The sequence below is a fragment of the Psittacula echo genome (assembly GCF_963264785.1).
Source record: "Psittacula echo genome assembly, chromosome: 28".
In the NCBI taxonomy this organism is placed as follows: Eukaryota; Metazoa; Chordata; class Aves; order Psittaciformes; family Psittacidae; genus Psittacula; species Psittacula echo.
This window is the reverse complement of record NC_137763.1, coordinates 2,492,558-2,633,655: the sequence shown is the minus strand read 5'-3', so window position 1 is coordinate 2,633,655 and position 141,098 is coordinate 2,492,558. Positions and strand designations below refer to the sequence as shown.

Below are 141,098 nucleotides of genomic sequence, written 5' to 3'. Positions count from 1 at the left end.
TAGAGATTGGAAGGGACCTCAAAAGATCATCTAGTCCAATCCCCCTGCCAGAGCAGGAACACCTAAATAAGGTTACCTAGGAATGTGTCCAGGCGGGTTTTGAATGTCTCCAGAGAAGGAGACTCCACAACCTCCCTGGGCAGCCTGTTCCAGTATTCTGTCACCCTCACTGAGAAGAAGTTTCTTCTCAAGTTTAAGTGGAACCTCTTGTGTTCCAGTTTATACCCATTACCCCTTGTCCTATCATTGTTTGCCACTGAGAAGAGCCTGGCTCCATCCTCATGACACTCCCCCTTTATATATTTATATACACTAATAAGGTCCCCCCTCAGTCTCCTCTTCTCCAAACTATAGAGACCCAGCTCCCTCAGCCTTTCCTCATAAGGGAGATGCTCCACTCCCTTAATCATCTTTGTCGCCCTGCGCTGGACTCTCTCCAGCAGGTCCCTGTCCTTCTTTAACTGAGGGGCCCAGAACTGGACACAATATTCCAGATGCGGTCTCACCAGGGCAGAGTAGAGGGGAAGGAGGACCTCTCTCGACCTACTGACCACCCTCCTAATACACCCCAGGATGCCATTGGCCTTCTTGGCCACAAGGGCACAGTGTTGGCTCATGGTCATCCTGCCGTCCACTAGGACCCCCAGGTCCCTCTCCCCTGCACTGCTCTCTAACAGGTCGTTCCCCAACCTATATTGGAACCTGGGGTTGTTCCTGCCCAGATGCAGGACTCTACACTGCCCCGCTGCCTGTCCAGGCACCAAGACGGGAACCACCAGCGGAGCTGCTCTTGCCTCCTCCACCCATAGCTTGTGTTCCAAGGAGCAGTTGTCATCTCCAAGTGCCTCACCATAGGGCGACTATGCACTAAACATTTGAGGAATGCGGAGGAGGATTTGGAATTGATGGCAGTCCCCTGGAGAAGGGGTACTGTGAATAATGGGGCTGAAGGTGCTGACAATGAGAATCAAGCACAAGTACTAGCACAGGCACCACAGATTATGGCCGGGGGGGGGGGGGGGGGGGGCACGGGCAGAAGGATTTTGCTCTTCAGCAGAGCAAACTAGGGGAAAATTAGGGGAAACTCTGATTACACCTTTAAGTCAAGCTGTGTGTAATGATGGTCTGCTCATTATGAAGATTCCCTTTACTATTATAGACTTGAAGAGTTGGAAACAAGTGGCTGCTAATTATGCATCATGCTTTCCAGAGTGTTGACAGGAATATGATTATTCGTAAGGCTCAGACCGCAGTACAGCAACAAATAACAGCAGGCACAGCGACAGGTACAGTGAATCTTCACGTACCTACCCCCGATGCTAACTGGGACCATAATCGGGACAGGCAAGCTTTGAAACAATAGCGGAGGTGGATTTTATTCAGCGTTAGGAATGCGATCCCCAAGGCAGTGATCTGGTCTAAGCTATATGAAATAAAGCAAGATATATATGAACCACCTTCTGGATTCGTGGGAAGATTAAAAGATGTGATGCATAAATATGCTACTATTGATCCTGAAGCAGAGGAAAGAAGGAAAGAGTTAGGCCATTTAACAAAAAGTCAATCCACGGAGGACATAAGGAAAAAGGTACAAAAGCTTCAGGGGGAGGACCAATGTGATTTGCTAAAAACAATGGATGTGGCCATGGAGACCTATCACAATCGGACCACTATTGCTCTGGTGCAAGTTCTCTGAAATGGTTCAAATGGTTCAATAGTACTGGGGAGGGCATTGAGTCCCTGATTATTAATATAGGTATTATTAATAGAATTAATATAATTATTAATATAATACAACATTGTGTTTTGTGGGTTAGAGTGTTTCAACTAGGAATTTGTTAATGTATATGTGGAGCCATAGGATAAGCTCCAGTGTAAAACTGATATCTTTAGGGGAAAAAAAGAGAGAAAAGTTGCTGCCTGTAGCTATCCCACAAGAAACCAGGAAAGGGGGGAGTGACCCAGGAGGAGAGGAAACAAGGATTACATGGGAAGGGTTGTGAACAGACTCCACAGGTTGCACTCGAACGGAAAACGCCCTCAGAATCAAAATAAACACTGGAGATTTAGTGGACCATCAGGAGAGGCAGAGAGAATGATTCCTTTAGATGAAGATTGAGGAGGAGTGGGGGAAGATTCGAATCCCTCCTCAGCAGAGCCCCTGGCTACAGTTAGGTTGGGGAATGAGAAGGTAAAATTCCTTGTAGAAACAGAAGCTACTTATTCTGTTATAGATACTTGTAAAGGGCAATTAAGCAAACAAACAGCTTCAGGCATTGGTGCCACAGGTGGACAGGAACCCGGCCTTCCTTTACATTTGAGAAACTGGCAAACAGATGTTGAGCCATCAAGTTCTTTGCATGCCTGAGTGCCCCGTGCTGGTATTGGATAGAGATTTACTGAGTAAATTCCATGCATCCATTAGGATTAAAGAAAGAAAATTCAGGTCCATGTTCCTGATGAAAAGGCTGTGGAGGCCCGAGTTTTTATGTTACAGAAACCAGGCACAGAGCGGGATGTCACAGAGAAAGTGGGTACATCCACAAGTATGGGCTGCTGGAGCACCGGGACCATCACGAGCTGCAGAAGCAGTAACTATTTCTCTGAAACCAAACATTACACTGCTAAGACAGAAACAGGATCCTATAAAACTGGAAGCAAGAAAAGGACTAGAGACCCTAATAGAAAAAATGATCAAATACTTTGGGACAAAAATGGACCGTATTTGTACTTCACAGGCTAACAACCATTCTGGAACAGAAAAGCAGTCATTGGCTTTCCCCAAGCAGGCTGTGATTCTATGACAAGAAGACGTAGACTTCAAAGTATCAAACCGTTTGTAGCAGCAGTGGTTTTGACAACAGATCCAGAAGCAAGAGAGCTGACTCACAACTGTTTACAGACCATAACATGATAGAGCTAAACCAAACATAATAGAGGCTAAAGCCCTACATTCCTCCTCCCCCAACACATCAGCACAGAAAGCTGAGCTGATGGTGCTACTGAGACTTCTGAAATCATCAGAAAGTCAAAATCTGCTTTTAAGGCACATCAGTTTGATAACACTCCAGAGAATATTGGTAATCACGTTGCTGACAAAGCAGCCGAAGAAGCTGTGGGTGGGGACCTTTCATTACTATTGCCTCATAAGTATCAGAGCTTGGGTAATGAAGTTCCAAGTTATTAAACAGAGGATGAGAAATTACCTAGTCTTAGGAGCCAAGAAGCCCGATGAAGGATGGTGGGTTACACACATGCCTCCTGCACACAGAAGGCTCCTGCTTTGCACCCACCATGTGTTTCAAGGCAACACTAAAACAGGATTGCAAAGTCAAAGAACCCGTACCTGTATGCGCAGGGCAGCCACGGGAGATGAAGCCTCCCGACGGAGGGGTCTCCTCTGCACTGGTTCCTGCAGGGCTCTGGCTCCTTCAATAGCCCACGCTCAGCGTGGGGGCCCCGTCACAATGGGCGTCTCCACAGCAACCACCACAGCTTTGTGATGGCGGCAGCATCGTGCCCATGGCCACTGGGCATGCAGAGGCTGGGACTGGGTGAGCCTTAAGGTCCCTTCCACCCCAATCCCGGCTGTTGATGTGAGGGGTTCACCAATGCAAGGTTGTTAGGGTTAAGGGATGATTTATCAGGCGCTGAAGCTGCTTGTTAAACAATGTAGACTGTTGATAAGAGGAAGGAGCCCTAAACTAGTTCCTGCGCTCTGGACCCCTAAGCTGGCTGAAACCAGCTTTGCAGTTTAAACACCCAGGGAGCCTGCGCCACGACTAGAGGTGTAAAGTTCAGGCCTGAGCTGAAAAGTTCAGGCCCGAGGAAGACTCGTTTGCTTCATCTTGAGACCCTCACACACAACCACCAGGAGACACTGCCCAAGTGCAAAGGACCTTTTAGCTCATTATTATACGAAGCAGGGATAGGACATGACTATGTATAGGCACATTGTGTAACCTAATACATATGTATTACTTTAGAGGATAAATGTAGAGGGAAACAACGCTGGGCTGTGCATTCTTTCGGAGGAACGACCCCCAATGCATCTCAGCGCTGAATAAAGCATACCTACTTTACAACTTTAATGAGTTGTGGAGTTTATCCGCATATCACTGTGAGTGTATGACTGTAAAAACAGGATCTGCATTTGGCTGCAGAAGAGCTCTCAGCACTGAGTCAGGCCCAGGATCAGGTGCAGACATTTGTGCAGGAACATCCTGTCTCTGCTGCTGGCCTCGGCAGAGGCCACTGGAGACCACTGGGCCCAGGTCAGGCCTGGAGAACAGCCAGGATCAAGGGCAGCAGCGCCACCTCCTCTGAAAGAAGCCCCAGGGCTGAGGCTCTGCAGTCTCTCCTTTCCCCTGCACCACCCTTGGCTTTCAGCCCCACAGCAGGGCTCTTCTGCAGCCTCTTCTCAGCTCTTGTTGTTTGCTGGCAGCTTCCAAAGGCAGTTGTGCCTCTGCCGGAGCCAGAGCAATGGCCCAGCCCGTGCTGCGGTGTGTGGAGTGCTCTGATGGCACCATCAAGTGCCTGTAAGGCTCGGCAGCGCTGGCAGGAGCAGAGCTGTGGGGCCTGACCCTGCTCCCGGGGCAGAGGCAGGTGAGTTCCAGCACTTGGTGTTTCTTGGCAGCAACCTTTGAAGCCAGGATCGAACCGGGTACGAGCGGGATGGAGCCAGGATTGAACCATGATGGAGCCGGGATCGAACCAGGATGGAGCCGGGTTCAAACTGGGACCGAGCAGAATGGAACGGAGATGAAGCAAGATGGAGCCAGGAACAAACCAGGATCAAGTGGGATGGAGCTGTTATGGAGACGGCCAGGAGGGTGGTGAGCGGAGCTGTGTCAGGGATTGAGTGGGAAGGGCAGGGCTGTGGGTTGGGATTGAGATGGGGGGCAGGGAGTCGGGGGCAGGTTTGCAGTGGGGGGGGGTCAGGGCTGTGGGACGGGATGGAGCGGGGTGGGCAGGGGGTACAGCAGGGATGCAGTGGGGTGAGGTGGGCTGGGCTGTGCCAGGAGGGCCCGGGAAGCGGGGCCTGAGCCAGCAGGGGAGGTGCAGGCACTGATGGAGCCCACTCTGGGGCAGGGGCTGGGCATGCTGGGGATGGCGGCAGGACCTGCCAGTGAATGCACCCACTTGCATTGGATGGGAGTCACCAACAGCTCCCCAGCTGCAGCCCCAAACCAACATCTGCATAAAGGTAATTGAGACTAAATCTAATAAAAGAGCAATTATCTTCTGGCATGCAAGTTTCTAAAAGATGACTTCTTTAAAAATAGTTTGATCCAGCTTGGGTTTCTCTAATTACATTGTGACAGCTTTAAGGGTGAGTAGGATTCAAACCACCTTGACTAGAAATAAGCATTAAAGGTAAACCACGTAAGCTCAGGAAGGCAACTTGAAGAGCACAGGAGGTAGCACTGTGAAAGACAGGACATGCACTTGTGTTCAGTAGGGAGATATTCTGTGATTCTGTCATTTACGGCCTTAGTGTTACTGAGCATTTTATTAAATATACCCTCATCACTCTGCTCCCCTCAGCTGATTGTAAGTGCTTGGCACAGATGGGCTGGCAGGACCGGGGCAGTGGGGAGATGCCCAAAATGCTCAAGCGCAGCATTAGTCAATGATCCAAAAGTGCTGGTGGGCTTAACTAGACAAAATCTACCCTCCAGAATGCTCCCTATCCAAGGGTTTGGGGACCCAGGTAGGGGCCATCCTCAACTCTTCCAGTCAGGGGAAAGGGTGTGAGAAGGAGCAAACTGATACTGCATGTCCACAATTGGTAGATTATAGACACTGCCCCAAACTGGGTGTTTTCTTGCAGTCCTGACGCTGGTGCAAAGGCAGTCCTGAACTATTTGGTGGCAACCATCAACATAGCAGACTCATGATTCTCAGCCCTGGTGGAATCTGGGTTGTAAATACTGACTGTGAGGGAGCAGCTGTTCTATGAGCTTCCCACTTGGGCATGCAGGGGTGCCTGGCCAATGCTCTCAGTGAACCCAACACTGAGATGATGAGAAACTGCATGGCCCCGCGAGTCAACAGTAACAGAGGTGGCATAAAGCCCCTTCTGTTTCTAAGGGTATAAAAGCAGGAGTCTCTTGTAGCCGAATTTGAGGCCTCACCTATAGGTGGACGCACTGCATAGGAACTTCCCCATTACCTGAGACTCCTGCCATCGGCTGCAAGGCGGCTTCCCAGCTGAAGTGTGGGCCTGGATGATGATTTGGCTGTGATTAGTGATGTGTTTCTTCTTAATCTCTGTTCTCTCTATGCAGTATTGTTTTGATGCATTGCTAAATTTCCTCTGTACTTTACTTGTATTTATACATATATGTGGTTTGTTTTATTGTACTTATTTACTATACAGAGATATCTACCCAGTTTGCTTCAGTGTGCTTGTTTAATTTACTGTGCATGTTATCCAGCTAGCGTGTGATCGTTTTGTTGAGTACCCTGCCTGTCAGCAGAACACTTGTATGCCCAGCAACCTCCCTGCCTCTCTTACAGACACCAGGTCCTGCTGCATTCCCCAAGGTGGAACTGGACATCTACAGAAAAGGGGGTCCCACGTACACGATGGAACCAAAAGCAGCCTTGGAGGAGACAAAACAGAGAAGCCAGGGCCAGCAGACTACCGCCCAGGAAAGGTAAGGCAGCCTGCCCACCTCTCCTCCTCTGCTTTGCAACTACCAGCCTTTGAGCATCCCCACCTTCTGTTGGGGCTTCTGAGAACACACAATCACCTTAGCGGAGTGACCAGCCACAGGACAGCAGGCCTGCTCCTCTACCTTGGCCCAAAGCTGAGCAGAGGGAGGCCAAGGAACTGATTTGGAGCAGAGGCACTTGCTGGATCTGCTGCTGCACACCTGAAGGGAAGTGGACTTGGAGCTGTGACTCATTGTGCTTCAGAGGGGAATGGTTCAGAGAAGTCATCCTTGTGGGGATAACTGAAAGGGCCTTATTAATGACCAATGGTAATTGATCAGTGACTGAATTAAAATCAAATGGGAATCCAATGGTGACTTAGCAATAATTGAATTTTAACTCAACTGTGAATCCACAACGATTTGAAGATAATATAAATGATAATTTAGATGATGACTTAGGCAATGTATCTGTTTGATGCCTACAAGAAAGGTGGAGGGGGATTCTTTACAAGGGCATGTAGTGATCAGACAAGTGGGAACGGCTTTAAGTTGACAGAAGGGGGTGAATAAGATGGGACCTTAGGAGGAAGTTCTTCCCTGTGAGCGTGGTGGAACACTGTCATAGGTTGCCCAGAGGTTGCCCAGAACGATACCCATCCGGCAGCGGGTCTTTCCTGGTTCAAGGCATGCAGAGAGTCAGCTCTGCCTGGATTTACCACTGATTAAATATAGATTTGATGAGAAGGAGAGAAATTCTATTGAATAAGGGTCAGGATGGAGAAAATGCTCCTTGCTCGTGGCAAGATTGGAATAAAAAAAATCCAATAAACCCCCGTTTTGCCAGATTTGGGAGGGATTTGGTCTGATGTGACACCTAAAGCATGCCCAGAGCATCCTGGGGATACTCCTAGAGAATCCCAGAGAATGCCTGCAGCACCTACAGAGCAACCCATGGACCCAGTCAGAGCTCATGCATCACAATGACCATAGGGACATGGGAGCACAGGGGTGGCTGATTCTGGAACTCCCCGTGTTCAGGTGTGTGATGCCATGGAACCCCACGGAACCCTTCAGTGGAGGCACCGGGAGACCACAGCTGCCCCACGGAACACAAGCTACTGGTGGAGGAGGCAAGAGCAGCTCCTCTGGTGGTTCCCATCTTGGTGTCTTGGAGCTGGTGACACCTGTGGACACAGGAGCATGGAATGAGGTGGGTGGCGACGGTGATCCTGGGGTGCTTTAGGAGTTGCCAAGAACACCTCAAGTGACTTCCCCAGAGTGGCTGCTTTGGACTCGGTGTGCGAGTTGTGCTGGCTGAGCCGGCAGCGGAGCGCTGCGGCTGCCTTAAATCCTGGGATCTGGCCTCATTTCTTGTGGGGAGAAGAAGGGCCTGTGGGGATGGGACAAGGGGGAACGGCTTTAACCTGACAGAGAGAGGAGACTGAGGTGAGATCTTCAAAGTTGCTCCCTGTGAGGGTGGTGGGACACTGGCACAGGGTGCCCAGCGAAGCTGTGGCTTCCCCATCCCTGGCAGGGTTCAAGATACAGCTGAAAATTACCTGCCTGTTTCCTTGGTACATGGTTGAATTGCTTTGGAGATAAATCTGACTCTACAGATCTAACACCAACAAGAGTTGTTCACCTGCATGTGCAGTAGACACACAGATCTCTTGCTGTGTCATGTGCACTTGTCAGTTATTGAGGAAACTATCCATGGGCTGGGAAAGGAAACAGCAGAGGAGGGAATTTTTACTTAATTGTTGTTCTTCCTGGTAAAACCTGTTGGGCTTTAGCATCTTGCTCCATATTTTCCATAGTAATTGGAATATATTTTTGTTATTAAAGGTAATATTTCATTCCCTCCTCCCTGTGTTTTTTTTGGTAGAAAAAGCAACAAAGGTCTCCCTCAATCCATCCTTCTCACAGAGTGGTGTGGTCACCCCTTGTCTCTGTGCCTCCAAACAGAGTAGTGCTGAATTCCAGTTATAAATTGAGGTAAATGTTTGGTTGTTGTACTCAGTTATTAAGAGATTGTTAAATGTGTTTAAGTCCCATGATCTATGCGAGGGGGTTTCTGCAGTAACTTAACTTGTCCAGCTGATTTCCATGCTCTAATGTAGAGCAAAATGTTTAACAACAAACAGGATAGATTAGAAATGAGTGAAATTATGGTAGGCTGTAAAATTTGACTGGGTTCCAGTTGCTGTTGGTGACCATCCAAACAGGGTATCCCACAGGGATGTTGTCATGGTCAGCGTGTGGACTTGTTAGGGACAGGTTAACGGCTGGACACGATGTTCTCAAGGGTCTTTTCAAATGCAATGATTCTGTGATTCTAAGAAAAGTTGATTTTCAGCCTTAACTCTGCTTTCAGCAGAGAAATGACACTGCAGGAAGGCAGTGTGTCTGCCAGCTGAGGGAGGGAACATCAGTGCTTGCTTCAGGCTGTTTTACTTTTGGGATGTTTTATTCTCCCCCTTCCCAGGAGACTGATCCCCCTGGGATGGCATCTTTGCTGCCTCTCGTCACCCTGTCACTGGCGTTTGGGACCCTGGTTGGTGGGACCCACAAGGCATGTGATGAAAATTCTCTTCCACCTAACTACTAGATCAACCAGTCTTTCAAGTATTCATAGGTCTTTTATTTATACGTGTGTCTCTATATATTTCTATGTGCACTGTAATGTGATGAGGTAGTGGATTTTTTCTGGAAGCTTCATCCCAGCACTGGAACTAGGATTTTTCGTTAGGGTATCTTAGAGCTGTCTGTGAAGGAGAAGGGGTATTGCAGCACAGCAGAAATAATGGCAGAATCCCAGCCCCTCCAGCATGTCTTTGAAACCCTCCCACTGTCCCACACACCATTAATCAGTATCTCTTGCAGGACTGGCTCCAAAGGAGTGTTTCTTTTGATGCGCCTGGCAGAGTTTGACTAGGACTAGTAATTGGTAGTGAGGGTGCTAGTGCTCAGTCCAAGTGTGTGGTACGTGACCATTTGAAGGGTGTGAGAACCCTGTGTAAAACCACATTTGGGGTTCCCCAGTGTGACTGGGACACCCTTGTAATTCTCTGCTTTGCATCCCAGCCTCTGGGCACAGTGGGCACGGGCCACTTGCGGATTGTGGTGGCAGTTTGTCAAGGCAGATGGGACACAGCCGACTGCCTGAGCCAGCGTCTCCCCAGAACCTGGGCCCCGATGATTCCCACTGCTGGCTGGGGGGTGAGTTCATTATCAGATACTGAGCTATCAGAGCAGTGGGTTCTCCATAGCTATGCTATGCTCTGCTGTTCTATGACACGCTGTGCCTTGCTATATGCTACATGCTGTGCTCGGACCTCCCAGAGCCAGCTGGGCTGAGGCTGGTCCTCCCACGGCTACTCCCGGAGCACCCCTGGGTGCCCAGTGCCATGGGCACGATGCTGCCGCCATCACAAAGCGGTGGTGGTCACTGTGGAGACGCCCATTGTGACGGGGCCCCCACGCTGAGCGTGGGCTATTGAAGGAGCCAGAGCCCTGCAGGAACCAGTGCAGAGGAGACCCCTCCCTCGGGAGGCTGCATCTCCCGTGGCTGCCCTGCGCATCCAGGTACGTGTTCTTTGACTTTGCAATCCTGTTTTAGTGTTGCCTTGAAACACATGGTGGGTGCAAAGCAGGAGCCTTCTGTGTGCAGGAGGCATGTGTGTAACCCACCATCCTTCATCGGGCTTCTTGGCTCCTAAGACTAGGTAATTTCCCATCCTCTGTTTGATAACTTGGAACTTCATTATCCAAGCTCTGATACTTATGAGGCAATAGTCATGAAAGGTCCCCATCCACAGCTTCTTTGTCTGCTTTGTCAGCAACGTGATTACCAATATTCTCTGGAGTGTTATCAAACTGATGTGCCTCAAAAGCAGATTTTGACTTTCTGACGATTTCAGAAGTCTCAGTAGCACCATCAGCTCAGCTTTCTGTGCTGATGTGTTGGGGGAGGAGGAATGCAGGGCTTTAGCCTCTATTATGTTTGGTTTAGCTCTATCATGTTATGGTCTGTAAACAGTTGTGAGTCAGCTCTCTTGCTTCTGGATCTGTTGTCAAAACCACTGCTGCTACAAACGGTTTGATACTTTCAAGTCTACGTCTTCTTGTCATAGAGGAATAGTTACTGCTTCTGCATCTCGTGATGGTCCCTGTGCTTCGGCAGCCCATACTTGCGGATATACCCACTTTCTCTGTGATATCCCGCTCTGTGCCTGGTTTCTGTAACAAAAACTCTTACCTCTGCAGCTTTTTTTTTTTCATTACGAACACGGACCTGAATTTTCTTTCTTTAACCCTAATGGATGCATGTAATTTACTCAGTAAATCCCTATCCAATAACAGCACGGGGCACTCGGGCATGCAAAGAACTTGATGGCTCAACATCTGTTTGCCAATTTCTCAAACATAAAGGAAGGACGAGTTCCTGTCCACCTGTGGCACCAATGCCTAAAGCTGTTTGTTTGCTTAATTGCCCTTTACAAGTATCTATAACAGAATAAGTAGCTTCTGTTTCTACAAGGAATTTTACCTGCTCATTCCCCAACCTAACTGTAGCCAGGGGCTCTGCTGGGGAGGGATTCGAATCTTCCCCCACTCCTCCTCAATCTTCATCTATAGGAATCATTCTCTCTGCCTCTCCTGATGGTCCACTAAATCTCCAGTGTTTCTTTTGATCTGAGGGCATTTTCTCTTTGAGTGCAACCTGTGGAGTCTGTTCACAACCCTTCCCATGTAATCCTTGTTTTGTCTCCTCCTGCGTCACTCCCCCCTTTCCTGGTTTCTTGTGGGATAGCTACAGGCAGCAATTTTTCTCTCTTTTTTTTCCCCTAAAGATTCCAATTTTACTCTGGAGCTTATCTTATGGCTCCACATATATATTAACAAATTCCTAGTTGATACCTGACACACTATAACCAACAAAACACAATGTTGTATTATATTAATAATTATATGAATTCTATTAATAATACCTATATTAATAATCAGGGATTGAAAGCCCTCCCCAGTACTATTGAACTACTTGAACCATTTCAGAGAACTTGCACCAGAGCAATAGTGGTCCGATTGTGATAGGTCTCCATGGCCACATCCATTGTTTTTAGCAAATCACATTGGTCCTCCCCCTGAAGCTTTTGTACCTTTTTCCTTATGTCCTCCGTGGATTGACTTTTTGTTAAATGGCCTAACTCTTTCCTTCTTTCCTCTGCTTCAGGATCAACAGTAGCATATTTATGCATCACATTGTCTAATCTTCCCACAAATCCAGAAGGTGATTCATTTACATCTTGCTTTATTTCATGTAGCTTAGACCAGCTCACTGCCTTGGGGACCGCATTCCTAATACCGAATAAAATCCACCTCCGATATTGTTTCAAAGCTTGCCTGTCCCGATTATGGTCCCAGTTAGCATCGGGGGTAGGTACGTGAAGATTCACTGTACCTGTCGCTGTGCCTGCTGTTATTTGTTGCTGTACTGCGGTCTGAGCCTTACGAATAATCATATTCCTGTCAACACTCTGGAAAGCATGATGCATAATTAGCAGCCACTTGTTTCCAACTCTTCAAATCTATGATAGTAAAGGGAATCTTCATTATGAGCAGACCATCATTACGCACAGCTTGACTTAAATTGCAATCACAGTCTCCCCTCATTTTCCCCTAGTTTGCCCTGGTGTAGGGCAAAATCCTTCACCCCCACCCCCCCACCCCAATATCTCTGGTGCCTGTGCTGGTGCTTGTGCTTGATTCTCATTGTCGGCACCTTCAGCCCCATTATTCACAGTACCCCTTTTCCAGGGGGCTGCCATCAATTCCAAATCCTCCTCCGCATTCCTCAAATGTTTAGTGTATAACCACTCTATGGTACACAAAGAGCAACAGCGCTTAAGCTAATTTCACTGTCTTTCTCCAAGACAATACAGACAGGTCCTGCAGTGCAAAATGAAAACTGCAATCCTTTTGCCGTTCCAGATGATTTCTCAAAGTGAAACACATTTCTGCATAAGCTAATTCATCCCAAATTCCTTCTCATCTTAAGAATAACATCCACCACTGACGACAGTATTTTACCAGAGTCTTCCGAGTAACCGAACACCTCGGGGGTCCACCACTTTGTTCCAAAGTCTCCCCAGTGACCGAACCCCCCGGGGGTTCACCGATTTGTTTCCAGTGTTGTGAAATGCAACCCAATGGGGTTTCTTCAACCCCCCCTGTGGAGGCAGTGGTCCTGACCTCCAACGGGATTGTTGCAAAATGCAACCCAAGGGGGACCTTTTCAGGATCCCCCCTTTGGAGGCAGTGGTACCCATGATCCTGACCTCCACCAAATACCAAAATCCAGATGACCAAAACTAAACTGCCTTTTAGCCTCCGCGCAGGGCGTCCCACTGTGCCTTATGTCCAAAGGGACCAAAAAGAATGCCTTTTTAAAGAAATAAAATCAGGGTCTCACTGAGGTCCTGAGATTGGTTCTGGGAACTGGGGTTCCTTTCAGGCAAACTCCCCCAATGCTGGCGTGAAGGTCCCAGAGACTCCCCAGATGCGTGGGAAACACAGCTGATCGTCCCTGTTCAGGCACCAAATTGTTACCGTCAAAGTCGGTCAGAGAAACTCTCTAAGGCTCAATTTGGAGTTTCAGAAAGCAGCATTCTTTATTGCAGCGCTGGGCGCACGCATGAATCGTTTCACAAAGGTGAGCATACCCGTACTTGCCAACACCAGCTCTGTATTTAGCATAGTCATGCATATTCACAGCTTTTCCAGGAACTAGTTATAATACTTGCATCCTAGTTACGCATGCGCTTTCTTGCTGAGTGGGAGTCTTTGGTGGGCACCGATAGTCTTCCTCACTGTGTTTACTGAATGACCTCAGTGCTTGCGCATGCTCGCATGTTAGGTGCCCAGTTAGCAGTTGGTATGTCCTTGCTTCTGCTCTGTTCCAGTCTCGCTCCATGCTGGGTTCCACTTTGCTGTCTTGAAGGCTGGCATCCTTGGTCTTATTTACTGTCTCCTTAGCTGTTATCAGTCCCATGATGTTCCTTCCCCCAGCAGCCAAACATTCCTTTCTCTCTACAAGTGAGTAAGTTAGAACAGTTTGGCCTATTCTACTATGCTAAAGGCACACACACTATTGTTAGTTTAATATTTAAGGTTACAACACAGTGAGCACAGGGACGTGCTGGGGACACGGTGACCATAGGGACATGGTGGGTCACATGGGGACCATGGGGACACAGAAATCACAATGACCATGGAGACATGGGACCACAGGGGTGGCTGATTCTGGAACACCCCATGTTCAGGTGTGCGAGGCCACGGAACCCCACGGAACCCTTCACCAGAGGCACTGGGAGATGACAACTGCTCCTTGGAACACAAGCTATGGGTGGAGGAGGCAAGAGCAGCTCCGCTGGTGGTTCCCGTCTTGGTGCCTGGACAGGCAGCAGGGCTGCTCTGACACACATCACCTGCCACACACTGTGACGTCACCTGCCATGCACTAGGACATCACCGCTCCCACTGCTTATATTGCATGCAGTGACTCCCCACGGCAGTCACTGTGCAGAGACGACTCTGAGAACTTCCCAAAGCAGCACCTGCAGCATCATTGGGCAGCATCCAAGAGGAGGGACCTTCTGCACTGCCAGCACCAGCATCCCCAGGTGCATCAACCCTACACAATGGCCCAAGGGTTCGTGGGGAGCTTCCAACCTCTGCCTCGGAGTCCCTGTTCCAGGGGCACCCACAGTTCCTCCGGTTGCTGCAGCCCTGGCTTGTCTTCGGAACTGGAGCAGTTCTTTGGTGTGAAGGGTTTCATGGCTGCCTGGTCAGGCAGCGGGGCTGGTGCTGGCCTCAGGGCTGAGCTCCCATCCCCTGGTCAGGCAGCGTGGCTGGTGCTGACATCGGGGTTGAGCTCCCAGCCCCCTGGGTGGTGTTTTGGCTGGGATAGATTTAATCCTCTTTCCTGTGGCTGGTGCAGTGCTGTGTTCTGGCTTTATTCTGGCAATAATGCTGGTAACACACTGATGCTTTCGTTGTTGCTCAGTAGCACTTACCCTGATCAAGGACTTTTCAGTCTCTCATGCTCTGCAGTGAGGAGGGGCACAAGAAGCTGGGAGGAAGCAGACAGGACACCTGACCCAAAGTAGCCAAAGGGGTATTCCATCCCACAGCATGTCATGCCCAGGATAAAAACTGGGGGAGTCACCCTGAAGGGATGGGATTGGGTCAGCATGGGTATCGCTCAGTGGGTACTGAGCAATTGCATTGGGCATCACTGCTGGTTAGCATTATCCCTTCTCCTGTCTAGTTTTATGCTCTGCCCCTTTTAAACCACAACAGCTCTACAGCAGTAAAGTTTGCTGTACAGCTCTTCATAGTGATAGAAGGTTTTACCTTTTCTGTTGTTGCTCCGTGTTTGGTTTTTCACTTCTTTTCGTGACTTTGTTCTCGTATTTTTAAAGAGCTCTGGCTGGTGGGGGAGTTATTTCACTCTCTCTAATTCCTGCGGGTTTCCGACCCCACCCCTTGCTCCTTCAGCTGCTGATTGCCAGGTTTTCCATGTGGGTCCTTCCCTCTGTGTGCGTCCCGTGCCCGTCCCAGGTCTGTAGCGTTCCCGTCAGCAGCCTGGCGGAGGTGCGGAGCGGCTCCTGCTCCCCAGCTCTCTGTGGCCACAGTTGTGGTCGCTGCCGTTTCCCTGGCAAGGGCTGATTCTCAGTCTGCAGCTGAGGGTTGCTTTTCCACAGCGGAGTCTTGTCTGGGGCTGGGGCAGGGTGGGGGCTGGCCCCGGCGCTCTGTGCTGTCGTGTCTGGCCGTGGGACTGCGTGTTGAGTCAGTGGCATTTGTGCTCACAGTTGCTAATAGTGCACAGTGTAGGGAACGCAGGAATCTGGTTTGTTTTCCATGCAGACTGAAGTAAAAGGAACCATTTGGTGGGATGGAGCCATTTCATTCTTGTGGGGTTGCGGGATGAAGGATGCTGCAAGCGTGCGGAATGCAGGGGAGCCCAGCATGGCTGTTGCAGGGCTTGAGGTTTGTCTCTTACTGAGACTGACTCTGCGGCTCTGGCAGCAGAGGGCAGAGGCTGGTCCCCCCATGTCCGCTCCCGGAGTACCCCTGGGTGCCCAGTGCCATGGGCACGATGCTGCCGCCATCACAAAGCCGTGGTGGTCGCTGTGGAGACGCCCATTGTGACGGGGCCCCCACGATGAGCGTGGGCTATTTAAGGAGCCAGAGCCCTGCAGGAACCAGTGCAGAGGAGACCCCTCCCTCGGGAGGCTGCATCTCCCGTGGCTGCCCTGCGCATCCAGGTACGGGTTCTTTGACTTTGCAATCCTCTTTTAGTGATGCCTTGAAACACATGGTGGGTGCGTGCTGTAAAGGGAGGAGAAGCTGTCAGGAGATGTGCTGGTGCCATCCCAGCTGTAGGAGCAGGGGATGGGTGAGGAGGAGGCGCTGGGCTTGTTCATGTGCTTGGAGCTCAGCTCTGCCTGCAGAGGTGCTGGGGGTGAAGCAGGAGCCTTCTGTGTGCAGGAGCTGCTGGTGTCAGAGGTGCTGAGAAGGTGTCAGGGCAGGAGCAGCCCCTGGGCAGTGCAGCTGCTGGTGCTGTCACTGGGAGCTCAGCACAAGGGGACCTGCCTGGCTCCGGCAAGGCCCACGCCAGCCCCCCGGGCATTGCGGAAGGCAGGAGGGGTGCCGCTGGGCTCTGGGAAAGGCCAGGCCAGCGCCGGGCATTGCGCAAGGCTCCAGTGCTCTGCTGGGCTCTGCCAATGCATTCTGGAAGGTGACAAAGGCCCTGGCAGGCGCAGGCACAGCCCAGAAGCCCAGCGGGCACTGCGCAAGGTGGGAAGGAGCTGGTGGGCTCTGGGCACACCTGCGCAATCCTGACTGCGGCAATGCCCGCGGGAGCCCCTCTGCTCCCCCAGCAGCAGGGCCAGGACAGGAGCTGTTGCTGGGCCTCCCCTGCCCTTGGCAAGCACTGCCCCAGCCCCAGCAACACTGGGGAGCTGCGCTTCCTGAGCCAAGGAATGCTGCTTCCAGCTGCGTGCCCATACAAAGAGCCCAGCTCCAAGAGTGCAAACGTCCAGCCCCTGCTGCCACAGCAAAGGGGCCAGGACAGGGGCAGTGATGAACCCCAGCTGGGAACTCAGCACCAGCAGCCGCTCGCTCAGCACCCAGGTGGAATGGGGAGGAGAATGGGAACAGTGCGAAACCCACAGGTGGAGATGAGAACAGGTCAGGAACTGAAATCAAGCACAATGTAATATTAGTGTTATTGTTATTGATAAGAATGGAAACAACAAGGGGAGAGATACAGAACCAAAAGTGGAAAGAAAGCTCCCCTAGCGAGCAGTGATGCTCAACACAATTGCTCAGCACCCACTGAGTGATACCCAGGCCGACCGAAGCAGCAACATATCCCTTCTTGGTGACTCCCTCCAGTTTCTGTGGCCTGAGGTTCCATGGGCCCACTGGACTGAAAAGCATTTATATTAGAGTGTATAATTTATAATGGTCATATAGATATAGAATCAATTCTATTATTATGCTAGATAATGCTTTTATTTGCATTATATTATAGCTTCTTATAAAAAGAAGTGAGGGTTAGATTTGACTTTGGGTCAGGAACAGGGGTTCTGGTCACGAATAGCATTTATAGTCATGGGTTAGGGTTTGTGTTAGGCCACAGTCTCAAAGCAGGGAGGTGACAAGGACATGAGGAGTTTGGGGGTGGCAGTGGTGGTTTGGGGGCTCTGGGGATGTTTTAGGGTGTCCATCGGAAGTTGCAGAGGTGGTTTATGGTTTTTTTGAGGTGTTTCAGGGGTGTTTCTGGGTGTTATGGAGGTGTTTTAGAGAGGTCCACTAGAGCAGCTTGCTCCAAGCCCTGTCCAACCTGTCCTGAAACCAGGGATGGGGCAGGCACAGCTTCACTGGGCGGCCTGTGCCAGCACCTCAGCACCTTCACAGTGAGGAATTCCTTCCTAATGTCTGATCTAAATCTTCCCTCTTTCATCTTCAAGCAGTTCCCATTTGTCATTGCAGACCCTTGTAAAAAACTGCTCTCCGGATTTCTTGTAGGCCCTGTTTAGGTATGGGCTTAGTAAGGACTTCCTGGAGCCCATCATTGTAGGATTATAAGAGAACAGAGGTTGGAAGGGGCACCAGGATTTCTGAAGTCCAACCTGTCAGGAACAGGGTCAGAGCAAGTGGTTCAGTTATTGACAGCCTTCTCTGCCCAAGCTCTCAGGTCCCCATCAGCCTTCCCTTCTCTGGACTAGACAAGCCTAGCTCCTCCAGCCTCTCCACACAGGCACAGTGCTCGAGTCCCTGCCTGTCCTGAGGGCCCATTGCTAAACCCACTCCTGCATTGCCTCGGCAGAGGGAGCGTGAACATGTACTGGCTGTGTGCAGCAGAGCAGTGAGAAACCCAGCGCCCCAGGCAGCTGCTGCCATGTGGACACAAGCTCTGCTGCCCAGGAGGCTCCGGTAGTGCAGGGGCTTGCAGATGGCCACGTAGCGGTCATAGGACATGAGAGTGAGGAGGGAAAACTCTGCTGACATGAAAAAGAGAAAGAAAAAGATCTGTGCAGCACAACCTGTGTAGGAGATGGCCCTGGTGTCCCACAGGGAATTGGCCATGGATTTGGAGATAGTGGTGGAGATGCAGCCCAGGTCCAGCAGGGAGAGGTTGAGGAGGAAGAAGTACATGGGGGTGTGGAGGTGCTGGTCGCAGGCTGTGCTGGTGATGATGAGGCCGTTGCCCAGGAGCGCAGCCAGGAAGATGCCCAGGAAGAGCCAGAAGTGCCAGAGCTGCAGCTTCCGCCTGTCTGCGAATGGCAGGAGGAGGAAGTGGGTGATGGAGCTGCCGTTGGACATCTGCTGCCTCTGGGCATGGGGCACTGTCATAGGAGAAAAAGGCAGTGACAGGTTACGGGAGACTTCTCAGGATAAAACCAGTTCATTTCCCACAAGATTTCCACCATCCCCTCAAGTTCAAATGCATTTTCCCTTTCCTGGTGCTGCTGGCTAAGTGTGCTGGCAGAAGCAATGTGGCTCCAAGGACTCAGCTCTATATCACTGCAGGGGTTTCATGAAGCCGCTCTGCGAAAGCTCCGATACCCACCAGGGCTGTTAGATGTAAGAGAGTTTCAGTGTGTGCACTCACAACTATGACAATTGTGGCTGCAGAGCAGAGCCTCAGCGTGACTTTATCAGGATTTTCTCAGGAATTTCTCAGCTGACAAGTGCTATTTGAGGTGTAGAAATCCTAATTTTTGTAGCTGAACATGTGGTCAGTGTTAGGACAGGAGAGATGAAAGGGCTCAGCAGCCTGTGGATGAGTGCATAGTCTGGAGAGCTGCAGACTCCATCACTCCTGTTTCCAGCTGCCCTGTGTCCTGGTTTAGCAGGAGCAGTCATTTTTTCTCCTTCTTAGTACCTAGTGCAGCGCTGTGTTTTTGACTTTCGGCCTGGGAACAGAGCTGATAACACTGATGTTTGGTCTGACCAAGGACTTTGTGAGTCTCATGCTCTGCCAGGGAGGAGGGGAAGCAGGGAGGAAGTGGGACAGGACACCCGACCCAAACTAGCCAAAGAGGTATTCCATACCACAGCACGTCATGCCCAGGATGTAACTGAGAGTTACTCGGAAGGGCAGGAACTCGGCTGGGTGGAGGGCGAGTTATCGGTCGGCGGGTGGTAAGGTGTTGTATCCTCTTCCCTTGTTATTTCCTTTATCATTATTATTATTGGTGTTAGCAGTAGTGATTTGTGTTATAGCTTAGTTACTAAACTGTTCTTATCTCAACCCCTGGGAGTTGCATTCTTTCTATTCTCCTCCCCGCCCCTCCAGGAGCGGGGGGAAGAAAGGGTGGAGGTGGGAAGTAGACTGCGTGGTTCTAATTTATGGCCTGGGCTTAAACCACGACACCCTGCACTTGTCCTTGTGATAGCCCAAGTATTACTCCACACACAGATAAATAGAATAAAAGGAGAAAGAATGAGATAAAGAACAACTGGACTCTGGTGCCAGGTAGGGAGCCCTGCTGTTGCAAAGGGCAGAACTTCTCCCTCGCATCCCAGGGTGCAGCTGTGACACACAGAGCAGGACACAGCCCTTGGAAGCAGAAGACCTCAGAGCACAGAGTGCTGACACCAAGGGAAGACTCTGCACTCCCAAGGACCTCATGGGAGAGCTGTGCCTGTCTGGGGGCAGGTCACAAGCCCAGCAGGACAGGCAGAGCAGACAGGGAAGTGCAGAGGAGATGTTCTGAGAGGCAGTCAGCTCCTTGCCCAGCAGAGCATGGCCAGCAGCCACCTCCAGTGCCAGACACCAAGAGAGCTGCCTGAACGCACCCTCCCACGGGCTGGGCTGCACTTTCCCCCCACTCCCTGCCCATGTCTCTGCTGCCTGGAGCTGTCCCTGCCAGGAGCTGCTGCTCTGGGCCCAGCTCTGCTCCCTCTCAGTGCTCCCAGAGCCCACCCCATGGGCTGTGTGCTCAGCTCTGCCCTGCACACCCCTCCCGGCAGCAGGGCTCTGCCCAGGGGCAGCTCTGCCTCTGCAGGGGCTCAGGAGCAGCTCGCACAAGTCCTGACAAGACTCTCCGTGCCTTCTCCAAAGCAGAGAAGTAAATTCCCAGCTCCCACTGCCCAACCTGCCCACCAAGAGCGAAAAACATCAGAGGTCAGGATCCTTCCCTATCAGGCAATCGCTGCCTCAGTGTCTTTCAGAAGGACCCTCTGCAAACGTGCTCAGAGTGATGTGGAGCTCTGAGCAGCCCTGACCCACACAGCACCCTCTCCAGTGCACAAGAACACTTTTCCTTCCCTGCCAGGGCTTGTGCCTTCCCCAACAGCTTCTCCACTATCAACGTGGGGAGCTCCTGGGCAGCTCCTGGGCAGGCTGAGTGCTGACCCTGGCAGGCAGCAGAGTCCCTGCCCCTGCACACAGCCCCTGGGCTGCAGGCACCCTGCTCCCAAGGACAGCGCTGGGCACCCCTGCCTGCACACCCACATTCACAGCCTGCAGCCAGCCCCGGGACAAGGGACCTGCCTTGTCCTGTCCCTCGCATGGCGCAGAGAGAAGCCCTGCTCTGCAGCACATCCTCCTCCTTATCTACACAGAGAAACCAAGAGAGTCCTCCTGACAGATCCCATGGACTGTCCGAGGCAGCAGCTTGAGGAGATCCCTCCAGGAACTGCAGCTGCATTGCCCTGCACCCAGAGCCTTACCATGCACAGGGCTGGGAAGGTTTCTCCTGCAGGGAGCTCTCAGCATCCTCCACTGCCAAGTGCCTTTAAGCTCTCTGAGGCTCGCAGGTCTCCCCTGGGTGCCTGCAGGCAGTGCCCCAGCCCTGCTCCTGGCCAGAGCTGTCTCTCTGCAGCACTGCCCGCTTGCCAGCATCTATCTGCGTCCCAGGAGCCCAGCCCAGCTCAGCAGCAGAGGCCCAGCCCAAGGTGGCTCTGACTCTCCTCTGCTGGGCTCTCTACAGGGATCCCTGGGGCTTCGAGAGGAACCACATAGGAAAAAGCCTGAAGCAAGCCCTGATGTTCCCTCCCTCAGCTGGCAGACACACTGCCTGCCTGCAGGGTCATTTCTCTGATGAGAGACAGAGTTTGGTCTGAACAATAAGATTTTGTAGAATCATGGAACTGTCTAGGTTGGAAAAGACTGTTAATAATATTCAGTCCACCATTAACCAAACTCTGGCAAGCCAACACATTAAACATGCCCCTTAGAACATGTCTTTTATAGACCTCAAGGGACAGTGACAAAACCACTTCTATGGTCAGCCTGTTTGTCCCATCTTTAAACTAGACAGTCAGGACAGGACAGGCTAGAATGTCAGAAATCAAGTAGAAACCAGTCAAATCGAGGGGTACTTGGGGGATAGCAGCAGTGCAGTGATTGCTGCAGTCACCTGCAGAAAAACAGAACAAGGGCAGATGCCCCAGTCTAGGAAACAATTACAACAGCTTATGTGTCCTCCAGGATACTGGAGGAAACATGGACCTGGATTCTCTATCATTGCTCACCCGCTGTACTCACTTTTCTGAAAGGGAAAGCCATGGGAATGGAATCCAGAGCATGAGGAAGCAGGAAATACCTAATACAGGAATTAAAACCGTACCAGTCACTTGGCCTGTACACCCCCACCACCATCCATAGTAGAATGGGGTTTTGCTGAGCATGGCTCTTCCTGTGACCTATTAAATTGGCCCTGATGGACCAAAAAGAACGTTAATGTTCAAGTCACCTCTTTCAAAGACACTGAACTGAGATATTCTGAGTGGGAAAAGGGACTCTTGTCTTTAGTTCCAGCAGTAAAACACTGAGAAGATTGATCAAGAACAAGCAGTACAAACCATCCATTCAATCCATTCAATTGACTTGACAGTATCCCAAAGGGAATTGCTCCTCAGGATGGAGTTGCACAAACCCACTGGCAGAAAATGGCATACCTACGTACCAGGGGTTGCAGAGGAAGTGAAATTACCTGAAGGACAGACTGAAGTTTCCAGACTACTGCAGATGCCTGTAAATGCAGAGGCATCAGCGTTACAACAACCTTTCAAACCCTCACCAGGTTTAGGAGCACCCCCCTTTCAATGAGGGAGCTTCAACAAAATGGTTCACTGATGCCTCAGCAAAAGGGATCATAGAATCATCCAGGTTGGAAAAGACCTGGAAAAGACCTTTAAGCTCTTCCAGTCCAACCCTTACCCCAGCAGTGCCGAGGCCACCACTAACCCATGGCACTGAGGACCTCGTCTCCATGGTGTTAGAACACTTGCAGGGAGGGTGACTCCAGCCCTGCCCTGGGCAGCCTGTTCCAATGCCTGAGCACCCTTTGGGGAAGGAATTGTTCCTCAGCTCCATCTAAACCTGCCCTGGTGCAGCTTGAGGCCGGTTCCTCTTGTCCCATCTCTTGTTCCTTGGGAGCAGAGCCCAGCCCCTCCTGGCTCCATCCTCCTCTCAGGCAGTTGTAGGGAGCCATCAGGTCCCCCCTGAGCCTTCTCTTCTCCAGACTGAACCCCCCAGGTCCCTCAGCCGTTCCCATCACACTGTGCTCCAGGCCCTGCACCAGCTCCGGTGCCCTTCTCTGGCCCCGCTCCAGCACCTCAATGTCTCTTGTAGTGAGGGCCCCAGAACTGAACACAGGATTCGAGCTGCAGCCTCACCAGCGCCTAGTGCAGGGCACAACCACTGCCCTGGCCCTGCTGCCACACTGGTGCTGATCCAGGCCAGGATGCTGGTGGCTTCCTGGCTGCCTGGGCACAAGCTGCTCCTGTTCAGCTCCATCAATCAGCACCCCCAGCTCCTTTCCCATGAGCAGTTTCCAGCCGCTCTTGCCCAAGCCTGGAGCGTTGCAGGGGGTTGTTGTGGCCCAAGTGCAGGAGCTGGCACTTTGCCTTCTGGAACCTCATCCCGTTGGCCACAGCCCATGGATGCAGCCTGTCCAGATCCCTCTTACAGAGCTTCCTACCCTCCAGCAGATCAACGCTCCTACCCGATTTGGTGTCCTCTGCAAATTTACAGTCCTCCCCAGTCCCTCCCAAGTGCTCCCAGTCCCTGCCACCCGTGCTCCTGCCCCTCCCCCACCAGACTTCCTTGGTCTTTTTTGGGGGCACACCCCAAATCAGGCACCCTCCCACTCTGGGTCTGCCCCCCCAGCCCCTGATACGGGGGGGCATGGGGGTGGTGGGGGTGTTTGAATGCCCCATGGGGTGTGGTTTGAGGACAACAAGGAGCATTTTGGTACTGGTCGCTTGAGGGTGGAACAGCTTTCTGGGGGCATCCCCATTTGGGGTGGGGGTGTTTGGTGGGGCACTTCCAGGATTTGGGTCCCTGGGTTCATTTCGGAGGGCCCGGGGTGATGGTGGGGTGCAGGTCACTTTTGGGCTGCCCCAGGACCCCCATTTGGGGGTCCTGTCTGCTCTTGTGGTGCTTCAGGAAGGTTTGGGGTACCCCAGGATTTTGGGTGTCACCACAACTGCTTTGATACGCTGGAGGGAAAGGATGCCATCCAGAGGGACCGTGGCACACTTGTGAGGTGGGCTGATGCCAACCTTATGAAGTTTAACCATGCCAAGTGCAAGGTCCTACACCTGGGTTGGAGCATTCCCAGGCACAGCTACAGGTTGGGCAGAGCAGAGATCCAGAGCAGCCCTGTGGAGAAGGACCTGGGGGTGTTGGTCGATGAGAAAATGAACATGAGCCGGCTGCAGTGTGGGCTCGCAGCCCAGAAAGCCAAGCATATCCTGGGCTGCATCAAAAAGCGTGTGACCAACATGTCGAAGGAGGTGATCCTGCCCCTCTACTCTGCTCTCGTGAGACCTCACTTGGAGTATTGTGTGCAGTTCTGGTGTCCTCAACATCAAAAGGACATGGAACTGTTGGAACAAGTCCAGAGGAGGGCCACGAGGATGATCAGGGGACTGGAGCACCTCCTGTATGAAGATAGGCTGAGAAAGTTGGGGTTGCTCAGCCTGGAGAAGGCTGCATGCAGACCTCACAGCAGCCTTCCAGCATCTGAAGGGGGGCGATAAGGATGCTGGGGATGGACTCTTCATTAGGGACTGTAGTGATAGGACAAGGGGCAGTGGGTTAAAACTTAAACAGAAAAATTTAGATTGGATCTAAGGAAGAAATTCTTTACTGAGAGGGTGGTGAGGCACTGTTGCCTTCGCGTAGGCTTAGCGACCTGGTTCAGGAACGTCACGGCGACCAGCCCTGGGCCGCTCGGGCCATAAGCTCACTAACACCAATGTGGTGGACGGCAAATGGCGTTTATTGCTTGATGGCACGGTGTTATATAGCTTTGGTTTACAACGTCACATCCGTCTGCTAACATCATAAATCAAGTGCAATTGGCTACTAGGAGAGGGACCCTATCGTCCCGTACAGCGCGATATCTTCCGACCGTCAGACCCTGGCTACCCACATTTCCCCCCTCCCTATGCATAATTATATAACCTAAACAATAAGCTTAAAAAACACTAAGAACACTATACCCAAAAGGGATCTTATTTAGATTGCACACCTTAAAATAAGTCTACGCTATAAAGCACACTCCTGAGTAAAGACAGAAGGCACATTAGGTAGTAGATAATGAAGAGGTATACTGAAAGAACGAGGTAGAGTTAAAGGTAACTAAAAAGACAAGATCTCTGTGAGGTGATAAAGTTGAACTTGAACCTATATGCTCTGGGAAGACCGTCAGTAAAGTAGCTCCGAAAGGCATCACTGCTGTGTGAGGTGACAGACTCAACCCTAGCGGGCGTCCCCACGCAGGTAACGTTGACCTGACTGTGATGAGCTTATGTTCCCTTCACTCAGCGCAAGGTTCGGGTGTTTCTATTGTTTTAAAAAGTGCACACCTGTTACCACGTAGGGGGCCAGTCTACGCGGTAAGAGGAAATGACAATGACTAAAAAGGTCTCCCAGAGGTTCGGATTTGTCCGAACAGCTAAAGTGAAACATAATAACTTGAGGTATCATTAACTAAAAATAGTACTAAAGTAATTGTCGACGTTCTACGAGCATAATATTAACCGTTTCTAACCGGCTCTTAACAAACGATACAAGCTTATTCAATATACAGGGTCCGAAGATCAGAGCTAGGAGAATTATTATGATTGGTCCCATCAGGGTAGATATTAAGGAAGTCAACCATGGCGATTGGGTAAACCAGGATGTATACCAACTTTGCAGTGCTTCTCGTTCCTGTCTTCGTTTTTCCAAACCCTCTCGTAACTTTGCCATGGTGTCTCTTACCACTCCAGTATGGTCCGCATATACGCAACATTCTTCTTTCAATGCAGCACACACTCCTCCTTGTTGAAGAAACATCAGATCTAGACCTCTACGGTTCTGTAGCACTACTTCAGATAGTGATCTAACTGATTGTTCTAATGCAGTTATAGATTGTTCGATTCTGGCTAGGTCCTCATCGACGGCCATTCTCAAAGCGTGAAATTCTGAACTCTGTTGCACTAAAGATGTTACGCCTGTACCTAATCCTGCACCTCCCACTAATAGTAGGGTGGCTATTGTTATAGCTGTAAGGGGTTCTCGTTTTAACAAATGGTGCTCCGGGGTAAGATGTGAGCGATAAACAAATTCTTCAGGATGGTAAATTATCTTGGGAATTATAGACACTTGGACACAGTATTCCGCCAATTTGTTAAAGTTGTCTAAGGATAAACAAGGTGTGACTCCAATAATAGAACAGATCCATTTAGCATTGGTGACTGGTATTAACCATTTTGCTGAGATATTATCCTGTATCGTACTGACACACAACTGTTGTTTGTTGTCTGGGACAGCACCCAGACATACACCGCTTCCTACTACCTGTGCTAGTGTTATGCTTTGTTTTTCCATCTCCCATGTACATTGGGGCGGATTTGTACCATTTGCTAGAATAGGTATGTCACTTACTCCTACAGCCTCATAAAAGGGTGGTTTTATTCCATAGCATAGCCAGCAATGCTCTGTAAAGTTCGGATGGGTCTTGTTTAATACTCGATAGCTGGCCTGCATCATTCCCCAGAGAGGATCTTCATAAGGAATTGTATTGGTGTGTGGTCTCACTGTGTTACGTATTACTGTGGGTGCGGTGCTATATTTTGCTGTAGGTACATCAGGTTCAGTTAGTTTTCTGACTATAGGATTTTGGCCAGGGGTTGGTAGGAGTGTTTTACCAGCAAATGTTAGTTTAGGGTGTACTGGCAATGGATCAGCCGGAATCAATGTTTTTTGGATACGAATGCGGCCACCTCTATCTTTTCCTGTTTGATAATATCGAACTCCCCATATCTTTCCCAAGAGCCAACTTGGATGTTGAGGATTACTTACATTCAAATAGAGGTGCTTACAATAATTTGTACCATAAAATGTCGATATGGCGTAAGGAGAGTGAAATTCTTCACCTCTATTTATAGGTGGGGGTCTACACCCATAAGGAGCCCAGGATACCCGCAGAAAGGGGTCTTTCCCTGGCTCTGGAATCCAGGCATTTGCAATCGTCTCACAGCCCCAGTAAGCGCAATAATAGTGCCCGGGGTAGTTGCAGTAACTCTTTCCCGGATTGGAACTGGGGCAGAAATAGTATGCTCCTCGTTCGAAGCAGAGTATTGTAGGTATTAGTTGGCAAAGGGTGGCCATAAAACTAGGAGCCCCTGACGTTGTTATGGTTTGTATAACTGTACCAGAATCAAATTGATATAGTGTCCATTTGAAAGGTTGATGAGGATAATGAGAATTCGATTCTGCCCTCGCTACAGTGAAAAGCCCCAAAAACATGATCACACAAAAGTACCGTAGCCCCTTTTTGGGAGGGGCCTTTTGACGATGCTGTTGCTCTGACGACGTGGGGTGTTCAGTTGCCGGAGGGCTCTTTGGGGCAGGTAAGGAATTGGCTGGTTCATCGTCCCCTTGTGGTAGTGGGAAGTACCGGTCACGAGGGTGTCCAATGGATCGGTCCTGTAAACAAAAACTCACAATTTTCATCAGTTTTGTCCTTCAAATCTGGTTTGATTGATTTAATTGGGCACCATTTAATTCTGTTATCTTTTTTGACTGCAGCGTATCCCCGTCCTGTTAGGACTAATCTCCACCCGTGTTCCCATTCTCCCAGTTCATTTCTGACTATGACCAATGGGCCATCATCTAATACACGAGTGGACCAATGTTTTTGGGCAGGGCTGTTTGCTTCCTCTCCCCTGGGAAACTGATTCAATGCTAAGAGAGCGGTTGCTAGTAGGCGGGCTTGGTCTCCTGTAGGGATGGTATTGTTAAACCCTTCTGTCTTTGCTAATACCTCTAATTTGGATTTCAAGGTTTGGTTTGCTCGCTCAACTATGGCCTGCCCTGTGCTGTTATATGGAATGCCGTGTGTTAGAGTGATGCCCCATTTTAAAGCAAATGCTTGAACTGATTTAGAGATAAAATTTGGGCCATTGTCTGTTTTGATTTGTTTTGGAATGCCAAGCCATGCCATGACCGACAACCAATGTTGAATAGTTGCTTTAGAGCTCGCTTTAAGATGTTGGGTGGCGGCGATTACTCCGCTGTATGTGTCCACGGTCACTGCTAGCCACGCTCGAGGCCTCAGTAATTGGCAAAGTGTAAAATCTGTCTGCCATATTTCGGAGGCTTTAAGGCCTCTGGGGTTGACTCCGCAGGGCCACAGTGGTGCTTTCTGACAATGAGGGCACGTTGCCACTATGTGTTTTGCGTCGGTGACTGAAAGCCCGCATCTCTTTGCTAACGCTTTGGCTCCGATATGGAGGGATTAATGTAACTGACGGGCTTCTCTTAGTGTCCGCAGGCCTTTCGCGGCAGCATCTGCTTTGTCATTGCCGATTTGAAAAAATCTCTTAACTGGGTCATGACTATTGATGTGAATAACTGATATGGTACCTTGTCGGGTGGAAAGCGCTTCTTCCAGCATAAGAGCTATTGAAGATGTTGACACACCAGGCCCCGACATAGCTAGGCAGAGTTTGGCTACAAACATTGAATCAGTGACTATGTTGAGATGCTCCATTGGGAACAGTCCACACGCTAGCACTACGGCTGCTGCTTCTAACTGTTGAACCGAAAGTGTGTGGTCGGTCATTTTTACGCAGTGCCATTCTTCCTTTGATTGCCATACCGCTGCTGCGGTTGAAGTCGCTGAGGATGCGTCTGTAAAAACTGTAGGTCCCTGTTGAGGCCGATCCAGGATTTTCTGTGGAAGGCCGATGTCGATGACCGCCAGCATTTGAGTCCAGGGGGGCTTTGCAGCATATCGGACTTCGCCGCCGAATCCGACGAGGGCTATAGCTAAATGCTCTGACATCGCCACCGATTGCGTCGGGAGCTGTTTACGAAAGGGTAGGAATATCTTGGCAGGTTCGATGCCTAGGTGTCTTAAAGCGAGTTTTCTACCTTTCATGATAAGGTTACCAAGGCACTCGACTCCGGGGGAAAATGCACGTGACGGTTTTCCGAGAACTACCCACTGTATTGGGTGTGCCTTGTCAGGGGGTCCCTGAGCCAGTGCTCCCACTCCCCCTCCTTTGGTGAAGTGCACATACAGGTCAAGCGACACATCTGGGTTCCATCTGGCGAGTGTGCTTGACGACGCCTGTTTTTCAATGAAGTCAAGACTGTCCATTGCTTCTAGTGTTAGTACCTTCTGTTCCCATGGGTGTTTTCCTTTCAAAAGGTCATACAGCGGGGCCATGATACTCGGAGGGATCAGGACAATGTTGCGGAGCCATTGTAGGGACCCCACTAGCTGTTGCATATCGTGGAGTGTTTTGACATGTCGGTGAATTTTTACTTGGGGTGGAGTTATATAGGAACTCGTGATTTCTACTCCCAAGAAGCTCACGCATGGTCCCCTTTTAATTTTCGCACTCGCAATTTTGAACCCATTTGTTTTTAAGGTTTCAGAAACCAGTGATATTAACTGGTCCACCTGCTTTCCTGATGGTGTGGCGATTAAGATATCGTCCATATATTGAATGATGGTCGCAGTTGGGTCGTTATGTCGGGTCGGTGCCAAGGCTCGATCCACTGTAATCTGACAGATGGTGGGTGAATTGACCATTCCTTGAGGCAGTACTTTCCACTGGAAACGTAAATTAGGACGTTGGCTATTTGGGAATACGACAGAAAAAGCAAACCGTTCTTTGTCCTCTTCATGTAAGGGTATGGAGAAAAAAGAGTCCTTAATATCAAGAACGGCACAAGGTTGTCCTTTTGGTATCATAGAGTTCATGGGTAACAGCGTTTGAACGGGACCCATAGGCTGGATAGTCTTATTTACCTCACGTAGGTCATGAAGAAGGCGAAATCCTTCACCCTTTCGTTTAGGTATGACAAAAACTGGTGTGTTCCATGGGCTGGTAGAGGGCTCTATATGTCCTCGTTGTAGTTCACGGTCAAGTAATTCGAGGAGAGCATCCATTCGAGGCTTTGACAAGGGCCACTGCTCGACCCATACTGGATCAGATGATTTCCAAGTTAATTTAATTGGTGGAAGTGGGTGTACGGCAGTGGCCCCTACGGTAAATTTGTCACCCTGGCATTCAATAGGGTTAGGGCGTCTCTTCCCAGCAGGGGTGGAACTCCAGACATAACATACGGAGAGAGGGTGATAGTTTTTTCTGGCCCATTCTCAGTATGGAGAGTGATTGCTATTAATTGAGCGCTCTTTCGAGCCCGAGATAGTCCTCCAACTCCACCCACCATGGGGGCGTTTTCCAGCATCCAGTGCGGGGGCCAGCTCGTCTCAGGAATGACTGTAACATCCGCTCCAGTATCGATCAAAAAGGGGACACTAATAGTGGTACTGTCCTTGGCATTGAGAAGGGAGCAGATCCCCCATATCACTGGTGGATTATCGCATTTTAGTGCCAGGGCCACCCTGGGGTCCCGTTCCCAGAGGGTGGTCCTTGTTGTTCCTGAGATAGAGGCGGGTTCGTTAGAGCTGTCGGTTGAGTTGTGAAGTTGGTTACGCCTTGAGAAGGTAACGGGTTCGGGGGTACTTCGCCCAAACTGAAGTTGGCATAATGGGGCCGCCTCACATTCAAAGTGGGAGAGGGCTGTGTGCGGCCCGAGTGCCCCCTCCCCTTCGCGTTTCCCCGGTTAGATCTACAGTCTTTAGCAAAATGTCCTTTCTTTCCACAGGCCCAACACGGTCCCCTGGGCCTGTTCTGGCGCGGGGGGGGCAGTGGGCAACTATTTATAACGTGGCCTGTCTGGCCGCACTTAAGACATACCATCATATTGGTGACTGCGGTACGAACAGCCGCTTGAATTGGTGTTAAATGCTCTTCCTTTGCGACGTGCTTGATCATGTCTGCAATGCTTGACCCCACTGGGAGTGACCGCAGAATCTCTTTGGTTGTCGAATTACACTGCTGGCGTAGACACTCTGCCACAACCGGGCCCTTCGCTTCTGCAGGCAGGTTTGAAGAGTCGACCGCGGCCTGGAGACGATCCACAAACTGTGTAAAGCTTTCACTTTCATTTTGTTTTATTGTGGACCATGGCGATGGCTTAGCAACAACTCTAGAAGCTGTGCGAATGGCTTCTCTGGCTGCACGAGTGGTTGTCATTACCTCGTGAGCCCGCAGGCCCTGGGCCTGCGCTTGGGGGGTAATCATTGTTGGGTCTGTGCCCATCAGCCGCTGCAGACTGGAGCCGTGCAGCGGATGATCGGCCCCGACTGCTTGGGCTAACTGCCTCGCACAGTTTTCTTCCCATTCCTGTTTAAAAACAATCATCCCCGCTCCATCAAAAATTAATCTACAAGTTTGCTTTATATCGAATGGGAGCATATCGTCTGCCCCAAAGATACCATCTATAAGGGTAGAGACCATGGCAGAATTAATACCTTTATCTGCAATTGCTTTAACAATTGTTTGTATATCCTTAGGATTTATTGGTGAGTGGACCCTCTGTCCCCCATCCGTCACTCGGACCGGAAACGCCAATGGGATCGATGGGGTCCAGTCGGCACAATCAATCATTATTTTCCCCCAGTCCGTGAGAGGGACCTCCTCCTCCTGTGATTCCTTTTTAATTTGGGCAGGGATAACTGAACCCTTAGTTCTGTTTATTTCTGTTTGTGGCCACTCTAAATTTGAACCTGTCGAGAGCTGCTCCTCCCGACTATTGTCTGATCCCCAGCTAGTGTCTGATTCAGAATCAGAACTCCACTGACCGGTTGTATCTGGTGTCCGGTATCTTTTTGTCGGGCTGCGGCCGCGGCCGCTTCCCTTGTGGGGGGGGTAGTCCTTCCCCTTGTGGGCGGGTCACTCCTTCCCCTTACGGGCGGGCCGGTCCTGCCCCTTGCGCCCGCCCCTCCTCCCCATTGGTTCGTCCCGCCCACCAATCGAGGGGGAACTGGCCGTACGGCGGCCGCTCTGATTGGCTGCCCGCTTTTCTCTCGCGTCCCGCCCCCCGCCTTTGTGCTCATTCGCTTTCTCCTCCCCCTCCCGTTCCTGCTTGCTTGTTAAGGCTGGCTTTTCCTCCCCGTTCCCGCCAAAGATGTCCTGGCCCCGCCCCCCGCCTTTGAGCTCGGCGCCATCTTGGGGTGCATAGGGTGGAGGCCCAGCCCAGCCTGCTGTGGCCTCAGCATTCCGTGCAGCATTTCTTGCTTCCTCGGCCAGCCCACCCCAAAAAGATTCTGCATTTGTCCGTTGGTTAGAAGACGTGTCGGGGTTCAAGAGTTGGGGGGGGTGTCGCCCTCCCGAGATACAGCAGGCTCAGGAGAGCCGGGAATGTCAGGGAGGGGAATGTCAGGGGGGTGCGGAGTCTGCGTAGCTGCTCCGATCCCCAGTTTTGGGGTGTCTCGGAGGCAGGATTTCGCAGCCTGCCAGGTTTCCTGCTCATGTATGGCTTTCCGCAGGGCCTGCATAACTTTCCCCCATGATTTAAGGCTCTTGCCAGAGCCCGAGGATATAGTCTCCTCAGCTAAGGCTTTGGTGCATTTATCCCACACCTCCGGGTGGAGAATATCCACCGGCTGCTCGACGACCCCGAGCTGTAGAAGCCTCGCTACTGCGAGAGTAAAATCTTTGGGCTTACAACTAATACCCCATTGTTTATGTATTTCGGATACGACCTTCACAATGGACTCCATCCTCCTTGTGGGTCCGGGAGCGTCCTCCCCGCCAGGCTACTCTCGCTGCTCCGGCCGACGTTCACCCGTCCAGGCGATGTTCCCGGGTTTCGGCACCACTTGTTGCCTTCGCGTAGGCTTAGCGACCTGGTTCAGGAACGTCACGGCGACCAACCCTGGGCCGCTCGGGCCATAAGCTCACTAACACCAATGTGGTGGACGGCAAATGGCGTTTATTGCTTGATGGCACGGTGTTATATAGCTTTGGTTTACAACGTCACATCCGTCTGCTAACATCATAAATCAAGTGCAATTGGCTACTAGGAGAGGGGCCCTATCTTTCCGTACAGCGCGATATCTTCCGACCGTCAGACCCTGGCTACCCACAAGGCACTGGAATGGGTTGCCCAGGGAAGTTGTGAATGCTCCATCTCTGGCGGTGTTCAAGGCCAGGTTGGACAAAGCCTTGGGTGACATGGTTTAGTGTGAGGTGTCCCTGCCCACGGCAGGGGGGTTTGAACTAGATGACCTTAAGGTCCTTTCCAACCCTGACTATTCTCTGATTCCATGATTCTATGATTCTACTATTATTACTGGTGGTAGCGGCGGTGGTTTGTGTTATTCCTTAGTTACTGGACTGTTCTTATCTCAACCTGTGGGATTTACATTTTTTCGATTCTCCTTCCCATCCCTCTGGGAGTGGGGGGGAGGAAGGGGGGGAGTGAGCGAGCGACTACATGGTTCTGAATTACTGACTGGACTTAAACCATGGCACCGTGGCAGCACATCGGGGCTGCTGGAAGGCGGCAAAGGCCCTGCTGGGAAACTGGAGGGTTCCAGCAATGCCCATGGAAGTGCTTCCACCAGCACGCTTGGAAGGACACCCAACATCGCAGAACATGGCAGGGCCCTGGCAGTCTGCACCAACCCTGCAGAATCTCCTCAAGCATTCTGGATGGAGGCAGAGGCCTCAGCAGGCTCTGGCAAGGCTGCGGAATAACACTGGGCATTCCAGAATGCGCAGGTGCTCTGCAACTGTGCTAAAGCCCTCAGGAGCCTGACCGCCATTCAGAAAGGTGGCAAAAGCCCTGGTGGACCTTGGAAGCCCTCCAGGTATTCCAGGCTCAGGGATCCTTATCAGACTTGCTCATGCTCCTTCACCATCAGAGCCTCTTCCCACAGAAACTCCTGGAATTGTCCCCAAGTAAGTCCAGAGTCTGTTCTCTGCTGCTGGCCTTCCTCATGCCCTTTAGCATCTGAGTCCCCACTATTGCATGCTCATGACAGCCAAGGCTGACACTGATGGTCACATCCTGAGCAGCTTTCCAGGGGAGCATCACCCTTGTTGGCCCGCCCTGCACCTGTGTTAACCGGTTGTGCCAAGAGCCTCCACACTGTTGCACCCTGTTGCTTTGCATGGCCAGGGACTGCCAGGGCAATTACCTGCAAGGAACCTGCTCATTAGCCTGGAGGCTTTCTTAGCTGCTGACAAAAGACCTTTTCTGTTTCCCCTCCCTGAGCAAGTAGTTTGTAACTGTGAGCACAATGTCCCTCTCACCAACTCCTCTGATCCTCAGTCACAAAAGCCAACCCAACCTGTTCCCTGTCACACAGAGGACCTCCAGAAATCCAAGTTTCCCCTTCATGCAGGGGGCATCCACCCTCCTCATCCTTCTTGTCTCCATGCTACATCTCTTGGGGTTCCAGCCATCAAAGGGACATGAGACTACCTCTACAATTCTCTGCTTACAGAGCTAGATCTAGGGAACAGCATTTTAAATGATGCCTCACAGAGTCCAGTGCATTTTCTCCTGCGACAGCAACAGACCAGCAGGTCCTGGTGAAAAACATTCTCTCAGCACCTTGGATGCTGCCCCTTTGGTCTCATGGACTGGTAAGGGTGTAGTCTGCAAAGACCCTAACCCCTGACTTGATCCCCATCTGTTAGAAAAGGGTGAAATTTTATGTTAAAAATAATCATATAGAGTGATAGAAGTGATTATATTTGAAAAGTTTGTAAATCAATAGCAGTCCTTTATATGTTAAAATGTTGTAACTTTACTGTTCTGTATCTTAGTTACTCTATAACCAAACATCACAATGGTAGCCTTAGCAGTAGAAACTAATATAACCATACATGGGAAGGGGATATAGGAAAGAATGTACTGTGGGGCTCTACCCAAGCAGAACCTAAGCTTAAGATAGCCAGAAAAGCATACCAGAGGCAGCTAAGTGAAGATAAGAGAATGCTGCGTCCGCATAATGGTTGGGGCCTGTCCAAAGAACGGAAAGGTGAAAAGGACAGAGTGAGGAAGACTTCTTACTTCATCAGGACGACCACAAGAGGGGGCTGCGCAAGCGCAGAGGAGGCTGATGTCGTAATGGACTGATGAGGCAAACCCTGATACATACTGCGAAACTTTTAATGTATAAATTGCGAACGTGATGTGACGAGGCTGGAATCAGATTTGGGTGCGTACCCCTGGTTCCCGGCGCCTCAATAAAGCACCTCATATAACCATTCCGATGGTAATGTGTTTGTCCTGACACTAACACATCCAGTGCTGGTTGTTTCCCTTTCCCATCCAGGGTCCTTTCTCAAAGCACAAAGTCCTGAGAGATCTTGCTGGTGGTAACTGAGGCAAAGAGGAGATAGGCTATCTAAGATCTACCTACATGTACTCTTGCTTTATTTAGTGGTGGTCCTGTGTTATCTTGTTTCTTCTTTAACTGTTCCCGAAGTAGGAGCATCTCATCCTGGTGCTTTTAAATTCCTGTTTGAGCTTGTCTGAGATTTGCTATGACCCATCGCTGTGCATAAAGGATGCTGTCTCTGAAAGCCAGAGGTAGCCAAGCACACAGTTAAAATGCTTGGGCTGTTCCTTAGCTGAATCATCAAGGGAGTGAGTAAAGACCCTGCAGTGATGTACTTTGTGTTCACTCAATGCCTGCAGCTGCAGGGTGGCAGAAAGGACAGACCTGGCATCACTGATAGCAACTGATGCCTGATGCCTCTGAGCGCTTACAAGAATATTCCCAACGATATTGTCTTGTCTCTATATCAGCCTGCACGTATCTTTGGCCTGTCTCTATAACTTGCACATAACTTTGACCAGCCCTGTAATGCCAACTGTCACCAGAGATTTGCACCCAGACACGTCACTCCTGGCCCCAGTCAATGTTAACGCTGAGACAAAGCTCCCTCATGTAGGTGCCTTTTCAAGGAAGACCTGACCAGAGGCAGGAGGAATCCTACCTCCTGTGGGTTTGTGGTGTTCATGGGAGGGAGCTGAGTCCCCTTCCAGCCCCAGGCCTACAGACTTAGGAGGAGATGCCTCAACTAACCAGGGTGAATCCACTCCATCAGCAAGGGTAAAGTTTTCTCAGGACTTGTGCGAGCTGCTCCTGAGCCCCTGCAGAGGCAGAGCTGCCCCTGGGCAGAGCCCTGCTGCCGGGAGGGGTGTGCAGGGCAGAGCTGAGCACACAGCCCATGGGATGGGCTCTGGGAGCACTGAGAGGGAGCAGAGCTGGGCCCAGAGCAGCAGCTCCTGGCAGGGACAGCTCCAGGCGGCAGAGACATGGGCAGGGAGTGGGGGGAAAGTGCAGCCCAGGCCTGGGGAGGGTGCGTTCAGGCAGCTCTCTTGGTGTCTGGCACTGGAGGTGGCTGCTGGCCATGCTCTGCTGGGCAAGGAGCTGACTGTCCCTCTAGAAAGCGCAGAGCAGCTGAGAACCAGAGTGATGGACTCTGCAGCAATTTGAGTAGGCACGAACCCACAGACAGTTGAGCCCTTTTGTCTGTCCCATGCTGAGACTCTTCACAGTTGCCTTCAAAATATTTCTTAGTAAATTTTTCCCTAAAATGTCCCGTGTCAGATGTGACACTGGGAAAACAAAAAACCCAAACAACCTCAGAGACAATCATGACCAACTCAGGCTGAGCCTCCCTTCTGTAGCCTTAAAGTGTTCACAGTCGTGAGTGTGTAAATAGAACTTTTGTGTCTGACATCCCTCCTGTCCTAACGTGACACTGCCTTTTTCTCCTGTGACAGTGCCCCATGCCCAGAGGCAGCAGATCTCCAACGGCAGCTCCATCACCCACTTCCTCCTCCTGCCATTCGCAGACACGCGGAAGCTGCAGCTCTGGCACTTCTGGCTCTTTACATTTGATTTCCTGTTCCAATTTGTGGTGATGTTGTCTTCATAGAAATGTCAGTTTTCATCTCGTGCTTCTTAAGTAGCCACTCGTGTTGTGTGACCCACAGTCTTTGTGTCAGTGGGGTTTTTTCACTGTATTTCAGGGAAATAAATGATCCTGCAGCAACTTCTCCTCTGTGATATGTCCTCACATGGCAGGAATGAAGGGGAATGAAATCAGTTTTCTGGCTGCTCCAGCTCTGGGATGGCTGCTCTGTGCCTGGAGCAGGAAGAGCTCTTGAGGAGCCCAAGGGCCGGGGCTGTTGTGCTGGTGTGGGGAGATGGGATGGCATGGGGGGGCTGCAGAGCTCTCAGAGTGTCCTGGGCAGGAGAGCAGGGGACACAGGGGTCCCTGCAGGGGACTCCCCTGCAATGGCCCAGGCTGGGGCTGCCTGGCTGGGAGCAGCCCATGGGAAAGGTCTGGGTGGGCAGGAGCTGGACAGGAGGCAGCATGTGCCCTGGCAGCAAGGGAGGACAGCAGCATTGCGGGCTGTATGACCAGGAGCACGGCAGGAGAACAAGGGAAGGGATGCTCTGGAATACTCCATCCAGGTTTCAGATCCCCAGTTCAGGAACGCTATTGGCAAGCAGCAGTGGGTTTAGCAATGGGCCCTAAGGACGGGCAGGGACTGGAGCACGGTGCCTGTGGGAAGAGGCTGGGGGAGCTGGGCTTGTCCAGCGTGGAGAAGGGAAGGCTGATGGGGACCTGAGATCTTGGGAAGGGAAGGCTGTCGGGGACTGGCTGCATGTACTGGCAAGGAGGGCATGGAGAATACAGAGCCAGGCTCCTGACAATGGTGCCTGGTGGGAGGACAAAAGGCAATGGGGGATAGTGACAGAGGAGAGGTTCAGCCAGGACATAAGGAAACCTTGCTCCCATAGGCTCAGGCAAGTGCTGCATCAGGTCACCCAGAGAGGCTGTGCAGTCTCTGGCCTTGAGAGTATCCAACTCAGAGTAAATCAAGCCTTGAACCACTTTTTCTGATATTGTTCCTGACGGGTTAGACTTGAGACCCACTGGGGTACCTTCCAACCTCTGTTCTCTTATGATCTTACAATAACGGGCTTATGAGGGGCCTAAAAGATGCTTCGAGGACTGGAGCACTTCTCTGCTGAAAACAGGCTGAGAGAGCTGGAGGTGCTAAGCCTGGAGAAGAGAAGTCTCCAGGGAGACATCTTAGCAATCTGCCCGTACTTAGACAGGGCCTACAAGAAATCTGGAGAGGGGCTTTCTACAAGTGTGTGCAGTGACAGGACAAGAGGGAATAGCTTTAGCTGAAAAAAAGGCAGATTTAGACTGGACATTAGGAGGAAGTTCTTCTCTGTGAGAATGCGGAGGTGCGCACAGACGGTGCTCAGAGAAGATGTGGCTGCCCCATCCCTGGCCGTGTTCAAGGCCAGGTTGGATGGGAGTCAGGTTTGCTCTGAAGCTGTGCTTTGCCCAGCTCTGACGTTCACAAGGGATGTCAGATGAAATCCCAGAATCATTTCATTTGAAAAGACCCTTGAGAACATCGAGTCCAGCCATTAACTGCTGTGCTCTAAGGGCTGGAGCACGTCTCCGATGAAGGCAGGCTGAGAGAGATGGGGGTGTTCAGCCTGGAGAAGAGAAGGTTCCAGGGAGACATCTCAGGATCTGCCCATAGCTAAACAGGGCCTACGAGAAATCTGGAGAGGGGCTTTTTAGAAGGGTGTGCAGTGACAGGACGAGGGGGAATGGATTTAAGCTGAAAAAAGGGAGATTTAGCTTGGACATTTGGAGGAATTTTTTCTGTTTGAGGGTGGTGGGACACTGGCACAGGGTGCACAGAGGATCCGTGGCTGCCCCATTCCTGGCCGTGTTCAAGGCCATGTTGGTTTGGAGTCATCTTATGTCTGAAGCAGTGCTTTGTCCAGCTCTAATGTTCACAAGGGATGTCAGATGAAATCCAACTTGATTGTAAAGTTCTCTACATGTACTCATGACTCCGATGAGTCTGGTCTGCACAAGAGAGGCTCGGCATGGCCTTAGAGTCACTTTGACTGCATTATTTATTTACTGGCTTAACACTGCTGAAGTTTTTTATTTTTCGGAGGGGTGTTATAAACCATTCTGTGTATGACTGAAAACCTGAAGAGTATTGAAACAGGGAGAAGTTCTCAGCTCTTTACAAATTAGTGCAGAGCCAGGAGAGCTGCAGTGTCCATCAATCCTTTCCATCTGCCCTGTGCTGAAACTCCCACTGCCTGTAAGATGCCTTCACACACAAACTGATCTTAAGAACCACCACAAACACCTGTCCTGTGCTGAGAGCAGGGCAGCACCGTTCCAAAGGACAGATCGTGGAGATCTCATGGGGAGAAGCAAAGGACTGTGCCCAGCAGAGCATGGCCAGCAGCCACCTCCAGTGCCAGACACCAAGAGAGCTGCCTGAACGCACCCTCCCACGGGCTGGGCTGCACTTTCCCCCACTCCCTGCCCATGTCTCTGCCGCCTGGAGCTGTCCCTGCCAGGAGCTGCTGCTCTGGGCCCAGCTCTGCTCCCTCTCAGTGCTCCCAGAGCCCACCCCATGGGCTGTGTGCTCAGCTCTGCCCTGCACACCCCTCCCGGCAGCAGGGCTCTGCCCAGGGGCAGCTCTGCCTCTGCAGGAGCCTCACACCTGGCACTCCATGGATCCATCAATGGTGAATGGAGAAACATGGTCACCCCCTGAGGAAAGCCTTGAAAGCTTCTTAACTCTTCAGTGAGTTACTGGTGGCAATGAGCAGTGTGCAGGGAGGTGAGGGAGGGTGGAGGGAAGTCAGCAAGAAGCAAGGTGATGGTTCAGGGCTTTAACCAATCCTTACAAGCAGGATGGAGCCCAGCAATGGAGAGCAGTTGATGTCTGTAGGTGGAGGAGGAGTAGGTGTTCCTGGAGTGTGGCTGCAGACCCTGGACAAACCAGAGGCTATCTGAGAATTTTCCCTCATGGGAACATGCCTCAGCGTGGCACATGGGGAATGCCCACTGCTGGGGGTGCCTGAACACTGCTCCTCATGCCCCATGAGCCGACCTTCCTGTCTGCCTCTCCTGCACTACCCAAACTTGCCTGGAATGCAGGATCCATCCCTGAGCCTGGAGAATGCAGGAACCTCCTGCAGTGAGGGGTCGCTGCTGCAGGGGAAGTGCAGAGCTTCTGTGAGACACTTGTGAGTGTGGGCAGAGAGAGGGGTGTGCACAGCAGAGAGGGTGCTAGAGGCAGGAAGCTGTCCCAGATGAGGTGCCCTGTCCGCAGAGCATGGGGTACCTTGCACCCAAGGACACCACCTTTACTTCTGGCTTTTGCAAAGAAGTTCTCAATCCAGACCATTGGCTTTTCCCACTGCTTTCCCATGGTGCTTAGCTCTCTATCCTGATGGCATCACCCATTCCTCTAGAAGCCTCCTTTAGATGGCCTTGCAGAGGGATATTCACTCCACCTGCTGAATTGACACTACAGTAGCAGCCTGCAACTACTTGAAATGTGGCTTCAGAGATGATGGAGATTTTCCTGCTAGCAGGAAGAGAAGGAAACCTCTACAAAGTGCAGCTTGGAAGGTTCAGACTCAAAGGTAGGTAAGAGAAATATCTCTCAAATGTGGAGTTGTGGTGCAATGGGTCACCCAGAGGGAGTCTGGCTCAGCCCATGGCTTTGTGTTTCAAGGAGCAGACAGCGATGGGTGCAGAGATGTGACTGAAGGTACAGAAATGCCAGGTGAGAGCCAGGTGGGAAAGCAAGATGGGTGTCAAGAGCCTGAAGGGAAAGAGGTGCAGGCATGGGCCAGTGAAGGACAGCCTGCAGCAGAGATGAGTGAGGATTCTGGCAAGGCTGAATGGCCCAAAAGAACAAAAGGCCTCTGTCCCCTGGGCTATAGCAGTTGTCTCTTTCATCAAGGCCTATTGAGGAGAACTTTCATTCTCAGGATTTCAGGCTCTTCTTCTCCAAGGGCTGTGGTCAGGGCTTGGCCTTTCTGCTTCATCAAACCAACCAAGGTTTTCTCACCATGAGACACCTGCATTTTGCCTTTGTCTCCCAGTAGTCACAGCCTGCAGTTACTTTCTATATCGAGTCCCTGGGGAGGCTTTGTCAGTAACAGCCCTCAGTGGGGTCCATTAATGCTGAAGGGGACTTGGGGCTTTGTTTCTGACTTGGACTTCTTGAGAGGTTTCCTCAGCCTCCTCTCAGCACCTGAGGTTCATGGACTCAGCCCAAATACACCATGGGGCTCGTTAAATCCTTTGGGTTTTGTCAAGCATTGCAGATTGCACAGCACATTGGAGGTTTCCGAGTGCAGGAAGATTGCAAAGAGCAACTGATAAAAGTTATTTTGAGGGGTTTATTTTCTTACTTTTCAGGTTACAAATTTCTGTGACTTGTGGAATGCCTGGCACAGGGATCACTGGAACCTGCCAGGGCCCTGCCACCTTCCACAATGCCCAGTGGGCTTGCGCGGGCCTTGCCGGAGCCAGGCAGGTCCCCTTGTGCTGAGCTCCCAGTGACAGCACCAGCAGCTGCACTGCCCAGGGGCTGCTCCTGCCCTGACACCTTCTCAGCACCTCTGACACCAGCAGCGCCTGCACACAGAAGGCTCCTGCTTCGCCCCCAGCACCTCTGCAGGCAGAGCTGAGCTCCAAGCACATGAACGAGCCCAGCGCCTCCTCCTCACCCATCCCCTGCTCCTACAGCTGGGATGGCACCAGCACATCTCCTGACAGCTTCTCCTCCCTTTAGAGCACGCACCCACAATGTGTTTCAAGCCAGCACTATAACAAGATTGCAAAGTCAAAGAACACGTACCTCGATGAGCAGGGCAGCCACAGCTGCAGCCCCAAAATGTCTTCTGCATAAAGGTAATTGAGACTAAATCTAACCAAAGAGCAATTTACCTCCTGGCATGCATGTTTCTAAAAGATGACTTCTTTAAAAATAGTTTGATCCAGCTTGGGTTTCTCTAATTACATTGTGACAGCTTTAAGGGTTAGTAGGATTCAAACCACCTTGACTAGAAATAAGCATTAAAGGTAAACCACGTAAGCTCAGGAAGGCAACTTGAAGAGCACAGGAGGTAGCACTGTGAAAGACAGGACGTGCACTTGTGTTCAGTAGGGAGATATTCTGTGATTCTGTCATTTACGGCCTTAGTGTTACTGAGCATTTTATTAAATATACCCTCATCACTCTGCTCCCCTCAGCTGATTGTAAGTGCTTGGCACAGATGGGCTGGCAGGACCGGGGCAGTGGGGAGATGCCCAAAATGCTCAAGCGCAGCATTAGTCAATGATCCAAAAGTGCTGGTGGGCTTAACTAGACAAAATCTACCCTCCAGAATGCTCCCTATCCAAGGGTTTGGGGACCCAGGTAGGGGCCATCCTCAACTCTTCCAGTCAGGGGAAAGGGTGTGAGAAGGAGCAAACTGATACTGCATGTCCACAATTGGTAGATTATAGACACTGCCCCAAACTGGGTGTTTTCTTGCAGTCCTGACGCTGGTGCAAAGGCAGTCCTGAACTATTTGGTGGCAACCATCAACATAGCAGACTCATGATTCTCAGCCCTGGTGGAATCTGGGTTGTAAATACTGACTGTGAGGGAGCAGCTGTTCTATGAGCTTCCCACTTAGGCATGCAGGGGTGCCTGGCCAATGCTCTCAGTGAACCCAACACTGAGATGATGAGAAACTGCATGGCCCCGCGAGTCAACAGTAACAGAGGTGGCATAAAGCCCCTTCTGTTTCTAAGGGTATAAAAGCAGGAGTCTCTTGTAGCCGAATTTGAGGCCTCACCTATAGGTGGACGCACTGCATAGGAACTTCCCCATTACCTGAGACTCCTGCCATCGGCTGCAAGGCGGCTTTCCAGCTGAAGTGTGGGCCTGCATGATGATTCGGTGGTGACTGGTGATGTGTTTCTTCTTAATCTCTGTTCTCTCTATGCAGTATTGGTTTGATGCATTGCTAATTTCCTCTGTACTTTACTTGTATATTTATACATATATGTGGTTTGTTTTATTGTGCTTATTTACTATACAGAGATATCTACCCAGTTTGCTTTAGTGTGCTTGTTTAATTTACTGTGCATGTTATCCAGCTAGCGTGTGATCGTTTTGTTGAGTACCCTGCCTGTCAGAAGAACACTTGTATGCCCAGCAGCCTCCCTGCCTCTCTTACAGACACCAGGTCCTGCTGCATTCCCCAAGGTGGAACTGGACATCTACAGAAAAGGGGGTCCCACGTACACGATGGAACCAAAAGCAGCCTTGGAGGAGACAAAACAGAGAAGCCAGGGCCAGCAGACTACCGCCCAGGAAAGGTAAGGCAGCCTGCCCACCTCTCCTCCTCTGCTTTGCAACTACCAGCCTTTGAGCATCCCCACCTTCTGTTGGGGCTTCTGAGAACACACAATCACCTTAGCGGAGTGACCAGCCACAGGACAGCAGGCCTGCTCCCATGCCTTGGCCCAAAGCTGAGCAGAGGGCGGCCAAGGAACTGATTTGGAGCAGGGGCACTTGCTGGATCTGCTGCTGCACACCTGAAGGGAAGTGGACTTGGAGCTGTGACTCATTGTGCTTCAGAGGGGAATGGTTCAGAGAAGTCATCCTTGTGGGGATAACTGAAAGGGCCTTATTAATGACCAATGGTAATTAATCAGTGACTGAATTAAAATCAAATGGGAATCCAATGGTGACTTAGCAATAATTGAATTTTAATTCAACTGTGAATTCACAACGATTTGAAGATGATGTAAATGATAATTTAGATGATGACTTAGGCAATGACTTTGAATTCCAGTATCTGTTTGATGCCTACAAGAAAGCTGGAGGGGGATTCTTTACAAGGGCATGTAGTGATCAGACAAGTGTTAACGGGTTTAAGTTGACAGAGGGAAGTGAATAAGATGGGACCTTAGGAGGAAGTTCTTCCCTGTGAGCGTGGTGGGACACTGTCACAGGTTGCCCAGAACGATATCCATTCGGCAGCAGGTCTTTCCTGGTTCCGGCATGCAGAGAGGCAGCTCTGCCCGGATTTACCACAGACTTAATATAGGTTTGATGAGAAGGAGAGAAATTCTATTGAATAAGGGTCAGGACTGAAAAAGTGCTCCTTGCTCATGGAAAGATTGGAGTAAAAAAAATCCAATAAACACCCAGTTTGCCAGGTTGGGGTGGAATTTGATATGAGATGACCCCTAAAGCACCCTGAGAGCATCCTCAGGACCCTCAGAGCACCCCTGGGATACCCCTAGAGAATCCCAGAGAATGCCTGAAGCACCTCCAGAGAACCCCATGGACGCAGTCAGAGCTCACGCATCACAATGACCTTGGGGACATGGGGACCACAGGGGTGGCTGATTCTGGAATATGGCCACGAAACCCCATGGAACCCTTCAGCGGAGACACCAGGAGACGACGGCAGCCCCATGGAGCACAAGCTACCAGTGGAGGAGGCAAGAGCAGCTCCTCTGGTGGTTCCAGTCTCGGTGCCTCAGAGCCGTTGAGACCTGTGGACACAGGAGCGTGGAACAAGGTGGGTGGCGATGGCGATCTTGGGGTGCTTTAGGAGTTGCCAAGAACACCTCAAGTGACTTCCCCAGAGTGGCTGCTTTGGACTCGGTGTGCGAGTTGTGCTGGCTGAGCCGGCAGCGGAGCGCTGAAGCTGCCTTAAATCCTGGGATCTGGCCTCATTTCTTGTGGGGAGAAGAAGGGCCTGTGGGGATGGGACAAGGGGGAATGGCTTTAACCTGACAGAGAGGGGAGATTGAGGTGGGATCTTTGAAGTTATGCCAACAACAGGCATAAACACAGCAGCTGTTCCCACCACTGCAACAAGCACAGCAGCTACTGCAGTGCCAGCCACGGCAATGCGGCTACTCCAATGTCTGAAGACAGAAACTGCTGCTACTCCAACCTCATAGACACGCAGTGAGGCTTCTCCAAGCCCAAGACAATGACTTTGCCTTCAGCACCTAACAGGATGCCTACAAGAGAGGTGGAGGGGGATTCTTTTAAAGGGTGTGTAGTGATAGGACAAGGGGGAACAGCTTTAAGCTGACAGGGAGGGGAGATGAGATAAGATCTCAGGAAGAAGTTTTTCCCTGTAAAGGTGCTGAGGCGCTGGCACAGGGTGCCCAGAGAAGCTGTCGCTGCCCCATCCCTGGCAGTGCTCAAGGCCAGGTTGGACACAGGGGCTTGGAGCAAGCTGCTCTAGTGGAAGGTGTCCCTGCCCGTGGAAGGGATTGGAGCTGGATGAGCTTTAAGGTCCCTTCCAGCCCAGCCCAGTCAGGGATTCCATGATTCTCTGCTGTGCCAATGTCGGTCACTCTCCACTTGTCGTAGGTGGCCGTGACGCCCTGTTCCATTGCCCAGGTTGAGCTGTGACCCCTTGCATGCTGCACATCCAGATCAAAGGCACTGAGGAGGAGCAGCCCGTGAGGGACCTCCCAGAGCCAGCTGGGCAGAGGCTGGTCCCCTACAGTGACTCCTGGAGCACCCCTGGGTGCCCAGTGCCATGGGCACGATGCTGCCGCCATCACAAAGCCGTGGTGGTCGCTGCGGAGACGCCCATTGTGACGGGGCCCCCACGATGAGCGTGGGCTATTGAAGGAGCCAGAGCCCTGCAGTAACCAGTGCAGAGGAGACCCCTCCCTCGGGAGGCTGCATCTCCCGTGGCTGCCCTGCGCATCCAGGTACGTGTTCTTTGACTTTGCAATCCTGTTTTAGTGCTGGCTTGAAACACATGGTGGGTGCGTCCTCTAAAGGGAGGAGAAGCTGTCAGGAGATGTGCTGGTGCCATCCCAGCTGTAGGAGCAGGGGATGGGTGAGGAGGAGGCGCTGGGCTTGTTCATGTGCTTGGAGCTGAGCTCTGCCTGCAGAGGTGCTGGGGGCGAAGCAGGAGCCTTCTGTGTGCAGGAGCTGCTGGTGTCAGAGGTGCTGAGAAGGTGTCAGGGCAGGAGCAGCCCCTGGGCAGTGCAGCTGCTGGTGCTGTCACTGGGAGCTCAGCACAAGGGGACCTGCCTGGCTCCGGCAAGGCCCGCGCAAGCCCCCCGGGCATTGCGGAAGGAGGCAGGGCCCTGGCAGGTCCCGTGATCCCTGTGCCAGGCATTCCACAAGTCACAGAAATTTGTAACCTGAAAAGTAAGAAAATAAACCCCTCAAAATAACTTTTATCAGTTGCTCTTTGCAATCTTCCTGCACTCGGAAACCTCCAATGTGCTGTGCAATCTGCAATGCTTGACAAAACCCAAAGGATTTAACGAGCCCCATGGTGTATTTGGGCTGAGTCCATGAACCTCAGGTGCTGAGAGGAGGCTGAGGAAACCTCTCAAGAAGTCCAAGTCAGAAACAAAGCCCCAAGTCCCCTTCAGCATTAATGGACCCCACTGAGGGCTGTTACTGACAAAGCCTCCCCAGGGACTCGATAAAGAAAGTAACTGCAGGCTGTGACTACTGGGAGACAAAGGCAAAATGCAGGTGTCTCATGGTGAGAAAACCTTGGTTGGTTTGATGAAGCAGAAAGGCCAAGCCCTGACCACAGCCCTTGGAGAAGAAGAGCCTGAAATCCTGAGAATGAAAGTTCTCCTCAATAGGCCTTGATGAAAGAGACAACTGCTATAGCCCAGGGGACAGAGGCCTTTTGTTCTTTTGGGCCATTCAGCCTTGCCAGAATCCTCACTCATCTCTGCTGCAGGCTGTCCTTCACTGGCCCATGCCTGCACCTCTTTCCCTTCAGGCTCTTGACACCCATCTTGCTTTCCCACCTGGCTCTCACCTGGCATTTCTGTACCTTCAGTCACATCTCTGCATCCATCGCTGTCTGCTCCTTGAAACACAAAGCCATGGGCTGAGCCAGACTCCCTCTGGGTGACCCATTGCACCACAACTCCACATTTGAGAGATATTTCTCTTTCCTACCTTTGAGTCTGAACCTTCCAAGCTGCACTTTGTAGAGGTTTCCTTCTCTTCCTGCTAGCAGGAAAATCTCCATCATCTCTGAAGCCACATTTCAAGTAGTTGCAGGCTGCTACTATAGTGTCAATTCAGCAGGTGGAGTGAATATCCCTCTGCAAGGCCATCTAAAGGAGGCTTCTAGAGGAATGGGTGATGCCATCAGGATAGAGAGCTAAGCACCATGGGAAAGCAGTGGGAAAAGTGAATGGTCTGGGTTGAGAACTTCCTGGCAAAAGCCATAAGGAAAGGTGGTGTCCTTGGGTGCAAGATACCCCATGCTGTGGGGATGTTAGTGTCAAGATAAACACATAAGTACCAGAGTGGTTATATGAGGTGCTTTATTGAGGTGCCAGGAACCAGGGGTACTCACGCAAATCTGATTCCAACCTCGTCACATCGCGTTTGCAATTTATACTTTAAAAGTCTCGCAATTAATGCATATTCAACATAGGTTGCTACACTAACTAATACATATGCATCAGGGATTGCTTCATCAGTCCATTACAACATCAGCCTCTTCTGTTCTTGCGCAGCCCCCTCTGGTGGTCGTCTGGTGGTCGTCCTGATGAAGTAAGGAGTCTTCCTCACTGTGCCCTTTTCACCTCTCCGTTCTTTGGATGGGCCCCAACCACTATGTGGACGCACCATCCTTTGATCCTCACGTGGTTGCCCTTGGTATGTGGTTAAATCTTTGATTCTGCTAAGTTGGAGTTTCACAGTACATTCCTTCCTACACATTTGTTTCTATTCCTAAGGCTACCAGTATAACATTTAGTTATAAAATAACTAAGCACAAACCAACACAATTGTAGTATTCAATGTATGAAGCTTTGATCTATGATTTTAAACACAATCACCTATTGGAACAGTTATAAAATAACTAAGGTGCAGTACAGCAAAGTTACAAATTTTAACAGGTGCATAAAGGCTTTCTATTGGTTTTACAAACTTGTCAAATATAGTGACTGCTAGAATGGCTATATGATTATATTTAACATAAAATTTTATCCGTTTCCTAACAGGGACAGGGCACCTCATCTGGGACAGCTTCCTGCCTCTAGCACCCTCTCTGCTGTGCACACCCCTCTCTCTGCCCACACTCACAAGTGTCTCACAGAAGCTCTGCACTTCCCCTGCAGCAGCGACCCCTCACTGCAGGAGGTTCCTGCATTCTCCAGGCTCAGGGATGGATCCTGCATTCCAGGCAAGTTTGGGTAGTGCAGGAGAGGCAGACAGGGAGGTCGGCTCATGGGGCATGATGAGCAGTGTTCAGGCACCCCCAGCAGTGGGCATTCCCCATGGGCCACGCTGAGGCCTGTTCCCATGAGGAAACTTCTCATACAGCCTCTTGTTTGTCCAGGGTCTGCAGCCACACTCCAGGAACACCTACTCCTCCTCCACCTACAGACATCAACTGCTCTCCATTGCTGGATTCCATCCTGCTTGTAAGGATTGGTTAAAGCCCTGAACCATCACCTTGCTTCTTGCTGACTTCCCTCCACCCTCCCTCACCTCCCTGCACACTGCTCATTGCCACCAGTAACTCACTGAAGAGTTAAGAAGCTCTCAAGGCTTTCCTCAGGGGGTGACCATGTTTCTCCATTCACCATTGATGGATCCATGGAGTGCCAGGTGTGAGGCTCCTGCAGAGGCAGAGCTGCCCCTGGGCAGAGCCCTGCTGCCAGGAGGGGTGTGCAGGGCAGAGCTGAGCACACAGCCCATGGGATGGGCTCTGGGAGCACTGAGAGGGAGCAGAGCTGGGCCCAGAGCAGCAGCTCCTGGCAGGGACAGCTCCAGGCAGCAGAGACATGGGCAGGGAGTGGGGGGAAAGTGCAGCCCAGGCCTGGGGAGGGTGCGTTCAGGCAGCTCTCTTGGTGTCTGGCACTGGAGGTGGCTGCTGGCCATGCTCTGCTGGGCACAGTCCTTTGCTTCTCCCCATGAGATCTCCACGATCTGTCCTTTGGAACGGTGCTGCCCTGCTCTCAGCACAGGACAGGTGTTTGTGGTGGTTCTTCAAATCAATTTGTGTGTGAAGGCATCTTACAGGCACTGCAAGTGAAAGCAGAGGGCAAATGGGAAAGGACTGATGGACACTGCAGCTCTCCTGGCTCTGCACTAAGTTATCAAGAGCTGAGAACTTCTCCCTGTTTCAATACTCTTCTGGTTTTCAGTCATACAGAGAATGTTTTATACCCAAAAAAAAACAACTCAGCAGTGTTATGCTAGTAAATAAATAACACAGTTAGAGCAGTTGACGTCCAGCTCCCCCAGCCTCTCCCCACAGGCACCGTGTTCCAGTCCCTGCCTGTCCTGAGGGCCCATTGATAAACCCACTCCTGCTTACCAATGGTGTTCCTGAATTGGGGATCTGAAACCTGGATGGAGTATTCCAGAGCATCCCTTCCCTTGTTCTCCTGCCGTGCTCCTGGTCATACAGCCCGCCATGCTGCTGTCCTCCCTTGCTGCCAGGGCACACGCTGCCTCCTGTCCAGCTCCTGCCCACCCAGACCTTTCCCATGGGCTGCTCCCAGCCAGGCAGCCCCAGCCTGGGCCATTGCAGGGGAGTCCCCTGCAGGGACCCCTGTGTCCCCTGCTCTCCTGCCCAGGACACCCTGAGAGCTCTGCAGCCCCCCCATGCCATCCCATCTCCCCACACCAGTACAACAGCCCTGGCCCTTGAACTCCCCAAGAGCTCTTCCTGCTCCAGGCACAGAGCAGCCATCCCAGAGCTGGAGCAGCCAGAAAGCTGATTTCATTCCCCTTCATTCCTGCCATGTGAGCACATAGCACAGAGAAGAAGTTGCTGCAGGATCATTTATTTAACTCAAATACTGTGAGATCCCCCTCTGACACAAAGTCTGTGGGTCACACAAGACGAGTGGCTACTTAACCAGGAGGAGATGAAAACTGACATTTCTATGAAGGAAACATCATCACAAATTGAAACAGGAATACAAATTTAAAGCAGCAAAGACAGATGTGGCCTGTCATGACCTACAATGGAAGCCTTTGGCAAAGGACAGCCGGCAGTGTATGGCTGCTGAAACACATCCAGACACCAGCTTCCTCACAGCATCCTTGAGCTCCTGGTTCCTCAGGCTGTAGATGAGGGGGTTCACTGCTGGAGGCACCACTGAGTACAGCACTGACACCACCAGATCCAGGGATGGGGAGGAGATAGAGGGAGGCTTCAAATAGGTAAAGGTACCAGTGCTGACAAAGAGGGAGAGCATGGCCAGGTGAGGGAGGCACGTGGAAAAGGCTTTGTGGCGTCCCTGCTCAGAGGGGATCCTCAGCACAGCCCTGAAGATCTGCACATAGGACCCCACAATGAACACAAAACAGCCAAGTACCAAACAGAAACTTAGCACAAGAAGCCCAACTTCCCTGAGGTAGGAATGTGAGCAGGAGAGCTTGAGGATCTGGGGGATTTCACAGAAGAACTGCTCCACAGCATTGCCTCGGCAGAGGGGCAGTGAAAATGTATTGGCTGTGCGCAGCAGAGCATAGAGAAAGCCAGCGCCCCAGGCAGCTGCTGCCATGTGGACACAAGCTCTGCTGCCCAGGAGGCTCCCGTAGTGCAGGGGCTTGCAGATGGCCACGTAGCGGTCGTAGGACATGGTGGTGAGGAGAAAATACTCTGCTGAAATAAAAAAGAGAAAGAAAAAGATCTGTGCAGCACAACCTGTGTAGGAGATGGCCCTGGTGTCCCACAGGGAATTGGCCATGGATTTGGAGACAGTGGTGGAGATGCAGCCCAGGTCCAGCAGGGAGAGGTTGAGGAGGAAGAAGTACATGGGGGTGTGGAGGTGCTGGTCGCAGGCTGTGCTGGTGATGATGAGGCCGTTGCCCAGGAGCGCAGCCAGGGAGATGGCCAGGAAGAGCCAGAAGTGCCAGAGCTGCAGCTTCCGCCTGTCTGCGAATGGCAGGAGGAGGAAGTGGGTGATGGAGCTGCCGTTGGACATCTGCTGCCTCTGGGCATGGGGCACTGTCATAGGAGAAAAAGGCAGTGACAGGCTAGGACAGGAGGGATGTCAGATATAGAAGTTCAGAACCAGTTCATTTCCCATCAGATTTCCACCATCCCCGCAAATGCATTTTCCCTTTCCTGGCGCTGGTGCCTGAGTGTGCTGACAGAAGCACTGTGGCTCCAAGGACTGTGTAGTGCATAGTCTGGAGACTTGCAGGGTCCATCATTCTTGTTCCCAGCTCTCCTGCTCAAGACAGCTGCCTGAACGCACCCTCCCACGGGCTGGGCTGCACTTTCCCCCCACTCCCTGCCCATGTCTCTGCTGACTGGAGCTGTCCCTGCCAGGAGCTGCTGCTCTGGGCCCAGCTCTGCTCCCTCTCAGTGCTCCCAGAGCCCATCCCATGGGCTGTGTGCTCAGCTCTGCCCTGCACACCCCTCCCGGCAGCAGGGCTCTGCCCAAGTGCAGCTCTGCCTGTGCAGGGGCTCAGGAGCAGCTCGCACAAGTCCTGACAAGACTCTCGGTGCCTTCTCCAAAGCAGAGAAGTAAATTCCCAGCTCCCACTGCCCAACCTGCCCACCAAGAGGGAAAAACATCAGAGCTCAGGATCCTTCCCTATCAGGCAATCGCTGCCTCAGTGTCTTTCAGAAGGACCCTCTGCAAACATGCTCAGAGTGATGTGGAGCTCTGAGCAGCCCTGACCCACACAGCACCCTCTCCAGTGCACAAGAACACTTTTCATTTCCTGCCAGGGGATGTTTCTCCACCCAGAGCTTCTCCCCCAGCGCCGTGGGGAGCTCCTGGGCAGGCTGAGTGCTGACCCTGGCAGGCAGCAGAGTCCCTGCCCCTGCACACAGCCCCTGGGCTGCAGGCACCCTGCTCGCAAGGACAGCGCTGGGCACCCCTGCCTGCACACCCACATTCACAGCCTGCAGCCAGCCCCGGGACAAGGGACCTGCCTTGTCCTGTCCCTCGCATGGTGCAGAGTGAAGCCCTGCTCTGCAGCACATCCTCCTCCTTATCTACACAGAGAAACCAAGAGAGTCCTCCTGACAGATCCCATGGACTGTCCGAGGCAGCAGCTTGAGGAGATCCCTCCAGGAACTGCAGCTGCATTGCCCTGCACCCAGAGCCTTACCATGCACAGGGCTGGGAAGGTTTCTCCTGCAGGGAGCTCTCAGCATCCTCCACTGCCAAGTGCCTTTGAGCTCTCTGAGGCTCACAGGTCTCCCCTGGGTGCCTGCAGGCAGTGCCCCAGCCCTGCTCCTGGCCAGAGCTGTCTCTCTGCAGCACTGCCCGCTTGCCAGCATCTGTCTGCATCCCAGGAGCCCGGCCCAGCTCAGCAGCAGAGGCCCAGCCCAAGGTGGCTCTGACTCTCCTCTGCTGGGCTCTCTACAGGGATCCCTGGGGCTTTAGAGGAACCGCATAGGAAAAAGCCTGAAGCAAGCCCTGATGTTCCCTCCCTCAGCTGGCAGACACACAGCCTGCCTGCAGTGTCATTTCTCTGATGAGAGACAGAGATTGGTCTGCAAAACAAGATTTTGTAGAATCATGGAATCACTGAGGTTGGAAAAGACCCTTAAGAACATTGAGTCCACCATTAACCAAACTCTGGCAAGCCAACACATTAAACATGTCCCTTAGAACATGTCTTTTATAGACCTCGAGGGACAGTGACACAACCACTTCTATGTTCAGCCTGTTTTTTGTCCCATCTTTAGACTGGACAGTCAGGACAGGACAGGCTAGAATGTCAGAAACCAAGTAGAAACCAGTCAAATCGAGGGGTACTTGGGGGATAGCAGCAGTGCAGTGATTCCTGCAGACACCTGCAGAAAAACAGAACAAGGGCAGATGCCCCAGTCTAGGAAACAATTACAACAGCTTATGTGTCCTCCAGGATACTGGAGGAAACATGGACCTGGATTCTCTATCATTGCTCACCCGCTGTACTCACTTTTCTGAAAGGGAAAGCCATGGGAATGGAATCCAGAGCATGAGGAAGCAGGAAATACCTAATACAGGAATTAAAACCGTACCAGTCACTTGGCCTGTACACCTCCACTGCCTTCCATAGTAAAATGGGGTTTTGCTGAGCATGGCTCTTCCTGTGAACTATTCAAACTGGCTCTGATGGACCAAAAAGAAGTTTAATTTTCAAGTCCCCTCTTTCAAAGACATGGAACTGAGATATTCTGAGTGGGAAAAGGGACTCTTGTCTTTAGTTCCAGCAGTAAAACAGAGAACATTGATCAAGAACAAGCAGTACAAACCATCCATTCAATCCATTCAGTTGACTTGACAGTATCTCAAAGGGAACTGCTCCTCAGGATGGAGTAGCACAAACCCACTGGCAGAAAATGGCATGCCTACCCATCGGGGGTTGCAGAGGAAGTGAAATTACCTGAAGGACACACTGAAGTTTCTAGACTGTAAATGAAGAGCAATCAGCATTACAACAACCTTTCAAACCCTCACCAGGTTTAGAAGCACCCCCTTTTCAACGAGGGAACTTCAGCAGAATGGTTCACTGGTTCACTGATGCCTCATCAAAAGGGATCTTAGAGTCATAGAAACATCCAGGTTGGAAAAGACCTTTAAGCTCTTCCACTCCAACCCTTACTCCAGCACTGCTGAGGCCACCACTAACCCATGGCACTCAGGGCCTCGTCTCCACGGGTTGTGAGCACTTGCAGGGACGGTGACTGTAGCCCTGCCCTGGGCAGCCCGTTCCAATGCCTGAGCACCCTTTGGGGAAGGAATTGGTCCTCAGCTCCATCTAAACCTGCCCTGGTGCAGCTTGAGGCCATTTCCTCTTGTCCCATCCCTTGTTCCTTGGGAGCAGAGCCCAGCCCCTCCTGGCTCCATCCTCCTCTCAGGCAGTTGTAGGGAGCCATCAGGTCCCCCTGAGCCTTCTCTTCTCCAGACTGAACCTCCCAGGTCCCTCAGCCGTTCCCATCACACTGTGCTCCAGGCCCTGCACCAGCTCCATTGCCCTTCTCTGGCCCCGCTCCAGCACCTCAATGTCTCTTGTAGTGAGGGCCCCAGAACTGAACACAGGATTCGAGGTGCAGCCTCACCAGCGCCCAGTGCAGGGCACAACCACTGCCCTGGCCCTGCTGCCACACTGGTGCTGATCCAGGCCAGGATGCTGGTGGCTTCCTGGCTGCCTGGGCACAAGCTGCTCCTGTTCAGCTCCATCAATCAGCACCCCCAGCTCCTTTCCCATGAGCAGTTTCCAGCCGCTCTTGCCCAAGCCTGGAGCGTTGCAGGGGGTTGTTGTGGCCCAAGTGCAGGAGCTGGCACTTTGCCTTCTGGAACCTCATCCCATTGGCCACAGCCCATGGATCCAGCCTGTCCAGATCCCTCTGCAGAGCTTCCTACCCTCCAGCAGATCAACACTCCCACTCGATTTGGTGTCATCTGCAAATTTACACATCCCAGTATGGAGCAGTACAGACCAGTTTGCACCAGTACAGACCAATATAGGCCACTATGGCCCCAGATACTGCTGGGGTTTCAATATCCCAGTGCTCCCAGTCCCTGATGCAGGTCTTCTCATTTGCAGCCATGCTCAACTCCCAATCCCTTCAAATGCTCCCACTACCTGCTGCAGGTGCTCCCAATCCCTCTCAGTCCTCCCCAGTCCCTCCCAGTGCTTCCAGTCCCTGCCACCAGTGCTCCTGCCCCTCCCCCACCAGACCTCCTTGGTCTTTTTCAGGGGGACACCCCAAATCAGGCACCCTCCCACTCTGGGTCTGCCCCCCCAGTCCCTGATACGGGGGGGCGTGGGGGTGGTGGGGGTGTTGGAATGCCCCATGGGGTGTGGTATGGGGACAACAAGGAGCGTTTTGGTACTGGGGGCTTTGGGGGAGCAGCTTTCTGGGGGCATCCCCATTTGGGGGGGTGTGCTTGGAGGGGCACTTCCAGGATTTGGGTCCCTGGGTTCATTTGGGAGGGCCCGGGGTGATGGTGGGGTGCAGGTCACTTTTGGGCTGCCCCAGGATCCCCATTTGTGGGTCCTGCCTGCTCTTGTGGTGCTTCAGGGAGATTTGGGGTACCCCAGGATTTTGGGTGGCACCGCAACTGGTTTGGGTGCCTCCAGGGCCCTTTGTGGGGGCAGTGTGGGTTTGGGGTGCCCCTTATTTGAGGCGCCCCTTTTGGGGGATCCACCCCGTCTGGCCCCCTGAATTCACTGCTGAACCCAAAGCAATGTTGGGGTCCCCCCAGTGGATTTGAAGTCCCAGAGCACCTTAGGGGACCCCCAGGGTGGGTGCTGGGGGAGCCCCTCTTTTTAGGACACCCCTTTTTTAGTGAATTTGTGCCAGTGAACTGAACCAGGGCAGCTTTGGAGCTGCGGGCTTTGGGTTTGGGGAGATTTTGGGGGATCCTGACCCACACAGCACCCTCTCCAGTGCACAAGAACACTTTTCATTTCCTGCCAGGGGATGTTCCTTACCCCCAGTGCCTCTCTCCCAGCGCCATGGGGAGCTCCTGGGCAGGCTGAGTGCTGACCCTGGCAGGCAGCAGAGTCCCTGCCCCTGCACACAGCCCCTGGGCTGCAGGCACCCTGCTGGCAAGGACAGCGCTGGGCACCCCTGCCTGCACACCCACATTCACAGCCTGCAGCCAGCCCCGGGACAAGGGACCTGCCTTGTCCTGTCCCTCGCATGGCGCAGAGAGAAGCCCTGCTCTGCAGCACATCCTGCTCCTTATCTACACAGAGAAACCAAGAGAGTCCTCCTGACAGATCCCATGGACTGTCCGAGGCAGCAGCTTGAGGAGATCCCTCCAGGAACTGCAGCTGCATTGCCCTGCACCCAGAGCCTTACCATGCACAGGGCTGGGAAGGTTTCTCCTGCAGGGAGCTCTCAGCATCCTCCACTGCCAAGTGCCTTTAAGCTCTCTGAGGCTCACAGGTCTCTCCTGGGTCCCAGCTTATCAGGAGAGGCCCAGCCCAAGGTGGCTCTGCCTCTGCCCCACTGGGCGCCCTCCAGGGCTCCCTGGGGCTCCAGAGGAACCTCATGGTTAACAGCATGAAGCAAGCACTGCTGTTCCCTCCCTCAGCTGGCAGACACACTGCCTTCCTGCAGTGTCATTTCTCTGCTGAGAGATGCAGTTTGGTGTAAACGAAGTTTCTCACAATTGCAGAATCATTTAGATTCAAAAAGACCCTTAACATCAACTCTTAACTCTATTAACCAAACACTGTCATGTCCACCACTGACCCATGTCAACAAGTGCCACATCTCCATGTGTTTTAAAGGCCTCTAGGAATGGTGACACAACCACTTCTGTGGGCAGCCTCTTTCTTGTCCCATCGTTAGGACAGCCAGGCAAGGACAGGCTGGGATCTCCTTTACCCTTGCTGATGGAGTGGATTCACCCTGGTTAGCTGAGGCATCTCCTCCTAAGTCTGTAGGCCTGGGACTGGAAGGGGACTCAGCTCCCTCCCATGAACACCACAAACCCACAGGAGGTAGGATTCCTCCTGCCTCTGGTCAGGTCTTCCTTGAAAAGGCACCTAAAGAGGGAACTCTTTGTCTCAGCATTAACATTGATGGGGGCCAGGAGTGACGTGTCTGGGTGCATATCTCTGGAGACATTTGGCATTACAGGGCTGGTCAAAGTTACGTGCAAGTTATAGAGACAGGCCAAAGATACATGCAGGCTGATATAGAGACAAGACAATATCGTTGGGAATATTCTTGTAAGCACTCAGAGGCATCAGGCATCAGTTGCTATCAGTGATGCCAGGTCTGTCCTTTCTGCCACCCTGCAGCTGCAGGCATTGAGTGAACACAAAGTACATCACTGCAGGGTCTTTACTCACTCCCTTGATAATTCAGCTAAGGAACAGCCCAAGCATTTTAACTGTGTGCTTGGCTGCATCTGGCTTTCAGAGACAGCATCCTTTATGCACAGCGATGGGTCATAGCAAATCTCAGACAAGCTCAAACAGGAATTGAAGAGCACCAGGATGAGCTGCTCCTACTTCAGGGACAGTTAAAGAAGAAACAACACAGGACCACCACTAAATAAAGCAAGAGTACATGCAGGTAGATCTCAGATAGCCTATCTCCTCTTTGCCTCAGTTACCACCAGCAAGATCTCTCAGGACTTTGTGCTTTGAGAAAGGACCCTGAATGGGAAAGGGAAACAACCAGCACTGCATGGGGATCAAGTCAGGGGTTAGGGTCTTTGCAGACTACACCCTTACCAGTCCATGAGACCAAAGGGGCAGCATCCAAGGTGCTGAGAGAATGTTTTTCACCAAGACCTGCTGGTCTGTTGCTGTCGCAGGAGAAAATGCACTGGACTCTGTGAGGCATCATTTAAAATGCTGTTCCCTAGATCTAGCTCTGTAAGGAGAGAATTGTAGAGGTAGTCTCATGTCCCTTTGATGGCTGGAACCCCAAGAGATGTAGCATGGAGACAAGAAGGATGAGGAGGGTGGATGCCCCCTGCATGAAGGGGAAACTTGGATTTCTGGAGGTCCTCTGTGTGACAGGGAACAGGTTGGGTTGGCTTTTGTGACTGAGGATCAGAGGAGTTGGTGAGAGGGACATTGTGCTCACAGTTACAAACTACTTGCTCAGGGAGGGGAAACAGAAAAGGTCTTTTGTCAGCAGCTAAGGAAGCCTCCAGGCTAATGAGCAGGTACCTTGCAGGTAATTGCCCTGGTGGTCCCTGGCCATGCAAAGCAACAGGGTGCAACAGTGTGGAGGCTCTTGGCACAACCGGTTAACACAGGTGCAGGGCGGGCCAACAAGGGTGATGTTCCCCTGGAAAAGCTGCTCAGGATGTGACCATCAGTGTCAGCCTTGGCTGTCATGAGCATGCAATAGTGGGGACTCAGATGCTAAAGGGCATGAGGAAGGCCAGCAGCAGAGAACAGACTCTGGACTTACTTGGGGACAATTCCAGGAGTTTCCGTGGGAAGCGGCTCTGATGGTGAAGGAGCATGAGCAAGTCTGATAAGGATCCCTGAGCCTGGAATACCTGGAGGGCTTCCAAGGTCCACCAGGGCTTTTGCCACCTTTCTGAATGCCGGTCAGGCTCCTGAGGGCTTTAGCACAGTTCCAGAGCACCTGCGCATTCTGGAATGCCTGGTGTTATTCCGCAGCCTTGCCAGAGCCTGCTGAGGCCTCTGCCTCCATCCAGAATGCTTGAGGAGATTCTGCAGGGTTGGTGCAGACTGCCAGGGCCCTGCCATGTTCTGCAATGTTGGGTGTCCTTCCAAGCGTGCTGGTGGAAGCACTTCCATGGGCATTGCTGGAACCCTCCAGTTTCCCAGCAGGGCCTTCGCCGTCTTCCAGCAGCCCCGATGTGCTGCCGCGGTGCCGTGGTTTAAGTCCAGTCAGTAATTCAGAACCATGTAGTCGCTCGCTCCCCCCCTTCCTCCTCCCCGCTCCCAGAGGGATGGGAAGGAGAATCTAAAAAATGTAACTCCCACAGGTTGAGATAAGAACAGTCCAGTAACTAAGGAATAACATAAACCACCGCCGCTACCACCAGTAATAATAATAGAATCATAGAATCATAGAATAGTAAGGGTGGAAAGGACCTTAAGATTATCTAGTTCAAACCCCCTTGCCGTGGGCAGGGACACTGTGGAGACATGGTTAGCAAGCAAAGGTCATGTTCCCATGTCTGAGCTTAATTAAGCACAGATTCTGTGAAAGTGAGAAAAACCACCAGTTGTGTACAGTTGCCAGCAGTGGAAAAACCCTGGAAGTTAACCAATAGAGATAGAAGACCAGCTGGCCAACCTTGTAGCTAAAAATTGTCTGTGAACTAGGAACAGGGACCTTGAGAGGAGGATGTGTAAATGAGCAGGGGAAAATCACCGAAATGCACCTGGAATGTACCCAATGCTGTATATGCCAACCAATCACTACGGGAAGCTGTGTGTACGTGGCAGTTTGACACTATATATACCCATTATTTGAGCACAATAAACGGATCACTTTTATCAACCATATTGATTGTGCATGTGTTCCCTCCGTGTGCGACGACATATTGGCGCCCGAACAGGGACCAACAGAGGAACCCGGGTACCCGTAGTGGCTGGGAGAATTGCGCACGGAGCGGGAAAGCACCGGAGAAGCAGCATCCGGAGGGCTGAAAGAAGAAAAAATGCTCGGTTTTGCTGGTCGAAGATGCCGGGCAGAGAACGGGCAGTGAAAGAAGAAAAAAGAGTCCAATCCTGAAAGAGAAGAGGAGCCTATGATAAAAAAAAAAAAAAAAAAAAGAAGAATCGGACTACTAAGTAGTCTTAAGGTAAAGCCAGGAGAAGAGACAGAGGTCAATCCTGAAAGAGAATAGGAGCCTCTGAGCCTGGAGGACGAAGAGGGAGCCTCCGCCGCCTGCTGAGTTGGCCTGCTTGCTGGTGAGCTGCATTGGTACCAAAAACTTAAAAAAGAGAGAGTAGTGAGAAATGGAAAGACAAGCGGCCTTTGATTTATTTAAGTGCTTCTTAGAGAAGCGGGATCTAGGAAAAGGGCTTACTGCCCTCTTTGATTATGGAAGGAGACGTGGGGTGCCATCGAGAAAGTTGTCTCCAGGAGAGGAGCTGCTGGAGCGGCTGCGGGGGACAGAGGCGCTGCGAGTGGAGGAGCCGCGGGTGCAGACCTTTGCATGGGAGCTGTGGAGGAAGGTGCCCCAGGAGGCGCAGCCGAGCCGGCAGAGCTGGAGCTGCAGCGCGACTGCCAGAAACCACGGCAACGGCAACAGCAACAACGGCAGCCGCAGGGAAACGGGAAGTGGAGTGTTGTGAGTCCTGGTAACACTTCCCCTTTGTGCGACAGGGCGAGGGACATGGGGGTTCCCCACAACGAGAGACAACAACCCTCAAAGACTACCCTGGGGGAATCCTCCCTACTAATGACAAATTGGCCCCTATAGAAAAAAAAAAAAAAGAGTACCCTTATAGCCTTTTGAATATGAGTAATGTGGCAGGCTGTGGACTTTAAACCCCATATACAACTCATTTGATAGTCTCTCTGTGATCCACATGTACTAGAAGTTGGCAAATATATATCCATGTATATTTGTGTTTCTATTAGCCCTTGGAGACTTTTTAAGGATATTGCTGACCACTTCTTCCAATGTAGGCTGGCCACCTGCATCAGAATGAGTGTGCATTTTGGTCAGTGTAAAAGCCCAAGGCTCATGCGATGTGGGGAGGCAGAACCTCTGCGGGGACACCCGCTAAAGTTGAGCCTGCAACCTCACACTGCGATGATGCTGCTTGGAGCTGATTTTTGATTGTCTTCACACGGTCCTTACGCCACGTTCTGTATGAGGGACCGTATAGTGGGAATAATGATTGTCTGGGCTTTGTGTTTTGAATATTGTAGTTGTATGGATTGTGCTTGTGGGATCCCATGTGTGTGTGTGTGTGTGTATTGAGGGCAGACAGTATTCTGTGTATTTTTTGTTGTTGGGTTTGTGTAAAAGTTTTAATGGGTAACATTAACATTTTGGACAAGAAAGGGTTAATGCAAAGTGCTGTTGCTGGCAGGTATTTATGGCTGCTGCTAAGCAGGCAGGCAGCTGTAGCTTCACATTCCTTTCCCATCAGAATGCCTTTGAATCACTCTAACCCAGCTCCTTCTCAGGAGCTGATAGCGTAGGATAGGGGGTATGTTTATATCCTCCTACCTAAAGATCCATGGTGGCTACCTGCAAAGTTTGTTAACCCTTACCATAAGCTGGACAGACAAGTGGAGAAACCTGATACCTCAGCTATAGGAGCTGACAGTAAATACCCCAAGCAGAATGAGATAGAGGAAGAGAAAAATAAATGATTGATATCACTTGGGGGTAACAGAAAAGTAACAACTTGAATATGTGTGCTTGTAACGTAGCTATTATTAGAGGCTGTGGTTTTGTGTATAAACCCACCTGTATTTACTAGCCAGTTGCTAATGAGAAACTATACCTTGTGTTGTGTGGATTTGTTACTTGTAAAAGATGTTAGAGCATGCAAATTTGCAGCAGCTACTAGAAAATGCTAAGACAAAAACTAGAAAGATTGTAATACAATGGTAGCGTAGAGGGTGAAAGAAAAAAAAAAAAAAAAGCCGTCTTCAACATGCTGCACAAGAAGCTGCACCAGTAGACCTGGACGAGAGCCTGAACATCTGGACTCTTATCAACCATAAACCTTGAAAGAAGTGAAAGGGACAAGTTGGGAAGAACCGGAGAAAGAACATTGGGTGGAACCGAAGAGAGAACAGCAAGATAATTTCTGAGGACTGTAAATTTGGAAACAGGAGGATGCTTAAGACATGATAAAGAATGTGTAGTCAAGGGGAAGTGAAAATTTCGATATAATGAGTAGTGATGGCAAAGAACTATGTTTAGAAATAATTGATCAAGCAAAAGTGCGTGGACAGTAATGTGATTCGCTGAGAAAGTGCGTGATCAATAAGATTGTTTCGTGATGGAAAAGTACCAAAGGAACTAACCACTACTAACCGCTAGGCAGAATACTATAAAAGCCTGTAAGCTCACTCAATAAGGGATTTTGTTTGTAGCCAGAAACGGAGTCTGTGCCTTAGTTGCCACAGAATCGGGCCTGGCAGGGGGTGCTGTCCCATATAAAGTCCCATATAATTGCCCATGTACAGTAGGTATCTTAGGCATATTTATCCCTAATAGCACTACGATAATATACAAAAGAGGATTGTGTTCTTGAAGGTCAAAGCATGCTTTTCATTTGAGCTGTGATGACAAAGTAAATTTTTGGAACCTGGGTGAAATAATAGCTGCCTCATTTCTAGCTCCTAAAGTAGCTAGAGCTCAAGCTTTAGCAACATTAAATAAACTAGGTTGTTGACTTGTGAAACAGACAAATGCTACTATGCTTGCACTAAGTGGGCTTTTAACTGATGTCGATAGTATTCGTCATGCCACCTTACAGAATAGAGCAGCAATCGATTTTTTGTTGTTGGCACAAGGATATGGTTGCGCAGAGTTTGAAGGGATGTGCTGTATGAATTTGTCAGATCATTCGGAGTCAATCTATAAAAGTATACAACAATTAAGAGAAGGGGTCAAGCGACTAATGAAGGATGATGGATTGGATTGGCTGACAAAACTCTTTAAAGGATGGGGAATTTCTGGATGGCTTAAAGATTTGCTTATGCAAGGTGCAACTATATTATGTGCGGTAGTCTTATTCGTATTAATAGCAAGTTGTATGCTGCGATGTGTGATATCAATGCTTAAGAAAAGTGTAGCGTCCGTCTAACTTGCTCAAAAAGAAAAAGGGGGAATTGTGGAGGCATTGTTAGCAAGCAAAGGTCATGTTCCCATGTCTGAGCTTAATTAAGCACAGATTCTGTGAAAGTGAGAAAAACCACCAGTTGTGTACAGTTACCAGCAGTGGAAAAACCCTGGAAGTTAACCAATAGAGATAGAAGACCAGCTGGCCAACCTTGTAGCTAAAAATTGTCTGTGAACTAGGAGCAGGGACCTTGAGAGGAGGATGTGTATATGAGCAGGGGAAATCACCGAAATGCACCTGGAATGTACCCAATGCTGTATATGCCAACCAATCACTACGGGAAGCTGTGTGTACGTGGCAGTTTGACACTATATATACCCATTATTTGAGCACAATAAACAGATCACTTTTATCAACCATATTGATTGTGCATGTGTTCCCTCCGTGCGCAACGACAGTTGTCAACTGGCTGAAGGTCAGCACGTTCCAGGTGCCACCAAAGTGGGAGAAGCTGCTGAGATGCCAAAGGGCTTCCACCCAGAGGAACCTCAATGGGCTGGAGAAATGGGCTGAAAGGAACCTCATGGGGTTCCACCGGGTGCCGTGCAAAGTCCTGCTCCTGAGGAGGGATAGCTCCTGACACCAGGCACCATAGGGACACGAGCTTGGAAAGCAGCTTGGTAGAAAAGGTCCTGGTGACATCAGGTTAACCACAAACCATGAGCTTATGGTGGAGAGAGGGATCCTTCACCTCTCTTCTGGTCAGGCCCACCTGTAGGGCTGGATCCAGTGCTGGTCTGCCCAGTACAAGAGACCGTGGAGAGAGACCAGGGAAGGTGGTGAAGGGACTGGAGCATCTGACTCTATGACTGGTGCCATACTCAAGGTTTGGGTTCCACGATCATGGACCTTTGAGAAGCCGGGTGTGTTGGGAGCTGATTGGATTCATCCAACCAAAAGGGATAAGTGTCCAAACCTTTATGGAGAGCTTTGGACTCGACTTAGGGAAGGGCCACCAAGATGATGAGGAGACTGGAGCATCCCTCCTAGGAGAGGCTGAGGGAGCTGGGATGCTCCAGCCTGGAGAAGATACTAGGGAGGTCTTACCAATGCCTGCAGGGAAGGTGTGGACAGGATGAAGGTTTGGGCATGGACCTCCTCCAGAAGGATGGAGAGAAGGAGCTCTCCACATGGGTCAAACCCTTGAAGGCACTGGGACATAGTGGGAGCACTGGGAGATACCTCTGGTCATTCCTGCCCCTGGCCACCTGTGACCACTGAAGGTCAGACCAGGCCTGGAGGGCCTTTGAGCCCCACAGTAGCCCCTGAGATGGTCTGGTCATGCCCATGATGCCGGCCAGGTCCCGTCCACCACCATTTCAGGAACAACAAGAAACCAAGATGGGTTCTTGAGCATTTAATGGCAGAAAGGAAAAGAACAAGGCAGAACAGAGGCCACTGCTGATGGGCATGGGGAGGCACAGATGTGCCCACTGGCCAGCACTGGGGCGGTAGAAGGGACTACAGCTCCTCAGGCACCCATATGGGGGTTTTGCGGGATAGAGTTGGCTGAGGACAGGGGTATTGGAGTTGGGGATGTGTTCATGGGGATGCTCTCCATGTGGCTCAGCAGGGTGGGAGGGACAGGGATGCTTGAGGTCCCCGAGGGGCAGTGGTGGGTCCAGGTGGGAGCTTCCTACCTGGGTTCAGGCCTTAGGGAGCGGGATTTCGGGGGCTTGGAGGCTCAAGCTGCTCCAAGAGCCCACATGTGGCTCATGTGTTGCCCCCAGAGCTGGGGCAGATGTTTCCATCTAATGACCACCTTGGGCTGGCACCTTCTGGCTGTAGGCAGGGACACCGGCCTGGCTGGTCCTTGCAGCCGTCCTCCAGACAGAGAGGATGTTCTTGATGGGAATGTCAGGATCCAGGGCATCCGTGAGGCTGCAAACTGAGCTGGCAGGGACTTGGTTTTCTTCCAGGAAGAACGTGAAGGCAAACTTCAGCCTGTGGATGGAGGCAAAGCAGATGGGTGAGTGTGTGCAGGAGGGGTGGATGTTCCACCACCCCCAGCAGCTAGCCATGGCCAGCAATGGCTCTCAATTGTAAGCACTGTCTTGGCCACTGGTCAGTGGAGGCTCTCAATGGTAGCCAAGGTTTCTGGTCAACGGTGGCTCTCAATGGTGGCCAAGGTTGCTGGTCAATGGTGGCTGTCAGTGGTGGCCAAGGTTGCTGGTCAGTGGTGGCTCTCAGTGGTGGCCAACGTCGCTGGTCAATGGTGGCCAACACCTCATGCTAGAGGCTGCCCTTGAGTGTCTCTGGTGGCATCAGAAGCCAACAAGGCAGCAGATGGTTGGGCATGAGAAAAACTCCTTTCTGTCAGCAGTGGTGCCACCTTGAGCCAACCCCCAGGACAAGCATCTCCAAAGACGGAGATCCACCAGATGAGGCCCTGAATAACCTGCCTGGAGCACGACTTGGACCAGAGACCTTCAGAAGTCTCTCCCTAACCGAACCCCACCAGGAAGCTATGACTTGTGCCACTGCTCTGCCTGTCCCAGGATACGACCTGGACTTACTCATCTTGTGGCTGGAAGCTGGACAGTGCCACTGTGATCATCTCATGCAGCTCAATGAGGAAGAGGTCGAGGTTGGTGTTGGCCAGCGCAGAGGACAGGGCTTTTTCCTCCATTTTACTCAGCTTCTCTTGGAACTCTTTGGGCATCAGGCAGAAGGGATCCTGCCAGGACCACCAAGCTTCAGCAAAGAGGAGACTCCAGCACACTCCCCCCCAGAGGTGACTTCTCATGGAGAAAGGAGAACCACAACCCTTTTGTGTCCTTGTGTGAAACCTCCTATCAGGACCACCAAAGAGCTCCAAGACATGAGCCAGACTTGGAAGTACCCAAGGGAGTGAATTATCTGCAGGATGGGCCAGAGACCTTGATTTAACCCAGGGGAGGGATGAGATGGGGATATCAAATGGCTGCAGCATCACAGGGCTCCTTTCTCCTCCCAGGGGAGCAAACCCCCTCTAAACCCAATCTCATCTCCCTCACCTGATTCATCTGTACCAACAGCATGGACCTGCGAGCTGCCAGGACCTGCCACAGTGACAGGATGTGCTTCAGCCGGGTGTTGGGCACCACCTGAAGAAGTGTGATGGAGAAACACAGCCCTTCAGCTCCTTGGGAAGGTCCCATGCACACTCAACTGACTCTAGCGTGTCCTGGAGTACCATGCGTTGGGCCACCAACATCACCCAGTAGCTGCACCTCAACCACACAGGTCAAGCCCCCAGGCAGGCCCCTCTACCACCTCTTGGCTCACATCACCAGTGTCCCCCCCAGAGATGTCCCAGGCCATCAGCAGTGTACGAGGTGTCCACAAGGACGTGGCATGAAAACCTGGCACCGCCAAGCCAAGCTCTGAAACCCACCCAGGTGCCCAGGACCTCTTTGCTCTGAGGTGGAGACCCCCAACCCTCCATGGACACTTGCAGCATGGGAAGGTGGTGGGAGCCATGGGCAATGCAGAGGGGACAAGGGTGAAGGTCCCACTTCCCACCCAACTTCACCCCTTACCCACCGGCACATCCTGGAGCTGCTTTGCTCCGGCATCCATCCTCAGCTCCTGCCGGATGTACTCGGGCAGCGGGCACTCCGGGTCACCACCCGTCATGGCCAGGAACTCAGCAGCCACCTTCAGGGTGTCCAAGACCTTGGAGAGGGCATTGACCGAGCGGGCCTCTTCCATGATGTGCTTCTGCTGGTTGATGCTGAGCATCTCCTGGCAGCAAGAACAGTGGGGATGTGACCCACCAAGGGTGATGTCCTCCCAGCCTGTGCAAGACAACTGGGTCCTGCCAGGTCTCCACCCCCTGCTTCACCTGGCCTTGGTCCTTCCCACACAACTGCCCACTCTCCGTGCCCCCATCGCGCCACAGGATTGAAGGGAGACCTCAGGGATGGATGGAGGAGAAGACAACTAGCCACTTGTTTCCTACCTGGGGCAGCTGGTCCCTGACTTTCATCTTGGTGACCTGGAGGGTCCTCATGTTGTTGAGGGCAATGGATGGAGCTGTCTGGAAAGTGTTTGGGACAAATGGTTATGAACATGTCACTTAATGAGGGCCAGTAGAGCAGCTCAGATGGGCAGATGTCAGCCCAGGGGATGTCCCCATGGGTTCTGCGTGGCCTCCTGAGGCCACTGTGGAGTTGTGGAGATCACAGGAGGTCCCTGGTGTCTGAAGGAAGGCATGTCCATGGAGCAGGATCAGGCGACCTTGCAGCCTCACCTTTCTTCCCAGCAAGGTGATGGAGAAAGTCCCCCTTGGAAAGATGGGACCAAAAAAGTCCTGGGAACAGCCAGTGTGGACTGATGTTCACCTTTAGGAGACCACACACAGGACAGCCTGGTTCTGGTGTCCTCAAGTCTCCTTTTCCCACCACCTCCAGGCTTCATTTACACAGAATGGAGACCAACAGCCCCAGAAATGTGCTCCTCCAAGGTGGTTCAGGGTCCCACTTTGAACCCTATGCAGAATCATAGAATCATGGAATGGTTTGTGTTGGAAGGGACCTTAAAGCTCATCCAGTTCCAACCACTGCCACAGGCAGGGACCCCTTCCACTAGAGCAGCTTGCTCCAAGCCCCTGTGTCCAACCTGGCCTTGAACACTGCCAGGGATGGGGCAGCCACAGCTTCTCGGGGCACCCTGTGCCAGTGCCTCAGCACCCTCACAGGGAAGAGCTTCTGCTTTAGATCTAAGCTGAACTTCCCCTGTTTCAGTCTGAGCCCATCACCCTTTGTCCCAACGCTACAGTCCCTGATGAGGAGTCCATCCCCAGCATCGTTGTAGCCCCCTTCAGACACTGGAAGATGCTCTGAGGTCTCCTCGCAGCTTCTCTTCTCCAGGCTGAACATAACCCTGGGAGACGCCTCTTGAAGCTCTTTGAACACTACCAACGCCTCCCTTGTCCTCAAAGAAAACAAAAGCAGGGCTGTAGGTCTTCATGCTGCCTTTCAGACCACCATTTCATGGCCACAGATGTAGCTTCTGGACATGGCACTCCTTCAAAACCCAACGAACAGAGGCAGATGCACAGCAGGCATCTGCTAGTGCCTTCAGTTGGGTCTGCTGATTCCAGAAGAGGCTGGAAACAGACCCAAACCCCACTGCTGGCCTGGGACAACCCAATTTGGCCAGTGTGGAGCTCACCTGAGCTTTGATGATGGGCTTCCCACTGATGAAGCGATGAACCACTTGCCTCTGCAGCATCTGGAAGTCGAAGTAGGTCATTTTGGTGCCATCTTTGTCTATCTCATACTGCAAGTTGGCCAGTGCCATGGTCAGCAGGTCACTCTTGGTTACAGTCAGCACGGAGGAGGGCTTCACCTCTTCTGCAGAGATGGACCTGAGAGAGGAATGGTTGCCCTGGTTGCTGCGTCTCTCACCTTGCCCTATTCTGCCATTGAGGACCTGCTGGAGGAGGTGGACAAGCATCTTGGGACATTACCGCTGCCTCTCCCTGGTGACCCGCGCGGCCGTGTCCACGCAGCTGTTCTGCAGCTGGATGAGGAACCTGGCCACCAGGTGGCTGATGGACGGTTGGGCTGGGAGGAGGTGGAGGATGGCAGTGCTGGTGCTGATGTCGCTGGGTGAGAGGTCCGGCAGGACGGTGTTGCCTGTAAAAGGAGGTCTTCTACCTGCTGTATGAAGCCAGGGGACATCCTCCCTTCCACTGAGGTCTTGGAAGGGTTCTTTATCACGTTTTGTATCTTAAGGAGGGGTTCTAATGTGGTTTCAGCAGGTGGGGAGCAAGCTCAGCAGCTTTGCTAGCAAGGGTAGGTGCAGAAAGCAGCTTGGCTTCAGAGCAGACCAAATGGTCAAGGAAAGAGGGATGCGACCTTCTGGAGATGACCACGTACCTGAGATGGATGGGTTCATCTTAATATTGCTCCAAACCTTCTGGATGGTCTCAATAGCTCTGCTGAAAGCCAAACGCTGGTCCTCTATGGAGACAGAGAGAGGAAAAAGCAGCCCCCTCAAGGCATCCTCCCAGGAGATAGGTCAGCTCAGAGAATGTCGCCCAACAGGAACATGGCTGGAGGTGTCACCCAAACCATGCTCACTTGAGCTTCAAGCCTCCATGAGACCGTGTGTGACATCAACCAACCAGGCACCACGACTTAGGAGCTGAAAAGCCCATCTCAGCCACCTTGCACATGGCAGAAGAACCTCGCCAAGCCCCACATGCCCCAGGAGAAAGGATCTGCCCTGGATTCATCTCAATGCCTCAGGCCTCTGCCTTCTCCTAAACTCCCCTCCAAAATCAGTCCTTCAAAGCAGAGCCTTGATGGGCTGCTCTAGGGCTGCCTCCACCACAGCAACTACGGCAGCAGCGTCTCAGTGGAGCATCTGGGTGCTGAGGGGTGATGGAATTCCAAAGCACACCTGAGAGCTCTGGCTGGTCCAGGAACTGCTGGACTGTGTAGTTCTTCCCTTCATGGCTGTTTTGGAAGAAGTGGATCAGGGCATTCTGCAGCCGGAAGATGTCAGGCAGGTGTTGGATGTGTTGGATGTTCTCAAGCTGCAAGAGAAAATGCCATGTGAGTCAAGGGACAAGGATCCCACATGGCACCTGGAAAGGGATCTGGACAAGGGGGACCTTGTCTTGCTTGGATGTTCCAAAGAAACACAAGGCGGGGTGAACAGTTACCCACGGACACCAACCAGGCTGAATCTATTGCGTGTGCTTTGGTGGAAAGGGGATGTTCCCACAACCAACCTTTGACAAGAGCTCCAGCAGAATCGGGTATGGACTTCCGGTGTCTTCTCCACCTTCCAGCTGCAGGAAATGCATCAGGGTCTGGATGGTCATCTTCTGTTCCAATTGCCACATGCTGGGCTGGTTGATCAGCCCCTGCCTTGGTAGGTCTTGGAGAGGGGGTGTCTGGCCGTAAGCTATTTTCAGGAGGAGGCTGGAGCTCTGGGGACCTTCATTCATCCTCTTCTCCTTGATAGAATTAAGGCTGTGCTCCAGTTCCTGCAAGAAGCCAAGGGTCATTAGGAGCCACCTCCCCTCACTCAAAAGGCCTGAGGGGATTCACAGGGTCTCAGGAAAAAGAAATGAAATGAGGGCTCTGGAGAAGTGGGGAACATGGGGAGAACTTGTCTCCAAAGGGACAAGAACCCAAGTGCCCAGGCAGAAACCCACAGGTGGTTTTTCCAAGGGAAGAAAACCAATGGGTTTCCAAGGAGGATCTGAATCAAAGCATTCAAGAAGCCAGCTCTCTGCTGAAGCAAAGCAGACCACACCAGGACAAGGTCCCCATTCATAAAAGAGGTGACAAATCTTTTCTTCCACACTGAGCCCAGCAGAGGTGTCTGGACATGGACATGGCCAGGAAATGGTGCTTTGGGTATGTGATATGAGCAGTAGCTGGGACCAGGCGTACCTGGAAGATGGGCTGAGCCAGGGCTTTGAACAAGGTTTCCCATTCTTCCCGGTCCTTCTTCTCATGGAGGATGCCCAAGGCTGCACTCTCACCTAGAGAAGACACAGAGGAACACATGAGCTTTTGCCCTGTAGAGCCTGGGGTCCGCCCAAAGCTTTGCTGGGTTTCTTGACAGCCTGATGTAGAAATAAGAAGAGCCGAGAGCAGAAGGGATGATGCAGATGCCTCCTTGGAGCAAACCATCTCCTAGTTTGCTCATGCCCTCAAGCTGCTCTGCCCTGAGTGCTCGGAATGAGCTCACTGCCCTCGTGGTCCTCCCTGTCTTCTCACTGCTTTCCTGGGATGAAGACTATCCCAGGAAGGAGGAACCAGTGACACTGGTCCTGGTTAGAACTCAACCACCACAAGCCTTCTGGTGACCTCCCAATGCTTCCCAGCATCTCCCTACCTGCCGAGCTGTCCTTGTATAGGTGCTGTAGAAAGAGGTGCACAGTCAGCAGAGCATCCTCCGTGTTCTTGCTGAGTGCTTCTGCCAGGCACTCCACGTCTTTCTGAAGATGGCCCCAGAAGAATTCTTCCACATCCTCCGGTTTCTCTCTCATCAGGTCCAGAATGGCCTGGAGAATGTGGCAGGTTCCTCCCTTAGGCTCTCAAGGAGGTCTCTTCCCAAGCTGGGCTGAGCGCTCCTCGCGGGGTGGTGTTCACTGACCTGTTTGTCTGTGTAGATCCCCAGCAGGAGGGAGGAATGGAGCAGAGCTCTCGCCAGAGCCACACAGGCAGGGGACAGGCACCTCTCCAGCTCGGTCCTCCGTGAGATGGGGCTCTCCAGGATGTAGCCTTTCTCCGTTGTATCCACAGAGCTGAGTCAAGAAGGAGCAATCACCTACCACGTCCTGTGCCAGGTCTCACCATGGGACCATGGGGCAGAGGCCTTTGCTTTGGCCATTTCCCCTGTGCTCGGGGCACAGTGGGAGTGTTAGGTGGATGGGTGAAGACCTCTGGGGCTGCAGAAGGTTGACTTACACTTCCTTCCGCAGAAAGCCTTTCTTAGGTCTGTGCCTGGTTCCCCCAACGGCGGCACCACACTTGCACTTCTTCACTTCCATGGGAAGCCCACACTGCATTTGGACACGTAGGGTGGGGTGAGAGAGGAGATTGGGAGACCACCCAGGTGCTAAAGGCTTCAAGCAAAAGCTGAGGGCACCCAGAGGATTTTCATGGCTTCTGCCTGGCTTTTTACATGGGCTCATTGCAACAGCCAACAAGAGGTGGGAGGAGATGTGAACAAACATCTCCAGACCAATCAGGTTCTGCCTACAGCCCGCGGGACATGTCTAGGAGTCAGTTTGCGGGTGAGACTAAGCAAGACCTGGAAGCACTCCATGGGGAGGCACTAATCCCAGCTCCATTTAGCCCAGTGCCTCACTGGGACATGAACCCACCTGAGGTGGACAAGAGCCCAGCTGGCTTCTGAGCCTTGCAGTTGCTCTTGCAGCTAAAAGACAGTTGGCACAGAAGTGGCATTGGAGTCCACATTAGGAGAGGATCAAGGCAGCAGTACGAAAGTCTATAGCAGCACCCAGAAGAAGCAGCCAAGCCAAGAGACCAAGATGTGTTTCAAGATGGTGCAAAGGGGATGGGCACCACTGGGAGCCAGAAGAAGACCTGAGAAGCTCCATCCCACGCATGGAAGTAACAGAGATGAAATGAGAAGCAGAAGAAGACAGAGCTGCTAAGACCACCAGCCAGAAGGAGGCACTTACGTTGGTGACAACCCAGCACAAGCCACACTGACAGCCTAGAAAGAGGACATGGTTAGTCTGTCATCTCCACAACAACCTCCATGATGGTAATGTGGCCGTAAGCTTCCCAAGAGAGTGAACAGGCCTGGGCCCCGCTTCCTGGAATCCAGCCCCACCACACACCTCTCGCAGAACTTCTCACAAAGGACCCAAAGTTGCTCCGTGCAAGTGGAGATCAGGAAGGATGAACTCCACCTTCTACACAGAAGGCTGGAGACAGCCTTCAGGAGTCTTTAATCCCTTCCCTCCATCTCTTGGCCAATCTCTATCAGCTGCTGGTGGGTCCCCAACACACACAAGAGCAGTGAGATTCCCCCAATACTTACTCCAAATCTTCTCTGTCGCACCAATTTTCCAGTTGTCCTCATCAAAAAGCAGGTCTCCAGGCATGGTGGGAAGGTAGGACCCCTTGCAAAGGAAACACGATAGAAGGTGAGGTGTGGAGTAACCACCTCCCTCGCTCACTTCCCACCCATCTGAGGAACAATTTGGCTTCTAAAGCCAGCAGTGGAGAAGAAAGGTTCTACATGGCCACTGTCATCAGGGAGAAACTTCTGGTGAAGAATGGGGACCAGGTGAAGTACATGAGACAGAAAGATGTGAGGCTGGAGTGACCAGATAGAAGCAAAGTCCCCAAGAGTCCAGTTATCTAGGAGTTTTGATTCTGGAACTGAATACGCCATGAGCCAACCAGGATCTTGATGGGAAGGGAGATGAGCCACTTCCAGGAAAAGCAGCAAATATCCTGGTTGCTTCCTGCAGCCTTCCAATAACAGGAACAACTCATGCATGGACTCATCCAAGGGGAACGAGCATTTCCACCATCATTTCAGTGATGGAAGACCTTTGGCAGAAGGAGTATTGAAGCTCAGGCTGGGCTTCAAACCACTTAATCTCCGCCAAGAAAGCTCTGCCAGGCCCCCAGCTCCCCTTGAGTTAGTAGAGAGATGGGCATCACCCGTAGACCATACATCTCATCCACATTTGAAGGAGACAAGGATGAATGGTCACAATTACTTCTCAGCCCAATGAACAAGAACCAAGAGGAGCAATGATCTACAAGCAAGAAGCTGACCAGGACACACTGCAGGACAGTGGGGTGGAGAGAGCTGTCCACCTCATCCTTGGAGACTCACCATCACCACGTCAGGCTTGAAGCTGATGTTCCTGAGGAAGCGAGTGATGTGGCTTGGGAACAAGGCCAGAGTGAGTGCAGTGTGGAAGACAACCTCCTGCAGGCCTGGGTCTTTGCCATTACCCAAAGCATCCACGATCTTCATAAGCTTCTCTTCTGGCAGCTCATCTGTGCTGGACGGCAACTGGAGGATGTTCTCCATTTGTCTCATGACCGACTACAAAGGTTGAACAACACAGATGTAAGTGAAGGCAACCAGCATGGCATCTGCCTGTGACGCATCTTCTGGCTTCACCCCTGAGGTCCACTGTCCATGCCAAGCCCCATTTGTGTCCTCTGGCAGCAGGGAGAAGCCACAGCTATCCATCAAGACAGATGGAAAGCTCCTGTTTCCAGGAGGTTCTAGACCAACCAACTGTTCCAGACCAAATCTGAGACCTCCTGTCAGAAGCACAACAGATACTCACAGTCAAGCTCTGTTTTGCTGTGGATACTTGGCTTTTAAGCTGGTTTTGTGCTTTGTCCAGCACACAAAACATCAGTGGTATATTGGACCAAGCTCTTCTATCCTGAAAAACACAGATGAACTTTGTGATCCTGAGGAGCAAGCAGAGGACGTCCAAGAGAGGCATGAGAAGAGCCTGTGAGGACTTGTCACTCTCCTCAATGGGAAGGGAGCCCCATGAGTTAATTTGAAGAATCCCAGACTGGTTTGGGCTGGGAGGAACCTTAAAGCTCTTCCAGTTCCAACCCGTCACGGGCAGGGACACCTTCCACTAGAGCAGGTTACTCCAAGGCCCTGTGTCCAACCTGGCCTTGAACACTGCCAGGGATGGGGCAGCCACAGCTTCTCTGGGAACCCTGTGCCAGCTCCTCAGCACCCTCACGGGACAGAGCTTCTTCCTTATATCCCACCCCTTCCCTCTTCCAGTTGGAAGCTGTTACTTCTTGTCCCGTCTCTACATGCGGTTGTAGAATCCCCTCTCCAGGTTTCCTGTAGCCCCTTTAGGCACTGGAGCTGCTCTAAGGTCTCCTCTTAATGCATCTTCTCTTCTCCAGACTGACCCAGCCCAGCTCTCTCAGCCTGGCTCCAGAGCAGAGCTGTTCCAGCCCTTGCAGCAGCTCCATGGCCTCCTCTGGCTTCACTCCAACAGCTCCACATCCCTCTGGTGCTGCTGCCCCAGAGCTGGATCAGGACTGTAGGGGGGATCTCCCCAGAGCACAGCAGAGGGAGAGAATCCCCTCCCTGCCCTGCTGCTCACGCTCTGGGGGTGCAGCCCAGGACATGGGGGTGGGATTCTGGTCTCAAAGTGCACATTGATGGGTTAAGGGGAGCTTCTTGTCACTCCACACCCCCAAGTCCTTCTTCTCAGGGCTGGAGCCCTGACTGGGATCTGTCCACTACCCTCAGCTCTGCTTTGGCACCAGGCTCTCAAGAAACAACCCACCTGTGAAACTTCTACTCCTTGGGGTAGAATCCACTTCTCCACCTGGAGCATCTTCCACGTGGAGATGAACCCATAGAGGTCACAGAGGTTTCTGATGAGGAACATCTGAGGCCATGGAGTTGGAGCCTTTGCAACCAGCTGCTTCATTGCATTCACCAGGTCTTGCTCTTTCTCAGTCCTTTCAGCAGTGGGTGCATGGGGATCTGCAAGAAAAGATCTCATCATGCCTACTCCCCATGATCACAGCCCATCGTACGCATCCTTCACCAGCGCAGCTCCTATGGCTGTTTAAGTTGCAGTAGGACCCAGGATCTTCTACCCATACTTCAAGGCAATGGTCAGTGAGAAGGTCCCTTAGCATGTAGGTAGAACACAGCGAGTCTAAGGACTGAAGAGCTGGAAGTTTGTCCAAAACAACCTAAACTTTCATGAAAGTTATTAACCTTTATTAAATCCAGTTATTTTCCATCAAAAACCTCCACGGTTAGACCTTTCTGGGGCTGCTTCTAGACCTTCTATGGGGTAGGCATAGTTCTCATCTGACACCAAGCAGGACTCACCTGGAAGCATCCATCTGCCAAGCACGGTGGCCACATGGCTGATGGAGAGCCGGAGCTGGGCGATGAACTGAAGGGTGTTGATCTTTGAGACTTGGGGCTCGCAGAAGGCCGCTAGGTCTGCGGTGGAGAAGCAGTGCTCAGCCAGCTGGCTGATGTCTTCTTCTTCAGAAGAAGGATACATAAAATCCTGCTCAAGAAAGAGACAATCTTTAAGTCTGAAGGTGGGTTAGAACCCAGCAGCTCCCCCTCCCTCCTTGGGTCTTCTCTCATCTTCAAGGTGAGCTCCTCCTTTGGCTCCTCATCCACAAGATGATGTGGAGGGGGAGGTAATTAATGTGATGAGGATGGTAGCTCCATGTTATGATGTTGGGACTCCCAGTGCATCTCAAGGGACCCTCACCTCCAGACAGTGCACCACCATGAAGTAGAAATGGTCCATATTACTTTGGTGGGACATTATCTTTTCTTCCATCTGGGACAAGTATTCTTCCAAGTGAACCTTGACATTGTTGAACCTGGGGCAGAAAAGGAGACAAGAGCCTCAGCTTCCGTATAGCCAAGAGGCTCAGCAATGGGGTTTGGGAGAAACCTTGAGGCTGACCCGCATCGCAGCAGTAGCTTCAGGAGGGAGGACTGGATGGTGGGACTGGTGTCCATGCACTCCTCGAAGGGTGACAACTCACTTTTTGTCTTGTAGGCTAAGAAGGAAGGATGACATCTGTTATTTAATCATAGATTCACAGAAGAGTTTGGGTTGGAAGGGACCCTCCAAAGCTCATCTAATCCAACGCCCCTGCAATAAGGAGGGACATCTTCAACTAGATCAGGTTGCCCAGAACCACATCCAGCCTGGACTATCTCCAGGGATGGGGCATTCACCACCCCTCTGGGCAACCTGTGCCAGGATTTTACCACCCTCACTGAAAAAAAGCTCTTCCTCACGTCCAGCCTGAACCTTCCCTCTTTGAGGATCCTGCACTTGGCCCCGCTGAACCTCATGAGGTTCACATGGACCCCCTGTCCAAGTCCTTCTGGATCCCATCATGGGCATGTCAACTGCATCAGTCTTGTGATGACTTCACGTCATCACAGATGGGCTGGCAATGCACTCCATCCCACTGTCCATGTTGTTGATGGAGTAGAAGTCCCAGCACGGATCCCTAAGAGATGCCACTTGTCACTGCTGTCCATTGAGCCATTGACCACAACCCTCTGGATGTGATCATCCAGCCAATCCCCCATCCACCCAACTGCCCACCCACTAAATACATGTCTCCAGCTTAGAGAAAAGGATGTTGTGGGGGACTTGTGCCTTCCAAAGGGGTGGGGACAGACCCAGGTAGAGCAGAATCAAGCTCCTTTACCCCTTCTCCACGCCTGATGTTCAGGGTTAGGTTTGGAAGCCACAAACTGTATCAGTCGCCGAATGATCTGGGCAGACGGCACCTGCCTGTCTCCCAGAAAGTAGATGCTGATGAACTCCACAAAGAAGGAATTGCACTTCCGCCTGAACTTGTTGTGACAGGCAACAGCTTCCCTGAAGGGCAGAAGAAAACCAAGACTCATGGTCAACCTCCACCCTAAGGAAAGAAACAACGTCCCTCTCCCTGCAGAGCACAGGACTCAAAGCAGGGAGGTGAGATGGACCTCAGATGGACAGATGTTTGTTCAGCAGCTTCTACCCAACTTCGAACAAGAAGACACTCAAGGCAAGCAGGTTTTTGCCAGCACCAGGATACCTCGTGGCCTCGGAAGCGGCGGGCGTGTAATCCTCCGGGAATTCCTCCTTGCAGATCTTACACTGCTTGTTGTCCCAGTCCAGGATGCAGCGAGTGCAGAAGATGTGGCCGCAGGGCAGCTCTGCTGGGTCAGTGATTTCCCGCAGGCAACTCTTGCATTCCCTCACGCCCTTCCTGAGGGACACCAAGGAAAGAAGCAGGAGTTCAGTGCTGCAGCCAGATTGGAGGAGGGTTGGCTCCTGCCTGATGCACACCCTGGGATGGGTGTGAAGCTGAATGAACACTTTGGCCAGGCCTCACTGGTGAGAACCAGGGGGAACCACCACTGCTTCAAGGCCCACCACGGCTTCTAAGCTGCCTGAGGACCATCCCATCTTAGAGAGGCATCTACTACGATCCCGTAGTGAGTATCATAGAGTCGTGGAATGGTTTGTGTTGGAAGGGACCTTAAAGCTCACCCAGCTCCAACCCCTGCCGTGGGCAGGGACACCTTCCACTAGGGCAGCTTGCTCCAAGCCCCATCCAACATGGCCTTGAACACTGCCAGGGATGGCGCAGCCACAGCTTCTCAGAGTGACCTGTGCCAGGGCCTCAGCACCCTTACAGGGAAGAACTTCTTCCTTTTATCCCATCTAACTCTTCTCTCTTCCAGATGAAACCTGTTACACTTCATCCCATCCCTACACACTGTTCTAGAAGCCTAAGGCATTCCCTTAGGGAGCCTTCTCTTCTCCAGGCTGAACCAGCGCAGCTCTCAGCCTGACTCCAGAGCAGAGCTGCTCCAGCTCCCTCAGCATCTCCGTGGCCTCCTCTGGGCTCTCTACAGCAGCCCCACATCCCTCTGGTGCTGTTGCCCCAGAGCTGGACCAGGACTGCAGGGGGAGTCTCCCTGGAGCACAGCAGAGGGAGAGAATCCCCTCCCTGATGCTCTGCTCACGCTCTGGGGGTGCAGCCCAGGACATGGGGGGGTTCTGGGCTCCAGCGCACATTGATGGGTTAAGGGGAGCTTAATCACGTTGAAGATGGTTGGGTGAAGGGGATGGAGAGCTGGGTGCTCAGGGGAGCTGATTTCTTTATCACCACACCTAAGAGAAGCTCCTCCAGAGATCTCCAGAGATCCCCAGAGTTTTGATTTGGTTTTAGTCATCACCTCCAAGGCAGGTTCTCAACCAGTTCTGCACCAGTGTGGCCTCCCTTTGACCCAAAGAGGTTCACCCCTAGTGCTGACCCATCCTTTACAAACACAGCAATGGAGAAGGACCCCAAGGTCAACTTCTCTTCTGCTTGCACTTACACCAGATACACCGTGTCGGCGCTCTCATTGCATTTCTTCAGCACTTTCATCACCAAATCAAAAGTCTTCTCTGGTTCAGAGCCCGGCAGAAGCTTTGTATAGAGGCGCTGCAAAAGAAACCCACAGTCCAAGCTCAGCAGAAACATCTCTCTGCGACATGGAGGAGAAATATTATGGGATGGCAGTGCTGAAAGGACACAGGGCTAAGCAGGAGAACCAAGCAGATCCATGTATGGATGTCACTACGTGGACCTCTGAGGGTAGTGACGTGGATCAAGGTCACTTTCTTCTCAAGGAAGCTTCCTCGATTCCAAATCCTCATTTTGAATTCTGAGTCCTATTTGGATTTGTCTTTTGGATGGTATTTCCAGCCTCTTTCCTGAGGCCTCCCTAGAGCTGGGACCAGAGAAAAAGCCCTCCCAAGCTTCCCAGCCCAGAAAAACCTACATTCCAGAGGAAGATGAACTGCTTCACCACAAGCCGCAGGAGTTTCTCCTCCATTTGGGTCTCATTGTGCAGCAGGTGGTCAATCAACATGTAGACAATGTTGGTGCAGTGCCAGCGATGTCTGTAAAACATCCACCCCAAAGGATGACAATCAGGTTGGACCACAGACCTGCTGAGCTCCCTTCCCACCAGTGCTGCTGTGACTCCTCCTGTGAGCTTTGAGGACCTTCTGAGACAGTATTAGAAGGAGGATTAGATAGCATGGTCCTACTTGTTATAACCAACCTTGGGCCTTCTGAGTATTGTCTCTTGAAGAGATCCACTCCAGAACCCATTTTGGCACCAGCAAGCATGCAAGGAGAAACTTCCCCAGAAAGAAACCATTTGATAATGGTGAAACATCACCACTTCCTTGTTTTGAAGCCACTTTGTGTCCTGCTTAAACCATGACACTTTGCCATCATGTTTGTGACTCCAGAAGGACCAGGAAGGAGTGGGACAGTTAGAGGACTTGTGTCTCCAGCTCCCCAGGAAGATGGTTGCTTCAGTTCACCTGACCTTCAGACATTAGAAGGTTTGCTTGCTCTACTGTCAGTGGAGAGTGACTGAACTTACAACACACTCTCCAGGAGCTGCTGCTTCTTCTGGTAGAACTGAAGCTGGTAGTTGTCCTCACTGATCCGTTCCATCCAGGGCTTAATGGACTTGACACTTTTGAGCCATGCTATTGAGGCATCGAAGGGCAAAAGCCTGTTTTCAGAGGGCTGCACGTTCTCCAGGAGGATGTTCAAGGCATCCAGAGTGACAAACTGGAACGACATGTGCAGAAAGAGAGGAATGGAGTTGGGGGAAAGAACTGAGCTTGCTGGGGGGTGGTACAGGGGGAGGAGAAGGCTCTGGATAGACCTTAGAGCAGCTCCCCCTGCCTAAAGGGAACCTACAAGAAAGCTGGAGGGGGGCTTCTACAACAGCGTGTAGGGATGGGACAAGGAGTAGCAGATTCCAACTGGAAGAGGGAAGAATTAGATGGGATATAAAGCAGAAGCTCTTCCCTGTGAGGGTGCTGAGGCGCTGGCACAGGGTGCCCAGAGAAGCTGTGGCTGCCCCATCCCTGGCAGTGTTCAAGGCCAGGTTGGACAGAGGGGCTTGGAGCAAGCTGCTCTAGTAGAAGGTGTCCCTACCCATAGCAGGGGTTGGAACTGGATGAGCTTTAAGGTCCCTTCAACCCAAACCAGTCTGGGATTCTATGATGAGATCCTGGTATAGCTTTTGGAGTAGCTGGCAGGGCTAAGCTGGACTTTTAGAGGTGAAGTTCTGACATCAGTAAACCAGGAAGGGTTTTAATGAGTCCAACCATGCTGCAGAGAAAGAAGGATCTTGGAGTCACTGCAGGGAGTTCTCTAGAAACCATGGCTTGGTGCTTGAAGGAGGGATGTGGACATCACTCCACAGTGAAGGAGCTGGAGCCCACCACTGGAGCGCGACACAACGAATTCCACCCACCTCTAGGGTCAAAAGTGTCTTCAACATGGTACCCAGAGCAACACAAACACAAGGATGTCTTACTAATTACAGAGGATGTAATTAAACTATGGAACCTGTGAAGATCACCAGCATCCAAATGCCCTAGGAGAAGGGCCTGAGGGCACACACAGCTCTCTGCTCACCATTTCTGGGGGGTTCTTCTCATACATTGCCTGCAGCTCACTTATGACAGTGTCATTGCTTTTTGCTATGTCCACAAAGAGTTGATAATCATCTCGGAGGTAGAAATAGTCCATGTGAAGCCAAACTGGGGAAAAGCCCGTCTCTCCCTGGCCCAAGGAGGAGCAGAGCTGGCCCGCGCTGGCCAGGAAGACCTTGGAGAGAACCTGCAGGTGGGATAAAAGCTGTTATTTCCACTCAAAGCCAACAGCAAATGGGCTGAGGTGGGGTGTTCAGCATTGCTGTTGTGGCCCATTGGAAGTTTCCTCATCTCAAATAGTTCTCAAGGTGGAATAAAGACCAAAGGTTCCTCACAGCTGAGGAGTAGACATGGAGGAGAACATCAGATTTGGCCACTGTCCTGCTTTTGGCTGGGATAGTTAATTTTTTTCCCAGTAGCTGGGATAGGGCTGTGGTTTGGATGTCGGATGAACATAATGCTGGTAACACACCAATGGTTTAGTTGCTGCTCAGCAGGGCTCAGCCTCATGAGGGACTTCTCAGTCTCTCATGCTCTGCCTGTAAGGAGGGACACAAGATGTTGGGAGAAGACACAGTCAGAAACCTGACCCGAACTAGCCAAAGGCGTATTCCATACCACAGAGCATCCTCTCCAGTATATAAACTGGGGGAAGTTGGCTGGAAGGACCAATCACTGCTCAGGACAGTCAGCAGGGGGTGAGCAGTTGTATGGAGCATCCACTGGGGCTTTGGTTTGGGTTTTATTCCAAGGCCAGTTGAAGCTGATGTTCTACCCAACCTTACTGACCTCATAGACAGAGATATCTTGTCCAGGAAAAGCCATCCTGAGGAAGTCATTGGCGTAACAGCGTAGCATGTCTGGATCGCTGCTATCTGGTGTCAAGATGTTCTTGATGAAGGTTTGGTAGAATATGGCCACTTCCTCCTTTGGCTTCTGGGGCTGATCTAGAAGGGACAGTGACTACATCTATGATTCTACATCACACTGGCTGCTTGGCTGAAAATGTGAGCTCCTCCTCAAGACTGAGGTGGGCACGTGGCTGAGTGCAAGGCCATGGGGAAGAGACCCAATGCTGTCATAGGAAGAGGAAATACAATGCAGAAGAGATGCACAACATGATTGGAGGGAGGAATACAGCCCCCATGGTCCCTCCTGGTAAGGATGTGGATTTTGAGCAGTCTGGTTGGGTTGAAGCTTCCCCTGGAAAGGCTGATATTACCTTTCATATGATAGACCTTCTCCCATAATTCGTCCAGGTAGGCTTTCAAAACCCAGCTGAATGGGAATTGGCAGAAGAGGGAGATGTTGGGGTCTTCGGTCATGGATAACACAGAAATCTTGGCATCTGCTACCCTTGAATTCCAACAGAAAGAAGGATTAAATTGTGCAACAGCCTGTAGGTGTCCAGAGACGGAGCAGCCTGGTGACGTTCCCGACTCCAGCTGACATTCTCTTCAGAGGAGTTCAGAAACCTATGGAGAAACCTGGTAGGAAAGTCAGGGAAAAGTGGGCAAGAGCGGGGAAGGAGCCAGTTCTGCTGACAGCTTAGAACAACAGGGAAGTGTTGGTGCCAGGGGTTTGACACCCAGGACCCTCCAGGGCCAGGTTACAGCCATCTGCACCTCAAGCATGAGCTCCTGTTTCACTACAAACACCAGCTTCTACTCTCCTAAGGAAGACCCCCTCACCGCAGTCATTCACTCCCTGTCTCTTACTTGTTGGTGTATTTAATCTTTAGGAATGTTTCTTCTTGGAACATCTGGAGCCACAGTTCTGGCAGCGGAGAGCCTTGCAAGAGGAGATCCAGGTTGTTGTTGGCATCCACCACAGCGAGAATCTGGGCAAAGATGTTGGCCACGATGTCCTCCAGGTGCATCCAGAGGGCTTGCCTGGAAAAGGAGGTGACCTAGCTCATCACATCACCTCCCACCATAAACCCTCATCTGCCCAGGGGAGGCCATCTGTCTTGAAGACCCACAAGTCAACCAAAACAACCCATCTGCTTCTCTGGCTGGGAATGTTGATCTGTTGGAGTGGAAGAAGGTTCTACAGAGGGATCTGGCCAGGCTGGATCCATGGGCTACGGCCAATTGCATGAGGTTCAACAAGGCAAAATGCTGGGTCCCTCATTACGAAAAAGACATCGAGGTGCTGGAGCAGGGCCAGAGAAGGGCAAGGAAGCTGGTGCAGGGCCTGGAGCCCAAGTGTGATGGGGAAGGGCTGAGGGACCTGGGGGATTCAGTCTGGAGAAGAGAAGGCTCAGGGGGGACCTGATCGCTCCCTGCAACTGCCTGAGAGGAGGATGGAGCCAAGAGGGGGCTGGGCTCTGCTCCCAAGGAACAAGGGATGGGACAAGAGGAACCGGCCTCAAGCTGCACCAGGGCAGGTTTAGATGGAGCTGAGGAACAATTCCTTCCCCAAAGGGTGCTCAGGCCTTGGAACAGGCTGCCCAGGGCAGGGCTGCAGTCACCGTCCCTGCAAGTGTTCACACACCGTGGAGACGAGGCCCTCAGTGCTATGGGTTGGTGGTGGCCTTGGCAGTGCTTGGGCAACAGCTGGGCTTGATGGTGACTTAAATGGTCTTTTCCAACCTCGATTCAATGATTCTGTGATTCTGAGGATGCCCAGTGTGGACGTCCAGGCTTGACACAAACCCGCCCTTGTCTATCTCAAAGTCAACCAACGTCGTTTGCTGCCAGAAAAGCCCTTCCAAAAGAAGGTTCCTCAAAATCAACAGTCCTCTTACAGAGGTTTTTTTAGGCGGCTGTTGGGATGATGACTTTTGAGCAGCCCTTACACCCTTTCCTAGGCTAGAATCCTAGATTGGTTTGGGTTGGAAGGGACCTTAAAGACAATCAAGTTCCAGCCCCCTGCCACGGGCAGGGACACCTTCCACTAGGGCACGTTGTATTTCTACACTTCTTGGCTGTCACATCTTTGTCTCTAAGCAAAGGGCCTCACACTTCACGCAGAGCAGTTTTAGGAGGAGGATTACCTGACATGAGGGAGGTGGCTCACAGCCAGCCCTACCTGAAGGATGTGTCTTCCAGGATGAAGTCAGTGGAGAATGCCCTGTGGGAAACCCATTCCCTTGGATCTTGTATGGGTTTCTCACGCTCTTGGAGGAGGTAACAAACTCTCTTCCTCAAGATGGTCATAAAGTGGCTGGAAACTAATGACAAAACCAGGCTGGTTAAAACCCTCCTGGTCCACATCTCCAAGTCAGAGACTCCATCAAAACCCTGCAAGTGGTTTTGGTTGCCAGTTCTCCACTCAAAAATCCCACCACCTCAAGGTCTTCTCTCAGTCCTATGCAGAAATCAAATTCCACTGGCAAGTGACATCTCTCTGGGACCATCTACCAGGGCCTGCAGCAAAGCTTGGTGGTTTCGTACAGCTCTGGATCATGTCCGTAAGGGACAGTGCAAGGAGGTCGTGGAAGCCCCATGCAACCTTGTCCTCTCTCTGATGGGTGCTTCTCCACCCACAATGGCTTTGAGAGACACTAGAACTGGCTCTTAACCTGCTTGTTGTCTTCTGCCAGCCACACAGCCTGCTACCTGCAACAATGAGCCCCTTCTAGTTCTCTCTGCTCAGTCTTACCTCTATTCTGAGGGTGGAAAAGCAGGTTGTGAACGATCTTGAGTCTCTCTCTTGGACGCTGGCTGTTGTCCCTCTTGTCCTCCAGCTGGACCACAGCCTTCTGGATGCTCCCTTTGATCACTGCGTCCACGTTGAGAAACCGTGGCTGGAAAAGACTGGAGGTCACTTGATTGCTTGATACTACTTTGCTCTCATTTGCCTGGGGACACTTGTCCTGGGACATCATCTTCTCCAGAACTTAGCAGAGGGGGCTCCAAGCTCTATACCCATCTCACCTTCCCAATAAGCGCTGGCTAAGGCAGTCCCTGGGCTGTGTGGGGCTGCTAATGTCCCTGCTAATGGGACAAGGCTTTGGTGGTGGTGGCAAAAGGCTCCTGGTCTTGTGCCAGTCGCTCACAGTGGGGCTGGGAGACCACCACCCTACTTCAAAATCCCAACATCAGCAGGAAGACCTGCAGCTATTCTTCCCTCTGACAAGGCACAGGCCAAGCAAAGACCTTCAAAAGCAGATCCCAAGGTGTCTGTTGAGCCCCACGTCAGTTCTTGCCCAGCGACAACCAACAAAAATGAGGAAAGATAAAAAGGAGAAACCATACGTTTTCTTCTGGGTGAAGACCTGACTCAGTGAGGCTTCCCAGGGCAGCAGAATCCTCTGGAGATCCTGAAATCACAGTCAACCACACAACTCGGCTCTTAAAAGCCCAAGACGAGATACTTTCATCCACAGGAGGTGTTGAGAGTCTCTCAGTAATCATAGAATCCTAGAATACTTAGGGTTGGAAAGGACTTTAACATCATCCAGTTCCAACTCCCCTGCCGTGGGCAGGGATGCCTCACACTACGCCCAACCTGGCCTTGAACACTGCCAGGGATGGAGCATTTACTACTTCTTTTGGTAACCTGTTCCAGGTGCCTCAGCACCCTCACAGTAAAGAACTTCTTCCTTAGATCTAACCTGAAGAATCATGGAATGGTTTGGGTGGAAGGGACATTAAAGCCCCCTGCCCCAACCCCCTGCCACGCTCAGGGACACCTTCCACTAGAGCAGCTTGCTTCGAGACCCTGTGTCCAACATGGCCTTGAGCACTGCCATAATCAACAGGGAGAAATAAAGCAATACTGGGGTGTGGAAGTCACCCAGCAGCTTGGTGTCAGCTTCTTGGTGACACGAGACCTTCTGGCTTGGGGAGCAATTGGCTGGACACCTTGAACGAAGAACGTGGATTCAAGGAGCCCCCTGGAGTTGGTTTGCAATGATGGATCCAACCGCTTCTACCCCGTTTGACCAACCATTTAGCTGAAGAGTGGGGCCTATCCACAGGTGGGACATCTAAGGATGGGGCAGTGGGTTTCTGGAGGGGACAGCAGTGGGGAGATGGTGGATTTATGGTGAGAGACTTCTTACCTGTTGGGAGATGCTGCAGGGAGCTGCTTGTGAAAATCTCAGCAATGGTCATTTTGGAGAGCTGGCCGAGATTGGCCTGAAAGTTCTCTGGGGGCATTAGGTCATCCAAGTGGATGGACTTCCAGTCACCTGGCCGGGTAAGAAGATGGATCAGCCCATCTGCTCTCTTTTGGTGCATCAGCCATTTGGAAACCCAGGGAGCTTGACTGCTTGGATTTACCAGACAGCCTGGGCAGGAAGGTGGTGAGAGAAGCTCCACCACCTCACAGGTCTTTTCTGCACACTTTCATCTTCCCTTCCAACTCCTTTCCCAACCCAGGTTGTGAGCATGGCCTTACCGCTGTCGAAAGCCAGGTAGCTGCACCCGCCCAGGACCCGCGGGACTTTAGTGATCAGCACCACGTGCAGCAGATGGGGGCTGGCCGACCTCTGTCGCTCGTCAGTGATGCAGTACCTGGAAGCATCAGAAGGTCAGAGCTGGTTGATTCCAGACTTGACTGATCTCTCCAAGCAACGGCTGCATCTCCTATCTCAGGAACCCTTCTGCAAAGGCTGCAGATGGCTGAACAGGCTTTCTTGGGTGAATGCTACACCAAGGAGGCGTTCTTTCTGGCGGTCTTGGCTAAAGAGAAGCTCAGGGTGAGCCATCAACATGTGCTTGCAGCCCAGAACCCAGCCATGGGCTGACTGATCCCCAGAGCGTGAGCAGCACCTCAGAGAGGGGATTCTCTCCCTCTGCTGCACTCTGGTGAGATCCTCTCCTGCAGTCCTGATCCAGCTCTGGCGCAGCAGCACCAGAGGGATGTGGAGCTGTTGGAGCGAGGCCAGAGGAGGCCACGGAGCTGCTGCAAGGGCTGGAGCAGCTCTGCTCTGGAGCCAGGCTGAGAGAGCTGGGCTGGGTCAGCCTGGAGAAGAGAAGGCTCCTGAAGGGGAGACCTTAGAGCAGCTCCAGTGCCTGAAGGGGCTACAGGAAACCTGGAGAGGGGTTTCTACAACAGCGTGTAGGGACGGGACAAGGACTAACATCTTCCAATAGGAAGATGAAGAATTAGATGGGATATAAGGAAGAAGCTCTTCCCTGTGAGGGTGCTGAGGCGCTGGCACAGGGTGCCCAGAGAAGCTGTGGCTGCCCCATCCCTGGCAGTGTTCAAGGCCAGGTTGGACACAGGGGCTTGGAGCAAGCTGCTCTAGTGGAAGGGGTCCCTGCCCATGGCAGGGGTTGGAACTGGATGAGATGATTCGATAATGGTTGGTGCAACCTGCTACAACCCCAGGAGCAAATGAAACCAGAGAGTCCAAAGCAGAGCCCGGTTCACATCTTAGGGGTGGGGAAAAATGTCCTGTCATGGTTTCTGAGAAGTGTGTTTTGCCTGGCAGAAGAAAGAAGGGAGGAGGAAGAAGCCAACAAGGAAGAAAGGAGGAAGAGAGAAAGAATGGAGGAAGAAAGAAGGAAGGAGGAAAAGGAGGAAAGATGACAAAGGACAAAGTACAATGAAGGGTGGAGGAAGAAGAAGGAAGATGAAGGGGTCAAGGGAGGCTGCTTACTTGGCACAGGCCAGGAGTCTTTTGCTGCTCTGCGGCTCATCGAAATGAAACTGGACAAGGAGCAACTTGGCTTCTTGGGGCTCATGGAAGAAATTCCTACAAGGAAATGGCTTCTTTAATGTTTTCTCCTTGAAAAGTCTCACCCCACCCCCAAAGCAGCATGAGAAGTGGACATCACCTGCAAGATTTAAGGAAAGAAAGATCAAAGCTCACCTGAGGTCCTGGCGGAAAGCATGTTCGGTGTCAAACTGGCTTAGGAAAAGGCAGCGGGTTGTGTTGGGGAGGTCGAGCATCTTCCTCAGCATTTCTACATCCTTCTGGTTGAGCAGCCTGGCATGGGTGGAAACCTGCAGCAGAAAGGCACATCAAACCTGGATGTCATGCTGCCTTAAAGGGGTGAGATACTCTGAGGCATCTCTGTTGGTGCTTGGTGCTCATCTACAGGCAACTGGAAGGTGCCTTGAGTAGGTCCCATCTGCCTCAAGAGCAAGGGCTGTAGATGACCACAGAGGGGACAGAAGCCCATCATCTTCCTGGTCCAACCTAGATAAAAGGGCCGTCACGGAATCATGGAATGGTTTGGGTTGGAAGGGACATTAAAGCTCATCCAGTTCCAACCCCCTGCCACAGGCAGGGACACCTTCCACTAAAGCAGGTTGCTCACAGCCCCGTCCAACCTGACCTAGAGCACTGCCGGGGACAGGGCCACCATGCTCACTTGGAATACAAACAGCACCTTTGGGCTCTTTACAGCCAAGCATGAGTACCTGCAGGCACAGCCCAGTGGTGCTCCCTTTCTCCTGCTGGTTCATCATCTCCCCTAAGAGACTGGCCAGGCTGTTGTGCTTCTGCTCGATGAAATACAGGTCCTGGATCTGCTCAGCATCCTTCAGAGCGGAGCACTTGAGGCGCAGGATGGAGTCGGGGGTGGCACACTCCACCAGTCTGCTTTTGGCAGCAGAGAGGACTGGCTCTCCGTAGCGCTCGTAGGCTCCACAGTGGATGTGCTGGGAGCTCTCCAGCACGATGGCAGCAGCCGTGTCACCACTGAAGCCGATGAAGACATCCTCGGGAGCGAGAGTGTGGGACCACCCGCTGAACAAATCGGGCTTCTTGATGCTGATAAACCATGTGGCCCATTGGTTCAGATCCTGCCTCAGGTCTTGCTGTTGCAGGTTGAGGATGGTGCTCATGTCCAAGCAATGCTTCTCCAGACGGCTCAGCAGAGGAGTGGGGAACTGCCTGTAGACCACTTCCTGCTCCTCTATAACAACCAGCCGGAATTCCTCCTTCACACGGCTCTTCACAGCGTGGGTGCCGAGGCCCAGGTCAACGTAGAAATTATCCCCCAGGCTGACAAAGCATTGGTTGAGGGTGTCATAAAGGCTCTCATAAAGGTTCTGGATGTTCAGGAGGATCACAGGCCTCCCGATCTCCATGCATGTTTTCACCCTGTTCACCGAGCGGCACACCTGGGAGTAATCCTGGTCCTGGGGGAAACCGGAGCCGAAGATGACGTCGCAGTTCCTGATGTCGATGAGCCGCATCATCCGGAGGATCTGGAAGGCAGCGTTGTTGGTCGTCAGCAGCAGGAGGTACCGGGACACGGCTCCCGCTTGCTGCGGAGCCATGTTCTCTTCCAGCAGACGGATGCAGCTGGTTTTCTTCTCGCTGGAGAGCTGGAACTCGCTGGTGCAATTACAGAAGATTCCCAGTGGATAGATATCTTTGGAGCCTCCAAAGTTTCTCTGAATGGCCTTTATGAGGAGCTCCTCCTGAGAACTGCACTTCATGTCCTGTGTGTAGGACATGACCGTTTTGATTAAGCTGTAGAAATCCCGAAGCCCAAAGAATTCTGTTGGCTGCGTTTGCAGCACTTTGAGGTAGAATTTTGCCAAGATGGGGAACAAATGCTCGATCCTGTCCTGATGGGGCTGGTCAGCGCAGATGCCTTTGGCAGTCTTCACCAGCTCCTCCTCGTCAGGTTCAGTCCGAAAGACAAGGAGGCCCCTGTTCATTTTGGCAGGGTCCAAGGCCCAGTTGGAGATCCCCACAAAGCCAACTTTCTTGTAAGCCTCCAGATCCTCATCATCGACACATCCGTCTTCCAGAAGAGGATGCAGTGCCTTCAAGGGCATGTCAGGTGAGTCTTCTGCAAGGCCAATCTCATTCAGCAGGACCACAGAAGCAAATTCATTCAGATTCTTGCCCTTCTGGAACTGAGCACATTGTTGGAACGTGGAGATGATGCCTTCTGGTTTTGAATGGGGGCTGCACTGGAAGGAGATCAGCTGGACCTCTTTGCATGCTTTCAACAATGGTTTGCTAGACCACGGGCCTTTCATGGCATGTACAGCAATGGTTTTGGAGAGAGATTTGGAGCTTCCCGGCTTCCCAACCAGAAAGAGCGGCACCCGGAGGTCCATGCAGACAACCATCATGAAGATGTTCTCCCTCAGAGCATTGTTGCAGGCTGTAGCCTTGGGAATGGTGACGTTATCCAGGAACACCTCTTGGCACAGCTCAATCTCTTGCTGTAGCCGGGATGCAGGGACAGAGAAACATTTGGCAATCTCCTCCAGGTACTCTTGGCGGCTTTCCAGAGACACATAATAGCAGACTCCCACTGAAAGGAGCAAAGCCCTTTGTGCATCGTTGAAGGTTGGCTCCTCTTGCTCTTCATGCCGCTTCCTCTTCTTATCAATCTCATGGAAGAGCAGCTCTCTTAAGTCGTAAAACCAGAGCAGGACTTGCATACAGCGCTCTATGTCCCGGAGGCTGGCCACCCTGCACTCATCCTTCCTCTCCCTCAGGAACTTCTGGGAGGCTGAGATGACATTGGTGAAGACATCCAGGTTCCTGGCGGGGATCTTGGTCTCCACCATGGACTTCACAATCTCCCTGATGTACAGGTTTTGTGTCTTCTCATTCAGCTCCCCAAAGTCCCAGACCAGAGGCAATAAACTGGGAGGAAGGGGCTGCACCCGGTACACCAACTGCCGCAGGGGGACGTAACCCAGCTTCTCTGGGGTGTCTCCACTCCGCACTCGGTATCCCAAGCCAGCTTTCTCCAGTTTCTCAATGGTGGCCTTGGTGTGTTTCCTGTAAGGGTTGCAAGCAGCCACCACTTTTAAGCGGCCGGTGGGAATCCTCTTGCCATTGACGCTGCGGTCACAGAGCACCTCTTTGATGGCAAAGATTGCCTCTGAGGTGTTTGCTTCATCGAAGAAGAGCACCGTGTCCACATTGTGCTCTTCCTCGTTGGTGCGGGCCAGCTCCACAGCCCTCCTCACCTTCTCCCGGATAGTCTTGGAGGTGGTGCCACCATGAACTCGTACCACCATCATGTTCTGGAGTTTCCTGCCTGCCCTTTGCAGGTTGCACATGAACTGCACCAGCTTTGTCTTCCCACAGCCTGTTTCACCCATGATGATCACAGGGATGCCACACTGGAACCTCAGGTGGATAGCCAACATCTTCATGGTGTTGTCCAGGGTCAGCTGGTATGAAGGATCTGGATCTTCCTGGCATTTCACCCCAAAGACCCTGCAGAGGGCCTCCAATTGCTCGGGCCTGGATAACTTTTCAAATTCCTTGTTGAAGGGAACCTTCTGGCGCTTCAAGGTGGTGTATAAGCTCTTGCTCAGAACCGCCGTCTCCAAAACAGCCTTGGAGTATGCGTCAATAGCATCAAGGTTATTGTTGATATGGAACCCCAAAAACTCCATGGAGTCACCCTCAGCGTGGAAGACTATGTAAGGGTGAGACTCCTGTTCCCACCGGCGTCTTAGCTGGTGCTCCCTCAGAACATCGTCCATCTCCTTCCCCTCCTCTCTGGGCACGCTTTCATCAGACACATTGAGGGATGGTATGGCAAAGTCCTTGGACATGGTGATCATGAACTTGATGACGAATGTTTTGAAGCCAGAGAAGTCTGTTCCAACCACCGGGCTGCAGAAGACCGATTTCTCACACTTCTGTAGCTGGAAGTTCAAGAAGTGGGTGAAGTTGCTGAGCTCGGTCCAGGAGGGGTTGCTTCTCCCACAGAACTCCATCAAGCACTGCAGGCATTCCTTCTCTGCCCCTGACACTTTGCTAGGGACAAAAGTGAAATGGTCAAGGTTTTCCTTCTGTTTGTATCTGCTGAGGTATTGGTAGGACCTCTGGAAAACTTCACTGTTCAGCTTGTCCCGGTCAAACTGTTCCTCCCTGGGTTCCGCGGGAGGGATGGGGCTGGGATGTTCCAGCAGGCTGAGCACCCGCAGTGGTGATATGCACTCCACGGTAGGAAAAAGATCGAGGATTCCTTTTTCCGTTTCAATGGACATCTACAAGAAGAGGACACAAGTCACCATGAGGACAGGTCTCCAGCCTCCCCCTTTGCTTAAATCATCAGAACACCCTTTTTAATTCTCTCCTGGTCACAAATGGTTCAGAAAGTTGCGAATAAATGTGGAAATGCCAAGATTGCTCCAAGTGGATTGGACTCATACAACCATGGGATAGTTTGGGTTGGAAAGGACCTTAAGCCTCACCAGTTCCAACCCCCTGCTTCTGGTTGCTTCTGTGTGGGTCAGACTTCATCCCACTGGAGAGGCAGACTCTATATTGTGCATGGCTCTGGTGGAGACACCAGAGTTTATTAAGTTAAATAGAATCCAAGACTTGTTAGTGTTAGAAGGGACCTCTGGAGGTCATCCAGTCCAACCCCCCTGCCAAGGCAGGGCCACCCAGACCAGGGCACACAGGAAGGTGTCCATGGTGCGTTTGGGATGTCTGCAGAGAGGGAGACTCCACAACCCCCTTGGGCAGCCTGTGCCAGGGCTCTGCCACCCTCCCATGAAGAAGTTCTTCCTCACTTTGAGGTTGTGTTTTAATTTATGGCCATCACGCCTCATCCTGTCACTGGGCATCGCTGGAACGTCTCTGGCACCATCCTCCTAGCACCCACCTTTGAGATATTGATCAGACCCCTGATCACCCTTCTGGCTTCAGCTGGACACTCTCCAGTAGCTCCTTGTCTTTCTTATACAGAGGAGCCCAGAACTGGACACAGTGCTACACTAGGACACAGAACTGGACACAACCTCACTAGGGCTGAACAGAGGGGGAGGGTCACCTCCCTCAACCTGCTGGTCACACACCAGGAGACTCTTGTCCCTCTGGGCTGCAAGGGCACACTGCCAGCTTGTAGTCAACTTGTCATCCACCAACACTCCCAGGTCCTTCTCACTCCCTAGTAGGGCAGTCCCCAAACTGTACTGGTACTTGGGGTTCTTCCTCCTCCACTTGCTCTTGTTGAACCTCATTAGGTTTCTCTAAACACAACTCTCCAGCCTATCAAGGCCTTGCTGAATGGCAGCATGGCCTTGAGGTTCCTCAGCCTTAACGGTTCCTCCTGCGTGAGTGCAGATCCCCCAGGATACCTCTTTCTTCCTTGTACTGCTGACATCCTTCCCTCTTGCCAAATACTCAATCAAGTAAAGATGAGAAGCTTTGCACTTCCAGACGAAGCCGTCGGGCCTTTGGATGTGCCGCAGGATGCACAGCTCAATCAGCAGCCGGTAGAGGCCCTTCGATACCTAGGAGGGGAAGAGAAACACCATAAAATTGGTGCACAAGGCTTCCAAAACACGCTGCTACAGCTGAGTTTCCACCCCCTCCTCCTCCCCATTCCTTGTGTGTAGGGTCTTCTGTGTTCCACCACCTCTTCTTGTCCAGGCACTCACCACTGGAGACACATCGATGTGGAAGATGCTGGGCTGATTTCCAGTTGCAGACTCCTCAACAGAGAAGAGTTCCTCCACAAACAACTGGAAATCGATGTCCGACTCCACCAGCCTGATGGTTTTCTGAAGCGGTAGCGTGCCACCCAGCTGAGCATGGACCTTCCCAATGGTATTGGTCACAAAGAGAGACTTCCCTAAGGAGTGGGAAGAGGTGATGGTGAATCAATCCACCCTTCTACACTTGCATGAGACCCAAGCCAAGGAAATTTCTCCCCAGAAGCACCGTGGGCCACCTTCATAGAATCACGGAATGGTCTGGGTTGAAAGGGACCTCGGACATCATTCAGTTCCAGCCCCCTGCCATGGGCAGGGACACCTTCCACTAAACCAGGTTGCTTAAAGCCCCATCCACCCTGACCTTGACAACTTGGTTTGAGCTATGACACAGAATAGGACTCCCCTAAACATACCCATCCCTGCTTGCTTCGAGAAGACCAGCTTTATGTTCTGCTGATGGGGCTCTTCAAAGGCTTGAGCGACGGGGGATGTCCCACTTGGCACTTTGAGGTGCATCTTCAGGTAGGTCTGGATTTCTGTGTTGGAGTAGCATGGGAAAGTCATCTTGTAGGCATCGAAGGCTGTGATAACGTAGGAGCTGGGAGCTTTGGCATTGCAGAAGATGATGAACCTGTAGTTGGGGATGCCAGAAGATTGCACCAGGCGGAAGAAGTGGAACTCGAGCTGTTTAGAAACTTTATAGACTAATTTATCAGCACCCAGCAAGCAGTAGATCTTCTGGTCTTGAGAACCTGGAGCAAGAGCTCTTCTGACAAGTAGCTCCACCTCCTCCTCATGCGTGTTGGACGTGCACACCAGAACCTCATCGAATGTCGGGAGAGGCGCCGTCTCAGTGTGTCGGTAGAGGAATAACATGTTGGGCAACATCTCCTCCTCCTTGCACGTGATGAGAATTGGTTTCCCCACTTCAAAGCCTACAGGTAGACTTCTCTCAACGCGTGTGCTCTCCAGAGCGGCCAAACGCTTCAGTGTCTCCCCAAAAACATCCAAACCTATGTATTTATCGGAAACCAGGCCAGGGAATTTCTTGCAGTAGGCATCCCAGATGAGGTTCACCTTGTCATAAAGAGATGGCAAGCTCTCAAAGGAAGTAGCCAATTCATGCTGTGCCAGGGAGCTGAAGGAGACCTGGTCAACGTCACTGGGCTTGGTCTTAAACTTACGGCTCCTCTGCAGGAAAGTTTCTCTTGTCTCTTCATAGGACTTGCTGAGCTGCTCAACCAAGTCCTTGTCTTCACCCTGCTCAAAGGCAAAATCCATCAGCATCTGCTCCGTGATGGGTGAATGAGGGGAGGTTTCCAAGCAGTTCTGCAAGGCCGCCTTTGCCACTGCCTCATTGTAGCCTGACTCAGCCAAGCTCCGGATGAGCTGGGGGAAGCGGATGATGTAGTCCTGCCACGTAACCGATTCCTCGCCTTCCGCCAACGTAGGGATGGACTCCAGGGGAGTCATCAGCGCATCCCGCAGGGCTCTTTGGATATCTTCTGCTCGGATGTCATGCTTGATGATGGAAAGCATGATGAGAACCTGTGGTTCTGTGATGCCTTTCTGGACTCTGGCCAGCTGGCTGCACAGATAGAAGAGCTGGTGGGCAGTGAACAGGTTGAGATGATAGTAGGTGTCCCTTTGAGTCTCCAGGTACTTCTTCCACTTGGCCAAGCAATGCTCCATGGCTTTTGAGAGGCTGCCCAGCTCCTCCAGGAGGGGCCTCGTGCTCTGAACAAGGATCCCAGCAATGCCAAACTCCGTGTAGACTTTCACGTGTTGCTGCGGGTGGCAGTAGATATCAGCCTTCCAGTCGATGAAGAGGATGTTGCCAACACTGAGAAGCTCCAGGTACAACTTGGCAACTGTTTCCACTTTTTCCAGTATCTGTAACACATCAAAGACACAACAGGGGATGGATCACCTACTGCAGCATGTTCTCAGCAGCTTCCTAACACTGCCCAGGTCCTGTGCTTCCAGTACAAGAGAGACACAGATGTAACAGGCAGGGAGGATGAGGAAGGTACTGGAGCTTTTGGCTGCGTGGCTGATTTGCTCTTCTACAATCACCTTTCAGAAGCCGGATCTACCCTTGAGAAGCCAGGTCTACCCTTGAGGAGCCGGGTCTACCCTTGAGAAGCCGGGTCTACCCTTGAGGAGCCCGGTCTACCCTTGAGGAGCCCGGTCTACCTTTGAAAAGTTGGGTCTGTTGGGATTTATCTGACCAACTGGGTCAACGCCATCTTCACCAAGAAGCTGTCCAGACCTCTACAGAGTTTCAGATTAAACTTAGAGAAAACGAAGGAGTTTTGGGCACCAGAGAAGAGTAGGGGGCTGCTGGTGTATAAGGATACAAGAGGAAAATGCACATGAAATGTCTCAAGGGAACTGGGGCATGTTCCTCTGAGAAGGACAAGTGGGGAGCCAAGCCAAGGATGGAAATCTCAGGCTTGATGCTTCCTAGAGGATGCCTCATTGAGAGGATCCTGCTGACAAAGCCTCCTGACTCCAGCTATGGGAAGCAGCACACTCACAGGCTCTGATCCTGCTGGGGGACGTCCGTCCCCTGGGATTCTACTGGAGGTGCATCACACCAAGCTGTGAGGAGTCCGAGAGACTCGTGGAGAGAGTCAGGGACAGATAATTACTTCATCCAGGTGCCAGGCAGCCTGTCCAGATGAAGTGCATCACCAGACCTGGAGCTCACCAACATGGATGAACTCTTGAGGGATGTCCAGGCTGGTGACAGCCTGGGCTCCAGGGATCATACCCTGGTGGGCAACCTTAAGGAAAGTGGGCCGGAAGAGCAGAGACAGGACACTGAAATTTAGGAGAGCAAACATGAATCATGGATTGGTTTGGGTTGGAAAGGACCTTAAAGCACATCCAGCTCCAACCCTGCCATGGGCAGGGGCACCTTCCACTAGAGTAGCCTGATCCAAGCCCTGTCCAACCTGGCCTTGAACACTGCCAGGGATGGGGCAGCCACAGCTTCTCTGGGCATCCTGTGCCAGCACCTCAGCACCCTCACAAGGAAGAACTTCTGCCTAAGAGCTCATTTCAATCTCCTCTGTCAGTTTAAAGCCATTCCCCCTTGTCCCGTCCTCATAGGCCTTGCTAAAAGCTCATCTTTCTTACAAGCCTGCTCTAGTGGAAGGTGTCTCTCTCAGTGGCAGGGGGGGTTGGAACTGGATGAACTTCAAGGTCCCTTTCAACCCAAACCGTTCCGTGATTCTATGAAGGTGGCCCACTGTGCTTCTAGGGAGAGATTTCCTCAGTTTGGGTCTCATGCAGGTTTCAGGTCCTTTCCAACCCAAACCATTCCATGAGTCCCTTCAAAGTGATGTATGAGAGGTTTTGGATAGGCTGTTGGGCACCACAAGTGAGGAACGAGGCCTAGGGAAGCAAATCCCACCTCTGTAGCCTGGGAAGTGGGTGTTATCCTAGAAAGGCCTCCTGAAAGGCCAGAGCTGCAGGTCATGGATGAGTCTCTTGGAAATAATTCCAGAAAATTCCTGAGCCCAACAGGCCCTGCTTTCCAGGCAGACGTTGGTGCTGCCCGGTGACTTACCTCCAAGAAGCGGTTTGTCTCCTCTCTGCCCTGCTCAACTTTGGTGGTGATCAACATAAGCTTGTTCTGGAGCTCCCGGAGCTCAGGAAAGCTGTACTGCTTGTCCTTGGGGGCTGCTGGAGGTGTGGTTCCCTCGCAGTCAGGCAGCAGTCGCAACGAGACACAGTTCTCAAGTGTAGCCTGGGAAGGAAAGAAGTCAATCAAAGTCACCACACGGCCTTCGAGTCAAAATGCTCCCCGTCAGGACTCCACATGTCCCGTACCACTTCCCTTGGAGGGAAGAAAAACCCCTTTTCCACTGAAAATTCTCAAGGTTTAAGAGAAAATGAATGCAAACCCAGCTGGAGATCTGTTGGCAACCTGGAATGCTCATTGGAAGATGATTCCAAGAAAGATCCCTTTTCCCCATAGCATTAAAAAGCAGAACTGTAAAAGAAACCACCTTTTGAGACCCTTCACCTTGCATTTTGGAGGTGCTGAGATGGTAAACTTCCCGTTTCTGTTGATGCTTCTGGCTTGAGAGATCGAAGACTGCTCCACAGAGCCATGAGATTCGTGAACCACCTTTAGCCACTTCTCATCAAAGGAATGCCTCTGCAAAAGAAGAACCAAGGGGAGACCCACTAACCAGCTGGAAGAACAAGGAGCACTACTCCCCCCTCCAATCTGATATGGGTGGTGTTTCTGTGACCATTTCTTCTGAGGATCCTAAGCTGTAGAGTCCAGAACCCATTTCCTCCTATTCACAACACCTACTTAGTCTCCTCCCGCTGCCCGCACGTGTGTGTCAGGTCACTTGAGATGTTCCACCAGGCTTCCGCTCTAAAAAAGAGCCCAGCCTCTGCCCAGGTCCTGCCAGGCCCAGGTGGATGTCATGGGGAAACCATCTTAAATGGTTTTACACACCTATGGGTCAGCAACTGGGCCTCACAGCAAGTGTCCAAGGGGACTTTTAGACATGGGACTTGAAGACTCACCAGCTTCTTGGGAAGCTTCCTGTCTTTGGCGATGGCATCTTTGATGGAAGACAGAGCTTCTGAGAACTGGTCAAAGCCAGCCGTGGGACTCAGGTCTAAGATGATGGGGGCAGAAGCAGCCATGGCATCCCGGAAAAAGCCCACTCGGTCAATATCTATGTCATTTTCACCCACAGAAATGGAGGCCAGTTCCACAAAGACAGGGATTTCTGTCTTGTCTGGGAAGTTGGGAATGAAAAAGGGAGAATAAGAGGGAGATCTGAGGAATTTCTCTGCTCTGACTCATGAAACCCTGTGCTGGATGTGAGGACAACAACTAGGTGTCTTCCCTCTGTCGTTATATCATAGATCCATGGAATGCTTTGGGTTGGAAGGGACCTTAAAGCTCATCCAGTTCCAACCCCCTGCCACGGGCAAAGTCACCTTCCACTAGACCAGATTCAGAGATGTCCATATCTGAGGACTTTCTCCTTTTCAGCCCACCTTTTATTATGGTCTTGATCCAGGAGGTGAAACCTCTCCTTGAACATTCCAGAAGTTCCTTCACAAAGTCCAAAACTCCCTGCGGAATGTCGCTCAAATGTTTTTTCACCTTCATCAAGTCCTGGGTCATAAAATCAAGTCGCTTCTTCTTGAATTCCTGCTTTTCCTGGGGAAAAAAAACCACCACAACCTGTGTCTTTTGGGAAGAGGAGGAAAGAAGCTTGGTCCTACCTCCTCCTCCCTAACCAGATGAGATGTTTGCCTCAAACCCAAGTCTGCTCTCGAATGCATCCCTGTAGGTCTCCACCATCACAGAATCCCAGACCAGGTTGGGCTGGAAGGGACCTTAAAGCTCATGCAGTTTCAACCCCCTGCCACGGGCAGGGACACCTTCCACTAGAGCAGCTTGCTCCAAGCCCCTGTGTCCAACCTGGCCTTGAACACTGCCAGGGATGGGGCAGCCACAGCTTCCCTGGTACCCTGTGCCAGCGCCTCAGCACCCTCATGATGGAAAACTTCTTCTTTATATCCCATCTAATTCTTCCCTCTTCCAGATGGAAGCTGTTTCTCCGTGTCCCATCCCTACATGCTGTTGTAGAAGCCCCTCCCCAGGTTTCCTGTAGCCCCATCAGGCACTGGGGCTGCTCTAAGGTCTCCTCTTTAAGGAGCCTTCTCTTCTCCAGGCTGACCCAGCCCAGCTCTCTCAGCCTGGCTCCAGAGCAGAGCTGCTCCAGCCCTCGCAGCATCCCCATGGCGGGAGGCGGAAGGAATCAAACCTGATGGGATTGAATTTGAAGCTCCCACATGGAGCTTCGGGTGCTCCCAGGAGCACCCACCCCAGGGGCCCACAGGTCTCCTACGTACGTATTTTGCCAGGTCACTGAGAACCTGGAAATCTCCCTTGAGCTGCAGCATCTGTCTCAGGTCCTCGATCACTTTGGCAGTGGTCACCACCTCAGACAGAGTCAGGTAGTTTTCAATCCTCTCCACTGCTCCGGGGATCCAAGCAGCTTTTCCAGGCCTCGTCCCTTCGCTCTCCTCCATGATTTCAAACTCCTTCCAGAGCTGATCCTGCTGTCCCAGCACTCTCTTGAACTGTCTCTCCACCGTCCGCAGGGTGATGGAGAAGTTTTTGAGGGACTGGTAGGTTTCCCTAAAGGCAGCCACGGTTGGCTTGTAAATCTTTTCTTCCACATCTGCTATGGACAAAACTTGGTCTTCAGAGGCCGTGGCTTTGATTTGCTGCACGCTCTTCCCCAACAGCATCTGGAAGCAATGGCTTCTCTTCACTACGTCCAGTTTTTGCATCATGTCCTGATAACCATCGAGGATGTGCAATTCCATTTCACTCGTGCCATCGATGAGGAACTTCCTCACCGAGGTCTGATCCTTAAAGCTGTTGTTGTCCATAATGCTTTTCTCCACGGTGCTTGTATCCACTAAACCAAGTAGGGACAACAAGGAGGAACCCATGTAACACGTTTCTCCATGTCAACACGTGCCCTGATCACATTTCTCTCCACCCCACTGTAAGACTCTGCATTTTAGAAGACATCTCCGCACCCAACAACCACAGCAGGAGCCTCGTTAACCCAACCAGTACCTTTGATCATGTCCTTTATGTCACGGCACAGGCAGAGAAAGGAGTGTCGTTGCTTCTTCTGCTCTTCCAGTTGCTCAAACTCCTGCTTCCTGACCTCCAGCACTTCTGGGAGACACTTGGTGAAAGAGGAATCTGGTAAAAGAAGACCCAGATCTGAAGAAGAACCCTTGGGAAGAGAAAAGCTGTGGGAAAATTAAGCCCACTACCCCAATCCTGGCAATAAATAACACAAGCACCCCAGAACTTCAACTGCATTAAGAAAAAAAAGAGCGGTTTTGCTCCTTCCTGCTTCTCAAATACCTTGAAATCACCCCTTTGGAAGAATGAGCAACTCTTCCACTTGGACTTCCATTTTTTGGGCTCCTCTTGCAGACAATTTGTAGTTTTCATAGACATTCCTAGCATTTTAGGTTGTTATCTCATAGATCTCTCTCTCACTGGCCATGTATCCATGAAAACACACCCAGGTTGGACACTGAACTCACCACAGGTGCACAGCATTTTCATGAACTGCTCTCCATGCTTTAAGATGCTCTCCAGGATGCAGCAGGGAAGGTCTCCCAAGAGAACGCAGCGTCCCACAAAGCAGAAGAGCTCAGACACCCGGTCAAGGAGGGCGTTAGCATCATTGCTGAGCTGAAAACTGAACCTGCCCTCTCCTCCTGGAAAAATCAATGGAATTTCATCAAAGATATGTTTCTTTTGAAGCCAGATCCTCAGGAAGAACCAGCGCATGGGGATCCATCACTCCACCGGTGCCAAGGACAGATGTGCGGTGGCTTTCTAGCTGAACCATCAAAACCAGCATCTTGGGAAGTTCCCAGATTTCCTTTGGAAAACCTTTGGGAAGTTTCCCCTGCCTGAAACAAAGCCTGGAGACCACCCAGGAGATTGTATCTGAGGTTGGGCAGCCAGCTCTGGTGGGCATGGAGGGCTTCCAAGAAGCACAGAAGATGCCGGTTGTCTTTCTTGTGGCCAAGAGGAGGTGATGGGACAATCTCACCACAGCCAACAGCTACTATGGGAAGGGCAGCTATGGAGGCAACCAGCTCAGAGTCTTTCTGGTGGTGCCAGAAGGTGGAGCAGGGAGCAACAGCCACAAACTCTCCTCTTCTCCATGGTCTGAGCAAAGCATGGCTGATACAGGCCTCACACCAGGCTTTGTCCATGGAAACCCTCCAAGTGTGGTGAAGAACCACTCTTGTTCTAATCCTTCACTGTCCTTGTGTGGACAAGGCTCTGGCTCCATTATGTCTTCTCCTCAACAAGCCCCACCCTGGTGGAGTGGTCAATGAAGCACCATTGGGATGGGATGAAGAAACTGAGATGTTTCTTCAATCCTGAATGAAACCTTATTTTCTGCCTTGGAAAATCATTTCCCCTCCCTCTAATTTTGTGTTTCCAATGGAAAGGCTCCTGTGCAATGACCTGGCCTTCCCATCTGGCTTCCAAACCAAAAGTTTTTCCCAAGAAAGCTACACAGGGGACACTCACGGACAACAGAAAGAATTTCGCAGACTTCGGGCCTGTTGAGCAGGTTGGCCAGCACAGGGCCAGTGTTCTCATCAAATGCGGTAACACTTCTCAGCATCTCCATCCCCGAGAACAACCTCTCTATCATAACGGACAGCAGCCTCGGAGCAGATGGTTTCCTTGTCTTGAAGATCACAGAGATCAAGGATGTGAGCATGGATTCCTGGAAGGATGAGAAGTTTCTCCTCTTTAGGAGCTTTGTGGGCTCGTGGCTGCTTCAAAAGAACCTTTCCCCACACTCTTCACCCAACACAGAGCAATGAGAGTCAGCATGGTGGAATGTGGAGACCTCCTGCAGCCCCAGTAGGGGGGGCACTCTCCTACCTTGCTCTTGCCAATGCTTTTGATACACTGGATGACGCTGTTGATAAAGCAGCTCTCCAGCTCTGCTTCATAGCTCTTTTCCATCATCAGGAAATGCTGGCAGAAGTCCATGAGGCGTTTGTCCTCAACCTACAGCAAGGAACCACTTGAGAGGCGGCTGCTTTCCAGGCCTTTACCCACCACGTCACGTCCCACCACTGAGACAAAGACCTGGAGCATCCTCCCCCAGCTGCTGGTGGGTCTCCATAACCTACCTTCTCCAGCCAGTTCTTAATCACATCCTGGAGCAAGCCCTGCCACAACTTGGTCCACCTTGTGCAGACGATCTTCACTGAGAGCAGCTGCTGCCATCTCTGTAGAGGAAGAGCCAAACCCATCAGCTGACCTTGAGAAACACCTGAAGCTACCAATGGCTCATGTTGGCCTCCTCACTCACATCAAAGCTCTTCAGGAAGGATGCCTGCTTCACAGGTGCCTTCTGGAAGCACGTCTGGAGCCACGGCTTGGTGAAACCAGAAAACTCTTCAAACCTCTCCTCCGAGGTGAACAGCTGGAATTCCTTGAGAAACCCAAGAGCAGAAGAGTGAGGCACAAGCTCTGGGCTCTCCTCAGCTGCAAGCAGGAGGCTGAGCCCTGTTGACAAGTCCCAGGACCCATCCTCACCTTGTGCACTTGCAGTAACTCTGTGATGTCCACAGACATCCCAAGGATCTGCAGCATCGCCAGCACGGAGCTGAAGGACACTGAGCACGTCTGCTCCTGCAAGAAGTACTTCAGCAGGAAGTACCCCAGGTTCAGGCACCGCATGACCTCGTCCTTGGGGATGGCCTTCAGCGGTGTTTTTGAAGACCCCGAGGAGCACCTGTGCACATAGGACAGTGTGAATGGCTTCTTGCACTTGCTTTTGCAGTCGCTACCTGAGCACAGCCACCCTCTGCAGCTGGGAGATGTGGGCAGGTCTATGGCACACAACCCTTGAGGCTCTCCAAGCTTGTCAGCCATAGAGACACCAAAACAGCATTGGGCAGCTCTTGACAGCCACCTGCTTTCTGCTCGTCCAGGGCTCCCTCCATCTATCCCTCCCTCCTTCATTACATCATCCATCCATCCATCTATCCTGCCATCTCTGTATCATTCATCCATCCATCCATCCATCCATCCAACCATCCATCCATTCATCCATCCATTCATCCATCCGTTCATTCATCCATCCCTCCCTCCCTCCTTCTCCTGCCACTCCACCTTCTCCTTTCAAGAAACCCCGACTCACAAGCCCTTGACCCAGGTTTCCATCTCGGTGGCAATGCTTTTCAAGGCCCTGTTCAAATCCTCATCCTGAAAAATAGGACAGAAAGACCTTGAGGACCAATGTGAGATGGCTTGCGCTCCCACACCTGAGGAGCTTCCACACTAAAGCATGGACCTTTCTGGCCAGCTTAAAGGGATTCCCTTGTGTTTGGTCTCAGGATTCAGCTCCAAGCCCTGGTTTCTACCATGAAGACCTTCAGTTCTGCTGAAAATCTCTGTAGGATCCCAGAACACATCCTGACCCATGGTTAAATAGCCCCCCAACTCCTGCAGAACAGAAAAAGGTCTTCCACCAGGCACTCGTCCTTACAGGCAGATCTGTTCTTTCGTCCACGATGCGCCGGAACAAGGACTCCAAGGCAACCTGCCAAGTGTCAGCCAAAGGGGCCTCCTTGAAGTTCTTCAGGGCCAGCATCTCAAAAACCTTCTTTGCCAGCAGAGGACAGCTTCTAATCAAGGTCCTGTGAGCACCCACCATCTTCAGGACTTTCCTAGGAAAGCAGGTCAAGAACATCAGGCGGGCTTTGGAGGACCAGGAGGCATGGTGCTGGTGGTGGAGATGGCACCATGACTGGTAAACACAGGGGTAGAATGCGTTGGGTTCTGCTTGGGTTGGAAAAAAACTTCTAGGATCATCCCTGCATGGATCTGCCCCATCGTTGGTGGTGTTCAAGGCCAGGTTGGATGGGGCTTTCAGCAACCTGGTCTAGTGCGAGCTGTCCCTGCCTAGGACACGGGGTGCCACTAGATAACATTCAAAAGTACCTTTCAACCCATTCTTGCCCCAGGACTTCTCCCATCCAGCTATCTGGAGAAGACCACGCAGGACCCGGCTCCATCCTACCCTTGAGGTCCACCAGTTTTCCTTCAACACCTCCAGGGCAGGGGACACGCCATGGCAAGGAGAAGCAGCAGCTTCTTGAGAAGTCACCAAGCAGAAGGAATGAAAAGCCCTCTGAAGAGCAGGATCATTACGCTCAGACCACCACAACTTCCAGACCCACCTTTGCTTCTCTTCGTCCTTCCACAGCTTTTTGAAGGCTTCTAAAGGAAGGTCATTTTGGGCAAAGGCATCTTCCGTCTTCTTGATCGCATAGAGCAGCGGGACCAACCAGATCCACAGGGTGCCATCAGTGGTCTTGAGACAAAGTTCCTTCAGAGCTGGGAAGTATTTGCTGCAGATAAAAAGCCCAGAATGTCCAACTTCCCACAAGCAACCTCTGGGATGCCGGTGGGAGACGTGTGCCAGCACGGGACAGAGGCTTGTCCCCCATCCTGCCTGGAAAGAACTCAGAGCAAGACACCTCCATGGGACACCCAACGTCAGAGATGTGAAGCAAGGTGCCCAGAGTAGCCAAGATGGACCCAATGGGCTTGAAGCCACCAACGTAGGTTTAATCACCCTTAAAAACCCCATCTGAGAGCTCATGGAACACGTGGGGACATGTGGGGACAACTGAGCTGAGCCCCAGCGAGCAGATTGCCCAATCCAAATCACCTTTTCCCCCTCAGTTCTTCTTCTTGCAAGAACCCAATGTCCTCAAAGAGCTTCTCGGCCTTGGCGATGGAGGCTGAGGGAAGGCTGATGCCGTACTTGAAGGAGGCATAGAGCACAAAGAGGAGCTGAGGAAGTTTGTGCTCTGAGGTGTCCAGCTTCTCAATGACAGTTCGGATGAAGGTTCCAACACTCTCTCTGATCTGGACAAGGGAAATAGGAAGAGAACATTTCACCACATGGGTTTTCTTTGAGAACATCTTGGTCGTGGAAGGAGGAGGAGGAGGATGGGAGCTGGAAGATGCTGCTACCCTGGGACAACTTGTATGCAGCTATGTCCATCCAGGAAGGTTGTACATGCTAAAGAAATCAGGCAGGAGAAGGCTCTCAGCTTCCACTCCCCACCACCACCACCCCCCAAAAAATAATAAAGAGGGACATCCTGGGGTGCACTGGGAGCAATGTGGCAGCAGTTGAGGGAGCTGATTCCTCCCCCTCCACTTGACCGTGGTGAGGCCACCTCTGGAGTCCTGTGTCCAGTTTGGGGCTCCTCAGCACAAGAGAGAAAAGGAGCTACTGGAGAGGTCCAGCGGAGGCCACAAAGATAAGGAGTGGTCTGGAGCATCTCTCCTGTGAGAAGACGTCTCGTAACTAGAAGATGAGGAGACATTCTCTACTGGAAGGTGTCCCTGCCCTTGGCAAGGTGTTGAAACTGGATGAGCTTTAAGTACCTTCCAACACAAACCAGTCTGGGATTCTGGGATCACTTTGCTGGCTCTGAAGAGGTTTTGGGGGATACTCACCACATCTGCAGACTGGCAGGTGACCTCAAAGTGTTTTCTTTCCTTTGGGTCCCCAAGACAGACACTGCTGCTCTCCTTGTACCTGTCCAGTTTTCTCTCCATGGCCTCGAGGGATTTCCAGGAAGTGGTGTGTGCAAAGAAGCATTTCTCCAGGTATTTCACCTCCATCTGGTGGCTGGGCCCCTTTGAGACTGAAGAGCTGGAAGTGGTTGTTCCGGGAAAATGGCAGCGGAGCTGTTCAAAGATGGTCCATGTTCCTGTGGAGAGGAGAAGTTTGGGAACAAAATGCAGACACCAAGCTGGGCTGAGCCCCAGCAGCATGCAACCATCTGCAACAAGAGGTGCCACCCATAATCTGGACAGGATTTGGGTGCTATCACTTGGGTGACAACTATGACCTTTATTACAGGGAGGAAAAATAAGCTTATTTTTATGAGCAGCTTCTGAAGATCTTTAGACCAGGTATACCTGGTGTCTTCTCCCAAGTAACAAGCGATAGGACACGGGGAACCAGGCTCAAGCTGCTCCAGGGGAGGTTTAGGTTGCCTATGAGGAGAACTGTCCTCACCAACAGGGTGCTCAGGCACTGGAACAGGCTGCCCAGGGCAGTGCTGCAGTCACCGTCCCTGGAACCATTCCCACACTGTGTAGACAAGGCCTTTAGTACCATGGGATGATCTTAAAGTCTTTTCCAACCTGGTTGACTCATTCCATGATCCTATGATTCTAAGAGAGCAGGGAGGACCCCACCGTGGCATCTGGTCATGGCTGTGGGCTGAGCAACGGCGCTTACCGCCCACTTGGATCTCCTCTTTGGGGATTTTCAGCACCCGAAATAAGGGAACGTTTCTGCTCTGGAAGGTCTTGGGGATGCTGAAGTTCTCCAAGGGAATGTGCTCCAATTGACAGGCCCTCTTCTGGCTGTAGGTGTCGACCAGGGCGTATTTGTAGAAGATGAAACCTTGTTGGAGGTAGGAAAGGGGGATCCTGGCGCTGCCTGAGATCACTTGCTGGTTCCTGGAACTGGAAGAGAAGGAGCTCGTTGGTTTGGGCTTGAGCATCAAGGTCAACCCGAAGACAAAGGTCAAGTTTTGGCTCATCCAACAAGGCAGTGTTGGCCATCAAAGTGTCGGAGAGGTTTCCATGGCTGGGTTCATCAGCCAGAGGAGGAGGATCATAGAATCCCAGCCTGGTTTGGGTTGGAAGGGACCTTAAAGCTCATCCAGCTCCAAATCCTGCCACGGCCAGGGACACCTTCCACTAGAGCAGCTTGCTCCAAGCCCCTGTGTCCAACCTGGCCTTGAACACTGCCAGGGATGGGGCAGCCACAAAAGCCACCAGCCCAGGTTAGATCTGACATGGGCAGCTCCCTGAGTGATGGGGAAGATTGAGGGAGCCACCACCAGGTGCTACGATCCCACCAGGGCATCTCCACTGAGGGGTTCACCTCCAACCTCAGCAGGAACCTGCAACTGGATCCCTCAGCCCCGAGCACAAGCTCCACCACCAAAATGCCACCATCGTCTCCGCACCTTTTCTCCATGTTGGCGAACTCTTCGCAGAGGCCTTGCCCTTTGTGGAAGACGACGCAGATCTTGTCCTTCTTGTTGAGGTTCCAAGGTTGTGACAGCACGGCCACAAACTCCAGGCTCATTGCATCCTGCAGTGGGTGATGGGCACTAAACAGGTAGGAGTTGGGCTGGCAGCTGTTGGGAAAGAGGTGGTGGGTCCCCGCTGTGTTCTCCTGCCACCGTTCCCTTTCCCCATCTTCACCTCTCCACCACTCACATCCACTCCCCTTGGCTCTTGTTCCCAGCGGATGTGTGTCCACTCGGCAACGTCCCCAGCGCTTGCGTGTCCAGCCCATCGTCACCTCCCACCCTGGTGAAGACCTCTTGGTTATTGCAAGGCATTTTGGAAAGACCTGGATGCCTCAGAGCAAGTGCTCACCACTGGGATGTGGAAGGACATCCTGGGGTCTCTCTACACCGACCAGGGTATAGAGGGGTGTAGCCCAAGCTGCATCTCCTCCCACCACAACTCCTCCCCATGGGGAGCTGCTGGACCTCCCCCCATCCAGATCCAACCTCAAAGCCTTCAGAGATGCTGTCCCTCCACACAACGAACCTGTTGGAAGGTCCTGAGTCGTCTGCATCTGAGGAGAAAGCATCAATGAACACCTCCAAAGAAGGTGGTGAGACAAGGAAAGGTAGAAACTGGGGTTCACCACGGAGAGGTGGGGCTCCCCGCAGCTTGGGCATGGTCTTCTTGGAAGAGGAACCCCCAAACCCACTCTAAGATTGAGGTGCTCACTGTCCTCCCATGTTCTGCTGAGAAGCTTCACCAGTACCTGTGTGGTTCAGGTTCTCCTGGTTCGTCCTCTCCACTTGCTTCGTGTGACCTGGGGCTTTTGCCTGCACAAAAGGAGAGTTGAAGGACCAGAAATGAAGTTCAGAAGGACCAAAGAGATCAAGGGCTGAGCAGGGTCTTCTTCTGCCCCACCACTTGTACAGCGTTGAGCTCCCAAATCCAGGCCAGAGACACTGCCCTGACATAGAAATCTCAACCCTCATCCTCCACAAGCTTTGGGCTACAAAAAACCTGGAGAGGGGCTCTGGACAGGGGCCTGCAGGGACAGGCCAAGGGGAATGGCTTTAACCTGCCAGAGGGGACACTGAGATGAGCTCTTAGGCAGAAGCTCTTCCCCGTGAGGGTGCTGAGGCGCTGGCACAGGGTGCCCAGAGAAGCTGTGGCTGCCCCATCCCTGGCAGTGTTCAAGGCCAGGTTGGACACAGGGGCTTGGAGCAAGCTGCTCTAGTGGAAGGTGTCCCTGTCCGTGGCAGGGCTTGGAACTGGATGAGCTTTAAGGTCCTTTCCACCCCAACCCAGTCAGGGATTTTGGGATTCCCACCTTGTGTCCACTGAAGGAACCGGAGGCCAGATGCCATTTGCTGTTGTCATCTCCGTCTCCCACTAACGCATCTGCCGGCGATGGCTCTAGGAAGAACCATCACAGTTGAGATGTGAGCTTGAGGCCACTCTTGCTCCACAGTTTTCCCTGCCCTGATCCCATCAGGATCCATCCCTGCTCTTCCAGTACCTGGCTCACTGCAGAGGCCCTCCCGCTTGGCACAGCTGGGCACATGGTCCCATGTCTCCTGCTGCACGGTTGAACCCACAGCCTCACATCCCTTGGGAACAGCGCTTGGGCTCTTGGATGACACCTTGGCTTCTCCGTGGCCTTCATCCCCATCTGAGGGGCTGCTGTCACCCTCGTGGCTGGGCCGGGGCCGCAGCGCAACGTCTTCTCCTCCTCCATCATCTCCAGAGCCCTCCATGGCACCGGATGGAGCTGGGGGCACGGTCGGGAGAGGGTATAATGGAACCTGACGGCAAACAAGACCTGGGGGCTCCAGAAGAGGCACCTGGGGAGGTTTGGGGTCAGAAATACCCATTTATGGGGCTTTGGGCTCAGCCTGGCCCATGCAGGGACCTTGGGAGCATGGAACAAGGAATGAGCCAGAGCTTCGGGGCTCCAAACCAGGACCTGAGGGAGCTCCAGGGCTCAGAAACACAAAGTCGCGAGCTCAGGGGCTCCAAAACAGCAATTCAGGGGAATTTTGGTGTCAGAAACACTGATTTCAGGAACTTTCGCTCAGAGAAACAGCCACCCGAGGAGCTTCTGGGCCTCCAAATCTGATGCTGAGGGACCACGTGGGCTCAGAACCAGCAATTTGGGGAGCTTTTGGGATCAGAAACACGAATTTAGGGAAATTTTGGGCTCAGAAACTTCAGTTCAGGGCCCTTTGGGGCTGAGAAAAAATCATTGAGGGAGCTTTTGGGCTTGGAAACGGGAATTTCGGGAATTCTGGGGCTACAAACCAGAAATTCCAGGAGCTTTGGACCTCTGGAAGAGTGATTTAGGGAATATCTGAGCTCAGAGCAGACAAAGACAGGGAATGTTTGGGCTCAGAAACAGGGATTTAGGGAGCTTCCCGAGTCAGAAACAGGGATTTGAAAAGCTTTTCAGCCCAGAAACAAGGATTTAGGGAAATTTTGGTCTCAGAAATGGGGCTTGAGGGAGCTTTTGAGCTCAAAACCAGTGATTTAGAAACAGTTTTTTGCAGAGAAACAGGAATTTAGGAATATTCTGGTGCCAGAAACAGGGATTTTGGGAGCTTCCGTGCTGAGAAATAGGGATTGAGGAAACTTCTGTGCACAGTAACAGGCATTTAGGGATCTTCTGAGCTTAAATGCTTCTTCAGAGAGCTTTGCTCAGAAACAGGGATTTGGGGAGCTTCCAGGCTTAGAAAGTGGGTTTGAGGGAGCTTTTGGGTTAAAAATGTGATTCAGGGAGCTTTGAGGCTAAGAAACAGGGATGTGGGGGTGCTCTGGGCTCCTTCCAGGGTTTCCTGCCCTTTTCTGGGAATCACTGGGGAAAGAGAAAGAGCCACGGGTGGGGGTGGGGAGAAACCTGGGCAAGGTTTGGAGCTGCCCACATCCCGCTATGGGGCTGGGATTCAGGGAGCTTTGGGGCCACAAACTGGGATTTAGGGGGCTTCTGCAGTCCAAAACGGGGATTTAGGGAGATTCCAGCATCAGAAACTGGGATTTAGGGGGCTCCTGGGGTCACAAACTGGGATTTAGGGAGATCCCGGGATCAGAAATGGGGATTTAGGGAGGTTCTCTTCCCAGAAAAAAAGGATTTCACAAGCCATTGGGATCAAACCCAACGATTTAGGGATCTTCTGGGCTTAGAAGGAGGGATTTAGGGAAACGGGGCTAATAAAGAGGGGTTTCAGGAGATTTGGGTCTCGGAAACAGGGATTTGGGGATTCTCTGGGCTCAGATATTGGGATCTGGGGAGCTTTTGGCTAGAAAACAGAGATTCTGAGATCTTTTTGTGTTCATAAATAGGGATTTTGGGAGCTTACGGGGTCAGAAAGACGGATGTGGGGAGCTTATGGGGTCCAACCGACTGATTTCGGGAGCTTGTGGCTCCAGAAATAGGGATTTAATGATTCTGGGGGGTGAGAAGCAGGGATTTAGGGATCTCTGGATGCAGAAACCGAGACTTAAGAAACTTCTGTGCTCAGAAACAGAGATTTAGGGATCTTCTGGGCTCAACCAGAGGGAGTTAGGGAGCTCTGGGGGTAAGGAACAGGGATGTGGGGGTGCTCTGGGAGCTGGGATCTCCTTGCCTCAGGCAGCACTCACCTGGCTTGCGGCGGCGCTCGGGCTCTGCCTCCTCCTCGGCCCGGGACCGTCCCGGCTCCTTCCCGGGTTCCTGCTCCTTGCTGGGAAAGGGAAAGCGAAAGAGCCGCGGGTGGGGGGGGCGTGGGAGGAGCCTGGGGGGGGCCGTGGCGCTGCTCTGGGCTGCGCTGATAACGCTGAGGGAAGGGAGGGGATCCGGAGGGGCCTGGGCACGCTGAGAGGTGCCCGGTGCCAGCCTCAGGGATTCAGCCAAGCCGAGGGCAAGGTCCTGGCCCTGGGTCGGGGCCATCCCAGGCGCAACTTCAGGGTGGGCGGAGCAGGGATCCAGAGCAGCCCCAGGAGACGGACCTGGGGGTGTTGGGTGCTGGGGGCTGAACAGGAGCCGGGTTCAGGGAGCGCCTGAGCCCGGATCCCCGCCGCACGCAGGGATGTGGGGATGCTCTGGGCTCACACGCAGGGATGTGGGGATGCTCTGGGCTCACACGCAGGGATGTGGGGGTGCTCAGGGCTCCTTCCAGGGTTTCCTGCCCTTTTCCAGGAATTACCGGGAAAAGGGAAAGTGAAAGAACCACGGGTGGGGGTGGGGAGGAACCTGGGCAGGGCTATGGAGCTGCCCACATCCCGCTATGGGGCTGACATTTAGGGAGCTTTGGGATTAGAATCTGGGATTTAGGGAGCTTCCCGAGTCAGAAACAGGGATTTGAAAAGCTTTTCAGCCCAGAAACAAGGATTTAGGGAAAGTTTAGTCTCAGAAACGGGGCTTGAGGGAGCTTCTGAGCTCAAAACCAGTGATGTAGAAACAGTTTTTTGCAGAGAAGCAGGAATTTAGGAATATTCTGGTGTCAGAAACAGGGATTTTGGGAGCTTCTGTGCTGAGAAATAGGGATTGAGGAAACTTCTGTGCTCAGAAGCAGGGATTCCACAAGATTTCGGGCTAAGAAACTCAGATTTACAGAGCTTTTGGGCTCAAACACAGCGAATCAGGGATCTTTTGAGCTCAGTAACAGGGATTTAGGGATCTTCTGGGCTTAAATGCTTCTTCAGAGAGCTTTGCTCAGAAACAGGGATTTGGGGAGCTTCCAGGCTTAGAAAGTGGGTTTGAGGGAGCTTTTGGGTTAAAAATGTGATTCAGGGAGCTTTGGGGCTAAGAAACAGGGATGTGGGGGTGCTCTGGGCTCCTTCCAGGGTTTCCTGCCCTTTTCTGGGAATCACTGGGGAAAGAGAAAGAGCCACGGGTGGGGGTGGGGAGAAACCTGGGCAAGGTTTGGAGCTGCCCACATCCCGCTATGGGGCTGGGATTCAGGGAGCTTTGGGGCCACAAACTGGGATTTAGGGGGCTTCTGCAGTCCAAAACGGGGATTTAGGGAGATTCCAGCATCAGAAACTGGGATTTAGGGGGCTCCTGGGGTCACAAACTGGGATTTAGGGAGATCCCGGGGTCAGAAATGGGGATTTAGGGAGGTTCTCTTCCCAGAAAAAAAGGATTTCACAAGCCATTGGGATCAAACCCAACGATTTAGGAATCTTCTGGGCTTAGAAGGAGGGATTTAGGGAAACGGGGCTAATAAAGAGGGGTTTCAGGAGATTTGGGTCTCGGAAACAGGGATTTGGGGATTCTCTGGGCTCAGATATTGGGATCTGGGGAGCTTTTGGCTAGAAAACAGAGATTCTGAGATCTTTTTGTGTTCATAAATAGGGATTTTGGGAGCTTAAGGGGTCAGAAAGACGGATGTGGGGAGCTTATGGGGTCCAACCGACTGATTTCGGGAGCTTGTGGCTCCAGAAATAGGGATTTAATGATTCTGGGGGTGAGAAGCAGGGATTTAGGGATCTCTGGATGCAGAAACCGAGACTTAAGAAACTTCTGTGCTCAGAAACAGAGATTTAGGGATCTTCTGGGCTCAACCAGAGGGAGTTAGGGAGCTCTGGGGGTAAGGAACAGGGATGTGGGGGTGCTCTGGGAGCTGGGATCTCCTTGCCTCAGGCAGCACTCACCTGGCTTGCGGCGGCGCTCGGGCTCTGCCTCCTCCTCGGCCCGGGACCGTCCCGGCTCCTTCCCGGGTTCCTGCTCCTTGCTGGGAAAGGGAAAGCGAAAGAGCCGCGGGTGGGGGGGGCGTGGGAGGAGCCTGGGGGGGGCCGTGGCGCTGCTCTGGGCTGCGCTGATAACGCTGAGGGAAGGGAGGGGATCCGGAGGGGCCTGGGCACGCTGAGAGGTGCCCGGTGCCAGCCTCAGGGATTCAGCCAAGCCGAGGGCAAGGTCCTGGCCCTGGGTCGGGGCCATCCCAGGCGCAACTTCAGGGTGGGCGGAGCAGGGATCCAGAGCAGCCCCAGGAGACGGACCTGGGGGTGTTGGGTGCTGGGGGCTGAACAGGAGCCGGGTTCAGGGAGCGCCTGAGCCCGGATCCCCGCCGCACGCAGGGATGTGGGGATGCTCTGGGCTCACACGCAGGGATGTGGGGATGCTCTGGGCTCACACGCAGGGATGTGGGGATGCTCTGGGCTCACACGCAGGGATGTGGGGGTGCTCTGGGCTCACACGCAGGGATGTGGGGATGCTCTGGGCTCACACGCAGGGATGTGGGGGTGCTCTGGGCTCACACGCAGGGATGTGGGGATGCTCTGGGCTCACACGCAGGGATGTGGGGGTGCTCTGGGCTCACACGCAGGGATGTGGGGATGCTCTGGGCTCACACGCAGGGATGTGGGAATGCTCTGGGCTCACACGCAGGGATGTGGGGGTGCTCTGGGCTCACACGCAGGGATGTGGGGATGCTCTGGGCTCACACGCAGGGATGTGGGGGTGCTCTGGGCTCCTTCCAGGGTTTCCTGCCCTTTTCCAGGAATTACCGGGAAAAGGGAAAGTGAAAGAACCACGGGTGGGGGTGGGGAGGAACCTGGGCAGGGCTATGGAGCTGCCCACATCCCGCTATGGGGCTGGCATTTAGGGAGCTTTGGGATCAGAATCTGGGATTTAGGGAGCTTCCCGAGTCAGAAACAGGGATTTGAAAAGCTTTTCAGCCCAGAAACAAGGATTTAGGGAAAGTTTAGTCTCAGAAACGGGGCTTGAGGGAGCTCCTGAGCTCAAAACCAGTGATGTAGAAACAGTTTTTTGCAGAGAAGCAGGAATTTAGGAATATTCTGGTGTCAGAAACAGGGATTTTGGGAGCTTCTGTGCTGAGAAATAGGGATTGAGGAAACTTCTGTGCTCAGAAGCAGGGATTCCACAAGATTTCGGGCTAAGAAACTCAGATTTACAGAGCTTTTGGGCTCAAACACAGCGAATCAGGGATCTTTTGAGCTCAGTAACAGGGATTTAGGGATCTTCTGGGCTTAAATGCTTCTTCAGAGAGCTTTGCTCAGAAACAGGGATTTGGGGAGCTTCCAGGCTTAGAAAGTGGGTTTGAGGGAGCTTTTGGGTTAAAAATGTGATTCAGGGAGCTTTGGGGCTAAGAAACAGGGATGTGGGGGTGCTCTGGGCTCCTTCCAGGGTTTCCTGCCCTTTTCTGGGAATCACTGGGGAAAGAGAAAGAGCCACGGGTGGGGGTGGGGAGAAACCTGGGCAAGGTTTGGAGCTGCCCACATCCCGCTATGGGGCTGGGATTCAGGGAGCTTTGGGGCCACAAACTGGGATTTAGGGGGCTTCTGCAGTCCAAAACGGGGATTTAGGGAGATTCCAGCATCAGAAACTGGGATTTAGGGGGCTCCTGGGGTCACAAACTGGGATTTAGGGAGATCCCGGGGTCAGAAATGGGGATTTAGGGAGGTTCTCTTCCCAGAAAAAAAGGATTTCACAAGCCATTGGGATCAAACCCAACGATTTAGGGATCTTCTGGGCTTAGAAGGAGGGATTTAGGGAAACGGGGCTAATAAAGAGGGGTTTCAGGAGATTTGGGTCTCGGAAACAGGGATTTGGGGATTCTCTGGGCTCAGATATTGGGATCTGGGGAGCTTTTGGCTAGAAAACAGAGATTCTGAGATCTTTTTGTGTTCATAAATAGGGATTTTGGGAGCTTAAGGGGTCAGAAAGACGGATGTGGGGAGCTTATGGGGTCCAACCGACTGATTTCGGGAGCTTGTGGCTCCAGAAATAGGGATTTAATGATTCTGGGGGTGAGAAGCAGGGATTTAGGGATCTCTGGATGCAGAAACCGAGACTTAAGAAACTTCTGTGCTCAGAAACAGAGATTTAGGGATCTTCTGGGCTCAACCAGAGGGAGTTAGGGAGCTCTGGGGGTAAGGAACAGGGATGTGGGGGTGCTCTGGGAGCTGGGATCTCCTTGCCTCAGGCAGCACTCACCTGGCTTGCGGCGGCGCTCGGGCTCTGCCTCCTCCTCGGCCCGGGACCGTCCCGGCTCCTTCCCGGGTTCCTGCTCCTTGCTGGGAAAGGGAAAGCGAAAGAGCCGCGGGTGGGGGGGGCGTGGGAGGAGCCTGGGGGGGCCGTGGCGCTGCTCTGGGCTGCGCTGATAACGCTGAGGGAAGGGAGGGGATCCGGAGGGGCCTGGGCACGCTGAGAGGTGCCCGGTGCCAGCCTCAGGGATTCAGCCAAGCCGAGGGCAAGGTCCTGGCCCTGGGTCGGGGCCATCCCAGGCGCAACTTCAGGGTGGGCGGAGCAGGGATCCAGAGCAGCCCCAGGAGACGGACCTGGGGGTGTTGGGTGCTGGGGGCTGAACAGGAGCCGGGTTCAGGGAGCGCCTGAGCCCGGATCCCCGCCGCACGCAGGGATGTGGGGATGCTCTGGGCTCACACGCAGGGATGTGGGGATGCTCTGGGCTCACACGCAGGGATGTGGGGATGCTCTGGGCTCACACGCAGGGATGTGGGGGTGCTCTGGGCTCACACGCAGGGATGTGGGGATGCTCTGGGCTCACACGCAGGGATGTGGGGGTGCTCTGGGCTCACACGCAGGGATGTGGGGATGCTCTGGGCTCACACGCAGGGATGTGGGGGTGCTCTGGGCTCACACGCAGGGATGTGGGGATGCTCTGGGCTCACACGCAGGGATGTGGGAATGCTCTGGGCTCACACGCAGGGATGTGGGGGTGCTCTGGGCTCACACGCAGGGATGTGGGGATGCTCTGGGCTCACACGCAGGGATGTGGGGGTGCTCTGGGCTCCTTCCAGGGTTTCCTGCCCTTTTCCAGGAATTACCGGGAAAAGGGAAAGTGAAAGAACCACGGGTGGGGGTGGGGAGGAACCTGGGCAGGGCTATGGAGCTGCCCACATCCCGCTATGGGGCTGGCATTTAGGGAGCTTTGGGATCAGAATCTGGGATTTAGGGAGCTTCCCGAGTCAGAAACAGGGATTTGAAAAGCTTTTCAGCCCAGAAACAAGGATTTAGGGAAAGTTTAGTCTCAGAAACGGGGCTTGAGGGAGCTTCTGAGCTCAAAACCAGTGATGTAGAAACAGTTTTTTGCAGAGAAGCAGGAATTTAGGAATATTCTGGTGTCAGAAACAGGGATTTTGGGAGCTTCTGTGCTGAGAAATAGGGATTGAGGAAACTTCTGTGCTCAGAAGCAGGGATTCCACAAGATTTCGGGCTAAGAAACTCAGATTTACAGAGCTTTTGGGCTCAAACACAGCGAATCAGGGATCTTTTGAGCTCAGTAACAGGGATTTAGGGATCTTCTGGGCTTAAATGCTTCTTCAGAGAGCTTTGCTCAGAAACAGGGATTTGGGGAGCTTCCAGGCTTAGAAAGTGGGTTTGAGGGAGCTTTTGGGTTAAAAATGTGATTCAGGGAGCTTTGGGGCTAAGAAACAGGGATGTGGGGGTGCTCTGGGCTCCTTCCAGGGTTTCCTGCCCTTTTCTGGGAATCACTGGGGAAAGAGAAAGAGCCACGGGTGGGGGTGGGGAGAAACCTGGGCAAGGTTTGGAGCTGCCCACATCCCGCTATGGGGCTGGGATTCAGGGAGCTTTGGGGCCACAAACTGGGATTTAGGGGGCTTCTGCAGTCCAAAACGGGGATTTAGGGAGATTCCAGCATCAGAAACTGGGATTTAGGGGGCTCCTGGGGTCACAAACTGGGATTTAGGGAGATCCCGGGGTCAGAAATGGGGATTTAGGGAGGTTCTCTTCCCAGAAAAAAAGGATTTCACAAGCCATTGGGATCAAACCCAACGATTTAGGGATCTTCTGGGCTTAGAAGGAGGGATTTAGGGAAACGGGGCTAATAAAGAGGGGTTTCAGGAGATTTGGGTCTCGGAAACAGGGATTTGGGGATTCTCTGGGCTCAGATATTGGGATCTGGGGAGCTTTTGGCTAGAAAACAGAGATTCTGAGATCTTTTTGTGTTCATAAATAGGGATTTTGGGAGCTTAAGGGGTCAGAAAGACGGATGTGGGGAGCTTATGGGGTCCAACCGACTGATTTCGGGAGCTTGTGGCTCCAGAAATAGGGATTTAATGATTCTGGGGGTGAGAAGCAGGGATTTAGGGATCTCTGGATGCAGAAACCGAGACTTAAGAAACTTCTGTGCTCAGAAACAGAGATTTAGGGATCTTCTGGGCTCAACCAGAGGGAGTTAGGGAGCTCTGGGGGTAAGGAACAGGGATGTGGGGGTGCTCTGGGAGCTGGGATCTCCTTGCCTCAGGCAGCACTCACCTGGCTTGCGGCGGCGCTCGGGCTCTGCCTCCTCCTCGGCCCGGGACCGTCCCGGCTCCTTCCCGGGTTCCTGCTCCTTGCTGGGAAAGGGAAAGCGAAAGAGCCGCGGGTGGGGGGGGCGTGGGAGGAGCCTGGGGGGGCCGTGGCGCTGCTCTGGGCTGCGCTGATAACGCTGAGGGAAGGGAGGGGATCCGGAGGGGCCTGGGCACGCTGAGAGGTGCCCGGTGCCAGCCTCAGGGATTCAGCCAAGCCGAGGGCAAGGTCCTGGCCCTGGGTCGGGGCCATCCCAGGCGCAACTTCAGGGTGGGCGGAGCAGGGATCCAGAGCAGCCCCAGGAGACGGACCTGGGGGTGTTGGGTGCTGGGGGCTGAACAGGAGCCGGGTTCAGGGAGCGCCTGAGCCCGGATCCCCGCCGCACGCAGGGATGTGGGGATGCTCTGGGCTCACACGCAGGGATGTGGGGATGCTCTGGGCTCACACGCAGGGATGTGGGGATGCTCTGGGCTCACACGCAGGGATGTGGGGGTGCTCTGGGCTCACACGCAGGGATGTGGGGATGCTCTGGGCTCACACGCAGGGATGTGGGGGTGCTCTGGGCTCACACGCAGGGATGTGGGGATGCTCTGGGCTCACACGCAGGGATGTGGGGGTGCTCTGGGCTCACACGCAGGGATGTGGGGATGCTCTGGGCTCACACGCAGGGATGTGGGAATGCTCTGGGCTCACACGCAGGGATGTGGGGGTGCTCTGGGCTCACACGCAGGGATGTGGGGATGCTCTGGGCTCACACGCAGGGATGTGGGGGTGCTCTGGGCTCCTTCCAGGGTTTCCTGCCCTTTTCCAGGAATTACCGGGAAAAGGGAAAGTGAAAGAACCACGGGTGGGGGTGGGGAGGAACCTGGGCAGGGCTATGGAGCTGCCCACATCCCGCTATGGGGCTGGCATTTAGGGAGCTTTGGGATCAGAATCTGGGATTTAGGGAGCTTCCCGAGTCAGAAACAGGGATTTGAAAAGCTTTTCAGCCCAGAAACAAGGATTTAGGGAAAGTTTAGTCTCAGAAACGGGGCTTGAGGGAGCTTCTGAGCTCAAAACCAGTGATGTAGAAACAGTTTTTTGCAGAGAAGCAGGAATTTAGGAATATTCTGGTGTCAGAAACAGGGATTTTGGGAGCTTCTGTGCTGAGAAATAGGGATTGAGGAAACTTCTGTGCTCAGAAGCAGGGATTCCACAAGATTTCGGGCTAAGAAACTCAGATTTACAGAGCTTTTGGGCTCAAACACAGCGAATCAGGGATCTTTTGAGCTCAGTAACAGGGATTTAGGGATCTTCTGGGCTTAAATGCTTCTTCAGAGAGCTTTGCTCAGAAACAGGGATTTGGGGAGCTTCCAGGCTTAGAAAGTGGGTTTGAGGGAGCTTTTGGGTTAAAAATGTGATTCAGGGAGCTTTGGGGCTAAGAAACAGGGATGTGGGGGTGCTCTGGGCTCCTTCCAGGGTTTCCTGCCCTTTTCTGGGAATCACTGGGGAAAGAGAAAGAGCCACGGGTGGGGGTGGGGAGAAACCTGGGCAAGGTTTGGAGCTGCCCACATCCCGCTATGGGGCTGGGATTCAGGGAGCTTTGGGGCCACAAACTGGGATTTAGGGGGCTTCTGCAGTCCAAAACGGGGATTTAGGGAGATTCCAGCATCAGAAACTGGGATTTAGGGGGCTCCTGGGGTCACAAACTGGGATTTAGGGAGATCCCGGGGTCAGAAATGGGGATTTAGGGAGGTTCTCTTCCCAGAAAAAAAGGATTTCACAAGCCATTGGGATCAAACCCAACGATTTAGGGATCTTCTGGGCTTAGAAGGAGGGATTTAGGGAAACGGGGCTAATAAAGAGGGGTTTCAGGAGATTTGGGTCTCGGAAACAGGGATTTGGGGATTCTCTGGGCTCAGATATTGGGATCTGGGGAGCTTTTGGCTAGAAAACAGAGATTCTGAGATCTTTTTGTGTTCATAAATAGGGATTTTGGGAGCTTAAGGGGTCAGAAAGACGGATGTGGGGAGCTTATGGGGTCCAACCGACTGATTTCGGGAGCTTGTGGCTCCAGAAATAGGGATTTAATGATTCTGGGGGTGAGAAGCAGGGATTTAGGGATCTCTGGATGCAGAAACCGAGACTTAAGAAACTTCTGTGCTCAGAAACAGAGATTTAGGGATCTTCTGGGCTCAACCAGAGGGAGTTAGGGAGCTCTGGGGGTAAGGAACAGGGATGTGGGGGTGCTCTGGGAGCTGGGATCTCCTTGCCTCAGGCAGCACTCACCTGGCTTGCGGCGGCGCTCGGGCTCTGCCTCCTCCTCGGCCCGGGACCGTCCCGGCTCCTTCCCGGGTTCCTGCTCCTTGCTGGGAAAGGGAAAGCGAAAGAGCCGCGGGTGGGGGGGGCGTGGGAGGAGCCTGGGGGGGGCCGTGGCGCTGCTCTGGGCTGCGCTGATAACGCTGAGGGAAGGGAGGGGATCCGGAGGGGCCTGGGCACGCTGAGAGGTGCCCGGTGCCAGCCTCAGGGATTCAGCCAAGCCGAGGGCAAGGTCCTGGCCCTGGGTCGGGGCCATCCCAGGCGCAACTTCAGGGTGGGCGGAGCAGGGATCCAGAGCAGCCCCAGGAGACGGACCTGGGGGTGTTGGGTGCTGGGGGCTGAACAGGAGCCGGGTTCAGGGAGCGCCTGAGCCCGGATCCCCGCCGCACGCAGGGATGTGGGGATGCTCTGGGCTCACACGCAGGGATGTGGGGATGCTCTGGGCTCACACGCAGGGATGTGGGGATGCTCTGGGCTCACACGCAGGGATGTGGGGATGCTCTGGGCTCCAACACCAGAGGCAATGTAGGCCCACTGATGAATGGGATCAGTGCCTTGGTGACAGAAGATACAGTGATGGCAGAGTTGCTGAATGCCTTCTTTGTCTCTGTCTACTCTGCTGGAGGCTGTCCTGAGGAGCCCCGTACCCCTGAGGACCCAGATGAAGTCGGGAAATTGGAGGAGTTTGCCTTAGTCGATGAGGAATGGGTTAGGGAGCAATTGAGCAATCTGGACATCCATAAATCCATGGGTCCAGATGGGATGCACCCGCGGGTACTGAGGGAGCTGGCTGAAGTCATTGCTGGACCACTCTCCATCATCTTTGACAACTCTTGGGAAACGGTAGAGGTGCCTGAGGACTGGAAGAAAGCAAATGTCACTCCAGTCTTCAAAAAGGGCAAGAAGGAGGACCCGGGTAACTATAGACCGGTCATCCTCACCTCCATCCCTGGGAAAGTGATGGAACACCTTATCCTTGATGCCATCTTAAGGCATGTCAAGGATAAGAGGGTTATGAGGGGCAGTCAACATGGCTTTACCAAGGGGAAGTCATGCTTGACCAACCTCATAGCCTTTTATGAAGACATAACAAAGTGGTTGGATTATGGCAGAGCGGTGGATGTGGTCTACCTTGACTTCAGTAAAGCGTTTGACACAGTCTCCCACAGCATCCTCACAGCTAAACTGAGGAAGTGTGGTCTGGATGATCAGGTAGTGAGGTGGACTGCAAACTGGCTGAAGGAGAGAAGCCAGAGAGTTGTAGTCTATGGGGCGGAGTCTAGTTGGAGGCCTGTATCTAGTGGAGTGCCTCAAGGGTCAGTACTGGGACCAGTATTATTTAATATATTCATCAATGATTTAGATGAGGGAATTGAGTGTACTATCAGCAAGTTTGCTGATGACACTAAGCTGGGAGGAGTGGCTGACACGCCAGAAGGCTGTGCTGCCATCCAGCGAGACCTGGACAGGCTGGAGAGTTGGGCAGGGAGAAACTTGATGAAATATAACAAGGGAAAGTGTAGAGTCCTGCATCTGAGCAGGAACAACCCCAGGTTCCAGTACAGGTTGGGGAATAACCTATTAGAGAGCAGTGAAGGGGAAAGGGACCTGGGGGTCCTGGTTGATAGGAGGATGACCATGAGCCAGCACTGTGCCCTTGTGGCCAGGAAGGCCAATGGCATCCTGGGGTGTATTAGAAGGGGGGTGGTCAGTAGGTCAAGAGAGGTCCTCCTCCCCCTCTACTCTGCCCCGGTGAGACCGCATCTGGAATCTTGTGTCCAGTTCTGGGCCCCTCAGTTCAAGAAGGACAGGGACCTGCTGGAGAGAGTCCAGCGCAGGGCAACTAAGATGATTAAGGGAGTGGAGTGTAATGTGTAGAGTTTGTTCATCAAAAGGTTTAAAGGAGGATATTGTTTGTTACATTTTGGGAAGCTCTCTGTGACTGTCACTTTGTGTAGGAACATGTTTTCTTTTGTTTTGTAGCTGTTGTATTTCTGCATTACGACTTCTGTATTGGGAGGGAGAAGTCAGTTGTGTTACTGCAGGGGATTGTGAGAGGGAAAAAGGGGGGGGTTGAGTAGTTTGAGGTAGTGTCTTGTTACAGCATATGGGGGATGGAGGTTGCTATGACAACTGAGCTGGGGGCGGGAGCTCCTTGAAACTTCCAGGAGACTTCTCGAAACTTCTGGGAGCTTCCCGAGGCTTCTGGAAACATCTCGAAGTTTCTCGAGGATGAGACTCCAGCGGTGGGGAGAACCAGTGGAAAAGAGCCACGTCAGGATGTCCGGGTGGGGGGGACCACATGATTGGCTGAAGTCCCGAGCCGAAAAGGTATAAGGGACAGCCTCCAAAAAGACCCGGTGTGCATTTTGAGGGGGGCGGAGCGGAGCCTCCCGGCGCACCCAGCGCTGTTTTTTTATCTGCTATCGCTTGCTCAAATTAATAAATTTATATTTTAAAACGAGATTGGCTCACTCTTCAATAACAAATTGGTGCCGTGACTCGGATGGAGAAATTCTGACGGGATTCACATCCCAGGAGGAGGCGCCCCACTCCCAGGAGTGGCCTCCTGTTTGTGATTCAGTCCTTTCTCCACCGACGAACCTAAATTCGGTAGCAGATAAAAGGTAAAGCCGGCAAACCCCTTAATCTTTGTGCACGAAGCCCGAACGAAGAGGACAGACATGAGGACATGTGAGTATATTGCGAAACTGGGATCCGTTCGGTTGGGGTTGGGAATCCTGGTGTGTGCATGAGTGAGACGTCCAGGTACGGACGAAGCGAGTGCGGACCTCTTAGTAGTGCGGTTCCCATCTCCCGCGAGGGACTGGGCCACAAGGAGAGGGCATATGAAAGACTGAGTGAAACAAGCCACACCGGAAGATGGGACAGAAAAAAAAAGAGCAAGGTTTCTGGTCCCATGGGAGGTTCTAAGGAGAGGTTAGAGTACCTTAGATATCTCCAGCTAGTCCTTTAGGTTTAATGATTAAGCACTGGAATGATTTTCTCTCCAGGAAAGGGAGGGATAGGGAAAAAAAATGATAATTATTGTATGGAAGTATGGGGAGGTAAACAGATTAGAGCCGATCACCTATGTTGGCCAGTATATGGGTCTTTTTAAAGTCGGGTATGTCAGGCCCTGAATATACGTCAATTTGAAAGAGCTTTTTGATTTGGAAGAAAGTGAATATGCCCAATTGTGGATAGGATCAGAGACTAGAGTCAATCTATATCCTTTAAAAGAAAAAGGGGGATGAAAAAAAGACTATGGCAGAGAAAAAGGTTCCTATGTCGCCCCCACCGTATATACGTCCCCCTCCTCTACCTCAGCCTCTGCCTCCACCGGAGAATCCCTCTAACGTGCCAAGTGCTCCGAGGTACCCGGAGGCACCCCCTGATACCCTTGAGACCAAGAGGCCGGTCACACTAAGTAAACGTGAGAAACAGACCCACCTAAGAACTCTGTGGGGCTGTGAATATATATGCTCATTACAGCTTTCCATAGCAGACAAGCATCCTAACAGGGAATGCATGGGCTTTTTGTTTTGTGTTTCGTTTTTTTGTCTTTTGGTGTTTCTTTTTTTTTTTAAAAAAAAAAAAAAAAAAAAAAAAAAAAAACCAACAAAAAACAGCCTGAACTGTAGTAGAAAGCATTTGGTAGCCCTGAAACATGCTGATTGCAACCTGCTGTGTTCATTTGCTTCTATTTAATAGCCTGTGACAACCAAGTCTTGAGATACAGCCTGACTGTGGTGCTCTTTAAAATTTAAGAACTGCTTAAGCAGAGCGGACTTGCACCATTGTGTTTTTAGCCTATGTGGGCTTAAAAGAAAATGTTGCATCTCAGCCTTTAATGTCAGGATGTGTCAGTTTTTTGCTTTTGGAGGCATAGTCATACTTTTTGCAGTTGAATTCATGCCTTTATATTCCAGCTTGGTTTTGCTGATGTCTTTTTTGGCTCTGCCTTCACACACAGTGCCTGCAAGAAGTACTTAGGAATATACAATGCATGCTAAGTGGTCTTCACAGGTTTTCCAGGCACCTGCTAGAATACTGCCTGCTGCTGACTGTCACAACTGTCAGCAGCAACTTGTCTTCCTTTTCTTGCCTTTCATTGTCCAGGTACTGTACTCCTTTTATGGTACATTGCTGTCAACAGCTGCAAGCTCAAATATGGAGGCATGTGCTAGGATTTAATTTCTAGCACAGAGGAGGATGTTCTGCACAAGACATAAATATCTATAGATATATCCGCATCTGTATCTCTAGATATAATTGTATGGCACTTGCAGTTTTATGCAGGCTGCATAAGCAAACCCATCTCTTACGCTTGAGGGCGAAGGTTCATCCAACTTGTGTCATTTTAACAATTGTGAATGTAGGAAGCATATAGCTGATGAGAAAATGTGGAAGGAGGGCTGAAGAGGTCAGGGCTCTATTTGCTGGGGACCCAAGAGACTAAAGAGCCCTTGATAAAACGTAAAGTGGGTCCCTGGCAACAAGAAATTGAGTTCCTTGTGGACTCAGGGGCGGAAAGATCAACTGTTCAAAGACTTCCTTGGGGCTATAAAAGAAATCTTAAGAAATTGTACAAGTTATAGGGGCGAAAGGGGAACCCTTTGGGGTACCTGTAATTAAGAGACACAATATTTGAAACAGGTTCTAAAATTGGGGTAGAGTCACTGCTGCTCGTACCTGAGGCAGACTATAATCTTTTGGGAAGAGATCTAATGATAGGATTAGGAATTAGTTTAGAAATTCAAGATGAGGAACTACAAGTAAAATTATGTTCCCTTCGATTAGTGGACCAAGAAAAGATAAATCCAGAAGTATGGTATAATCCTGACACAATAGGAAAATTGGACATCGAACCCTTTTCAATAACAATTAGAGACCCAGATAAACCTGTCAGGATCAAACAACACCCTCTCGCAGAAGAGGGCTGGTGGGGATTTAAACCTGAAATAGATCGTTTACTTAAAAAGAGACTGTTGGAACCCTGTATATCCCCTTTTAATAACTCCAATATTACCTGTAAAAACGGCAGATGGAAAATAGAGGTTGGTCCATGACCTGAGAGAAATAAATAAAAGAACTGTTTCTAGGTTTCCTGTAGTAGCAAATCCATATACAATTCTGAGCAAAATAAATCCCAAAGATTGTTGGTATAGTGTAATAGATTCAAAAGATGTGTTTTGGGTTTGTTCCTTACAAGAGGATTTTAGAGGTTTGTTTGCTTTTGAATGGGAAGACCCTGAGACACATCGAAAGCAGCAATTAAGGTGGACAGTTCTTCCTCAGGGCTTCACAGAATCCCCTAATGTATTTGGACAAGCTTTAGAGCAGATATTACAAAAATACGAAAAGGGGAGTAATGTGACATTAGTACAAGATGTTGATGATTTGTTATTAGCAGGAGCACAAGAAGAGGATGTTCGGCGAGAAAGTATTAGATTATTAAATTTTTTAAGTTTACAGGGATTAAAAGTGTCTGAATCGAAGTTACAGTTTGTGGAGGAGGAAGTAAAATATCTGGGATACTGGCTCAGCAAGGGAACAAAAAAGCTAGATCCAGAAAGAGTCACTGGTATATTATCTCTGAAAGCTCCAACTACTAAGAGACAGGTGCGGCGCTTACTTGGCTATTGTAGACAATGGATAGAAGATTATAGTAAAAAGGTTAAGTTTTTATATGAAAAATTAACCAAAGATGGCCTGTTAAAATGGACTGAATCAGATGAGACTCAGTTACAGGAGCTGAAAGAGGATTTAGTTAATGCACCTGTTCTAAGTTTACCTGATCTGAAAAGACCTTTTTATTTGTTTGTAAACATAGACAAGGGTACAGGATATGGGGTTTTAGCACAGGATTGGGCAGGACGGAAAAAAACCTGTAGGATATCTATCAAAATTGTTAGATCCAGTCAGTAGAGGGTGGCCGACCTGCTTTCAAGCCGTGGTGGCTACTGCACTTCTGGTAGGAAGAAGCAAGAAAAATTACTTTCGGGGGGGAATTGAAAGTGCTATCGCCCCACAATATCCGGGGAATATTACAGCAGAAAGCTGACAAATGGATTACCGATGCTAGGCTCCTCAAATATGAAGGAATTCTAATTTCTTCTCCTAGATTGGAATTGGAAAGTACGAGCCTTCAAAACCCCGCCCAATTTTTATATGGGGAACTGACTCAAGAATTATCACATGATTGTATACACAATATAGAGGAACAAGTAAAAATACGCCCAGATTTGGAGGAAGAGGAATTAATAGGGGGCGAAAAACTCTTTGTAGATGGTTCTTCAAGAGTGATAGAAGGGAAAAGGAAGTCAGGATATGCCATTATAGATGGGAAAGACTTTAGCGTTGTGCAATCGGGACCCCTTAATTCCAGTTGGTCTGCGCAGGCATGTGAGCTATATGCAATAGTACAGGCCTTGAAACTATTAAAGAGTAGACGGGGCACGATATATGCAGACTCCAAATATGCATATGGTGTAATACATACTTTTGGAAAAATTTGGGAGGAAAGAGGATTGATAAATTCTCAAGGAAAAGGCCTAATCCATGCAGAGCTAATAATTCAAATCCTCCAGGCCCTGAGAGAACCTGAAAGCATTGCAGTAGTTCATATAAAAGGACATCAAAAGGGAACAACGTCTGAAATAAGAGGAAACAATTTAGCAGACATAGAGGCAAAATGGGCAGCTCTGGGGGTCATAAAAATAATGCAAAACTCTTTTATGGAGTCTGAAAAAATAAATGATACACGTAAGTTTATTCGAGCAGAAAAAGAAAAATTAGCTAAAATGGGTCTAAAAGAACAACAAGGAAAATGGAAATTAGAAGATGGGAGACAAGTTGTCCCAAAAACCTTAGCCTGCCAAATTATGATGAGAATACATGAAAAAACACATTGGGGAACGCAAGCCCTTGTCAACCAATTTACCCTACAATATATGTGTATAGGAATATATGATACAGCAAAGGAAATAATAAGATCTTGTTTAACTTGTCAAAAGGTGAACAAACAACATCAACGGAAAACAATCCCAGGAGGTCGCGAATTAGCTGTAAGACCCTTTTCACGAATACAGATTGATTTACTGAAATGCCTAAGATTGGTAGCTATAAATACCTCTTAGTGATGGTAGATCATTTAACCCATTTTGTAGAGGCATTTCCCACCTCCCAGGCAACGACCCAAACTGTGGTAAAAATTCTTTTAGAACTAATAAATCCAAGATACGGAATTGTTGAAGTCATAGACTCAGATAAAGGCCCACATTTTACTTCAAAAATAATTAAGGAAACAATCAATTGGGCATAAAATGGGAGTACCACACCCCATGGCATCCCCAAAGCTCGGGACGGGTGGAAAGAATAAATGGAGAAATTAAGAAACAGTTAACTAAAATCATGATAGAAACAAAACTCTCTTGGATTAAATGTCTACCATTAGCTTTGTTAAATATCAGGACACAACCCAGGTTTGACTTGGGATTCTCTCCCTTTGAGATGTTATATGGTATGCCTTACAATATGGAAATGCCAGTTGAACATCCAATAGTTGAAGATGTAATGTTGAAACCGTACCTAATTCATCTAACCAAACGAAGGGAGGAGTTACATAAATGAGGTATGATATCTCAACGACCTCCTTTAAATATGCATATTCATTCCATAAAACCAGGAGATACAGTGTTAATTAAAACTTGGAAGGAATCCTCATTAACCCCTCGTTGGGAGGGACCCTATCTTGTTTTACTCACTACAGAAACTGCCATCCGGACAGCAGAGAAGGGTTGGACTCACGCAAGCCGTGTAAAAGGACCTATCAGAGATTCGGACCAGTCTTGGGAAGTTGTGAGCCCACCTGGAGACCTGAAAGTCACTCTCAAGAAGGTTTAAATGGACATAGAGGAGACTAGGATATGTAATAATAACACTAACATTTTGATACTGGTGTAAAATAAGCTATCTACAGGAGTGCCGAGAACGGTGGTAATAGACTACATCGGATTATATATATAAATGAAATTGTTGCTCCAAAAAGGGAGCTGGGCAAAAGAGCTATATAATCAGAGGCAAACACCCGAAACAGCACTCCCTCTCCTGAAGACTACCCCTGCTACCGAGAAGATGTTATCCCTCGTGGCTCGAGGCAACCAAGTCGATGAGCGAGGTAGAGAGGTAAAATACTGTGGAGAACTGACTCCTGTCATTGGAGCTACACGGGAGTACTGGAAGAACTGCCTCAAAGCTCAAAGGGACTTGAAAGCCCCTTATAGAAAACATACCAGAAGTTCTAATTGGAGGGGTAATATTAAGTACAATTAATCCAAAATTATTAACAACAGGGAAATGGAAAAGATTCCACCCTTTTCGGCACATCCTAGACGAACTGTTTATTCTACTTATATCTACCTCAAATGTGGGCTAAGGGAATAAATTACCAACCCCATCAACCCTTTAAGTGGACCCTACTCCGATTTGAAGATCGACAGGTTATCACAACCCAAATAACACCGGGAGGACCAAGCTTTAATGCTACTCTATATCAGCTTGTCCCGAGCCCCTGATGTTGGGAGTATCTGGGATTCTATATGTGCCCTAGGAACTACCCTAATCAAAATTACTGCAGTTATTGGGGTTGTGAGACCATAGCCCCTGGTTGGATACTGGGTAGTGGTATAGACAAATACCTAAAAGTTCAGTGGGGTCCATATGGGTGCAGACCACCACAAGGGTGGAGAGGACGTGGAACCTGTAAATACCTCTTCTTAAATGTCACCAACCCTGAAGATGTAGGATGGATAATTGGAAGAGTGTGGGCAGTGAGGTATATGGAACCAGGGACAGATAAGGGCAGCTTAGCAGTAGACGAGCACCTGGTAGGAATTGAACAATAACTGCTTTAGAAAAATCTATTAGATCACTGTAGGAACTGGTATTACAAAACCAAAAAGAACGAGAGACACAACGCAGTTGGTATGAATCTTGGTTTGGTCGGTCTCCCTGGCTTACAGCCTTGCTGTCAACAGTGGCAGGTCCCCTGATGTTGGTCATGTTGGGATTAACATTTGGACCAAGTATCTTTGGGTAAAGTATTGGAAATTGTGCGAAATGGACTTAGAAGCAGCTCCCCTAATGCTGATGGGAGCTGAATGTGAACCTATGGAACAAGAGGGTTCATTGCTGTTAAGCCAAGATGTGTTGCGACGATTTGATGAACAAAAATGATGAAAAAGAAAAAGGGGGAAATTGTAATGTGTAGAGTTTGTTCATCAAAAGGTTTAAAGGAGGATATTGTTTGTTACATTTTGGGAAGCTCTCTGTGACTGTGACTTTGTGTAGAAACATGTTTTCTTTTGTTTTGTAGCTGTTGTATTTCTGCATTACGACTTCTGTATTGGGAGGGAGAAGTCAGTTGTGTTACTGCAGGGGATTGTGAGAGGGAAAAAGGGGGGGGTTGAGTAGTTTGAGGTAGTGTCTTGTTACAGCATATGGGGGATGGAGGTTGCTATGACGACTGAGCTGGGGGCAGGAGCTCCTCGAAACTTCCAGGAGACTTCTCGAAACTTCCAGGAGACTTCTCGAAACTTCTGGGAGCTTCCCGAGGCTTCTGGAAACATCTCGAAGTTTCTCGAGGATGAGACTCCAGCGGTGGGGAGAACCAGTGGAAAAGAGCCACGTCAGGGTGTCCGGGTGGGGGGGACCACATGATTGGCTGAAGTCCCGAGCCGAAAAGGTATAAGGGACAGCCTCCAAAAAGACCCGGTGTGCGTTTTGAGGGGGGCGGAACGGAGCCTCCCGGCGCACCCAGCGCTGTTTTTTTATCTGCTATCGCTTGCTCAAATTAATAAATTTATATTTTAAAGCGAGATTGGCTCACTCTTCAATAACACTGGGGTCAATCCTTACCCCTCAGACTCTCCCCCAGCGCCGTGGGGAGCTCCTGGGCAGGCTGAGTGCTGACCCTGGCAGGCAGCAGAGTCCCTGCCCCTGCACACAGCCCCTGGGCTGCAGGCACCCTGCTGGCAAGGACAGCGCTGGGCACCCCTGCCTGCACACCCACATTCACAGCCTGCAGCCAGCCCCGGGACAAGGGACCTGCCTTGTCCTGTGCCTCGCATGGTGCAGAGGGAAGCCCTGCTCTGCAGCACATCCTGCTCTTTATCTACACAGAGAAACCAAGAGAGTCCTCCTGACAGATCCCATGGACTGTCCGAGGCAGCAGCTTGAGGAGATCCCTCCAGGAACTGCAGCTGCATTGCCCTGCACCCAGAGCCTTACCATGCACAGGGCTGGGAAGGTTTCTCCTGCAGGGAGCTCTCAGCATCCTCCACTGCCAAGTGCCTTTAAGCTCTCTGAGGCTCGCAGGTCTCCCCTGGGTGCCTGCAGGCAGTGCCCCAGCCCTGCTCCTGGCCAGAGCTGTCTCTCTGCAGCACTGCCCGCTTGCCAGCATCTGTCTGCATCCCAGGAGCCAGGCCCAGCTCAGCAGCAGGGGCCCAGCCCAAGGCGGCTCTGACTCTGTCCCGCTGGGCTCCCTCCAGGGCTCCCTGGGGCTCCAGAGGAACCCCATGGGAAACAGCCTGAAGCAAGCCCTGCTGCTCCCTCCCTCAGCTGGCAGACACACTGCCTGCCTGCAGGGTCATTTCTCTGCTGAGAGACCGAGCTTGGACTGAACAACAAGATTTGGTAGAATCATGGAATCCTTTATGTTTGAAAAGACCCTTAGAATCGACTCCAACCATTAACCAAACACTGTCAAGTCCACCATTGAGCCATGCCAACAACTGCCACATCTACATGTCTTTTAAATACCTCCAGGGATGGTAACACAGCCACTGCTGCGGGCAGCCTGTTTGTTGTCCCATCATCAGACAGGACAGGCAGGCCAGGACAGGCTGGGATCTCCTTTACCCCTGCTGAAGGAAGGGATTCAGCCTGGTCAGTTGAGACATCTCCTCCTGGGATTGTAGCTCTGGGGCTGGAAGGGGACTCAGCTCCCTCCCATGAACACCACAAACCCACAGGAGCTCTCACTTCCTCAGAAGGTGAAAATGTACCATTCTAGAGATGATGCCTTAATCAGAGGAGATTGCCCCAAAGAACTGCAGAAACCACAGTGTGGCAAGCACTCCATGGTGCAGAGGTTGAAGTTGCACCCAAGGAATGTCAGAAACCAAGCAGAAACCAGTCAAATTGGGGGTACTTGGTGGATAGCAGCAGTGCAGAGATTGCTGCGGACACCTGCAGAAAAACAGACCTAGGGCAGATGCCCCACTCTGGAAAGGAATTACAGCAGCTTATGGGTCCTCCAGGAGGAAACATGGACCTGGATTCTCTATCATTGCTCGCCTGCTGCACTCACTGTTACGAAAGGGAAAACTATGGGAATGGAATCCAGAGCATGAGGAAGCAGGAAATACCTAATACAGGAATTAAAACCATACCAGTCCCTGGGGCCTGTACACCCCCACCACCCTCTCATAGTAAAATGGGGTTTTGCTGAGCATGGCTCTTCCTGTGACCTATTCAAACTGGCCCTGATGGACCAAAAAGAACTTAATGTTCAAGTCACCTCTTTCAAAGACACTGAACCAACACATTCTGAGTGGGAAAAGGGACTCTTGTCTTTAGTCCCAGCAGTAAAACAAACTGAGAACATTGATCAAGAACAACCAGTACAAACCGTCCATTCAATTGACTTGACAGCATCCCAAAGGGAGCTGCTCCTCAGGGTGGAGCTGCACAAACCCACTGGCAGAAGATGGCATGCCTACCTGTCAGGGGTTGCAGAGGAACTGAAATTACCTCAAGGACAGACTGAAGTTTCCAGACAACTGCAGATGCTTGCAAATGCAGAGCCATCAGCGTTACAAGAACCTTGCAAACCCTCACCAGGTTTAGCAGCACCTCCCTTCACCGAGGGAGCACCAACAGAAAATACCTGGTTCCCCGGTGCCTCAGCAGAAAGGATCACAGAATCATAGAACCAACCAGGTTGGAAAAGAGCTTTAAGCTCATCCTGTCCAACCCTTACCCCAGCACTGCCGAGGCCACCCCTAACCCACAGCACTGAGGCCTCGTCTCCACGGGGTGTGAACCCTTGCAGGGACGGTGACTCCAGCCCTGCCCTGGGCAGCCTGTTCCAATGCCTGAGCACCCTCTGGGGCAGGAATTGTTCCTCAGCTCCATCTAAACCTGCCCTGGTGCAGCTTGAGGCTGGTTCCTCTTGTCCCATCCCTTGTTCCTTGGGAGCAGAGCCCAGCCCCTCCTGGCTCCATCCTCCTCTCAGGCACTTGTAGGGAGCGATCAGGTCCCCCCTGAGCCTTCTCTTCTCCAGACTGAACCCCCCAGGTCCCTCAGCCATTCCCATCACACTGTGCTCCAGGCCCTGCACCAGCTCCATTGCCCTTCTCTGGCCCCGCTCCAGCACCTCAATGTCTCTCTTGTAGTGAGGGGCCCAGAGCTGAACACACGATTCGAGGTGCAGCCTCACCAGTGCCCAGTGCAGGGCACAACCACTGCCCTGGCCCTGCTGCCACACTGGTGCTGATCCAGGCCAGGATGCTGGTGGCTTCCTGGCTGCCTGGGCACAAGCTGCTCCTGTTCAGCTCCATCAATCAGCACCCCCAGCTCCTTTCCCATGAGCAGTTTCCAGCCGCTCTTGCCCAAGCCTGGAGCGTTGCAGGGGGTTGTTGTGGCCCAAGTGCAGGAGCCGGCACTTTGCCTTCTGCAACCTCATCCCATTGGCCACAGCCCATGGATGCAGCCTGTCCAGATCCCTCTGCAGAGCTTCCTGCCCTCCAGCAGATCAATGCTCCCACCCGATTTGGTGTCATCTGCAAATTTACACATCCCAGTATGGAGCAGTACAGACCAGTTTGCACCAGTACAGACCAACATAGGCCTCTACGGCCCCAGATACTGCTGGGGTTTCAATATCCCGGTGCTCCCAGTCCCTGCCGCAGGTCTTCCTGCTTGCAGCCGTGCTCAACTCCCAATCCCTCCCAGTGCTCCCACTACCTGCTGCAGGTGCTCCCAGTCCCTCCCAGTGCTCCCAGTCCCTGCTGCAGGTGCTCCTGCTCATTCCCCACCAGGTCTCCTTGCTGCTTGTCTTCTGGGGGGGGACACCTAAAATCAGGTACCCCACCACTCTGGGGCTGCCCCCCAGCTCCCTGACACCCGGAGAGGGGGCTTGCAGTGCCCCATGGGGTGTAGTTTGGGGCAACAAGAAGCAATGTGGGGCTGGTGGCTTTGGGAGGAGAACAGCTTTCGGGGGGCATCCCTATTTGGGATGGGGCTGTTTCGTGGGGCCTCTCCAGGATTTTTGGTCCCCGGGTTCATCTGGGGGGGCCCGGGGTGATAGAAGGGTGCAGGTGACTTTTGGGCTGCCCCAGATCCCCCGTTTAGGGGTCCTGCCTGTTCTTGTGGTGCTTCAGTGAGATTTGGGGTTACCCCAGGAGTTTGGGGGGCACCAGGATTGCTTTGGGTGCCTCCAGGGCCCTTTGGGGGGGACAGCATGGTTTTGGGGTGCCCCTTTATTGGGGTGCCCATTTTGGGGGATCCACCCCCTCCTGGATTCACTACTGAACCCAAAGCAATGTTGGGGTCCTGCCAGTGGATTTGGGGTCACGGAGCATCTTGTGGGACCCCCAGGGCAAGTGCTGAGGGGACCCCACTGTATGGGACACCCCTGTTCTAACAGGTCTGTGCCACTGCGCTGAGCTGGGGCGGCTTTGGAGCTGCGGGCTTTGGGTTTGGGGAGATTTTGGGGGATTCTGGGAGGATTTGGGGGCTTCAGGCTGGTCCCCAAAGCTCCTCGGGGTGTCTCAGTTATTTGGGGGACTCCCCTTCTCCCCAAAAGGGGGGGTCCATCAATCCCAGGGCAACCGAATCTCATTGGAGGCACTAGGGAGCCCCATGGCCATAAATGGGAGGATTGCAAAGTCAAAGAACCCGTACCTCGATGAGCAGGGCAGGCACGGGAGATGCAGCCTCCCGAGGGAGGGCTCTCCTCTGCACTGGTTACTGCAGGGCTCTGGCTCCTTCAATAGCCCACGCTCAGCGTGGGGGCCCCGTCACAATGGGCGTCTCCACAGCGACCACCACGGCTTTGTGATGGCGGCGGCATCGTGCCCATGGCACTGGGCACCCAGGGGCGCTCCAGGAGTCGCTGCGGGGGGACCAGCGTCTGCCCAGCCGGCTCGGGGAGGTCCCTCAGGGGCTGCTCCTCCTCAGTGCCTTTGGTGTGGAGGAGGAGCATGCGAGGGGTCACAGCTCATCCTGGGCAATGGAACAGGGCGTCACGGCCACCTACGACAAGTGGAGAGTGACCGACATCCGCATAGCAGGAATCATGGAATCGCAGACTGGGCTGGGCTGGAAGGGACCTTAAAGCTCATCCAGCTCCAACCCTTGCCATGGGCAGGGACACCTTCCACTGGAGCAGCTTGCTCCAAGCCCCTGTGTCCAACCTGGCCTTGAACACTGCCAGGGATGGGGCAGCCACAGCTTCTCTGGGCACCCTGGGCCAGCGCCTCAGCACCCTCACAGGGAAGAGCTTCTGCCTAAGAGCTCATCTCAATCTCCCCTCTCTGTCAGGTTAAAGTCATTCCCCCTTGACCTTTTCCCACAGGCCTTTGTTCTCCCTACAAGAAATGAGGCGAGATCCCAGGATTTAAGGTGTGAGGAGCAGGACCTCTGCCCATGTGCTGCTATAGAGTCAGCCTTGCTCTGAAGCAGTGCTTTGTCCGGATCTGATGTTCACAAGGGAAGTCAGATGAAATCCGACTTGACTGCAAAGTTCAGTACTAATACTCATGACTCGGATGAGTCTGGGCTGCACAAAAGAGGCTCAGCATGGCCATAGAATCATTTTGACCGTGTTATTTATTTACTGGCATAACACTGCTGAGGGGTTTTATTAGAGGTATAAAACATTCTTTGTATGACTGAAAACCTGAAGAGTATTGGCGCAGGGAGAAGTTCTCAGCTCTTTGTAGCTCAGCGCAGAGCCAGGAGAGCCGCAGTGTCCATCAGTCCTTTCCCGTGTCCCTGTGCTCACGCTTGCACTGCCCGTAAGCTGCCTTCACGCACAAATTAAGCTTAAACCCCCCCGCAGACACCAGTTCCGCGCCGCCCGCCCGCCCGTGCCGATACCGCAGCGCTGCCGCCGCCTCGCTGGGCTCACGGGAGGCGAATGCGGCGCCGCCTCTGCCCTGCCGGCACCGCACGATCGTGGTGCGCCCGGCGCTGAATCCTTCGTAGGCGCCGTGCCTCTGGGTCGGGGTTTCGCACGCAGCGGAGCAGCTCCCTCGCTGCGCTCCGTTGAGAGCCAGCCCTGGGCACAAGCTGTTGTCGCGCTGCCGGGGGCAGAAGCGCTCCGGGCCGCCCGGCCGGGCTCCGCTCTTTCCTTCCTCCCTCCTTGCCGCTCGGCGCGGCGAGTGCGGGGTTCGTCTGATTCCCAGGTACCTGCGGGGCCCCTCGGCTGTTGCAGCAGTTACGCAGGGTTTGTATTCCTGCTCCTTCCTGAAAGTCCCCGCTGGATCATCCAGGGAGGCCGGGCTCAGAGAGCACGGAGAATTCTGTCTCTAATGCGTGGCAGCCAGGCGATTGATGAGGAATACGGCAGTATCAAAAACAACATTGAAGAAGAAGAGCAAGAGGTTGGAGCCGGTATGTTGAATGCTGAATGCTTGTTGAACTCTGCCTATCGATGATGAGATAAAACTCAAAAGGAATGTTGAAGGTGTAGCCTGTGGGAACTTGACGTTTTGCTTTTACGTGTCTGCTTTGCTATTGTTTGAAATATTTCATATCCTGGTAGCTTCAAAAACGAACAGATGTTTCTGGGATCCCACAGTTTTAAATTATGTTCTGATTTCTAAGTGAGGAAAAAGTAAAGCTGTAGAAGATTCTAAGTTTATACCACCTATGTGAGAACTGCTCTCAAAAATACTCAGCTTAAGAATGCACATCTTGAAGAGTGGATATAACTGAAGTAACATCTGGTTTCTTTCATCAGTGGAAAAGGCCAAACAGACACTAGGGAGGTCTGAAGGCATTTTACATGCCTGAAGTATCCAGAGGCCATATCCTGGCCGACTAGTTTCTAGACAAGCAGCCTTTGGAAAGATTCACAAAACCAGGCGTGCAATATAGAAATTCTTTTTCAGTAAAGGCAGCTTCTGAAAGCCCTTTTGGACTTCCCCCAGGAAAAGAAGGCATCGAAATCAAATCTGGCTTTTACTCCTTTTTTAATCCTTATGCCATAATTGCTGAAAACTTTATGTATGCACTGATGCGGGCACTTCTAAAGCAAGATGACCATTCCATCGGCTTTCTGTCCTCTACATATTTTTCCTTTGCTTTGTGCTCAAAGTATTATAGTGGGAATCTCAAGTGGGAGTCTACAATGGGAGTCTTAAATAAGACTCATCTTAATTCTTATTCCTTAAACATTGATAGGAAAATACTGTAACTTCTCAGCACTGGTGGAAAGACAAATGCAAGTTTTCTTACATCTGTGTAAATTGAGATTGAACATCTTATAATGCCTAATCTCATTGCCTGAGTTTGGCTTTGAGCCTTACAATAAATAATTCAATATCTGGAAAAAGTTATTTGACACGTGCTAGTGAAGGGATTTCCGAAATACTCACTACTGTGAAGTAGGATTTTTTTCTTCCCATGAAGTTTTTGAGGCTTTGGATACTTTTTTCCAGTTCTTGGGCTGTGAGGGGCATGGGAAATGAAGTTCATTGAAGCTGATGCGCTAAAAACCTGAAGCAGATATTCATAGAACAGCTTATGTTTAAGAGTCCTGTGCTGAGGGTCTTGATCCTAATTATGGATTGAGCTGTTCAGTTCTGTGGAAGGCCACTTAATGTGTAGTATTAAAGTTCTTATGCTTTGTAGAAACAAAAGGAACAGCTGTTTGCTCCATCCAGTCCCTTGTTATCAGTCACTGGGCTATAGGGTATGACCTTGTTTCTCCCTCTTAAATCTTTCCTGATTCTTCTGGTTCACTGTTTGTAGACTTAATGTGTGTTGTAAGACTGCAGTAGGACTGACTCCAGCTGAGTTGTTAGATCAGTCTTCTGTACATTGCTAACTTGGACCGGCACACTAATTGTGAGGTTGTTGGCATTCTAGAATGTGCAGGACTCTTGGTTTCCCCCTGCCTCCCCAGAAAACTCATTGTGGTCCTGAGGGTTAGGCTAAGTTGAGCATATTCTTAGGAGAAAGCTTGGTTACACAGAATCGGTGTTTTCTTCTCAGGTAGTGCACAGCTTCAGAGCTGTCACCAGAGGGCATTAAAAAAGTGGGGGTAGTTACAAGTGTATGCTGTCCCACTTGTTATAAATGGTTAGCAAATAGGCGTTAGATACAGTCACTCTCATTTTTGTTCATAACTTGGTTGTAATTGCACTTCATCCCATGTAACCCAAAGTCTTCATGTTCTAAAAAGGTGTGCTGTGTGTCAGCATCAAGACATCCATTATTTTTGTTACTTTTCTGTGACTTTCAGGTGGTTTTTACAAACTGTATTAAATGGTAATTACTTCCAGTCCTTGAGGAGTTGTCTGGATCCTCAGTATTGAATTTGGCATGCATAGTACAAGAGCAACTTACTGTTCATGGTTTCATGGGGTTCAGGTATTGACAATTAAAATGTGTGCTTCTGCAAAGACTTTGCATTGCATTTTTTACATGTATTTCTGGTGGTGTTGCCTCTAGAGGGCGTGGCGACCTGGTTCAGGAACCGTGCAACGGCCCACCCCTGGCCGACTGGGCCATCAGCTCACAGACACCAATGTGGTGGACGGCAAATGGCATTTATTGCTTAATGACACGGCGTTATATAGCTTGGATTTACAACGTCACTTCCGTCTGCTTACCTCATAAACTAAGTGTTATTGGCTATCAGGAGAGGGGCCCTATCTTTCCGTACAGCGCGATATCTTCCGACCGCCAGACCCTGGCTACCCACATTTCCCCTCTCCCTATGCATAATTATATTAACTAAAAAGTAATTAGCTTAAAGAAAATATATTGTATTGCAAAAAGAATCTTATTTCTACTGTGTATCGTAAAATAATTTTATACTATATATTACAAACTCGAGTAGAAAACATAAGGCACATTAAGTAAAAGGTAATCAAGAGGTATATTGGAACAACGAGGTAAGATTGGGGGTAACTAAAGGGAATGTTGAGAACAAGTATAGCTGAAAACAAGATCTCTCTGAGGTGTTGTATTCCAGATCGAATTTATGGGCCCTGGGAAGACCATCGATAAACTATCTCCGAGAGGCCATGGTTTTTTTTTGTTTGGTCTGGTTTGGTTTTGTGTTGGTTTTTTTAGTATATGTAGTGCTGTAGCACTTTTTGTGTGCATTTCCCCTATTTGTAGCAGACAATGTTTTAAAAGACTAGTTAATAGCAATGAAAAAGGATAGTAGTAATTTCTATCAGATGCTGTGGACATCATTCCAGTTTTACAAAAAAGCTTTAAATGACCCTAAACTGACAGTGTGTGTCTATGGCATTCAAGGAAAGATAACTTTGTAGATTGTAGATTGAAAATCATCTTACTTTTACTTAAAAGTGCCTTTTCCTTTCCTGTCTTTTCCTTTCTTGTAAAAGAACAGATGTTCTTTTTCATTAATTGATACATGAGCATCTTTGCCAGTTTCTTAGGGCGTCATTTCCTAGGTGCAAACAGGCCTGTGTTTGACTCCTCTGAAGGGAGTAACAGAACGTAACCATAACGTGTTCTCCAATCCCACACTAAAAGCTGTAATGCTTCGTGTAACTGTTTCATCAACTATTCATGTCAGGGAAGTAATGAACCACAGGGGAACTTCATCTGTGTTGTTTAAACTGCTTGCTTCCAAGTTTGGTTTGAATGTCCATCATAAACCCAGAGAAGTTCTTTGCTTTCTCCACATGGTCATCAAGCAGCTTCTGTCTTGAAAATAATGAAGAGGCCCTCAGCAAGAAACTTGTGTTTCAGAAGTCTTTTGCGCCAATGTTGGATACCTGCTTAGCAAATGATTCACATTTCTTTATCCTTTCCAATCCATTCATCCAAATCACTGCTGCTGATACTGCTTAGCAGATTATATATTGGCATTTTCAGATTGGTAGCTGGAAGAGGATGCATCTTTTTGACAAATTCTTTCCCAATGACTGGTTATGCAAATGCCATTTTTTCTGGCGGTCGTGAATACTGAGACCCAGTTTGACTTCTGTTGTTGTAACTTTGCATTTTGAGAACTGAATGTGAAGGGGATCCCATTCTGCAGTAACATTACAAGTTGAATCTTAGTCAAGTCTAGCTAATCATCATCTGCTAACATCATCTCCCTCTCAGACGGTGGGGCTGTAGTGCAAGAAGGGAGCTCATGACAGGAAAATCAAGGGTAGAAGGACTATGAGGAAGATGCTAGAAGAAAGCTCCCCAAGAGTCGTGGAGACAGTAGTTTATAGGTGTGAAGTGGACTTCCCCTTCAAATATGCTGTGGATCTCAGGGATTCCCCAGTGCTTGGCTTAGGCTCCAAAGCCTAAAGGGAGAGAATGGTCAGAAGGGGGTTGCGAGAGTGAAGACTCAAAGACATTGCTGGGAGAGTGTTCTGGGGCTCTTCATAGCAAAACATGTCTGACTTGCACTGCTGCTGAATTGTAGTTCTTAGTGCAGTTGAGGCAGAGGTTCCGTACTGCGTGTTAGTTAAAAACAGGCAATCAAATCACAGCAAGTAGGTAAACACAGTGGCTTAATACACAGGTATGGATTGAGACAAGGAGGTACAAAATGAGATGTGATCCTTTGTAAGTAAGTGTCCTGGTTTAGCAGTAGCAGTCATTCTTTCTCCTTCTTAGTAGCTGGTGCAGCGCTGTGTTTTTGACTTTCGGCCTGGGGACAGTATTGATAACACTGATGTTTTCAGTTGCTGGTCAGAATGTTTACCCTGACCAAGGACTTTGTGAGTCTCATGCTCTGCCAGGGAGCACGGGAAGCTGGGAGGAAGCAGGGACAGGACACCTGACCCAAACTAGCCACAGAGGTATTCCATACCACAGCACGTCATGCCCAGGATGTAACTGAGAGTTCCCAGAAGGGCTGGTTCTCTGCTGGGTGGGGGCGAGGTATCGGTCAGTGAGTGGTTGTATTCTCTTCCTTGTTATTTCCTTTATCATTATTACTATTAGTGGTAGCAGTAGTGATTTGTGTTATACCTTAGTTATTAAACTGTTCTTATCTCAACCCATGGGAGTTGCATTCTTTCAATTCTCCTCCCCGTCCCTCCAGGAGCGGAGGGAAGAAGGGGGGGGGGGGGGGAAGTAGACTACGTGGTTCTAATTTACGGCCTGGGCTTAAACCATGACAGTAAGTAAATTCAGTTTTAAGTAAGGTGAAGTTTGAGGGCTTTGTAACAGAAGCAGTGGAAAATAACCGAGGTGCATGTTTCACAGAAGAAAAAAATAGCATGCAGCTGGAGAAGGTAATGAGAATCCTCGTAGGAGGTAAGTCATAGTTGGTGTAGGTTTAGGTCCCTATGACCTTAGTACAAAAATAAGGATAAGCAAAACAGGATGTGTGGATAACGAGTATCTGAAACCAGGAGGTGTCCAGGATATGCTGCAGTTAAGCTAACTGAGAAGTAGAGGAACAGGATGATTATGTCTGCAGTGTTAAGGAACCAAGTAAGCTGATGGAAGCAGCATCTACTGCACGTGCTTCAGAGGCTGCCAGAAATGATGAAGATTGTTGGAAGAAGTCAACGACCCCCAAAAGAGCACTGCCATGTTGTGGTGCGCATGTGGAAATGCGCGGAATTATGTAAATTAGGTCTCGGGTGGTTAATGAATATGTATGACCTTTAATGAATATGCACGTTAAGCAACGCTCTAAGCACGATCTGCTTGAGGTTCGGCACAAACCCGCTAGGTGGAGCTGTGCCCCTGCAATAAAGAATGCCCGCTCGTCGACTTAACCTTGTTGGCAGGTTTTGAGCGAGTCAGGATCCCTGGGATCCCTCCCAGCACCAGTACGGAATACACTGGGATCCCTGCCCGTATGGCTATGGGATTCCCTGGGAATCCCTCTCAGCACCAGTAAGGGGTTCCCCATGGTCCCACTATAGGACATACTCCCCACCACCCCCATGATAGGACCCACTGGGTTCCCTCCCAGTATGATTAAGGCGTCCAGCACCATCATTCCCAGTCCCTGTATGGAATCCATGGGCATCCATCCCAGTCCCTTTATGGGATCCATAGGCATCCCTCCTAGCCCCTGTATGGGATCCATGGGCATCCCTCCCAGTCTCTGTATGGGATCCATGGGCATCCATCCCAGTGTCTGTATGGGATCCATGGGTATCCCTCCCAGCTCCTGTATGGGATCCATAGGCATCCCTCCTAGCCCCTGTATGGGATCCATAGGCATCCCTCCTAGCCCCTGTATGGGATCCATGGGCATCCCTCCTAGCCCCTGTATGGGATCCATGGGCATCCCTCCCAGCCCCTGTATGGGATCCATGGGCATCCCTCCCAGTCCCTGTATAGGATCCATGGGCATCCCTCCATGCCCCTGAATGGCATCCATGGGCATTCCTCCCAGTCCCTGTATGGGATCCATACGATTCCCTCCCAGTCCCTGTGTGGAATCCGTGGGCATCCCTCCCCGCCCCTGTTTGGGATCCATGGGCATCCCTCAACCCCATTGGGGACCCAAGTCGCCCCCCATAGGAGACCCAGGGGTTGGGGGTACCCCAGTGCCCCCATATTGGACACAGGGATTCAGGGGACCCCCCAAACCCTCCCCAATACAGAATCCCCAGACCTCCCCCAGTGGCCCCCAGTCACCCCCCATAGGAAACCCAGGGGTTGAGGGGACCCCAAATGACCCCCCTCATAGGACCCAGTGGTTTGGGGGCCCCCCAGCCGCCCCATATCGGACACAGGGATTCAGGGGACCCCCAATCCCGCATACGGAACCCCCAGACCCTCCCCCATGGGAACCCAACCCCACCCCATAGGACCCAGGGGTTGGGGCGACCCCGTTGCCTCCCATAGGGACACCCTATTCACCCCCATAGCGGACCATGGGGGGCGGGGCCTCGGGAGGGGGCGTGTCCGTCACCTGGTGACGTAACGCGGGGGGGCCTCGGGGGGGGGTTGAGCGCCGCTTTTTCCCGCCACCGCTTCCTGGAGCGCCCGTGACGTCACGCTTCCGGTTTACACACCCCGTTGACTCCTCTGTAGCCCCTATAGATCACATAGACTCACTATAGACTCCCTATAGACCCCATAGACCCTTATAGACCCCACAGACCCCCCATAGACTCCATCGACCCCCTATAGACCCCATCGACTCCCCATAGACCCCCTCTGTACCACATAGACCCCTTATAGACCCCCACAGACCCCCTTTAGACCCCATTCACCCCCTATAGGCCTCATAGACCCCATAGACCCCCTATAGACTCCCTTTAGACCAGTATAGACCCCCATAAACCCCCCTATAGACACCATAGAGCCCCCCAGAGCTTCACAGAATCGCCCAAACACCCCCATAGACCACAGAGACCCCTCCCATAAGCCCCCACCATGGCCTCCCTTATAGACACTCCTCCCCCCATAGCCCCACAGAGCCCCCCTACAGACTCCATAGACCCCCTATAGCCCCTTTGCTCCCTGCATCCGCCCTACGGTCCCCATCCCCTCCCCATCCCCGCGCCCTGCCCCGCCGGTCCCGCCGCTCCGGGCGGGGCTCCCTCCCTCCCTCCTCTCGGGCCGGACCGGCCGGTTCCGCCGCGTCGCCCCGGGCCCCCCCCGGCCCCCCCCCGGGGCCACCGGGACCGGAAAGACGGGACCAGGGAACCCCCCGGGACAGGAGCGGGACGGGAGTGGCCGCGGACAGCGGAGACGGGGGACAGGGAACAGCCCATAGGAACGGGGATGCCACATTGGGGACACAGGGACAGCCATAGGGGACACAGGGACACCACATAGAGACAGGCGCAGCCCATAGGGGCAGGGAAAACCCCGTAGGGACAGAGGCACACTCATAGGGACAGGGGACACCCCATAGGGGACACAGGTATGCCGCATAGGGACAGGGGACGCCTCATTGCAGACTCCTCACAGGGCCAGGGTCACACCGATATAGAGACAGGGGACAGCCCACAGGGACAGTAGACACCATAGAGGGACAGGGGGACACCACATAGGGGACACAGGAAGACCCCATAGCGACAGGGGACACCACATAGGGGACACCC

General features: G+C 51.7%; 2 protein-coding genes across 23 annotated transcripts; both read right to left on the bottom strand.

The window, feature by feature from the left end:
• Positions 1-49,308: 49,308 nt before the first annotated feature.
• On the bottom strand, positions 49,309-50,589 carry LOC308230813 (olfactory receptor 14J1-like). 2 transcript variants are annotated; one of them, XM_080635770.1, is made up of 2 exons: positions 50,112-50,589; positions 49,309-49,751 (listed from the first exon to the last, which is right to left on the bottom strand). In XM_080635770.1, the coding sequence occupies exons 1-2, from the start codon at positions 50,433-50,435 to the stop codon at positions 49,428-49,430; spliced, it is 648 nt and encodes a 215-aa protein (XP_080491896.1). In that variant the 5' UTR covers positions 50,436-50,589; the 3' UTR covers positions 49,309-49,427. The 2 variants fall into 2 exon arrangements, with proteins under 2 accessions (XP_080491896.1, XP_080491895.1); XM_080635769.1 differs by having other exon boundaries at positions 49,309-50,083; positions 50,236-50,589.
• A 12,457-nt stretch (positions 50,590-63,046) lies between these two features.
• LOC308230874 (E3 ubiquitin-protein ligase rnf213-alpha-like) lies at positions 63,047-118,069 on the bottom strand. Of its 21 annotated transcripts, none has more exons than XM_080635845.1 (71): positions 117,769-118,069; positions 115,468-115,547; positions 113,167-113,246; positions 110,865-110,944; positions 108,873-108,952; positions 106,756-107,080; positions 106,567-106,652; positions 106,006-106,069; positions 105,783-105,810; positions 105,444-105,536; positions 105,188-105,361; positions 104,449-104,678; positions 103,656-103,912; positions 102,856-103,055; positions 102,362-102,532; positions 101,668-101,848; positions 101,320-101,384; positions 100,713-100,911; positions 100,486-100,608; positions 100,304-100,402; positions 100,050-100,178; positions 99,687-99,888; positions 98,678-98,854; positions 98,193-98,324; positions 97,454-98,028; positions 96,590-96,755; positions 96,107-96,324; positions 95,589-95,723; positions 95,130-95,309; positions 91,966-93,445; positions 91,496-91,689; positions 91,193-91,348; positions 86,534-90,094; positions 85,980-86,113; positions 85,767-85,862; positions 84,560-84,675; positions 84,222-84,350; positions 83,413-83,477; positions 82,817-82,961; positions 82,244-82,385; positions 80,929-81,102; positions 80,433-80,566; positions 80,000-80,157; positions 79,194-79,397; positions 78,142-78,335; positions 77,527-77,647; positions 77,080-77,186; positions 75,786-75,959; positions 75,411-75,583; positions 74,648-74,744; positions 74,447-74,561; positions 74,047-74,233; positions 73,487-73,689; positions 72,506-72,607; positions 72,040-72,255; positions 71,230-71,311; positions 70,865-70,899; positions 70,125-70,219; positions 69,811-69,961; positions 69,550-69,718; positions 69,102-69,193; positions 68,432-68,689; positions 68,098-68,233; positions 67,572-67,655; positions 67,160-67,328; positions 66,862-67,057; positions 65,648-65,725; positions 65,230-65,430; positions 64,701-64,790; positions 64,221-64,381; positions 63,047-63,648 (listed from the first exon to the last, which is right to left on the bottom strand). In XM_080635845.1, the coding sequence occupies exons 1-71, from the start codon at positions 118,052-118,054 to the stop codon at positions 63,456-63,458; spliced, it is 15,582 nt and encodes a 5,193-aa protein (XP_080491971.1). In that variant the 5' UTR covers positions 118,055-118,069; the 3' UTR covers positions 63,047-63,455. The 21 variants fall into 21 exon arrangements, 19 of the variants coding, with proteins under 19 accessions (XP_080491971.1, XP_080491981.1, XP_080491983.1 ...); XM_080635855.1 differs by having other exon boundaries at positions 106,756-107,041; XM_080635857.1 differs by lacking the exon at positions 65,648-65,725.
• Between the last annotated feature and the right edge of the window lie 23,029 nt (positions 118,070-141,098).

What these genes read in the sequence shown, in the direction of transcription:
- LOC308230813 (XM_080635769.1), bottom strand. Translation starts at nt 50,422, where the DNA reads ATGCCCAGAGGCAGCAGATGTCCAACGGCAGCTCCATCACCCACTTCC. An exon ending in CAGCACCTCCACACCCCCAT is followed by an intron (nt 50,084 to 50,235) that starts GTACTTCTTCCT and finishes TTTTTATTTCAG; the next exon opens with CAGAGTATTTTCTCCTCACC.
- LOC308230874 (XM_080635845.1), bottom strand. Translation starts at nt 118,054, where the DNA reads ATGGCCCCGACCCAGGGCCAGGACCTTGCCCTCGGCTTGGCTGAATCC. An exon ending in CGAGCGCCGCCGCAAGCCAG is followed by an intron (nt 107,081 to 108,872) that starts GTGAGTGCTGCC and finishes AAACCTCCCCAG; the next exon opens with GTGCCTCTTCTGGAGCCCCC. An exon ending in TGTTGGTACAGATGAATCAG is followed by an intron (nt 64,382 to 64,700) that starts GTGAGGGAGATG and finishes TGGTCCTGGCAG; the next exon opens with GATCCCTTCTGCCTGATGCC.